The sequence below is a fragment of the Camellia sinensis genome, chromosome 1, assembly GCF_055761805.1.
Source record: "Camellia sinensis isolate YWXY chromosome 1, ASM5576180v1, whole genome shotgun sequence".
NCBI classification, from domain to species: domain Eukaryota; kingdom Viridiplantae; phylum Streptophyta; class Magnoliopsida; order Ericales; family Theaceae; genus Camellia; species Camellia sinensis.
In genome coordinates, this window is record NC_138961.1 from 3355594 (window position 1) to 3499772 (window position 144179).

At 37.0% G+C, this 144179-nt stretch overlaps 8 protein-coding genes and 1 long non-coding RNA gene across 13 annotated transcripts; 5 read left to right on the forward strand and 4 right to left on the reverse strand.

The window, feature by feature from the left end:
* The first annotated feature begins 11851 nt into the window (after positions 1-11851).
* On the forward strand, positions 11852-17354 carry LOC114305849 (ribosomal RNA small subunit methyltransferase J). 2 transcript variants are annotated; one of them, XM_028250978.2, is made up of 6 exons: positions 11852-12539; positions 13722-13820; positions 14413-14590; positions 15778-15875; positions 16791-16852; positions 16954-17354. In XM_028250978.2, exons 1-6 carry the CDS (start codon positions 11970-11972, stop codon positions 17078-17080), a joined length of 1134 nt encoding a protein of 377 aa, XP_028106779.2. In that variant the 5' UTR covers positions 11852-11969; the 3' UTR covers positions 17081-17354. The 2 variants fall into 2 exon arrangements, with proteins under 2 accessions (XP_028106779.2, XP_028106778.2); XM_028250977.2 differs by having other exon boundaries at positions 11858-12539; positions 14413-14608.
* A 139-nt stretch (positions 17355-17493) lies between these two features.
* LOC114305850 (Nucleic acid-binding, OB-fold-like protein) lies at positions 17494-22917 on the forward strand. Its single transcript, XM_028250980.2, has 6 exons — positions 17494-18489; positions 19306-19380; positions 20045-20133; positions 20906-20990; positions 21970-22051; positions 22201-22917. The coding sequence occupies exons 1-6, from the start codon at positions 18316-18318 to the stop codon at positions 22290-22292; spliced, it is 597 nt and encodes a 198-aa protein (XP_028106781.1). The 5' UTR covers positions 17494-18315; the 3' UTR covers positions 22293-22917.
* Positions 22918-23361: 444 nt separating this feature from the next.
* Positions 23362-26870, reverse strand: LOC114305827 (WD repeat-containing protein WDS homolog). Its single transcript, XM_028250955.2, has 4 exons — positions 25947-26870; positions 25038-25139; positions 24049-24687; positions 23362-23955 (listed from the first exon to the last, which is right to left on the reverse strand). Exons 1-4 carry the CDS (start codon positions 26598-26600, stop codon positions 23791-23793), a joined length of 1560 nt encoding a protein of 519 aa, XP_028106756.1. The 5' UTR covers positions 26601-26870; the 3' UTR covers positions 23362-23790.
* An 18350-nt stretch (positions 26871-45220) lies between these two features.
* On the forward strand, positions 45221-49223 carry LOC114306790 (LOW protein: ammonium transporter 1-like protein). Its single transcript, XM_082870541.1, has 9 exons — positions 45221-45651; positions 45789-45848; positions 45957-46004; positions 46575-46707; positions 46830-46906; positions 47822-47920; positions 48013-48083; positions 48277-48367; positions 48828-49223. Exons 1-9 carry the CDS (start codon positions 45397-45399, stop codon positions 48936-48938), a joined length of 945 nt encoding a protein of 314 aa, XP_082726667.1. The 5' UTR covers positions 45221-45396; the 3' UTR covers positions 48939-49223.
* A 135-nt stretch (positions 49224-49358) lies between these two features.
* On the reverse strand, positions 49359-54497 carry LOC114306789 (cytidine/deoxycytidylate deaminase family protein). Of its 2 annotated transcripts, none has more exons than XM_028252085.2 (9): positions 54015-54497; positions 52960-53094; positions 52310-52409; positions 52034-52159; positions 51629-51942; positions 50960-51079; positions 50235-50480; positions 50024-50149; positions 49359-49809 (listed from the first exon to the last, which is right to left on the reverse strand). In XM_028252085.2, the coding sequence occupies exons 1-9, from the start codon at positions 54357-54359 to the stop codon at positions 49516-49518; spliced, it is 1806 nt and encodes a 601-aa protein (XP_028107886.2). In that variant the 5' UTR covers positions 54360-54497; the 3' UTR covers positions 49359-49515. The 2 variants fall into 2 exon arrangements, with proteins under 2 accessions (XP_028107886.2, XP_028107888.2); XM_028252087.2 differs by having other exon boundaries at positions 52082-52159; positions 54015-54461.
* A 5454-nt stretch (positions 54498-59951) lies between these two features.
* Positions 59952-60551, reverse strand: LOC145791014 (uncharacterized). The gene is made up of 2 exons (XR_014330595.1): positions 60230-60551; positions 59952-60139 (listed from the first exon to the last, which is right to left on the reverse strand). It is a non-coding gene; the product is annotated as an uncharacterized LOC145791014 (long non-coding RNA).
* Positions 60552-94630: 34079 nt separating this feature from the next.
* LOC114306788 (bifunctional TH2 protein, mitochondrial) lies at positions 94631-103946 on the forward strand. Of its 3 annotated transcripts, none has more exons than XM_028252083.2 (7): positions 94631-95243; positions 96375-96483; positions 99705-99995; positions 100147-100561; positions 100698-100964; positions 103035-103669; positions 103755-103946. In XM_028252083.2, the coding sequence occupies exons 1-6, from the start codon at positions 94867-94869 to the stop codon at positions 103445-103447; spliced, it is 1872 nt and encodes a 623-aa protein (XP_028107884.2). In that variant the 5' UTR covers positions 94631-94866; the 3' UTR covers positions 103448-103669; positions 103755-103946. The 3 variants fall into 3 exon arrangements, with proteins under 3 accessions (XP_028107884.2, XP_028107883.2, XP_028107885.2); XM_028252082.2 differs by having other exon boundaries at positions 103035-103652; XM_028252084.2 differs by having other exon boundaries at positions 94678-95195; positions 103035-103652.
* Positions 103947-108438: 4492 nt separating this feature from the next.
* Positions 108439-109083, reverse strand: LOC145806340 (protein FAR1-RELATED SEQUENCE 5-like). The gene has a single exon (XM_082902997.1). It carries the CDS (start codon positions 109081-109083, stop codon positions 108439-108441), a length of 645 nt encoding a protein of 214 aa, XP_082759123.1.
* A 32643-nt stretch (positions 109084-141726) lies between these two features.
* LOC145819554 (uncharacterized) lies at positions 141727-142305 on the forward strand. Its single transcript, XM_082915688.1, has one exon. The coding sequence runs from the start codon at positions 141727-141729 to the stop codon at positions 142303-142305; it is 579 nt and encodes a 192-aa protein (XP_082771814.1).
* The last annotated feature ends 1874 nt before the right edge of the window (positions 142306-144179 follow it).

The window sequence follows — 144179 nt, forward strand, 5'->3', positions numbered from 1 at the left end:
GGGTCCGTTCTCTGAGAAAGAGGATTATGGAGTCCATCCAAGAAGGACCTAGCTCAGCGCAGAGTACTTCTGTCTGCCCGGCTTCCTCAATGTTGGGCCTCGGAAGGAATTCAATCAAAAGAGGGTTAGGAGATGTGCTGTCGAACATAGAAGCAAGGTCGGCCAACTCATCTGCTCGGCCGTTTTCTTCTCGGCCAATCTATTGGACCCTGATCACCTGAAATCGCTTGATGTGGTCTCTGAACAGAGCTTGGTACTTCATTATTCTGTCATCCTTTGCCTCATAAACCCCAGAAACTTGGTTAACCACAAGCTGGGAATCACTGTAAACCATTAGTTCGGATGCTTGCATCTGAAGCGCGCTCTTGAGACCGGCCAATAGCGCCTCGTACTTGGCCTCATTGTTGGATACTGGGAAGCCAAGAGTGATAGAATGTTCTATAGTCAGTCCGTTTGGTGAAATCAGAACTACACCCAGCCCGGCACCGTGATGGTTCAAGGCTCCATCAACAAAAAGTTTCCACATTTCGCCGACAAAGAGCTTCCAACACTCTGAGGGGTCCTGAGAAGCTTGAAGGTTGATGGGATCACGGTTGCTCGGCTGTTCGACTTCCGGTCCCGTGCTGAGCGGTTCCACTTCAGCCCCCCTTGGTGATTCGGCGCCGGGCTCAACAAGTTGATCCATAATGCTTAAGTCCGTAGGCGAATCGCCAGGTTGCGGTATTATGCCGGCCGCAGGCTCTGTGCTGAGCGGTTCCATTTCTTCCCTCCTCGGTGATGTGGTGTCGGACAAAGCGGGTTGGTCAGTGATAGCTAACTCCATCGTCGCATCACCGGGCTATAGTATCGTATTAACTGAAGGGGCCTCGGCGAGGCGCGCAAGTTCTACGTCGCCAATGTCGCCAAGCTGTGGTATTTCGGTCGAGCTTGCATTCACCTCTTCATCTGCCACGACAATATCGATGGGGCATACCGGATGAGTTCCAGGTGAGAATTCAGCAACGAAGTCGGCCAGAGTCTAGGCTTTTATGGCTGTACGCGGCTGGAACTTTACATCAAACTGTCCCAATTCGACCGCCCACTTAAGAATCTGACCGGAGAAGTCTGCTCGTTCGAACAAAGCTTTGAGAGGGAACTCGGTCAAAACGATAATGGTATGGGCATAGAAATAGTGTGCCAACTTCCTTGAAGCCATCATCAACGCTAACGCAAGTTTTTCCAGCGGCAAGTACCTCGACTCTGCCGGTAGCAAGGTTTTGCTGACGTAGAAGATGGGTAGATGTTTGATTCCTTCCGACCGGACAAGCACTGCACTGACTGCATGCTGCGATACGGCCAGATAAAGGTAAAGTTCTTCTCTGGGCTTCGGTGTGACCAACAACGGCGTTGAGGACAAATACTCCTTGAGCTCGACCAAAGCCCAGTCACACTCTTCATCCCATGAGAACTTTGATTTCAAGGCTTGAAAAAAAGGACGACAACGATCTGATGACCGGCTTATAAATCGGTTAAGCGCGACGGCCATTCCGGCCAGATGCTGCACATCCTTAGCCGAGCTAGGCTGTTTTAACTCTTGCACGGCTCGGATTTGTGTAGGGTTTGCTTCGATACCTCGGTTCGTGACTAGGAAATCCAAAAATTTTCCAGATCCCACGCCGAAGGCACACTTAGATACATTCAGGCGTAGCTTGTGCTTTTTGAGAATGGCAAACATCTCGGCCAAATCGGACAAATGGTCTGCTTGATGCCGGCTCTTAACCACCATATCATCAATATAAGCCTCCATTGTCCGGTCTAACAGAGGAGCGAACATCTTGGTCACCATCCTTTGAAAAGTTACCCTAGCGTTCTTCAAACCAAAAGGCATGACTCGGTAGCAGAAGAGTCCCCTTGGTGTAGTAAATGATGTGATCTCTCGGTCGGGCCCATGCATGGCAATCTGATGGTAGCCGTGGTAGGCGTCTAAGAAACTGAGCCTGTTATGTCCAGCCGTCAAGTCCACAAGCTGGTCTATTCTAGGCAGAGGGAAGCTATCTTTTGGACAAGCTCGGTTGACGGTCTTGTAGTCAACGCAAACTCGCCACTTCCCATTTTTCTTGGGTACCACGACCGTATTTGAAATCCACCGAGGGTAGTGCACTTCCTGAATTGCTCGCGCCTCAAGCAAGTTCTTCACTTCCTCGGCAACTACCTTGGCGTGATGCAGCGCCGATCTCCTTGTGCGCTGAATGACCGGCTTTGCTCTGGAGAAGACATTGAGATGATGGCATACAAAACTCGGATCGAGATCGGGCATGTCGTAAGGTGACCATGCAAAGACTTCGATATTGGCCATCAAAAATTGAACCATGTTGGTCCTTTCTTGGACTGTAAGGCTTGAGCCGAGCAAGAAGAACTTGTCCGGATGCTCCGTATCAATGCGCACTTCCACCAATTCCTCGACAGCTTTGTCCTCGGCCTTGGTGCCCACATCGTCAAGGACTCCCCGGTCTTCTGGTCCCTCAATCATTTGAATGAAGTCTTTGGCTGCTCGGCTCCCGTTGACCGCTACGAAGCATTGCTTTGACATGACTTGATCGCCCCAAACTTCGTCGATTGCCCCCATAACCGAGGGAAATCTCACCACCTGGTGGTAGGTTGACGCTACGGCTTGCATAGCGTGAAGCCATCCCCTTCCAAGGATCAAATTATAAGTGGATGGCACCTGCAACATCCAGAACTCCACTTGTTTGACCACGAATCCCGCTTTGACCGGTAGGATAATCTTTCCCAAAGGCCACTCCGGTTGTGAGTTGAAACCAACCAGTGGCGAAGTTGCCGGGGCCAAATCTGTATCCCGGAGCTTGAGCTGTTTGAAAGCGTCGTAGTACATGATCTCGACCGAGCTTCCCTGATCGATCAAGATCCGTTTGACATCAAATTCTTTGACGCAGAGTGTAACCACTAGGGCATCGTTGTGCAGCGTCTGAATGCGCTCCAGATCTCTTGAGGAGAATTTGATCACTTCTTTCTCTTCGGTTTTCCCCCTCTTGATCGCAAGCTGAACCGACAAAACTTCCCTCATGTGTTCTGCTTTCTTGATCATACCCCGGAGCTCGCATACGCGCGCTGGTTCCACTATGCCGTGGATGACATTAACAACCCCTTGTGAACGTGCATCTCGATCATCCGGTCCCTGCTGATCAACCGGAGCTTGATTGGCCTTCACGCCCCCATCAATGTAAAGGTCCAGGTGTCCGGCTGCGACTAGCTCTTCCAAGTGTTGCCTCAAAGGCAAACAGTCCTCTGTCCGGTGGCCTCGCTCTCAGTGAAACGTGCAACGGTACCTCGGATTGAAGCCCTTCTGTTCGTCGCCTAACTTAGCAGGAAACCGGACATACTCCTCATCACGGATTTCACTAAGTATGCGACAGATTGGAATCTTAAAGACCGTGGTGATGCCTGTCCTTGCTTTCAACCTTCTGTTTGCATCGGCTACGTCATCCCGGGGGTAGTTATCTCGGTCATTCCGACATCCCTTACCCCAATTTTTGCGATTAGTGCCACGGTCTGATTCCTCAGCACGGTCGCTGGATCGGCCGGACTCCTGCCCGACCGCGTGCACTTTGCCAGCTGACCTCTTGTCCGCTACTACCGGAGTTGTTTTCACGCTAGATGCCAACGCATCATCCTCCACACGGATGTGCTCATTGATACGGTGCATTAACTGGCCCATGGATGTCGGCTGGTGCATGGTAAGCGAGTCCCTCAGTCTATGTCCGACCGGGAGACCTCGCTTGTATTGTGTGATTGCAAGGTTGACCGGGCAATCCAAAATCTCGTTGAAGGTCTCCCAATATCTGGAGTTGTATGCCTTCAATGTGTCGCACGGCACCATTTTGACACTTAGTAGGTGGTTAACTTCCTTTGGTGTTTTTGTGTTGGTTTTGAAGCGCATCACAAAGGCCTTGGCCAACTGATGCCACCTTTCTATGCTCCCCTCCGGTAACCTCTTGAACCATTTCAAACCCAATTCGCCTAAACTTGACGGGAAGATAAGGCACATAAGAGCGTCATTCCGCCTATGTCTGGCCATGACCTGTCGGAAGTGGCTTACATGCATGTAGGGATCGGTTTTCCCGTCGTAGAGTGTGAATTTAGGCTGGTGGAAGCCTGCCGGAAGCGGTGTCGTTTCTATCTCTAAGGAGAAAGGGGTGGCTGTAACGAACCCAAAATCCGTATTAGAGATTACCTTTACGGCCTTATAGGTTAATGCATTTTAATTTATTGATATGTGTTCAAATTGAGGAATTATCTGTTGAGCCACGGCTGTAAAATTGAAATTACCGACCTTTACGGGTTCAAAAATCACAATTGAGGACTTGGATGTGTTAATGGAAATTTTTAGAACTATTTGGGAAACTTAATTGGAAATCTAATTTGTCCGATTCGCTAATGTGTGTTTGGGTGGTTAACTTGGTAATGCAAATTGAAGGCCTTAGAGGCTTCAGAAACCAAAACAGGGGACATATTTATGATCATCATAATTTTTAGAGTCATCTGGAAAATTTAATTGAAATTTAATTTTTCGCGATTCATAAGGGCGTGTTTGGCTCTCCCTTGTGTTAAGTTTAAGTATGTGATATATACATATATGGATAGGCCATGTGAGTTGGAGGTTTTATCATTTTGAAGTCAAATAAAATATCTAAGGGAGAGGGAGAGAGAGAACCGTGAAAGAGAGATAGAGAGGGAAAAAGGATCATCCATGGAAGCTTGGAAAATTGAAGAGATTAAAGGGGAAAAACAAAGAATTAAGTTAAGGTATGTGGCTTCAACTATTATCTTTGTAAATAATGCGTCTACTACATGAAATCAATGATGGATTTGGGGAAAATTAATATGCAAATGAACAAGTGTGTTGGGTTATGAATGAAATGAGTTAAACTCAAGAAATTGAACCTTGATTTCTTTAAATTTGCTTGAATTGGGTTCAATCTTAAGAATGATTCATGGAATACCAAGTTGTGGTGTGAAGATCAACCATGTATAAGATGTATTTGTATGATTTTGGAGTATATATTATAGAAGCTTGATTATATAGAAGATGAGACTTGAATTTCTATTTTTGAGGCAAAGATTGATTTGTTTAAAATGGAATTGCACTTGATGGATGCTAGTTTATCATGTTATGAGATAATTTTACATGTTTTTGAGTGGTTTATGTTAAGAACCAAGTTTAAAAATGGAAAAACCAAGTGTTGGAGAAAAAAGAGCCATTTTCGGACAGCAAACTGCCCAGAGCCGCACGTGCGGCTCTGTTTCCCGCACGTACGGGAGACAGCTTTGTCCAGCCAACTTTGAATAAGCATATCTTTTTCCTCGGGACTCCGTCTTGAGTGATTCTTGAGCCTAAATCAAGCCCCGGAAGTCTAGTTTCCAATGGTAGTGGTCTCACTTCCAAACTCTAAATACATAAATAGTTATGCCGAAATTAGTGACAACTGTTCACTTTTTGTCAACCAGTTTTGTACCATTTCTTCACCTAAACCATTTCCCATCAACTTCTCCTGTTTTCTGAAACATGGATTATAACTTATTAAGGAATAATGAGCTTGGTACCACCATGGCTAATTGATTGAACGATCAAAGAGAATAAGTAAAAGATCGAGTATAATCTCATATTATGTGTTGTGCACTGTATTTGTAGGTCGAGACGAGGACATCGTCCTATTACTACCGGGAGCTGATCACTGTAAGTAGTAGTACGGTAGTCGTACGTTCAATTATCGTTAATGATTTTTATCGTTAATATGTTGTTCCTTGCAAGAAAGTAATTAAGTTAACAATGTGTCGATTGGAAAATCTAGAGGCATTATTGAGCGGTATTACTGTTGACAAAGAAGACTAACATTCTGTTATTTGCAAGATAACTATAGTGATTCATGATGAACAAAGGGAACGTATAAGCACTATGGAACCATGGTATTCACGTATCTCTGAAATCATTCAATCTGTAAATGTGCTTATCTCTCATTAATAATTATCAGGAATGTCCTGTTAAATCTAAGTTAACTATGTTAACTCATGTGAATGATGTAACGGCTACCATTAGTACTCTATTAAGTACAAGTCAACTATGGTAAAATATATGAACGATCAAACAAAGGTGTATGCTTCTATATGCTATTAATAGATCAAGTGAACTACGCCATTTCTTAATGAATAATTAGTTAAGACCATAGATTGTTTTATATGTTAATACCTGCTAAGCACTATGATAAATAACGGATTGATTTACAGATGACTCAACCTGAAGACAGAATTAAATATCAATGACCTTGTCATGTGACTCACGTTATGATGTAAACTGTTCTGTCTTTGTTAAGTGTACTGTAAGGACATGATATAACAAGAAATGCTCTATGTTCTGATATGTTACGTTTTGACTTAATGAACAGTTGTCCATATATGTAAAGTATTCATGACATCCGTAGTACACGGCCCTCACTCGGGGGTAATAATACCGTGGTTCAAGGATGTTACAAGTTTACGTATGTTACAAGTTTACATATGTTACAAGTTCAAGTATGTACAAGTTTAAGTATGTTACAAATTCACGTATGTTATAAGTTCTCAGTATCAGGGGATTCCTTTATGGAACTAACAAGAATGCTTTATATTGATTTGTTAGCGCTAGCGAAGTGCCAAGTATAATCAAGTATGAATTCTGATTTCTGTTTATGATTCAAGTATAATGTATATGTATGAATTTGTTTCCGTTTATGGTATGACATGATATGTATGGTTTGGTCTGTAAGACCCATTAATTACTGGTATGGAACAAATGCTACTTGGAACTAAGTGCTACATTGTGAGCCACCTCTAGAGTCCATGTGAGACACCTCTTGAATCCATACATATATGAACTAGGCTTAAAGTCAATCTGGGCCTATGGCCATTCTATATGATCTATTAGGCCAGAGGCCATTCTGTATTTTTGGTATGGAGCAACGTGCTGTACGGAACTAAGTGCTGCAGTGCGAGTTACCTCTAGAATCCGTACGAGCCACCTCTTAAGTCCATACATATGTGAAAGTTATGAGGCTGAAAGCTGTTCTGTGAAAGTTATGAGGCCTATGGCCATTTTGTATGATCTGTAAGATCTATTAGTATGAAACAAAGTGCTGTACGGAACTAAGTGTTGCACGGAACTAAGTGTTGCAATGCGAGTCACATCTAGAATCTATGCGAGCCACCTCTTGAGTTCATACACACAAGTTCAAGGGCTTAATGCCAACATGTTCAAGGGCTCAATTCCAACACGTTTAAGAGCTTAATGCCAATATGTTCAAGGGCCTATTGCTACTCTGTTCAAGGGCTTAAAGCCATCATGTTTCAAGATATTATGTTTTAAGTCATTATGTTTCAAGACTACGCCTAAGGCCGTTATGAAATTAGTGCAGAATCAATTAACCTTATGCCCTCTTTATTTATGTATGCATTGATATGTACTATACTTCAAGTTGAGCATTGAATCATTTATGTACTATTATTCACTGAGCTTTGCTCACTTTGTGTTATGTCTGTTCTGTAGGTAATTACTTTGGGAGTCCGTCTTAACCCTTGATGCTCACCCTTCAATTGTCAACCTCAGTATACCCAGACTCCCAGACCAAGCCCATGCATTTATGTGAAGTTTTGTTAAGATTTTGGCTTGCACTTTAATTATTTACTTAAGGTTAAAATGTATGTTTATACCCCCTTTCTTTACCAATGTTCGGATATACGCTCATTTATATGTATGGGTATGTATATAGATAAATGGCTCTCACGTATGTGATCTTGGCATGTTAGTTTTAGCTCAATGGATGTTATTCTATGTTGCTTTGTAATATTAAATGCTTCCGTTCAGGCCCCATATATTATGTATATCAGGTTATGTGTCCGTATCTGCCTAGGTCATGCCCGAACTTTTAGGGGCGAGTTTGGGGCATGACAGTGGCGCTCAGCCTCGCCAAGTCTGTATCTAAAAGGAGAGGCTCAGCCAGGCGGGGTGGAGGCATTCCGACCTCTTCACTGGCGTGAACCTCATAGGATAGCCGTTGGAAAGCCGACACCCTCTGAGCCTCCCGCTGGCGAGCCCGTTCCTTCAAGACTGCCCGCAAATCCTCTGAATGGGCAGAATAAGAATACCTCGACGTCGTCGCCGGACGTGAGGGTCGGTAGGTACTATCTTGCGCGCTGGATTTCTCTTCGTGCGCGTCGGAATCTCCAACCTTGTAACTTCTGGTGATTGAGATGGACGGAGTACGCCGCTGGTTCTGACTGCTTGAACGGCGTGGTTGGGTGCGCTCACTGTGGTCGCCCACTCCAGCTACACCTTTTCCTTTGACCTGCCGTTTAAGATCCTCCATCTCCGCCGCCATTCGCCGGATGACGGCATCTTGATCCCTAAGCTTGTGTTCCAGTCGTCTGGCGTGCGATTCTCTCCACCGCCGATGACCGTCTGGACTCCGTGAATGACCATAACTTCTTCCACGCTTATCCCGCGCGTCTCTTGAGTGTCCTCCTGGAGAAGTCTCCAGGTCCGCCATCGGAGGAACAATGGTGGGATGCCCTTCTCTCTGTCTGCCCGACTCCAGGGTAACTCCGTCGACGACGGACAGCGGAATCTCTTCGTTGTTCGCCATGGACGGTGATCAAACGAGCCTGGAAGACAAGGTTTTGTCTGCAAAATTCCCACAAACGGCGCCAATTGTGCGGGGAACAAATATTCAAGCAAGCCCGCACTCCTTGCTTCCAAGCTCCGTTTCTATCCGATCACCTGCGTGCACAACAGCAGTAAGCTACCCGGCGGTGTGTGGCCGAAAAACCCCTCCGACGATCAAGTTAGCACACACCTGTGGATAGAGAGAGTGAGGAGAGAGTTGAGTGTAAGTATTTCTCTTACCCAATGTTCGTCTGTCCAGCATGGGGGCGCAGACTTGCTTATATACCTTCTGCGCCCCAAATCTACTCCCAGTGATCTCTTGACACGTGGTTCTGCTATCCCATTTGTCAGCACAAATCTTGCTAAACATCACCTAACCCGACTGCCAGCCCACTGTATTGGGAGCTTGGCAGTCGGGCTGTAGCATCTCGGCTGTCAACGGCCAAGCTGCGTTTCATGGCCAGGTGCCCCCAACAACCGAGCTCCTTTCCGGCCATGCTCAACTGTATTCCGGCGAAGCCAAGCTTGAGATTGGTCATGCCGGTCAACCAAAGTCCTTCCGGCCGAGCTTCATGCATGAGCCTTCACGCCGAGCTATGGATGCGTGCTTTCCAACCGCACAACGTATAAACCATGGAACCCTTACTTGACCGGTCTCCGTGCCGATAAGGTGAAGTAGCCCGGTTCCACATGCCCTTGCTATTACCGAGCAAAAAATCACTTTTGGGTGGACCCGAGATACCACGGCCCAAATGTGTTCGGCCCACAATTTGCCTGGTATTACCATGACCCAATCCAGACCATATTTTTCCCTCTTAGTTATTTCATGGTTCTAGAAATTACATTATGCCTCCTAAAATTTCTAATTTCATAACAAATAGGTCATTTTATTAATGAATTATCAAGTTAATTAATGGTTTTTAATAATGTTAAAATTTTATTTCAATTAATAATTCAAATAATTTTATTATTGTATAGGTGAATAGTTAGAAATTTCATTTTTTTAAATAATTCTATTAAATAAAAAATTCTGACAGGGAGGTATTTGTAATTTTTCAAACCACATGGGGCAATTCATAGTTTAAGTAAATCTCAAGGGATGCATTTGTAATTTACCCATATTTTTTCTATTAACTTTATTAAATAATAACAAGCACCCCCAAAAAAGATAAATTACAAATTTATCTACTAAAATTTATTTTAAATACGAATTATCTGCTGTAATTTTAAAAATTACGTCCTCCTTCAAGTTTCTAGTTGCATAACAAATTGTTCTTTTTATTAATAAATCATTAGGTTAATTAACAGTTTTTAATGGTATTAGAAAAATATTTTAATTAAAAATTCAAGTAATTATATTATTGTATAGAAGAATAGTTAGGAATTTTATTTTTTAGGTAAATTACAAACACACCCTCTGAGGTTTACTTAAATTACAAATTACCTCCTGTGATTCTAGAAATTACATTATGCCTCTTAAGATTTCTAATTTCATAGCAAATAGGCCATTTTATTAATAAATTATCAAGTTAATTAACAATTTTTAATAATGTTAAAATTTTATTTTAATTAATAATTCAGATAATTTTATTATTGTATAGGTGAATAGTTAGAAATTTTATTTTTTCAATTAATTCTGTTAAATAAAATTTTTTAATAGGGAGGTATTTGTAATTTTTCAAACTACATGGGGTAATTCATATTTTAAGTAAACCTCAAGGGATGTATTTGTAATTTACCCTTATTTTTTCTATTAACTCTATTAAATAAAAAAGATATTTACAAATTTTAAAATTATATAGAATAATTTGCATTTTAAACAAATTGCATGGGGTGTATTAGTAATTTACCTAAAAAATAAAAAGCAGAAAAAATAAAAAAGAGTGTTGCTATTAACATTCCATCAATTATTTTAGATCACCTATTTCTTTGGACCCCTCGCTTGTAAATTCTAAACCCTTTAAAATTTCTTTTCTCCCTTCAAATAATACCAAAATTATCCTTATGAAAATATTTCACCTATTCAATTGAATACACATCCCCACGCTCTGAAAGACCTCTCTCCCAAAAACATGACAAAACTCACGAAGGTGATTACTACTTCATCTTTACATACTTGTTGATGACTTGAGAAAATAAGTGTAGGATTTTTTGTTGTTGATTCAAAATTTTCTTTTTGTGGATTCTATGATCTCTACGAGTTTGGATTTATGATCTCTTAGGTGAGTTTCTTTGAATTCTCTAATAGTTTTAATTATTGTTCCTTATCTTACTTGGGTTTTGTGATTTTAAAGTTGGGAAAAGGTTCATTAATAATGTTTGGTTATCTGTTTCTGAGCAAATAAGAAATATTCGGTTACTTGTTGTCAAACAAATAAATAATGTTCAGTTTTGTATTTCCAAATTTTGGTCATATATTTGGAAGTTCAATCCCACAAAATTGACGAACAGTTTTTATTATTTTTGCCATTCTTTTCAAGAAACTTACTCTTAGAAAACCAATATCCTCTAAGTTAAGAATATCATTAAAGTTATAAACATTATCTGAGTTTTTATTGTTGTGCTCTTCCCATTTTATGGAATTATGGTTGCTAAGAAAATTTTCACTCGTTGTCATTCTTAGAGAAGTATAGGTAATCAAATGGTTGTTACCATTACCGTTGGAATATTGTCACCAAAAGATTTTTAAGATTTTGAAGATGGGTAAGCCTCCGTTTGGGAAGTGGGTTGGCTTTTTGGCTTTTTTGACTATTTTAGCCTGGGCTTAAAAGTTTGGTTTGGGAAGGGCTTTTTGGCTTTTTGACTTTTTTGAGTTTTTTTGTGAGAGAAGAATGTAATGATTATGGGTTGGATGTGATGTTTTGTTTGTTATGGCTAAAATAACCTATTTTGTTTTTTGTGGCTAAAATAGCCAAAAAAGCCTGCAAATTCACTTGTCAAACACAGACTTTTAAAGGTAGGATTTGAAGAAGAGAGATGGACGGTGATGAAAATGAGTACTCTCATAAATTTTAACTTATGATGTAGTGAATGTATAGACTTAATTATAAGGTAAAATATTCTAAAATTATTAGTAATATATTTTTTTAATAATTTTATTTGAAATTATTATTGTAATAAAAAAGAATTTTAGAAAATAAAAGAGGTAAAATAATTGATGAGCTAATAGCCGTAGTCGTAAAAAAAATAAAAAAATTAACAAGCCCAAGTGGCAGTAGTGTGGGAGGGCAGGTAGGCAGGCAGGTAGCCTCACCGCAGCAGCGCAACCCCAACTTCAATGGCGTCGTCGGCACTAATGGCTTCCTCTTCTACCGAAAGCCTTGTTCTTCCCTGCTTATCAACACCAACACCAACACCATCAAGAAGAAGACGAAGAATAATTACCATGACTACTTCTCCTAATGCTACTGCATTCTCCTTCTTCCCCTCCACCATTCTCACAATCAGACCCAGACACACTCCCTTCTCATCGGCCCTCTCTACCTTCTCCTCCTCCTCCTCCTCCTCCCCAATTCGTATGGTTTCAGCATCAGCCGCGCCGAGGAATACAAACCCTAGCACTCATGATGATAAAACAAAGAAGCAATCAGAAGAAGAAGTAGTAGTAGAAGAAGAAGAACAACAACAAGAGGTGGAAGAGGACTTGCCATGGATTCAGGAGAAAGCGCTGGACCTAGTGGAGTTCACTGGCTCAGTCACGCAGGCGATTCCGGGTCCCCGAGTTGGCCGCAGCTCCTTGCCGTGGATTCTCGCACTTCCTTTGGCTTACGTTGGAATCTCCTTCGTCATCGCCTTCGTCAAGACCGTCCGCAAGTTCAATTCCCCCAAGGAGATTCGTCGCAAATTGGTCTCACTTCTTCCCTTTTTTTCTCTATCTCTCTCTATGCTCTTATTCTGATTATCTGCTTTCGAATTTCGATCCATGTTGACAAAAATATGTTCAGACTTTAAGTCGTGCTAGTATTCCTTGTACTTTTACTCAAAGTGTAAAAAGCTTTTTCGATATCATGCACTCCAGTCGATAAAACTCAAATTCGAGTAAAATTACTGAGTGTCAAGTTTTAGGAGTTGGGGGTAATGGAGAACTTGGAGAATTTAGTTAAAAGCACCTATGTGGGATAGAAATTTGAGTAAAGGAAATGGGTCTCCCTGATTTGACTTGAGTCAACATTTGAGTAAAACTCAATTTGGTATAGGTTTGAGTAAAGGCATGGAGGGGATTTGAGTGGTTGTTTTGCTCAAATTTAAGTTTGAGTCAAGATTTGGGTAAGGGTTGGTTGGAGATGCCCAGTTTCCAGTTTTTACTTAAATTTAAGTAAAAGCTTTATTTGATATGGAACACTCCAATGGATAAAACTCTTAAGCAGTAAATTTGAAAAGCACAAAATAGCTTTGTAAAATTTGAGTAAGCAGTTGAGTCTCACTCGATTCGAGTTAAACTCATTTTGATATGATATGAGTTTGAGTAAATAAGTGGAGACAGTGTTGGGGGTTATTTTACTCTAATTTAATTTAATACAGGTAAAGGGTATGGGCTGGAGATATCCTTAGTTTTATTTTTTCATTTCATTTTTCTAATACAGACATTGCACAATCATTATCAGGAGTTTTTGACTATCTAGATTATATTATTTTTTAATCAACCATTATTCTTTTAAGTATGCCCAAGCCCAACTGTATCTTGGACCCAATTTCAGTGAGGTGAGTATGTATGATGATCTGTAATTGAAATATGGAACTTCAAGATCTCAACCACTTGGTGTACAAAAAGTGACGCTAATGGAAAAGAAAAGGAGATCAATTTCAATTATAACAACATTTGATTAGTCAAAATTTTGTTTAGGGTACTTCCATTGCCTATATTTGGTTGGTTGAATACATTGTTGGTAAGAATTGTCCAACCATGATGTAGTTTGGGCAATCTTAAGAACTGAAACACTTCACCCAGATTCAAGAACTAGTCTTCTTTTTTGATTTATTTTGCTCAACAATTTAGTAATTGCTTCCTAACTTGGCATAACGTCTTCAGGTCAATAAGAATGCTATGATTTGCAAATCGATAGACGAGTTACTTGAAAAAGGAAGTGATGGAGTAGAACAATCGGATTTGATGGGACTAATGCAAAAGGTGAGGCACATGGCACGGATATGCCCCCTAACTTGATCTCTTATGTTTTTTTTTCCCCCCCATCTAAGTGAATGTAAGATTGGCAGATCCATTTTTATCTCTTTCATGCAATAGTGGACATGTTGAAACTCTATTTACACACAATTCATTGGATTGCTTCATTCTTGTGTGATTTTGACCTAAGGTATGGTTAAAGATGCAGTTTTCATACTTTATTGTGCTGTCTTTTTTGCTTCGAAATATCATGCCATTTGTTAGATCTTCCTTTGTTTATGATTAGATGTTGAACTAAGTTGATCCCTTTTTCAAACAAAATTAGACATCTTAAAGTTTTTATACATGTCCTTTTAAATATGTTTTTCCTCCAAATATGCCAATAGATGATGTCTTCAAGGTTAACTTCTTTCATATTCTATATGACATTGTCTGCTTTACAGGTTCCCATCACATTCCAAGTTATATGTTGCTTACTTCTTTTCTTTTATAATTTATTCTGATTGTGCTCTTAGATGCTTATGTGATTTGTCCTATCATCACGGTTAATATTTGTCAAGCAACTGTTTTGAGTATCATGATGTTAATTCGTATGCAGACAGATTTTGGCATGGAGGAGATTTTGCGCAAATACATTCGTTATGCATTGAATGAGAAGCCCTTCAACCCAAACTTGGTTGCAAACCTGATCCAGCTGAGGAAAGCTTCTTCGTTGGATGATTCTCAAGTTGCTGAAATTTTAAATGATATCTCAAGACGGATTGTTAAAGACAAAGGCAATTCATTGTATTATTGTATATGTTAATTGCATGTTCTGGTTGACCTTCGTCATATTTAGCTATATGAAAATGTTAATTACTTGCAAATATTCAACTTAGATTCTTAGTTGGATTAATGTTCACCGTTATTTATACATGGCAATAGCTGTTTATAGCCTTCGTGCATGGGTCTGTGTCTACATTTGACGTGCTCAAGGCTAGTTATTATAATTTTTCCACACATGACAGTTTTTATCTGCAAAAATGTATCATATAAAAGTTAATTTTGTTGGCAAATCTGACTTCTTCAGTCATTTACTGCATCAAGTTGAAGTTTGCATCAATGTAAAATTTATATTTTTTCTCACCACAATGTTGATGTTTTTTATCGTATAAGTTGTGTTGTTTTATGCAAGAGTAACCTTTCGTACTTGCTGCAGTTCCTCTTCTAGGAAGCATAACAATTTTGATGGCGACGTTGCACAAATGGGAGTGGCTATTGGTGCTAGTGTGTTTGTGAGAGGGGGTTGGTTATGGAGGCATGTCATTGTGGAGTTGGGAAGAATGTGTTTGCTAAGATTCTGGAACAGTGGATTAGAGAGGGCTGTTAGATTTAGGATAGGGGGAGAATGGGGTCAGTTGGTTTCACAAAAATAGTAAAGGGGTGGTAGATTGTGGGGCTGATGCTGTAAAAGGGGACATGAAGACGGGTCCTGGGTTTAAAGTAGTGAGGGAGGGTGATGAGGCAGAGGAAGGGTTTTTGGATGGAGTTGTGGAGGGGGTTTTAAGAAGGATGTGAGTGGTCCCATTTAGGTTGAGTTCTCATTTGATGTTGATGATAATGGTTCTTTGTTACTCAAGAAATTTGATAGGTTCTCTGGTAATTGTGAGGTTTTTTCGATCACCACTGACAGTGACAATCGATATCTTCTGATATTTTGTAATACATCCATGATCACTTGTGCTTTTTTATGCTTATAAATTTATCTGTAACAAGTCTCAATAGTATATCCCATGGTGTCATGGTCTGGAAGTTATGTCTACATTGCATGTTTCAGAGATGGGTATCACTAAAGGGCATGTGTTGAAAAGAAAAACAAAATTAGAAGTTGGAACTGTATTTTAGTGTGGGTTCATCGTTGTCGATTTTAAAAAGTATTGATGCAACGCTGTTGGTTGCTGATGGTTGGTTTTATGTATTGTAGGTCCGGTTGTGATGGATATATCGGGATATTCTGAGAAGGGTTTCAAGAGAAAACTTGCTGTGCAAGCTCTTTTTGGGAAGGTCTATTATCTATCTGAGGTAAGAGGCTTAATGGCCAAAGTCGTGACCTTATCCGCTGCTATGTTCCTTTCATATTTTGTATATTACATTTTTGAACTTGAGAACATAGTTCACTTGCTATGTTATTTTCACCAAGAATTTCTCTGTTTTTGTCTTAGATTGAAAAAGCAATTAATGGGAAACTTGTAGCTATCTGTTATCTGTTGAAAGCTCGTAATAAATTGAAAATAATATATCATAATGCTCAATGGATGTTGTTGCTAGTAATGGTAGCCCAAAACAACCACTATTTATTAAGTTTGAGTTATTTTATTAATCAAGCAGCGGCTTATCTTGTTTAACCCCATCTGTCTTTGATTCAATTCTTAAGGAATATGTAAACCAGCTATCAGAACTCGCCATATTTTCAAGCTGGTTTCCTAAACATTCGTACCTAATTTTTTATTGTAACTAAGTTTTCGTTATAACTATCTTAGGCTAAAAATTGTCTATCAAATAAATAAATAAAGCCATATTTTTAATATGGTCTTTTGAGGTTTGAAGAGCTAAGAATTGTTTAATCTGCCATTGGGGTCTGGTCAACTGTTCTTGACGTAGAAGAATAAATGCCTTAATTGTCAGAATGAGTCTTATGCTTATGTGTTATCAGTTTGTAAATGTCTAGTTAGTGATTTAAGTGTCTTATTACTTTTAGTTGTAGTCTATAAATGGGTGATATAACATCTATTGTACTTAGTTTTTAATTAAAGAACATAGATTTTGATTGAGCTAAGCGCTCTGTTTTTTCTCTCTAACCCTAGAGGTTACCCCTAGTTCGAGGATATGTCTTCTGTCTGTTGATTTGACATTTGATTTGTATTTTGATTAAACTAGTCCTCCTGTATTTTATTATTGTTGAATTGATCGGAGGTTTTATTGTACTTTGTGGACCAGCTGCCCGAGTTCTGTTCAAGAGATAGCTCCTTAATCGTGAAAGAAATATTCGGAGTTGCAGAGTAAACCTCATCCCTTGAATTTTCAGTCGCTTATCTGTGCCTGGCTTTAGAACTTTCACTGATAATTTCTTAAATTCTTTCTGGTTTTTAAATTTTGCCAGTGAAGATGCAGAGAAGCTTCGACTACACACTGTCTCTGATAGTGGGGATGTGGATTCACTAGACAAGATGATTGACCATGGTTCAGAGTCAGAGGATTCCGGTGATGGCTTGTCCAACGCTTCTTGATGATGGTTCTGAAGATAGTGCACACAACGATTCAGGCACAGGAATGAGTTTCAGGAATGTTATATATACATGTTTTCAGCAATGTATATATACATGTTTTCAGGGATGTTATCGGAGAGAGAGTGACTTTTAAAAAATGTTGTTGGGCTGCAGTTCAATTTTGGTTATACAATATATTATGTGGTGTTATGCAAACTGTATTTTCTTCAATTTTGATAGGAAATTATATTGTAACTTTTTACCTCAAATAACTAAAGAGTGAGCCATTGAGGTAGGTCTAGCTCGGATTAGAGTGAAATTCATTATTAACATCTTTCTCTGCAATGTTATTTATCAAAAAAAAAAAAAAAAATGGAAAAAAAAACTGTGTGCGCAATGTTAGCCAAACCTGCAATCACAAGGACCATTATTTTAACTGACACAAGATTTATGCCTCGCTTATAATCAACTTATTTACTTTATTTATTTATTCAAATCAACTTATTTACTTGAATATATTGATTAATGGTATTTTGTTACAATTTAAAATTATAACCTATTTAATTTGTGTAGCTTATGTAAGAGGTTTTATTAAGCTATAGTAATTTGTAATATTTTTATTTATTTGAAATCCTTAAACACTTGTCCTTAAAATAATTCTAAAAATACTTTCTTTTTTTTTTCCACAAATCATTATAAGTTTTACTAGGCTTCGTTAGAGAATACGTTATTTTAGTAACTTTTTAACTAAAATATGAGGTAAAAAAAATTAATATATTTAGAGTGATTTTTTGTCTTTTTATGAAAAGATGTGCAAAAAGTAGAGAGAAAAATGAATCTTTGACTTTTTAGTACTGATTATAGATTTTTTTGACTTTTTAGCTAAAATGTTAACTTGCCAAACGAGGTCTAAATAAATTTATAGCTTATTTCAAATATTTAAAATTAATAATTTAAAATTTTATTATTATAAAAGCTAACTGCTTTTAAATTGGCTTCTTATGTTTTTTTATTCAGAAGTTTCGTCTAAATTTTATTTTTTAACATTGTAGAAACTTTCAATCAATATTATTTTTTTTTAAACAAGACAAAAAAAATAAAAAATAATCCGGAAATAATTTTTTATTTTTACAAGAATCCCCCATTCCCTTGCTTTCTCTCCGACCAAACACTCCACTGGCGCTTCTGCTCCGCGGCTCGAGAGAGAGGGGGAAAGAAAGAAAGAAGCGGAAGAGTGAGAAAATTGTAGAGAGAGAATGCAAGAAAGAGAAAGCGAGAGAGAGTTGGTAACACCAGGTGACGTGTTGGGGAAGGCGACAGACTTGAAGGCAGGGAAGGGTGCCTACGTCGCATCCCACAATAACACCGTCTACGCCTCCCTCACCGGTCGCCGCTCCGTTCTCCCTCCTCCGCCCGACTCCTCCGACCAGGTCCCCACAACTTTCATTACTTGTTTTTTTTTTGAAAAAAAACTTAGGGTTTTGGGTTTAAGCTGAAAAAGGAAAATAAATGAGAAAAGCTCTGTTTGGCTGCTCGGAAAGTGCCAGGAAAATGAAAGTATCTTAATACATGGTCATAGTTCTGAATATTTTTTCATCCAGAAACAGAAAACACATAGTAGATCGATCTAAAAAAAATTAGTTTAAATCCCATAATTTATTTTTATTTTTATTTTTATTTTTTGGGGGGGGGGGGGGGAGGTTTATGTTCTTTACCTGTTGGAAATTGTTAAGGGTTGATTTGTGTAGTTTTTTTTTTTAAAGAAGAAAATACCTTGAAAGCTAAGATTTAGAGAGAGAGAGAGAGAGAGAGAGTGGGTAAGTACAATTAGTACAGATTGAGATAGGTAATAAACTTTCACGATTGCAAATTTACTGGAATGCCTCGTGATTTCCATTAAAATAGCACAGAAAAATTCCCAAAACATTTTGATATAAGACTATAGATACCAAATAATTATAAGCTAGATAGATGGTATGATAAAAAATATTGTTATCATTGCTACCCAATATTATCATAATGCAACACCAAATAGTATCTATAACAATGGAATCCTAATAGATTACATGTTTATCATAGTAAATTGATGGTCATGTTCATGTAATATTTGCGACTCAGGTTCGTGTAAAACTCTTATTACCATGTTTGTATAACATTGTTCGAGGCTTTGAACTTACAAATCCTTCTTTTTTTTTATCTTCTCACAACAATAATTTGTTGCTGTTTTTTTTTTAATCATTTTTTAGAGACCAATAGTAGAAGTTACAGGTCACAAGGCCCATGGAGCTGTACCTGAGCCTGGTTCTATTATCATTGCACGAGTAAGTTTCCTCTCAGTTATTTATCCTCATTTGTTCATGGTAAAATGCCTAGCCTAAGGCTCTGCTTGTTTCTCTAAAAAATATACTTTTGGAAGAGATTTTTTTTCTTGGAAAACTGTTGAGACATCAAATGAATAAGACCATATGTAATAAAAAGAATAGTCCTTTTTATCTTGTGTATGTTAATATTGTGTGAGAGCATTAGATACATAAAAAAGGAAGGAAAAAAAAAACACAGAGAAGCAAACTTTTACCATTTCATTTATCATCATTGGATATCTATTATGTTACATTGAAAGAAGCGCACACCCTTTATGGAGGCGCATCATGTTGTGTTGGGCATGAAACTATGCAGACACAACTAAAAGCATATCCAACAATTCTCTTGATTTTTGAAAATGACTTTTGGAGAGTGGTGTGTGAAATTCTTTGTCACTTCTCTTTGTGGTGGACCTTTGGACCTCCTTCATCGCACTTGTATATTAATTCTATTTTGTTGCTGATAAAAAGAGGAACGTGCATCTGTGTTTCTCTTATTTGTATTAAATCTTGTTAGCTAAGCTGCTATTTTCTTGTCATCACAAGTGAGCTACTTCTTTATTTTGTGTGATATACATTGGTTAGGTGAACCTCACTTCATAGATTGTTTGTTGGCTAATGGTAGGTTACTAAAGTGATGGCTAGAATGGCGTCAACGGATATAATGTGTGTTGGGCCCAAATCTGTGCGAGAAAAGTTCACTGGCACTATTAGGTATTAAACTTGTTCTTTTTTATGGCGTTGAAAATCTGTTACTAAATTTCCAAGGACTAGAAGAATTTCTAGTCATCTTTACCAAGTGAATTTCAGATTAAATTGTTTTAAATTTGTTTTTGGTTCTATGGATGTGGTTAGTCTTTTATCTTGCAACATAGGTTGCATTGAATTGACTTCTATGATGTGAATAGACAAATTTTGTAATTTTGTACATATATATTTTGGGTTTAAGCAGCTTTTAGTGGCATAACTTTTGGTTATAAGAACACATCAAACATAGATTGGAAGGGCTTTTTTGGGGCTTTTTGGGCTAAAATTTACAAAAAAACAAAATAGGTTAAAATAACCAATAAGACAAAATGTCACATCAAACCTATAATCATTTCACTTTTTCTCCCACAAACATCACATCCAACTACAAAAAAATCCAACTAACTTCCCAAACACAAACATTTGAACAAAAATAGCCTACTAAAATAACAACTTCCCAAACACCCACATAATCACATTTTGCTTTTAAAAAATAAGCTACAGATTAAGTTATAACCATTTTTTTTATTTAATTTTTTTGGTTCTACTACTACTACAGGATGGTGTGATATCCTGACAGTAGTATATCTGTAGGCTGAATAGAGTTCTCATTACTATATCTTCTTTGTCATAATATTTAAATATTTAAACGTGTATTTTATATTTATGATTTATGTAATCTAACTCTTGTCAGTCTTAGAAGCATATGAAGAAAACTGTGTTGGTTGATTTCTAACAGGCAACAAGATGTTAGAGCAACTGAGATCGACAAAGTGGATATGCACTCTTCCTTTCGCCCTGGTGATATTATCAGAGCTTTAGTTGTATCCTTTAATGTTTGGTACCCCTCTACTATCATTCTACAATAAATCTGAAAAAAAATAATAATAATAATAAAATAAAATAAAAATTGACTATGAGTTTTGCATAAACACGCATGGAGGTTTACACTAATTGGCATGACTGATGACGTACTACCTGAAATTTGGTAATATCATATGTATATGTTCAATTTTTTTGTGTGGACGCCATTGATGGCATGACTGATGACGTACTACCTGAAACAGTGAACTCAAGCAAGGAAAGTGCCTTTATATTTCATTAATTTTCCCTTCTTTTAAAGTGTTGTTAAAAAACCCATTTTCTGTAGTTTTATTATTCCCCATGGTTTTTTGGTTTGTGAAACATATAAACAATATGGACTATCTCTACATCTATGCTCTTTTTATTTGAGTCTATGGCATATATTTGTCCCCTTGGGGCATCCAAGCAGCTTAGTTCACATTCCCCCAAAGAGACTCAAGTTCTAGTCTCCTTAACATAATTATGCACAAATAAGAAAATGTATTTATGACATATAATTTAATCTAGGACCTGTGGACCACAACATGCTTGCTGGTGTGTGTGTTTTGTCTTCTAAATATCATTAAATCAATGCAGTGGGTTACCCATGCAACTTGCATCATTAACCTGCATCTTTTTCAACTGAAGCTTTCAGGAACTTTTCCCGACTGTTAGGAATCCGGTTTGTTAATTCATGAAAATCAACTTCATTTATAAGGAATGGACAAAGTATTACTCACAATTGAGTGGATCTATCATGCATGTAATGGGAATTCACTATATGATTCTCAATTTGACAACTATGGGTGACACCCATTGAGATTTTTTTCCTAAGGCAAATTATTAGGATACAGTTTTGCTGAGGGTCAATGGTATCCTGTATTTGTGTCAGTTGTATGTTCAATTACTTTTTAATCATTTGACGATAATTGTTAGCCTTAATACTCTGCACGCTGTAAGCTCTCCCTTGGAGATGCCAGGGCATATTATCTATCGACTGCAAAAAATGAACTGGGTGTTGTATCTGCGGAAAGCCCAGCAGGTAATTCTCCCGCCCGTCCCCTTCTTTGTATTTTGAAAATATTACTGTTTTTTCTAACTAGTTGAATACATAATTTGCCCTAGAAAAATATTTTTTTTCTAGATTGTTGTGTATTAACCAGAGTTGATCTCTTGATAATATTACCATAGGTGGGACAATGGTTCCAATTAGTTGGACAGAGATGCAATGCCCGTTGACAGGCCAAATTCAGCAGAGGAAGGTTGCTAAGGTTGGATCTTGACAAACCGAAATCAAGGCTTCGATGAAAGTGAAGGGTTTCTATATTTGAAGTTAGAGTAGTTTTACCATTTCTTTACTCTTTAATGGTTGCTAAGGTTGGATCTTGACAAACCGAAATCAAGGCTTCAATGAAAGTGAAAGGTTTCTATATTTGAAGTTAGAGTAGTTTTACCATTTCTTTACTCTTTAATGGTTGCTAAGGTTGGATCTTGACAAGCCGAAATCAAGGCTTCAATGAAAGTGAAGGGTTTCTATATTTGAAGTTAGAGTAGTTTTACCATTTCTTTACTCTTTAATTTTATTTTATTTTTATCTAATACTAGGTGCGGCTTGTCCAACATCCATATTTTCTGCAGCAGTGTGTTCTGTTGCCTATGTCATTGATGTTAATTCAACTTCTAAAGTTAATATTTTAGAAAGCTAGAGTGTAGTGAGGTTGGAGGAAGATGTTCTATGCTTGCTCTGTTTGCATTAGAGTGCTTGTACCCTATCTATCTAGGTGTGGAGAAAGTTGAGTAAATGGTCTGTGCAACCACTGATTGTGCACTCAATCTATACATGCATTTTTTGGACGTAAACCATGAAGCTTGTTATGAGCATTGCAAATGATTTCTTTGTTATCTAAATCATGTTTTTATGCTCTCTCTCTCTCTCTCTCTCTCTCTCTCTCTGCGTGCGCTTGTTAGCAAAAAGGAGGAAGTCTCACACTAGTCTTATTCAATGCATAAAAATTTCATAGGTGCAATACTACTTTATTTTATTGGTCCGTGAAAGGGGGCACCCCAGGTCACAAACAATGCTGAACCGGTGTTTTACCACTGAACCATAGCCTTTTTTGATCATTTTTCTAGTTCATTGCAATTTTTTTTTTTTTTTTTATTTATATTTTTGTTTTGGTATGGAGGAGCGGGAATGCATATTAGTTTACTCATTACTCTTTTCTGTCACAATCATCTGCATATATCATGAGCTAGAATCTTTTTTCCCACCAAAATATAATGTTGTGTTTGGATAAAAAATTGCAGAAGAGAATAATTGTGAGGGGAAAAAAAACAATGGAAGAACAAGGGAATGGAATTTTTTTTTTTTTCTTGTTTCTTTTCTTCTACAAATTCTTTCTAGATATAAAAAGTCTTATGAAATTTGTTGTATAGACTCACCAATGATGTGAAATGAAATGGTGCACTAAAATTCTCTTTTATCAAACAATCTCCTAGGACTCTTTGGACATATACGGAAGAGACATTGTCAATCTCTTATATGAACTGATCAGAAAATAGTCCTATTGAGGAAGTGACATTTGTCTCAAATTTGCAATCCAGGAATATTAGCAGAAAATGTCAAAAATGAAAACTATGTAATGAACGTTTTCCAAAGCTGGTTAGTTGCACACGAATAATCATCAGAAGATCCTTCCAACTTGTTAGAATAAACTTGAACGAAACAAGCTCGGAATTCAGCAACAATGACGCTTGATCATGAATTGATGATGATGAATCTTAGTTGATATGAGAAGCAGCCATCCATATGCGGATGGTCTTGTCATCGCTTGCTGATGCCAACATTTCGGGGCGCCTTTGATTCCAGCTTACGCAGTTCACCACCATTAAATGGCCTCTTAAAATCTTGATTGGCTCCGGGGATTCGGTGTGCCAGATATAAACCTGCTCCCAAAAAACACGTATATTCGTGTGAAATTTTAACATCAGGCAGAAAGATTACTGCAAGGAAAATAAAGATTTGTCAGCTAAACATACCTGCGAGTCCTCGCTACCGCTAGCAAAAAACCTGGCATCCAACCCAAAGCAAGAATGAATCACAAACTTGATTTGCGTTCGATGCAAGCGTTTGTACGGTTCACCAAAGCTTCCGGCAACATTCCACAAGTGGATCTCATGGCCGCTGAGATTCACTAGTAGCCACAAACTATCAGCAGAGACACAAACTGAAGTGATTGGCGACATCTCTGAGATAACAAACTTAGTATGCCTTCTTTGGTTCCATATTATGATGTAACTGTTATATTCTTGCGAAAAGACACAAATAAAATTCTCTCCATCGGGCGTGATAGCTAAATCAGTAATTGTGGGTTTGTTGGTTCTAACCCATCGAGTAAGCCTATTCTCATTGATTTTTAACCTGTAGATGCACTTTCTCGGTCCACAAGATCCAAAAACTATTCTTGTTGAATCTGGAAACCAAGCACAAGAGCTCAAGATAGGGACACGAGGTTGAAATGAAAACCTCCGCACTCCAGTTTCTACATCCCATAAATTGAGAGTTTCTTCTCCACACGTGGCTAGCATGGTGTCGTCAGGACTCCAGGAGAGAAAATAAACAGGGTTTTCATGTCCGCGCAGAGTACGTTCCACTGTCAAATTACCTTGCTCGGGCACCTGATTAAATTTTCAAAGAAAAGACGAGTCAAAAACTGAAATTTTTCAGTGATCAACAAGAAGCAGCTAGAAAATTGAAATCCTTTTGTGTCCTTGTCATGTAGTGTCCTTATTTGTTTGAAAATTGTCATGTGCATTTATGTCGAATCATACCTGTCTCCTAGATAATCTATCTTACCAAGCCAAGAATCAGAGCAACACTAACACATGCACAACAATAACCATATATGTGAAACTATCCAACCCAATTTGCATTTGATATTAAAATAGAACTAGTTGGTTCATTATTTCACTCACATCCAAAACATTTGATTCAGAAATTCAAAACTTTATATACATGTATTGAATACCTTCCATATGATGGCTGTGCAGTCTCTTGATGCCGAGGCCAAGAATGCCCCATTATGTGAAAATTGAACAAACAGAACTTCATTCTCATGGGAATTCAATACCTGCAATGTTTTGAAAACAGCACATGTAAAATAGTTCTACAGAAGAATTATGCATCATCTGCATTGCAAAACATTGTTTTGTTTGCCATGAATGAAGATGAAAGGATCACTTGAATCTTAATCATATATACATATCTGATATAGTTTTGATCAACTGGTGTAAAATCAACATAAATTCTCCTATTTTGACCTTTTTTAACTTATCTGATTGTTGGCATGCTTTGTTGTGTAATCACGTTCTTCGTTTTTGTTTTGTTTTTTGTGTTTTCGAAAACACACACACACAAAATGAAGAGTTTGGAAATACCCTTTGTTTTCATATTTGTGAGAAAACAGTTTTTGAAACGTTGAAAACAATTTTTTGGTTGTTTTCTAGGAAGGGGGCATTTTCAACAACAGAAAATCTCAAAAATTGTTTTCAGAAACAGTTTTCTCTGTGCTTTCTGAAAACAGGAAATGAAAACACAACCAAGCACTGCATTAGCATTTCTAGTGCTACACTACAATATAATAATAACAATAACAAGAAATACAAAGTTTAAACATGAACAAAAAGAATTCCACAACATAATTCTGCCAATTCTCTTCAGACTTCAAGAAGCCCTTAGAAGGAAAACAAACAAGAATACAACAAATTTGGAACCAATAGTTCATCATCTAACCAATCTTTCTATTCTAATACTCAAATCTCTTGCTATCTAACAGATTGTTATTGAATCAAATGACAAAGACTTTGATGAAATGAAAATGGGATTCATAATAAAGTAATGTTGAATCAATCAAACAACAAAAAGAACAGAAATCAACCTGAATAGTCTGAGTTGGGATATGATCTTCGTTGGGGCAATAATGGTCCTGATAGAGAGAAATCGCATCCCGGGTATTGTGGTACCTACAAAAAAACGTCTGAGAGTAAACACTCAATTCAACCAACTTCTCTAACCTCCTATCAGACACCGCAAATGGTGGAGGAAGCGTTATCTCCAATGCATACACCAACTCTCTTCTCATGTGACTAAGCTCTCTCATTCTATCATCTCTAAACAACAATTCCATGCCCAATCGATCTATCCTCCTCTTTAACACGCCAAATTCAGAGTAATCTCTTCGGAGGAACCTCAAACCCGAGGCGTAATCGCCTCTCTCTGCATATTCCAAAATGCATTGTCCAAGGATGTTTTGTAGAACAGAAGCTCGATCTTCTATACTCTTGATTTGACCCTTCATTTCCTCGACAAGAAATCGAATACTTTCTTGCCAATTTCCTTCCATGATTAGCGATTCAAGCACTGTGAATTGTGAATTCTTGCGCGAAACATTGGATTCTTGTTCCAATTGAGATGCAGAAATGTTGAAGCCCAATGAGTAGAGACATTGAATGATCACTCTCACCAATTCATGTTTCTTTATGAGGCCGTGCCTACCAATCAACTCCACCTCCTGAGTACTTTCATCTGCCATATTTTCTTGAAGAATTTTCCCGGAAAATGATCAAGAAAATGAAACCCACGTAAGATTAAGATGTTTGTAACCCAATAACCAGTTATTCTGAGAAATTCAGCAAGACCCCGATCGCAAAATAATTGCATAAGAATGCAATCAAGAAAGACCCCCGGTGAAAGAAACGAACCAGAAGACTTTGAAGAGCGAGAGAGAGAGAGAGAGAGAGAGAGACCGAGGAGTAGAGTAGTAGAAAGGAGTGATTTGAAGTTTCGGTTGGCCAGCGGGAAAATGTGTTGTGGCAAATGCAAGTATATGTGTAGGTAAAGAGGATGTCCCTTTATAACTTTAAAGAAAAAAAAAGGGGATAATTTTATAGTTTATAAATCATAATTAAAAATAAAAAATCATAAAGGGATAATTTTATAGTTTATAAATCATAATTAGAAATAAAAAAATCATAACTAAATAGTGTGAAACATAATCAAAGATCTCATCAACCATAATTAAAATATTATCATAATTAAAAAATAAATTAATCATAATTAAAAAAAAAGATTTGGTCAAAATCTCTTTATAATAAAATTTTAATGTATTAAGAACCAGCATAATTTTTTTTTAAAAAAAACACATATTATTATTATCAAAATACTAAAATTTAAAATAATATAACTTTTAATGTAGATGTCGGTTTTTAATAAAATTAACATTTTTAAAATTCTCTCATCAAAATCTATCAAATAAGATCAATGTTGACTGTGAAATTCTTAAAAAAATAATAATAATATTACTATCGAAATTGATGTAAACAGTAATATGTTACTCTGTTTAACAGTTACACTGTTTGATAGCAACGAGTTACTCTTTCTCACAGTAACATATTACTCTGATTCACAGTAACATGTTACTGTGGCAATATTGTCCAAAAAAAAAAAAAAGATATTTTACTTTATCCTTACTCAATTATGTATTTTCACCTTAAGGGTTCATGAAGTGAAATAAATTGGGCTATCCTTTTTACCAAATAACGGTCCAATGGAAAATTTTTGACTAAATTTTCCTTTAAAAAAATAATTAGTGTATTTGGTTTGAGTTTTTTGAATTAAGTTTTTTGATTTTTGTGTTTTTTTTTTTATTTTTAGTGAATATTTTTAAAATTTTAAACATTTTTTTTTTTAGATGCACCTTACTTAGATGTATCTAAAAAGTAAAAAATTTATGAAAAAATATTTTAAAAAATTAATAAATACATAAAAATACAAAATATGCACGGAATTCTCGTATTTTTTTTATTTTTTTTATTTTTGGTATTTAGTGAATTTTTAAAAGGTTTCTTTTACAAATTTTTTACTTTTTAGGTATGTTTATGTTAAGTATGTATAAAAAGTAAAAAAAAAATACTTAAAATATTAAAAAAATTCAGTAAAAACAAAAAATACGAAAAACAAGAAATTAAAATTTTCTGAAAAGAGTTTTTAAAAAACTCTAACCAAGCATAATTATGGTGTATATAGTATACCAAGGGTGTGTATTATAAAATCTCCCTTATATATATATATATATACACAGAGAGTTATATATATATATATATATATAAAGGATATTGTGCAAGTCATATTATTTATAGTTTTAATTATTACAAATATTATAACTCAATTTTATAAAACTCATTATTAATAAACAGAAGTTATAATAAAAAAATAAGGTATAATCACAATTTTTAAAATTATAATTGTGGGAGCCGAATTTCATCAAATCCATAGGGACGAATGAGTGTGTCCGGTCCGGAGTGTAACCTATACTCGGCACATACCCTAGTCAATCGAAGAGCCGAATAAAATAACCAGTACCCCAGCCAGTAGAACAAAAGCCGAATAGAGGTATATGTCACGGATCAAGGATGGGCCCGGTCCAAAGGCCCAAAGAGAATACTATAAATACGGGATCACCTATCAGAGAAAGGTATGTGAGAACTACTAAGCTTAACTTAGAATACAAGTAATCCTGAGTGTAAAGACTGGCTTGCCCATTAGAGTGCTAATTCCGGCACCCCTGACCGGAGTGTTTATTTCTTTTCAGGTGACTAGCAGAGGATCACGGCCATTCCCCAAGATCAGAAGAGTATTTCCAAACCACTTCTCCACAATTAGCGTCGTCTGTGGGAATACTCAAACACATCCATGGCGGGCGTAACGGAGGACCCTCCGATAGTCACTGATGAAACCACGCAGAGAGACAACCTCACTCCAACAAACATGCTTGAACCGGAGACTATCCCCGTAAGACGCACTTTGAACTTCGCCTCACCCTCGACTCCAGAGCATGAAGCAATGCAAGCGATCATGAAACAAGCAAAGCACAACGAATAAAGGTTGGAGAACATGATCGCAGAGAATGAGCGTCTCCGTCAGGATTTGGCCTTGGAGGTGGCGAAGTCCAAACAAGCTGTACGCCAAGGCCCGGAACGAATTGTGAGGGAAGGTGGTCGACGATCTCAAGCCCGACAACAAGACATTGATAGCAGCTCGACTCATTATCCCCGGAGCCCAAGAAGAAAGGGCGATCTGAAACTTCCAGTTCCTCTGAAGAGAGTCCATGTATAAGGCATAAGCGCAGAAGAAACAGCTCAGATGAAGAAAACCAGCATGCTTCCTTTGTACGATGGATCGCCAGGGCGGTTCTGCCCAAAAAAGTTTAAAGCTCCGTCGTTCACTCTCTATGATGGAAAATCGGACCCCACCGATCACATACGTCACTACAAGCAAGCCATGACATTGCATGCAGACGACGAGGCCCTTATGTGCCGAATATTTTCCAGCAGTTTGGGACCTTTGGCTATCAGGTGGTATTATAAACTGGAGTCGGCTTCAGTCAAAAGCTTCCATCAATTACAGAAATCTTTTAGGGCCAGATTCATTACCAACGAGGTCCAGCCGAAACAAGCCGACTCTCTCTGGGCAATGCAGATTCAGCCAGGAGAAACACTAAGAGCGTATTCGGCGCATTGGGAGTGCTTTAATCTTGTTGATGACGCTTGCAAAGACTCCATGGCCATCACCGCCTTCAAAATGGGTTTACACCCTGACAGCGCTCTCTGCAGTTCTTTGACTAGAAGACCCCCCAAGACGGTCTGGTCGTTGATGAAAAAAGTTGAAGAATACTGCAAAGTGGAAGATGACGCTTTGCGGGTTAAAGCCGGGAACACGGCCAACAAGACAGCTCCTGAAGAAATTGCTCGGCCAATAAATTCTATACCACCTCAGAGCCCTGAACCACGGCATCGGGCCAAACGAGACAAGAGACGGGATTCCCACCGATCAAGCGACTAATGCTCCCACCGAGAAAGTAAACAACTGCAAGTTGACAGCAGGCGCACGAGGCGCGCCGACAAGAAATATACGGAGTTGACTGAACCGATCAGTGTGGTTATGTCCAAAACCCAACACCTTCCGTTCTTAAGGTAGCCGTCGAAGATGGTAGAACCTCCCGACACGAGAAGACGGGATAGACGGTGTGAGTATCACAAGGACCATGGCCATGATACTGAGAGTTGTTATGCACTGAACGATCACTTTGAGGAATTGGTACAAGATGGCCGGCTACAACAGTGCATCTGAAAAGATAACCCGACTAAAGCAATAGCCTTAAGACAGGATTCACCACCGTTCGGCGTGATCCACATGATATACAACCTGCCAATGTCATCGACAGTGCATACGATTCAGTCGAACTCCGACCCTCAAAACTAACTCACTCTGGCTAAACGGCACCATCAAGCCGCATGCATTACTTTTGATGATTCAGATTTGGTCGGAGTGACACTACGCCACATTGATCCCTTGGTAATTGAGTTACGTGTAAACCGATTCACAGTTGAGCGCGTACTCATTGATCCGGGGAGCACATCGGAGGTCATGTACTACAAGACATTCACCAAACTCGGCTTCTCCGAAGCAGATCTCTCTCTGGTTCCTTATCCACTATTTAGCTTCAACGCCAATCCAGAGTACTCGTTGGGGAAAATCACACTACCTATTCGAGCGGGCTCCCGAACAGTGGATGTAGAATTCTTGGTCGTCAAGCTGCCATCGCCGTACAATCTCATTATGGGATGAACTTGGTTGCACACCATGCAAGCCGTGCCGAGTACGTATCATCAGCTGCTGCACTTCCCGATGGAATGCGGGATTGAGCAAATCTGTGGCTCCCAGAAATCAGCATAAGCATGTTATCTCATCGCTGGAAAAACGACAAAGGAGTTACAAGTAAATTCCATTGAGATGCCGGATCGGGAGAGCCTTGACGATGTTGGGCGGCTTCCAAGTGAAAAGGCCACAGAAGGCCTAGATCGAGTTGAAATTGACGGAAGCCCAGAGAAGTTCTTCATGGTCGGCACCTCCTTGAGACAAGTCGACAGACAGCAGCTAATCTCTTTCCTGCTTAGCAACCTTGACGTCTTTGCGTGGACTCCATATGAGATGCCAGGTATAGATCCGTCCGTTTCATAGCACTGTTTGAATGTTGACCGTAAATGCAAGCCGATTATTCAGAAAAGTCGGTGGTCAGCCGCAGAGCACACTACCGCCATTGTTGAGGAGGTTGACAGGCTGCTTGACGCCGGGGCAATCAGGGAAGTGACCTACCCTACATGGCTCTCTAATACAGTGGTTGTGAAGAAGAAAAATGGGACTCGGCGAGTGTGCGTCGATTTCATGGACCTAAACAAAGCCTACCCCAAGGATTGTTTTTTCCTACCCAGAATTGACCAACTGTAGACACCCCATTTTTGACCGACCTTAAGGCTCAGACGTCACCGATTGAGCACTCGGTGATGGTGCATATTGTGCTCGTTTAGAAGTTTCAGAGTCTCGGCTGCGAGCCTTGCCTCCGGACTTCCGGGCTCTTTCGTGTCTTGCCTCGGTTTGCGAACCAGGCTCTGTTTTCTCTGTTTTCTCTTCCCGAAGGGAGGGAGAGGTCTCGTAGATCATCTCTCAGTGGCCGTAGGCTACGTTTCGTGGTCGTAGGCCATTTTTCCCGTTTGGAGCCCGGTTTCTGGTTTTTCGGAGCCAACGGCCGTGTGCCTTAGTTCGGGACCGCTTAACCACTCCGTTTGCTCCGGTTTTTGGCATGCATCTTATTTACTCCCTTTTGAAGGACACTGCGGTCCGGGAGACCAACTTCGTGGTCGAACACCACTTCCGGTGCCTAACAGTCAGTTTTCGGGGCCTCGGGCTGAGCGTTTCGGCCCCCGAACCTCCATTTTGCGTCAGTTTGAGTTCATTTTTGGCAGGGACCTCTGTTTCATTGTTAGGAAGGTCGTAGAAGGGTGGGAGGCCAGCAATTGTTCTAACGACCATGTTTTATTCCTCCATCGCCCTCCGTCGCCCGTTTTTCCCACTTGAAAGCCAATGTTGACTACCCTAAGGCCACTTTTTCTTGTCCCAAACCACATATTTGTGTTGTACACACCTGGAAGGCCACCAATATCATATGGCCGGCCAGTAATTGTGTGTGACCCTTTTGAACCCCTCCTAAAAGTGGCATTTTCTCTCTCCTGGTTCATTCTCTCCAGTTTTTAACCACATGGTTGTGTTGTGCACACATGAGAGGCCCTCTTTTTGGCATGACCGGCCATTAACCTTCATTGACCCTTTTGACCCTTGGCCGACCGGCCATGGGGAAGGCCGACCGGCCACCTAAACCCTAGGAAACCGGCCGGCCATGATCCTCTCTCCAGGTACTTTACAAAAATGCCCTCTGTTTCCCCCCAGATTTTGTATCCGGGGGGGCCAACTTTTGGGAGAAAATTTGAATTCCACTCCCCCCATTTTTCCCCCCCTCTTTTGCCTATATATCCAGGCCCTCCAGCTTCCATTGAAGGGTTACAAAATTTGCTTTAAGGCTCTTGCATTGCATCTCTCTCTCTCTACACTCCAACCCTCAAAACCCCTCAAATCCCACACCCCTTTCTATACCACCACATAGCACCACACTACCAACATCCTTTCCAACACTTGGAGCTGGTTTTCCAGAGCTTAGGAGCACCTTTTCTCAAGCCAAGAGCTGCTGAAGCTTGGTCTACAAGGGTGAGTCTTCATTCTCCCTCTTTTGTGCTTTATTTTGTTCTATATCTAAGCCATACTTGCTTACATTTTTGGGCTCCGACTCTAACTGAAAATAGTCATTTTTTGATGTTTTTTTCATGATTTATTGAGGGTCCTTCCATGTTTAAGGTCTCTAGCTACCACTTGCTTCTTTACCTCTCTTGTATGCCTCTTTCTTGCATAGTATTTTAGGCTCATTTGTAAACTGTTTTGAGCTTGGTCATAAACTGAAAAGTGGCTTATTTTGAGTCCTTCTTCCACATTGTTGAAGGGATCTTCACTGTTTGAGGATTCCTTTTGTCACTTGCCTCTTTATCCCTCTTTTGGCCTTATTTTTGCATGTTTTGTTAGCCCCTTTTGCTTGTATTTTTGGGCTCTGGTCCGAACTGTAAATAGCCTTATTTTGACCCCCTCTTCATGTTTTATCAAGGGACTTTTGCTTTTTGAAGCTTCCTTTTTGCTCTTTGTGTTTAAACCTCTTTTTAGGCCTTATTTTGCATAGTATTTTAAGCTTGCGTGTGCACTGTTTTGGGTTTGGTCACTAACTATAAAATACCATGTTTTGAGCTCCTCTTCAACTTTGTTGAAGGGCCCTCCTTTGTTTGAGGCCAGAAACCATCACTTGCTTCTTTGTCTCCCTTTTGGCCCATTTCTTGCACAATAGTTTAGCCATACTTGTGTTTGTTTTCGTGGCTTGTTGTAAACTGTAAAGTGCTTTATTTGGAGCTCCTCTTCAACTCTGTTGAAGGGCTCTTGGCCATTTAGGGCCAGAAGATGCTACTTGCTTCATTATCTTTCTTACGGGGCCATTTTTGCATGCTAACTTAGCCCTATTTGTGTTCACTTTTTGGCCTTGCTTAAAATTGTAAATATGTTTTTTTTGGGATTGTCTTGATTCTGTCTTCACACTTCATGTTCGAATAATGCATGCTTTGCATAGCCATAGGTCATTCCATGTACCTAATTTCATGTTTCGGGTCTCATTCCATGTATCGGGTGCCATGTTTCCATGTTCTGGGGCCGTTTTGCATCATATTTTGCTACTAAAATTTGCATGCTAGTATGCCATATTCCATGCCTTGCCATGTCTTGTTAGAGTGGCATTTGGTGCCTTAGGGTCGGTCCTCGGTTTGCGTGCATGTGTGCACGCATTTCGAGTGTCTCATTTTTCATCTTATGGCTACTGATGTGAGTGTGGCTGAGGTCCACGTTGGTGTAATTCCATCATGCATTGTGTATGCCATTTCATTTCATAGCATTGTGTATACGAGGTTGTATGTTAGCGCATTGTGCATGCCATGTTACCTCGAGCATCGTGTATGCCATTCCATAGCATTGTGCATGCTAGGTTGTATATTAATTGCATTCATGCATGTCATGCATATTGCATTGTGCTTGGGATAGGAGTTAGCCCGAGCACGGGAAACGAGGGACGTTTCGTACTTCGAGTGACGGAACGTGTCTCAATTCCCAATCACCGACACTCTGGATTATTCATGATGGAGTTTAGGTTTTGTTGTGTTTATATGTGCATTCATTTCATATTGAGTCGTGCAATTCGACTCCTCGGCCATCAGGTATCGATATGCATGATTGGTGGCACGAGGATCGAGGACTACACTCCCCGAAGAGTAGTCATGCATACATATGTGAAAATACTTTGCCATGCCCCTTTGTTGCTCTCTGTCGCAGCAAATCAAGAATCAGCAGCCTTCCGGAACTTGGCACGCATTCCAAGAACAATTGCAAACAGAGGCAAACCGGGGCATCGCAAGGGATTCTCCGCACAAGGCAACCCGAGCATGCATCATTCATCTTCTGGAGCAGATTTGAGGCAGTCCTTGGCTTGCATGCCAATTTATTGTTTTCCTAATTTAATTTGTTAATTAATTAGGGTTTTGTACATATTTGGACTGTAATTATTTGGGACCGTATATTATTTATTCGGACCCTCTATGCGAGGGCATAACTGTAATAAGTGTGCGAGTGTGTGATGTATGTCTTCCAACCCCACGTCTTTCTCCCTTTTATTTACCCGCTTATGATGGTTAGATTAGGGCATGTTTCAATTAGCATACAGTATGATAGCATGTTTGCTTTCATTCATCTGTTTTGCATGCACCGGGCTCGGCTCATCATACTAACTGCATCGTATTTTCAATTCCAAGTTGAATACATGCTAGCTGTAGCATTTCATATGCCATGTTTAGAATAGCCGAGCCTGCTATAGTTGCATTTTTGCATGTGTTGCATTAGGCATTTCTGTATAGTTATGATCATGCATGGATTTCTAACCTAGCTTCTGTTTTGGCTTGGAGTACTCGGTAAGTTTTATGCTTTAGCATCCTTGCATGCGTGTGAGTGACTGCCATGACAGCATGCTTACCATGAGGCTAATTGCTTATGTGATATAACTGCCTGAATGCCTGTGGGTGAAGGTTGGATTATTTGAATTGGAACAATTCATCAAATGTGTGTTTTAAGCCCACTAGATAGTGGCAAAATCATGTTTTTCTAAGCCCACCCGAGGGTGGCAAATCCACGTCTTAGCCTACTTGCGGGTAGCACTATCAAACCATTTTCAAAATAAACAAACATGAAATGTTTTGTTCCAATTCAGACGATCCAGTCTATACTTATATGCTGTGCGCATCACATAGTAAATCTAGGCTAATAACCGGAATAAGAACGCATAAAGTTTTCAAAACTAGATATCATGGTTAGTAGAGGCCGATCTTTGATCGGGCGAACGGGGGTGCTCACGAAGTGACCTTCCCCAATCGTACCCAAGTTCCCGAGCCGAGGCAACTTTGGTAATGACGGACACGTGGCCTTAGGCAAACGAGTCAGGTTTCCTAAATTTCCCCTAAATAAAATATTTATGTGGCGACTCTGTATCTGGCAAAGCAGTCCATGTTTGGCACTTCTTTCAAAAATCTGTTTTCTCAAAACGATTTGCCGGATTTGGACTCTTTGGTTCAGCCTTAGAACCGTGACAATTTGAGAGTCCGAACTGTAGTGAGCCCAATATCGAACGAAACGGGGGACCTCGTTCCTCCCGGGGCGTTCGGGGACGTCTATAGTTTCTGGCGACTCTGCTGGGGAGTTAGAGAACTTGACTCGAACTCATGATATCTGGTTTTGACTACACTTGTGTGTTTCTTTGCATTGCATTTGCATTGGTGCGCCTAGGACACCGTGTTTGCCATCTGCTATTCCTGAACGGTTTGCCAGAGGCTTGTCTTGTCAAGACATGACCATAAGGCTGACCGGTTGTGGGCTCTGCCAGTATGGGAACACAAAGCCCGGTTTTACCGGGGCACCCTTTTGACCATTCGACCTAGTGCATATTCGGAATCCATAGTGACCATTCCAAGCTAGGACAGGTTGCTTACCCGATATAGGTTGTTTGAAACCGCTGCGTGCGTAGTGAAACCCTAGCTCCTGACAAAATAAGACAGGGAAACCCTACCCCAACATAGGGTTGTTTTGGCTCTCACTTGCTTGTTATGTGCTTTTAGAGTGCGTTGCTACAGGAATGCATTTATCAGTTTGCAAGTCTAGGTATCAGGTCTGCGGGCATCAGAATCTGAAGAATCAGTTTTACCTGAGGGTATCAGATTTGAAGCAGAATTTTGGAGGCAGAATTCAGTAGAGGGCACAGTCATCCTACTATGCTCGTATCTGTTTTGGTGAAGTTAGGCTGAGATGCTGTATGTTTTCTCTTTTGCTAGGGTAGTCTGGGAACCATAGCTTCAGAAGGCTCCGATATCCCCCGAGGTTCATCGAACTTGTGCTGATAGACTTTGTTAGGTCAAAGATTTAGTTTAAGAGCAATCAGTGTTCCTTTGCTAGGGGCAGGGTAAAAGGGCCAGTCAGGCACAAATCACCAGTTCAGCAGTTACCAGATCAGTGGCCCTTATCCACCCCACCAGTGAACAGTCAGGCTGAGGTCTCAGTTTCTACTGCAGGGATAGATACCAGTCAGTTAGATAGATCAGCAGAACACATCAGGGATGGAGGCAATGATGCGCCAGATGCAAGAAAGTATGAAACTCATGCAGCAAGATGCTGTCCGCCAAGCTGAATTCGCCAAACAGCAGGCTGCGGTCATGGCCCAACAGGCAAAGCTAATCACTAGATTGCAACAGCAAAATGGAGCATCCACTTCGCACCAAGCCCCTCCCCCACCAGGAGTTCCAGCACCCGAGGAGGCACCAAATGTCCAGGGAGATACGAACATTCCGACAGGACCGGCTCCGCCCCCAATCTTACCCCAGCTGTCTAAAGCACCGATCAACCTGTCGGATTCACCCTTTGAGTTCGAGTTAGACCCTACAGCGCTGAAGGTGAGCAAGCTAGAAAAGATGTTCAAGAAATCCCAGGGGGTAAAGTCCATCCCGGACATTGAGGACGGGTACACCGACGTAGCTGTGACACTGCCGGACAGGTTCAAGATGCCTCACATCGACCGTTTTGATGGGTCAGGAGATCCCATGGTCCACCTGAGTTTGTTTTCAGATGTTCTGCGCCCGATGGGCTTGACAAGATTACAGAAGCTTTCCCTTTTTGGCAGGACCCTGTCGGGTATTGCGGCCATTTGGTACGCCAAATTAGAGGATTCAGTGAAACGAAGCTGGGAGGAGATGGCCGAGGCCTTCGTCGCACAATATTCATACAATACCCAAATTGAGATTACGACCCGTGATCTTGAGACGACGAGACAGGAGCCTAAGGAGAGCTTCTCAGAATTCGTGGCCCGCTGGAGGGCCAAAGCCTCAATGATGACTATTAGGCCAACGGATAAGGATCAAATACGGATGGTTGTGCGCAACCTCCAGCCCAAACTAATGCAGAAAATGATCGTGCTCCCCTTCCCTACCTTTTCAGATTTGCATGAGATGGGAGTACAGATCGAGGATGCTATGAAGCAGGGCCTCATTGACCAAGAAAAAGAGCAGCCCAGGAGGGCGTTTACCCGCAGTTCGAATGCGACCACCAGTGGTGATGCAGCTGCAAGATCTTCTGAAGTGGGCATGGTCACCACCACCATATCAAAAAAAGCTACCCCATTCACCGGTGCGTCCAGAAGTAGCTCACAGACGGCCAAATATCCACCCCGAGTCAAGAGGGTTTTCACCCCACTTTATATGCTTTTGTCAAAGGCTCTAGAGGCCTTAATCCGGAAAGGACATCTGAAACCATTAGAACAACGGCCTTTACCTGATCCTCTCCCTCCAAAGCATGACCATACTAGGTACTGTGCGTACCATCAACAAACCGGTCATGACATTGACAGTTGCTTTCGTCTGCGCCATGATGTACAAGATCTATTTGACAACAGGGTCATCCCCGCGCTAGTCCAGCAAAGTCTATCGGCACTCGACCAGTGAACCTGTGGGAGATAATGTGATGTGATCGAGGGATGAACCACCTGCGGGCGGCGCTCAGTTTATTTCAGATATGGTGTATGGCATGCACTGTTTTGAGCATTTGCCAATGCTAGCTTTTGTGCTTTCTGACTTGGGTATTGGGTCAGTCTTGTTGTTTTGTTTTGAGTCTGTCTTTTTGTTTTGAGTCAGTCTCTTTTTGTTTTGGGTCTGTCATTGTTGTATCGAGTCAGTCTTGTTGTATAGGAGTCGGGTGATTCCGGGGGGTGTTATCTCGGGCGTCACCATTTTGTTTTGTGTTTGTCTTTTCGTTTTGTTTTGAGTCTGTTTCTGCCAGGGAACCAGTTATGCCGACAGATTTTGAATGAAACAGCAGTGATTTTCACGCTCTCATATTTGCTTCTGCCTTGTGCCAGTTATGCCGGAAGTTCTGAATGAGATGGCAGTATTTGACTAAGAACTCTGCCTTTTCTGTGCCTTGAAATAATGCTTAATTCATCATGAAATAATGCTTTTATGAAATAATGGGTTATGATTTTATGAAATAATGCTTAATTCATCATGTTTTACAAGTTTACTATGATATCTCAAGTTTTAGGGACCAAGAAATGTGTTTTGGAAGGTTGCATTTGAGTTTTGAGCTTGGTGATCAACTCTGAAAATTCCAGAATTTGCATCTACGCTCGAGCGTGAGAGTTCACGCTCGAGCGGCCACTCTGGGTGCATGCACTCCGCTCGAGCGACCAAAAGTCCGCTCGAGCATGAATTGCAAGCTCCCAGAAGCTTCATGTCTTTTACAGATCGCTCGAGCGAAGGAATGTGCGCTCAAGCGACCATTCACATTTTACATGTCCGCTCGAGCGAGGAAAGCTACGCTCAAGCGTGGACCTTATTTTCAGAAATTTGACTAAGTGTTCCAAGGCATGTTCTAGCATCCTCATTGCATCTTAGGCATTCCTAAGCCTTAATTAAGCCATAGTAATGAGGTTATGGATTAGAAGCACACTAAGATAAGAATGTACTAAGTTCCGAGACTACTAGTGTGTGTGTATTTTAGGTAATGTGATAAGAAAGAATAGAACCAACGTAATATAAGCTAAGTCTTAATGCCCACTTGAATGTGTAATGATAAGACGTGCTTGTGTTATGTATTTTGTGATTGTAGGTCAAGACTCGAGGGTTGATTGACCATTTTCGGGAACCACTGTGAGTAACATTTTTGTAAAGATATGTTGATATGAATTATGTTCCAAATGAAATGTGATAAGCTATGATTTCTGAAATGATATCTGTTTACGTGAACGAATATCCCAAGTTTGAAATCTATTATGGCATCCATAGCTAGTCCCAAGTCATGGGGGACGGCATGAAAATACGGGTCCGTGACATACAAGTAATTACGAGATCTCGTTAGCCACTTCATTGTGCTGATCTGTGTTTAATCGGTAACCGGAACCGATTACTCTAGTCGGAAGACGTTCTGTGATATGTTCTATGGAATGTACCATTATTATATTCTGATATGAGAATGATTATGCTCTGGTCTGTTTTCTACTTATGATATATTCGGATTTCGTTCACTAACCCCTTTACCTTAATGTTATTCATTGGGCTTTAACTCATTGTGTGTATATATATGTATAGGTGAGCATTCTGGAGCCCAAGCCTGAAGGCTTTTGTCTGGATCTGTGTTCTGTTGTCAGCCAACCATTGTGCCTCACATGGAGGTTCCCGAAGTGTCCTGTGTTTAAGTTCTGTTGCTTCTGTATATATAAGACTCGTTTGTTCTGTTGGCTGTACTTAAAATACTGTAATATGTGTGTGTATAATGTATGGTTGACTACCGATTATTGTATATAAAGTTTTTTTTTATATTCCGTTTCATATAAGTCAGCACAGCTCATTGGACAATTATATTCATGTTTTTGTTTCCGCTAGCCCCTTAATCTTGTCAATCTGTTCAGAGGCCTTCAGTAGTCCAATGATTACTGGCCGGTTATGATGCTAAACCTATAGGGGCGGGTTTGGGTCGTGACACATTCAGAATAAAATGTGTACTAATATAAATAACAAGTACGCTACAAATTGAAAACTAAGCGTTTTATTAAAATTAGCCAATAAATACATAATTTCACTTTCAATCTACATAAGTATTACAAAGTTTTCTTCTGTTCGGCGGCTCCTTCGTCATCACTCTTCCCAATTTCAAAAGCTGAGAAAGGGAAATCATTCTGTTGGTACAACGGCAACGCCGAATCCAACCCTGCTGCCTAAAGAGCCTCAGCTTGCTGAAGTGCCTTGATCCAACCGTGCCTAAATCCACGATTTTCACATCGGCAAACTTCTTCGACGAGTTTCTCTGTGGTCTTCTGAATTCTGACCTTTCGGCCATCGTGGAAGCTTTTTTCATAGGCCACAACCCTCGCAGTCTCGATCGCGAACATGCTAGCCATGTTCTGATCGGCAATCGCATCACTAATCAGCCTTTGAGTAACCCTATCTTCCACGATTGGGTTGGGGTGGCTGGCCGATTGAGGCTCGGCAGACTTGATTTTCCTTAGCTCACGCTCGACCTTCTTAGCGCGAGCTTCCAACTTCCGAATGTGTTCATCTCTTTGTTCTATATCGCGACGAGCAGTGCGGAGACGCATGCCGATCTCATAAGCAGTATACAGTCCCTTCACGGCCCGTGAACGCCTTCACGAAACACTTCGAAGTCCTGTCGACCTACCATCGACTGCTGAACTTCGGGTGGAAAAATCTGTCGAGCGAACTCGGCTGCCACATTTGGATCTCGAACGATCGAATCCACCCCTGTCATTGGTCTATTACCCACGAAGACAGCAAAACTCAATGGACGAGGAGTCGCGTCGGATTCCCTTCCAGGACGAGGTTGGGGAGACTTGCGCTGTGGCTGCTTGTCCCTCCTAGGCGACCTACTTCGACGACGGGGAGATTGGTGTCTCTCCCGATCCCTCAAAGTCCTACTGCCCGTGCGCGAAGGTTCACCACTTCGACTCATGTCTCCTCCCAGCTCAGCTAGCGTCTTCGCCTCCTCTCTACTGTTGAAGAAAAGTCTATTTAACATTCGCACTTGTTTAATTTCCCTTTAAGAACTGGACCGAGTTGCTGTCAAAGCATATAAATAGGACCTTCGTTCACGAAGTACACGCTCATTTACTCCCTATAAAGACAGCACCTTTGAGGTGATCTCATTAATATCGAAACCTCAACAACCCGGCACCGTCTAGTCACGCCTTAACCACCCCATCAACCTCTGTTATTCGGCGCTCTACGTTCATGAATCAATTGGGGCAAGGGCAGATTCATTAATCTATTCGGCTCGAATACCCCAATCGGTCCACGAATTATTTCATCAGAACAATATCCATATAAGTTCGTTTTATTCGGCGTTCTACGTTCATGAACCCGCTGGGGCAAGGGCAGATTCATTAATCTATTCGGCTCAAATACCCCAGTCGTTCCACGAATTCTTTCATTAGAACAATATCCATATAAGTTCATTTTATTCGGCGTTCTACGTTCATGAACCAGTTGGGGCAAGGGCAGATTCATCAATCTATTTGGCTCGAATGCCCCAGTCGTTCCACGAACTCTTTCATCAGAACAATATCCATATAAGTTCATTTTATTCGGCGTTCTACGTTCATGAACCAGCTGGGGCAAGGGCAAAGGCTGACCTATCAACATGTCATGAATTCATTTTATTTATGATTAAATCAAATTCATTAATTTAATCGGCTATTAAGTTTGTCGTCTCACGAAGTCGTCACATTTTGTTCTAACTGCTGATTCTTTTAATTATGTACTCATACAGTTAACAATACAAGCAATAACTTGAGAACATAGAAAATTTTCATTCATAAATTGAGTACAGCATAGTTATCATTTTATACATGAAAATTATCACAAGCAAATACTTGTCTACTAAGAAATCAAAACATGATTGCAAAAAGATACATTAAAAATAGCTAAAGTGATCCCCAAATCAATCCTCGGCATCAAACTCAAGCGGCTCAACATCCACTTGCTCGTATGGAATCGACATGTCCAATGTCACTCCAGCGGCAGCAAGGGCTTTGAGCCAGCCATGTTTGAATCCCCGATTCTCAAATTTGGGCACCTCTTCTACATAATTTTCAAGAGCGGCATTTTTTCCAGCCTCAAATGCTTCGGACGCCTCCGAGTCGGCCTTCTCCTTCGCCGTCTTCAACTCTGCCAACTCTGCCTGCAACTTGGCAAATGCCTCCTTGGCCAACTTGAGCGATTCCTCATTCGCGTTGGCCCTCTCCTCGGCTTCCGCTCTGAGTTGGTCTGCAGTCTGTGCCCTTTCCTTCTCTGCTTCGGCCCGCGCACTTTCCATTGTCGCTCTCATCGCCTCAAACTCAGCCTTACTCTGCTGACCCTCCACTTCTGACTACAAACGGCCAATCCTTTCGGCGGCATCATGCTGGTGGCAGCCCAATTCGACGATCCTTCCGACCGTCTGCAAAACAAGTTAGGATCGTCACATACCAAGAAATACTGCTTGCAAACAAAATCAAAACAAGGAATTAGAATGAAGTTACATACCAGGAGGGCCGACTGGGCAGCCAATGCTATCGCTACCAAATCTGACTCCGCCCGAAAGGTTGCCTTGTCGGCCGGCAATGAGACCGAGGCAGCCAAGCTCAAAGCAACTGTGGGATCTTTCACGGTCGACGCTTCGGAGGAGATCGGCGTGTTTTTTATCTTGGGTTGAACAACGAAAGGAAACACATCTAATTCCTCCAAGCACAGCCATTTATTGATAGGGTTCTCCTCCTCAGAGCCGGCCTCACCCTCGGCGGGGCGTTTCTCTCCCCGATCTGGAATCGGCCGTTCTTCTAGATTCGAAAGATCGGCCGCCTTCTCCACCTCGGCCACGTCAACGTGAGCCATTTCTTCTACAACAGTAGGTACGAAAGATTCAGTCGGGACAAGTCTGGAACAGATGGCATCGGCTTTCTATCGGGCGGCCATGCATTCGACGTTTCTCCTTCGTGCCATCTACGTCAGATTTTCCTTAGCCATATCCTCAGAATAATCGCTGGGAAGGTCTTCTAAATTTGTAAAAATATCTCCAAAGGCGTCCCCCTTGGCCTTATGTAGACGGAGGATCAGAAAAGTTAAACTCGGCTTCCTCAAAGGCCGAGTTAGTAGCTTCGTCAACTTGCGTTGCCAACCGGTTAAGGTCCTCAACGATTGGTTCGGCCTCTTGTTCTTCCGCGTGTTCAGAATCAGATGTTTCTAAACCAATCTGTCTCAAGTTCTTGAAACTGGGGAAGATGAGGGCTGCGAGATGGCTGTCGACTCACACGATCGGAATGTTGTTCGACGCCGAGAATGTCATGTAAGTTGGCTCATACTGAAGTAGAATATGGGTTGCCCTCTCCTGTTTTTGAAGGTCTGGACGGCCGACGAACTGTAGCACGATTTTGATTTCTACAAGAACAACGTCGTTGTCTAAAACCAGCACTCTCTTCAAGTCAATGCCTGCACAAACAAAATGGTTAGATGTATACAGTGCCAAATACGAATATAGATATGGAAATAACATAAACAAGTGATCTAATCGGCCACCTGGTTCGCCTTTCCGCTTCGGCACCGGGTCTAGACGATCTTCGCCTTCGCCGAACTCTCAATTGCCGCGGACAACGACCATCACGTCGTCCACATGCTTGCCAGAGCTGGTGAGCATAGTCACTAAGTGATGATCAGTATCCTTGGCTCTAAGAAAGTAGCGCCCTAGCCGGCTAGTAGATTTGGCTAAGACATAACAGTGCCGAATGGCGGCTATACCTAAATTGATCCTAAGACGACGATTTAGTTCTACGATCCCCATTATGATGCGAAAGAAATTCACGTTGGGATGGGAAGGGATCAGACCCTAGTATCTAAGAACGGCCCTCAAAAGTGGGTGAAGAGGAAAGCGGACTCCGCCCTCAGCAATTGATAGGAGAGGAAGGACGATTGTGCTCTCGTCTTCCCTCTCCATATCAGTGGTGTTGTCTGCCAAAAATGACAGATGGATGTCATCGGGGAAGGAGAAATGGTGTCGAAAATCGGAGATTCGATCTGCTGAAAGGAGCTCCTTCAAATGTTTTGCCATTTTTTGGCCAAACCCAAGGATTATGGAAAGTTAAAAGCAAATAAGGAAGCAGGATAAAAAATGAACGAGGAGAAGACTTACAGGAGACGAAGGGAGAAGCGAGAAACAAGGAGTTGTAGACACTGCGAAGAGAAGGAGTTGCACTAAAGGGCGAGCAAGATATTTTTTGAATACTCAGAACATACATTCGAAGAGACAATTTCAAATCATATTAATGGAAGCAGTGTACGTAGAGGCGGGAAAGCGTTACAATGACCAAGAAGCGTGTGTGCGATCTGACACGCATTGGGAAGAGGGTTAACCGCCGAATTTTTGACTTCCCAGGCTAGAAGCCAAACACGCCGATTAACTGATGCTAGTAGCGTGTTTGGGGGGCAATTGTGGGAGCCGAATTTCATTAGATCCATAAGGACGAATAAGTGTGTTCGGTCCAGAGCGTAACCTATACTCGGCACATACCCTAGTCAATCGAAGAGCCGAATAAAATAACCAGTACCCCAGCCAGTAGAACAGAGGCCGAATAGAGGTATATGTAACGGATCAAGGATGGGCCCAGTCCAAAGGCCCAAAGAGAATACTATAAATACGGGATCACCTATCAGAGAAAGGTATGTGAGAACTATTAAGCTTAACTTAGAATACAAGTAATCCTGAGTGTAGAGATTGACTTGTCCGTCGGAGTGCTAATTCTGACACTCCCGACCGGAGTGTTTATTCTTTTTTAGGTAACGAGCAGAGGATCACGAGCGTCCTCCAGAATCAGAAGAGTATTTCTAAATCACTTCTCTACAATAATTAAAATAATATTATAGTGATAAAATTATAACCAATAGCAAAGCCAATGATAAAGGGATGTACCACAAAATGTTCTTAAATATAAAATTTCTTATTAGCATTAACCCATAACATTAATATTTAAAAGAGAAAATAGAAAAAATAGAAGGATAATGGATAATGGTGAAATTAATATATTGGGATTCTACGTATCACATCCATATATCGTCCGTGTGGGCCTCCTCAGTCACACGGCTAGCAGTGACCCCTTAATCCTGAAATCTTTACATGTGGGGTCCATTGATCTTTCAACTTCCAAAACTACCAAAAAAAAAATTTCAGAGACAATCACTGCAGAGAGAGAGAGAGAGAGAGAGAGAGTGAAGACGACCCTGAAAATGGCTTTTCTTCTTCTTCAACCTCCATTCTCCACTCTCTCTTCCACCCCTACCCTCTTCTTTCTACGAAATACCCATTTTGTCCCCTCCCCAACAACCTCTCTCAAACCCTCCTCCTCTTCTTCCAGGAAACCCCCCCTCACCTTCAAGTCTCTCACTGTCCCATTTGCTCTCACTGAATCAGAAGGCCCTCCCAAATCCCTCAATGAACCAGACCCAGATTCCCAAACCCTAACCCTCCTTCAAGAACTTGCTGTACCCATCTAATTTTTTTAAGAAATATTTCAATTTCATATAATAATAATAAAATAAAATAAAAACTTTCATCATAAGGATTTTTCTATTGGGGGTATTTTTTTATTTTATTTTATTTTTTGGGTGTTCTTTGGCAGGATAGTTTTGATCTTCCGGTGGATTACTTTGGGCAGCTACCTCAGGATCTACGATTGGATGTATGTGAGGTTTCTAAATCAATTTATGGTGTAAATTAGTTTTGGAATTTTATTTTCTGTGTTTCTTTCTTATTGGAATTTGGGGAATTTTGTTTGAAAATTGTGAAGCTGAATGATGCGGCTTTCGATCTTTCAAATGGTCCGGTCATTGATGAGGTTTGTCATTGTTTATACCTTGCTCTGTTGATTGATTCTTTTAATTAGGAAAACATCAGCCATGATACATTTATGCAAAGATCATTTACATTTGTACATACATAAGTACAGTTAACAGTTACCGGTTAACGAATGATGAAGATGGATTGAATTTTAAAAACTGTTACCAGCTATTTACTTTAACAGTTAACAATATGGGCATTCTTAAAAATATTGTTATGGGAACCTCTGACGTGCTTTGCTACTCTTCAGTGAACCTCTAACCTTCACTCAACCCTTCCACAAAAATATTGTTACACCTTTTCAAGGGTTAAAAAAAAAAAATGATACAACCAAAGCAGACAGTATGCAGAATAGATCAAGAGAAACAAAAATGCCATCCCGGGTTGGAAGTATCTTCCAAAATGATTTTTCTATGTTTTTTGAATCTTCAGCTGGAAGGTGGAAGGCTTGTTTGTGCTATGAAATTCTTCCTCTATTTTCTGACCAATAGAGGAAGGCTTCTTTGTATCGGTTTGCACGTTCCTCATGATCAACTGGAAACTTATTTCTATGAGTTTGCATTTTCAGTGTGGACAAGAGCTGGGGGAGACATTGTTAAATATCTCTCGAGCATGGGAGCAAGCTGACACGTCAACTTCCACCGCTTTGGTGGGGAAGCTTCCATTGCTCTTGAGCTCCTTGACAGGCAACTCCAAATCAGGCAAGAATAACACCACCACATTGCTCTACATGCTTAGTTTACGTGCTTATGACTATCATTTTTACTTTCTTCTGACTTGGGCATGTTTTTTAAGCCAATTTTTATTCTTGTTGCTCATTTAGCATTTGGCAAGCGGTTGGTATCTGCTGGAAGGAGGTTCCAATCTATGGGACAATATGGTCAAGGTGAACTACAAAGGGTATTTTACATAATCTTTTTATACTTTTAACAATATCATTTAAATTTAAAAGTCACTAGTTTATTTTCAAGAAAATCTCCAAAACTATGTTGAAATTTTAGGGTGCAGAGTACTTGTGTTCTTCTTCCTTGCAGAACTACCATAACATAAACTTCTTTACCCATAATTAATGCCATAAACAAGATTTCACTTGAACTTAATATATAATATTTAATTGATCTCGACAAGATGTCTATTCCTGGAGTAATGCTAGATACACTAATTAGTGTACCAATTAACAAACTAATTAAGACACAAGATATACATGTGGATTCCACCAGTTAATATGGTCCTAACCTAATATTGTATCTAGTTAGTGTGTTAATTGGTACACTAATTAGTATTTATAGCATTACTCCTACTCCTGAGTCACACTGTTGATTTAAATCCTGAAATTCAGTGGTAGCATTGAAAAACTATCAATGTTATAAATTCCCATATGGTGTGATTATTCTTGGACTGCTCTGGAATGTTAAACCATCTTGCAGCAAACAATTGATATTCACCTAACATCTACAATTATACTGGACATATTCATTTCTTTTCATTTTGGAAATGGCTTCTCTCTAGTCCAGGTAGGAACGGGAGAGAACAGTTCAAGCAGCAAATTTGTGCCACCTCGGCATTTTTTGTAAATCAAAAGTACAGATTTTATCTACGCATTAGTATTGGGTTGGATTTTTTGCTTAGATCTAGTATTGGGTTTGTAAATACAATCCATTAATTTACAAATAATCCCGACATGATGAGCATCCAATACTCGGACTCAACATCCAGTTCAAATGCCATGATTATGCTTTAATACTTTACAGACACTTTGTCTTTTGACTCTTAAAAATAAACATAACTTATTTTCTATAAAATAACACATTACAGATTGCGAAAGCAATGATTACATCTGGAAAGCTTTTGGCTGAAAGTCAGGTATCCACAGCAACTGGTGAAGAACCAAAACTGGAAGCTAGGATGCTGAAGGTAGATAATGATTCCTCAACTTTAATTGAACTTTGACTGTATGTATGCCCCAAAATGGGAACTCCAAATGACTATTGTTGGTTCAACTGCAGTTTGGAGATCTTCAGGTTGAACTAACATCAGAAAAGTCTTATATTGGCGCTGCAATCGGTTTCATTTTTGGGTAAAAATTCAATCCAGCTTTGAGTCCTCTATTTCTACTTTCATTTATAAAGGTGTTAACGAACAGTCTCTCCAAAATGGGGGTAAGGCTGCATACATCTGGTCCTCCTCAGACCCTGTTTTAACAGGAGTCTCGTGCATTGGGTAGTCTTTTTCCTTTTTTTTTTTTGGTATCTGAAAATTTTGTAATTCAGGATTATTTCGTGGCAATTAAGTCAAGGCATTCAAAGCATACCAGAGAGCTCGTTGCAGTATGCAAATGACAATGCTTTGCTGCTTGCCAAGGTAAGAAGCACGAACACTTCCTAACACATGTTGGACACACGTCCAAACATGACCTATTTCTAAAGTATTTTTAAATTGGGACATGCTTTAGATACTTGAAAAATACGTATCTATCACTTAAGACATATGAAACACATTACTAGTTTGAATACGCGCAATCCAATGAGAAAACAAAAACAACGTAAATTTATACATGTTCTCTTTTAGACTCTAATTTTTATTATTTTTTAATTAAATATTTATATATATATGACATACAATAATTATATATCCTTATATATGACATATAATAAATATATAAAATTATATATTTTGCACATTATATCTTACTTTTATAAATAAATAAAAAAATTGTGTCTATCGTGTCACGTTACGGTACCTATGTCTGTGCTTCTTCTTAACTGCGCAATTATCATCTTACCTTGTTCCCTAGGATAATACTCAATGTTCCATGATGCAGTCTTTACGGGGAGCGCTACTTGCAATGTGTTACGCATCAACTGTCTTGTCCGCTTTCACTACTGTTGGACTTGTCTTTCTTGGAGGACAACTCAAGCCAAAAGAAGAGTGAAATTCTTGGAGCTTCCTTGCCTCAGTTTTGCCTGTAAATTCTAATACTAAGTTATACCAAAGAAGAGTTACAATAATGACCATGAAAATGAACAATCTCAGTTAACTGCTCCTCAATTCTATGAGTGATATCACTTTTGTGCCTTCACTCTGTAAATTTTATCCTTCATAACTCAACTATTGATTGGCATTGTATATTTTATCTTAGCTGCACTTGATGATGTTCTGATTGACAAACCAATTCCTATGATTTCCTGATATGTGTTTTTTATCAATTTTGGAACTACATGACCTCTCTCTCTCTCTCTCTCTCTCTCTCATTATGAGAAGGCATACTCGCACGAGAACACAAAAGGTGATTCAATGCCAAAGAACTCTCGAGTTTGCATTATATAAAAAGTTGTTGCCAGGAACTCTCGAGTTTGAAAGTAAATATATATATATATATATATCATAATTTGGCAAACAAAATTATCACGAGCTTACACTTATTATTTGCAGAATAATAATGTTACAAAGAGGCTTACAAGAAAATTTGATTAATAATAATGTTACAAAGAAGTATTTAAACAGAACCATCATGCATTTTTCAATTCATTCTCTCTTTCTTGATGAGTTATAGAGATCTTATTTGATGATGAAGAAGATTCACCAAGAAACTCCGATCTCAACTGCATCAGCAACCTGCCTAGATAGTTTAGGCCTTCACCCTCTCGACCTCCTCCCCAAAAGAGATCATGCGGCGACGCTTCAACAAGAACAGACCCTGCTGTCGAGAGCAGCATAGAGTTTAAATGAGGGTAGATGGAAAATTTACATTTCAAGGCCTTGTACATAACATCGATCTTGACAGATTCCCAATCAGATCTTACCTGCATTTCACAAGACATTGCAGAAAATTGAATTTAACTTGACTGTGCACCGTAAAGGCAAAGAAATAAAGTAATTTAGTCAATACTCCACTGGTGTGCACTATATCCAAAGCATTTTGCATACTAGATATGTATTTTGTCTATACCAGTACTCATATGACAATATTTTTGGACCACCCATGCTTCATATAGCATCATAGTTATCCGTACATACCAGATCAGGGTGCTGCCTCTGCATTGTCCTTCCCATTCGTGCTGCTTCCTCAGGACTCTTAGCAGATCTTATGTCTTCCACACAATTCCTGGCTACAGGATCATTCACCCCCACAAACTTGTGAGCCTGCATTTGAAGCAAAAAAAAAATATACATTATAACCACTAAAGTTGCAAACAAACAAATATAATTTCTAGAAATAGTGAGTGACCTGATAATAATGCTCCACACTCGGCCAGGTTAGATAATTGCCACTTTCACAGGGCATTTGAATTGCATGAGGGGAGAAGTTTGAAAAGGCTCCATAAGGATCCCATGTCTTGTAAAAGAATATGATGCTTGACTCATAAGCGGTAACTGAAGGATCAATTGCAGAAGTTTCCTCCACTGATGGAATAACAGGTGTTAGGTCTGGAACGGGATGAAGAAATCCACTTATAAGCATGTCCGGTCCAATCTGCAGTTCACGTGTCATAGGTAAGAAACAACACAACCTGAAAAGGTGGACAAGACATTCAGAAATCTAGCAACTTTTTTCATAAGAAACTTCTGAAAATATAAGTTTTCAAACTTTTACTTGGATATATATATATAGTGTTGCACAAAAGTACTTTTTGAAAACTAGTTCAAACTCTGAATGAGTTAATTGAAAAAATGGGTCGACATTGAGCGTAATAGATTTTGAATCTCCTGATTTCAGGTGAGGTGGTTTCATGTTTCAAAATCAAAAGGAATGACTAAATTAAAATTTTCACATTCATTACAAGAGATGGAGGGAGGAAGTGCCAATACAAAGAGAAACCAAATGACTAATGTTCATAAACTTTACCATTTCAAACCATTCATGACATTGTCAAGATATTGCCACGCCAAAAAACATATCATTACTAATAAACAAAAAGGAAAAAGAAAAAAGAAAAAAAGAAGAAGAAGAACCTGCTCATAGCAAACATCAATTAATTCCAAAGCTTGTGTCATCTCAACCATCCCAAGTTCACCAACTGGAGAGGGTGCATTCTTTCCACCAATAATTTTAGGAGCAACAAATGCATACACCTGCATCAAGTCAAATCTATATGAAAAGCCATTATGCCAGCAAAAATTACATAACAACAGAAAAAGGATGCAACTTTTAGATAGACCTTTCCTTAGTAACTTTTATATAGATCCATTATCCATGTTTAATTTATTTGAATAAAATTATTGCTGTAGCAACTTAGCCAAGAAGAACTATCAAGACAGACCAGAGTCATTAAACCATGTCAAGGAATTGAAAACATGTAGACTAAAAGTAACAAATATTCTGTTAAGACATGCATATTGGAGAGAAATAAACAGTTCAAAGTTTTAAAGAAAATTACAAGAGAAGCAACTAGCCTTACGATGCTACAAGAATCAAATTTTCTTAAACACGCAGAACATGGAAAAGAATAGGGAATCTGGGATTGTTAGCCCACCAAGGAACTCCTCACCAAAAACTACATTATATTATATAGGGTATCAAGTCTAAGTTGAGTTTGCTCAATTTGTCAATTGAAATTTGCAGAAGATTGAACAACTGTATCAAGAAATGTGGTATCCATTTAACAATAACATAACACAAACCTTGTGTATAACACCAGATGAAATAGCAGAAGCAGCTAATGTCCCTCCACACTCCCACAGAATTGAAAGGTAACCACGATCATACAAGTATTCCATTACATCTTTGGGATTTAAGATGTCAAACTCCACTACTTCAACACCTTTAGATGCAAGAAACTTCTGAAAACTCTTTCTAGCACCTCTTTGTGTGGCAACAATGGTAGGTACATCAGCGGTATCCCAAAGATTTGCTTCCTCAGGCAGATTGAGTGTTTGTGACAAAACAATCCGCATGGGCACATGGCCACCTCCATGTCTTGCGGTTAATTGTGGATCTGTATTTTAAAGCAGAATTAGAACAGCATGTAAAAATATTATTTTGGCCACTCCAGCAACTTGAACATAGCAGGTAATGAAGATCCATACTATCCCTGCGTACGGTATTTCCTCCAACAATAATAGCATCACTTTTACCCCGTAATTCAAAAACTCGACTTCTTGACTTTTTGCTGCTTATCCACCATGCATGTCCACTACTGGCTGCAATTTTTCCTGCCAGCAATCATACAAGATCATCAGCAGCAATTCCCAGTTATTAAAAACTTGTTGGCCTCAACAAGTAACTAAAGATCATTCAGATTCATGACTGTTAAAAAAAACATCGAAACCAGTTAAATATTCTTCTAAAAATGTAATGCTCACCATCAAGGGTCATTGCATACTTGAGAACAGCGAATGGAACTCGAGAGGCAGCTCTGTACAGCAAAGGAGCATTGACCAAGAGGCAGGATTTCAGAGCTTCCTAAAATACAGAATCTATACCTTTAGAGAAAAACACAATGAGCAATTTATAACACACAAACTCTATACCAACTGAGAAATAGCACTAAAAAAAGCAAAATTTAGCCAACAAGCTTTGCCCAATGGAAATGCACACATGACACAGTAGGTTGTTGGAGCGTTTTCACAGCAATGGCAATAGGTAGTCACCTCTGATGGTGGAACTTACTGTACTATTTCATAAACTGTACCTTCATAGCAACCATCCGTTAGAACATATTTTGGTCTTTCTTGATTTATACATTCATCATCAACCCACCGCTCCTACCAACTCTTACTTTCTTATAAGCAAAAAGGGTTACAAATGGATTTTTATTTAACAAAATCAGGAAGGCACTTTGCTGACTTGCTATATTATTTAAAATGGGTAATATTGGTGATAAAATTCATACAAAAGATAATCCTGTGGAAACCATAACTTTTTTTCTTCTTTTTTTTTTAAAATTTTATAATCAGCCATACATAAAGTTGAATATATACCTCAATGAGCAAAAAAATTAAAAATAATATACCTCAATTGTTTTACTTTGTAAATCCTCCCCAAGAACATCAACTTGCAGTTCTTCACTTCTCAATGCACGAATAGCATTGCCTCGAAGATGTTGCAAAGGATGCCTGATGCCAACAACAACTCTAGTAATCCCTGCCTAATGTACAGAACATCAGTTACACGTAGACCTTCTCTCCTATTGCAAGTATTCATTAACAAAAGTAGAAAAGCTCAACAATCACTATATTTCCAGTGCACATGTAAACCCAATCAGTTTTGAAGTTTTTCCACACTTTCTTTCTTTTTTTTTTAATTTTTTAATTTTGGTTTTTTCAAAAACACCCATTATTCAACAATGCTACATCCCCTAATTTACCAACCCTAATGATGTGGCATTGAGAGAATGTTTAACGAATCAAAATTTGACAATTGTCAGACACATCATTAGGGATGGTTTTTAGGGTTGATAAATTAAGTGTCTCAAGCATTTTTCTATTGCTAACTGCTCTACAAAATAACTGCTAACAGACCCATCTTCCTCATTCATCAAATCACCAACAAATTTAGATGTAAAATTGCAAACACATCACATCACATAGCTAGTACATATCTGCACTATCTAGTATCTATACTGTTATCTACTCTATTCTATTATATAAAACGTATACCCGATTTGGTGTGAACCCTGTCAAGTTTTTTACTTTTCCACAAATGCCCAAGTAACGGTCACATTTAATAACTGTTAAAAGAATTTTTCTTCCAAAATTGTTAATCAGTTTTCCTCAACCCTCAAATCATATAAAATTACAAATGCATCGCGGCACCCACTGCTAGTGTACACTAACTATACCATTATATAAAACATGGTGTGAACTGTCACACTGATTTCCATACCCAAATCATCCCTGTACAATTTACTCTAAATAACAACCTCAGATTTTGATTTTTCAATTTCATTTATTTGTCCCCTTTCTTCTACATTCAACTGATTGATTTTCATAGTACACAGCAGAGCCTAGTATATATATATACATACATAGCAGAGAAGAAAGAAAAAGAGGTGAATTTTGTTCAAACCTGAACGAGAGCAGAGACAGCAGCGCGGTCGCCGTAGCAGTCACCAGGCTCCATGTTGAGATAGGCGGTGGCGCCCTTGCACTGCTCGGCGGCGGCGACCACCGCCAGAACCTCGGCGGGCTTGGTGCCCTGAGCATAGAGGTATCCCTCACCGGCAACCTTCCCGGCGGCGGAGACGATAACGCAGCCGAAGTTAGGGTGCGGGGACGTGAATCCGGCGGACTTGTCGGCGATCTCGGCGGCGCGTCGGATATAGGACGCATCGAGCGAATGAGAGTTGATGTTGTTGTTGTTGTTGGCCTTGCAGAAAATTGGAGTCACCAAGGCGAGCAGTGAGAACCCCATTGCTGTACAGAGGAGCACTCTCTGTACGTTCGATTGATAGACAGATAGATTGATAGAGACAGAGAGATGGATATATAAAAATAAAAAAACTTTTGGAAAATGTAATTTTCAAAAAGGCAAAAATATCATGGAGCTTTTTTGATAAACTTATTTTTTAAGAGTTTTATTCTATTCAGTTCATATTTTTTTTTATTATTTCATTAGGTCCTATTTGAGATAAGAATAGTAAAATACCTTTTTTATCTACTTATGTTCCATTTAGTTCACATTATTTTCTTATGTTTCAATAAGTTCTATGGGTGACATAATTATCAAAACACTCTGCCTCTGTTTGGCAAGTTAGTTTTCAGGCTTTTTTGGTTATTTTAGCCACAAAAAACAAAATAGGCTATTTTAGCCATAACAAACAAAATATCACATCCAACCTATAATCATTACATTCTTCTCTCACAAAAAAAGTCAAAAAAGCCAAAAAGCCAAAAAGCTCTTCCCAAACCAAGCTTTTTAGCCCAGGCTAAAATAGCCAAAAAAGCCAAAAAACCAAAAAACCAACCTACTTCCCAAACCAAGCCTTAATGTGAATGTTCACACCGTCAATATGAATGTTCATATCGTCAATGTGTAGGGGCCTGGCCATGTCGATCCTCGTGGGTGCCCGAAAAAATTCGAGTAGGGCCGGGGCGGTCCGACCCGTTGACAATGTGAATATTCACATTGACATGTTAACATTCACATTAATAGGAGTGTAAAATTGGTACGCGTCCCGTGGCGGCGCAAAACCCGCCTGCGGCCCGGGACGAGCCCGGTCTGGCCTATTGATAATGTGAATATTCATATATGAATATTCACATTGATAAAAGTACAAAATTGGGCCATGGCCCATGGCGCGGCCAAAAGCCTACCCGCGGCCCGGGGCGGGCCCGGCTCGGCCCGTTGACAATGTGAATATTCACATTGACATATTAACATTCACATTGATAGAAGTGTAAAATTAGCCCGCGCCTCGTGGCTGCCCGAAACCCGCCCACTGCCCGTGGGCGGCCCTGCCTGTTGACAATGTAAATATTCACATTGACATGTTAACATTCACATTAATAAGAGTATAAAATTAGCCAGCGGCCCAGGGCGGGCCCGCCCCGGCCCGTTGACAATATGAATATTCATATTAACATGTTAACATTCACATTGATAAGAGTGTAAAATTGGCCCGCAACCCGTGGACGGCCCGAAACCCGACCGCAGCCCGAGGCGGGCTTGGCCCGACCCGTGACAATGTGAATATTCACATTGACATGTTAACATTAACATTGACAGGAATGTAAAATTTGCTTGCTGCCCGAAGCTTGCCCGCGGCCCGGGGTAGGCCCGGCCCGGCCCGTTGACAATGTGAATATTCACATTGACATGTTGACATGCACATTGATAGGAATGTAGAATTGGCCCCCGGCCCGTGGGCTGCTCGAAGTCCACCCACGGCCCGGGACAGGCTCATTTGGGTCTAGGCCCGAGCATGTCCGAGACCCTAGGCTAGGGCCTAGGCCATCACTTTGAAGCCTGGCTCGGCCCATCAGCCCGCTTAAGGCCCATTCAAGGCTCGGTCCGAGGCCCAGCCCGCCCGAGGCGCAATGTCTTTTTTTGTGAAAAATAATAAAATTTTGGTAGAAAAAATTAAACAGTATTAAAAAAAAATAGCCAGGCTCGCCCAAGCCAGACCTAAGCTCGAGGCTAGGCCTAGACCCACCGGCCCGACTCGAGACTCGATCCATCGGCCCATCCAAAGCCCGAATACCCTTGTGCCAAGGCTAGGGCCTGGACCTAATTTTTTGGCCCGTGGGCCTGGCCGGGCCGGCCCGAATTTTTTCGGACACCCACAAGGCTCGATATAGGCTGGCCTGGGCCTCTACGCATTGATGATATGAACATTCACATTGACGATGTGAACATTCACATTATGGGTATTTTGGTAATTATGTCTCCCATAGGACTTATTGAAACATAAGAAAATAATGTGGACTAAATAAAATATAAGTAGATGAAAATGGTATTTTGGTCTTCTTACCTCAAATAGGACTTAATGGAATAGTCAAAAAGAATGTAGGCTGCCTGAAGCCCGTACACGGCTCGGGAAAGACTCGTTTGGGCCTGGGCTCGAGCCTAGTCTGAGACCTTAGGCTAGGGCCTGCGCCATCACTTTGAAGCCCGGCCCCGTTAAAGCCCATTCAAGGCTCGGTCCGAGGTCCGGCCCGTGCCGAGGCCTAGTGTCTTTTTTTGTGGAAAATAATAAAATTTTGATAGAAAAAATTAAAAAAAATGGCCATGCCCGCCCAAGTTCGACCCAAGCCTAAGGCTAGGCCCAGGCCCAGGCCCATCGCCCGACTCGAGGCTCAACCCACCGGCTCGGGCCCGGACCCAAACGAGCCTGCCCTGGGCCGTGGGCAGGCTTCGGGCAGCCCACAGGCCGCGAGCCAATTCTATATTCCTATCAATGTGCATGTTAATATATCAATGTGAATATTTACATTGTTAACAGACCCGGCCGGGCCTATCCCGGGCCAAGGGCAAGCTTCGGGCAGCGGACAAATTTTACACTCCTATCAATGATAATGTTAACATGTCAATGTGAATATTCACATTGTCACGAGTCGGGCTGCGATCGGGTTTCGGGCCGCCTACGGGTTGCGGGCCAATTTTACACTCTTATCAATGTGAATGTTAACATGTCAATGTGAATATTCACATTGTCAATGGGCCGGGTCGGGCCCACTCTGGGCCGCTGGCCAATTTTATATTCTTATCAATGTGAATGTTAACATGTCAATGTGAATATTCACATTGTTAACAGGCTGGGCCGGGTCCGCCCCGGGCTATGGGCAAGTTTCGGCCAGCCACAGGGCGTGGGCTAATTTTACACTCCTATCAATGTGAATGTTAACATGTCAATGTGAATATTCACATTGTCAACGGGTTGGGCCAGGCCTACCCCGGGCCGCGGAGGGGGCTTTTGGCCCCCCACAGGCCGCGAGCCAATTTTATACTCTTATCAATGTGAATGTTAATATGTCAATGTGAATATTCACATTGTCAACGGGCCAGACTAGGCCTGCGCTCGGGCCGCCCATGGGCCTCCGGCGAGTTTCGCGCCGCCATGGGATGCGGGCCAATTTTATACTCCTATTAATGTGAATGTTAACATGTCAATGTCAATATTTACATTGTCAACGGTTCGGGCCCGCCCCGGCTCGCAGGCGGGTTTCGGGCCGCCCACGGGCCAATTTTACATTCCTACCAATGTGAATTTAAAAATATGAATGTTCACATCATAAAATTGCTAATCGTTCAACAAATATTTATAAGGGTATCAAAATTAAATATAAGGGCATAAGTGTCTAATAAAATAGTGTAAATCAAGAAAAAAGACTTTATGGAATAAAACTATACATATATGGGACTAAATGGGTTAAAAAATTCTTTCATGGATTTCTTGGTTTAAAACACTTATAAATGAGATTTATCAATAAAAATCCCAAAATATTATGTAATAAAGGGAAGTTTAAAGATGTGAGTTCAATTTATCCAAACAATTATGCTACGTAGCACGAATCCTTTCTTCCCTCGAATCCCCCGAACTCAAAACGATGTCGTTTCGTCGTTTTGAATTTTTTTTTTTCAATTAGAAAAGAAGAAAAAGAAAGAAAGAAGAAGAAGAAAGAGGCAGAGGCAGAGGCGGAGGTGGGGCTGCGACGATCGACGACGAGCTGCGACGATCAGCCGACGAGTTGCGACGATGGGCCGGACGATCTGCGATCGATCGGCGGAGGCTGCGATCGATCGATGAAAGCGGAGGGGCCTTCTCTCTCTCTCCATTCCCTCTTCCCCTCATCTTTCTCTTCTTCTCTCTTTTTTCCCTCTTTCTCTTTCTCTCCGTCTGTTTTAGGCTTTCAAACTATATAAAGAGAAAAAAAAAAAAAAAAAATTTGCCCAAAACAACGTCGTTTTGGGCAATCGGGAGATTCGAGGGGGACAAAATTCAGGGGAAAAATCATTTTCCTTATCCAAATATAAATTATGAATACACATTTATTTAAAATATAGATTGTATTATGTGATTTTAAAAATTATATATATTTTAATTGTTAGAATTTATCATTTAATAAAAATTAACAGAAAACTATTTAATTTGTGAGAATTTGCCATTTGATAGTCAGAATTTGTCATTTGTTAATTTGTCATCTAATAAATTAATTAATGAAAATAATTATTTGTCATGTGATTAAAAAATTTAAAGAATGAAATGTAATTTTGAAAATTATAAAAACAATTAGCACTTTAAGTAAATTTAAAAAATATATTTATAATTTATCTTAAATTATAAGATCCATAAAATGAAAATAATTTCAAAATTTTCAAAAAAATTGGCCTTAAAAAAATTTAAAATTTAAATAATAAAAACGGGATTCGGTCCACTAATCCAAATTTCAATTTCTATTAGCGTAAAATTATCATATTCATGACATGTGTTAGTAAAATGAGTAAAGCTTCGTTTGGGAACAGACTAATTTAGTAATTTTTTAATTATTTGATTAAAATATGAGTTAAAAAAATTAGTATGTTTGGAATAATTTTTTAACTTTTTATAAAAAGATGTGCAAAAAGTAGAGGAAAGAAAATTTTTGATTTTTTAATATGAGTTGTTAATTTTTGACTAATTTAATAATTTTTTGACTTTTTTACTAAAAAAATTCGGTTGCCAAACGAGGCCTAAGGCTCTTTTTTTTTTTTTAGTCACAAAAAATAAAATAAGTTATTTTAGCCACAACAAATAAAACATCACATTTAACTCATAATCATTATACTCTTCTCTAAAAAAAATTTTTAAAAAGTTAAAAAATTCTTCTCAAACTAATTTTTTTAACCAAAACTAAAATAATCAAAAAATAAATAAATAAAAAAGCCAAAACCTCAACCCCTTCCACACGGGGGCTAAATTACTCATACATACATTCCTAACCAAAACTAAAATAATCAAAAAGTCTCTGTTTGGCAAGATGGTTTTGAGTCTTTTTTGGCTATTTTAGCCACAAAAAACAAAATAGACTATTTTAGTCATAACAAACAAAACATCACATCCAACCTATAATCATTACATTCTTCTCTCACAAAAAAAATCAAAAAAGCCAAAAAGCCAAAAAATCCTTCCCAAACCAAGCTTTTTAACCCAGGCTAAAATAGCCAAAAAAGCCAAAAAGTCAACCTACTTCCCAAACCAAGCCTAAATAAATAAAAAAGCCAAAACCTCAACCCCTTCCACACGGGGGCTAAATTACTCATACATACATTCCTCTCGTTTGGGATGTGGCTAATTTGGTAGGCTATTTTAATTTTTGACTATTTTAGTAGGTTAAAATTTTTGTGTTTAGGAAGATGATTGAATTTTTTTGTGATTAAATGTGATGTTTATAAGAAAAAAAGTGAAATGATTATAGGCTTGATGTGATATTTTATCTTATTAGCTATTTTAATTTATTTTGTCTTTTTTTTTTTTTTTTTTTTTGTGAATTTTAACATAAATTTGGCTTCTTTTTTTTTCCAAGCGTTTCTTTCTCCTTCAAAACACTGTTTCTCGCTCTGCAACAAACGAAACCATCACCCTCTCTCTCTCTCTCTCTCTCTCACACACACACACTTCCTCTCTCCTTCAACCTCGCTGTCTCCTCCTCGCTGTTGCAACTGCCACGGCCTTTTCTCTTCTTTTCATCACCGCTAACGCCTTCATTTTTGGCCTGAACGACACCATCTATCATCATCTCAACAAAGGTAAAAAAAAAGTGAGATTTGAAAAGAGGAGAGTTAAATGAGAGATCAACACAGACCTGAAGAGAGTCGTGGAGCTTTTCGGTTGCGGTGGAGCAGGAGGAGAAGGCGGCGGCGGCGGTGGTGCTTAATGGATTCGAGGTCATCCCACGGTGGCGAAGAAAAGTCCTTTGTAGATGAAGATTCAGAATCGGTTGAGAGGAGTCGATCACAAGCCGACCTCATCAAAACTCAGACATGATCGTAGTACAACTCGAAGATGCGGGTTTCATTGCTGCCATTACCGGCCGGTCTTTGCAACATGATAACTGGATTGTAGGTCGACCGACCGCCATGGCTCGATCGCGGATGGCGAAACCCTAGATTCGTATTTTGATTGTTGGCCTTTTACCCTTCTCTAACTTTGTTGTTGAGCCTTACACCATCTACCCTTTCACTGTTAGGTGTAAGTGGAGGTAGTGTTAATGGCTTCAAAAAGAAGAGCGACGAAAGGGAATCTATTTAGTCTTCGTTTGGAAAGTGGGTTGTTTGGGAAGTGGTTTGATTTTTTAATTTTTTTAATTATTTTAATTTAGGTTAAAAAATTTAGTTTAAGAGAATTTTTTTAATTTTTTTAACTTTTTTTTACGAAGTGTTCATATGTAATATTACTAATCTGCCTCTAGTATTAAATTTTATTTTTATTTGGACGGCTGTCCTGACGGTGAGATTACCAACCAAGCTAAGTTTTTTTTTTTTTTTTTTTTTTTTTTTTAACAAATAGTTTTTCTTGTGATTTTTATTTTTATTCTATTTTTAATTTCAATTTGTTTTTATTTTCTGTAAAATAATAAAAAGGGAGGTTTTATTTTATTACCTGTGTATTTTAAAAAATTATTTTTAAAACTCATAACCAAACACATAATTCGAAACTCCATACTACTTTCACAACTCTACACTCAAATCATAACCAAATACATAACAAAAAAAATTAAAATATTTAAAAAATATTAGTATAAAATAGAGTTTGAATTTTTTTTATAAAAAATTTTAAAATTAAAAAAATTTAAATCGTAATATTTTAAAATTTAAATCATAATATTTTTTAAAAAAATCGTAATACTTGAAATTTAAATCGTAATATTTAATTTTTACCTTATTTATTTATTTTTTTGCCATATTTATTTTTATTTATTGTTTTATACATTAATTATTTATTTTTTGCCTTATTTATTTTTATATTTATTGCCTTATTTAATTACGTGGTGAATGGTAATTTATGTTTTCATGTTTTCTTTTTAAAAAAAAAATTTCAATGAACCGTATCAAACTCATATCAAAATAAATAAAAAATTTATTTTAACAACAAAATTTAAATAATTTAAATATTCAAAAAATTTAAATAATTTAAAATATTAATATTTTAAATTTAAAAACAACTCTACACTCAAGTCGTAACCAAACACGTAAAATGAAACTCAATTAATAAATTATTGAGTTAACTTATAACCAAATACATAACTCGAAATTCCATACTACTTTCACAACTCTACACTCAAATCATAATATGTTAAATCGTAATATTTTATTTTAAATATTTAAATAATGTAAATAATCTACAAAATTGAATAAGTAAAAAATTAAAATAAATATTCACAAAATTGAAATCGAAAAAATTTAAATAATTTAAAATATTAATATTTTAAATTTAAAAATAACTCTACACTCAAATCAAAACCAAACACATAAATAAAACTTAAGTAATAAATTATTTTTAAAACTCATAACTAAACACATAACTTGAAACTCCACAGTACGTTCACAACTCTACATGCAAATCATAACCAAATACATAACAAAAAAATTGAAATTTTTAAAACTATTTTTATAAAATAGAGTTTGAATTTATTTTTATAAAATATTTTAACAAAAAACAAAAAAAATGTTTTTAATTTTTTTTCTCAACTTTGTTTTTTCTGGGAAAATGTGTTTTTTGGGAAATTTTATTTTTTTATTTTTTGTTTGTGCTGCCGCATGCCCCTCTTCATGAGGGGTAGTTTCGTAAATTCCCCTAACCGTTTATTGTTGCCAACCAACTGTGGCTCTTTTGTCTTTTACTGGCTAAATTAGCCTCTTTTGGCATTTAGTGGCTAATTTAGCCCGGAAGACTTTCCCAAACGACCCCTTAGATTTCTTCAAAATGGCTCAGCTTTGTTCAAAATGATGGAGATATTTCACCGATTTGCCACCGTCATCTGTTTATTTTTTATTTATTTATTTTTTGATGTTGTTGTTGATGATGATAATAGTGAACATAAGAAGTAGATTGCAACAGACAGGGAAAAGAGAGAGATTTGAAGGAAAATAATAAAAATTTTAAACAGATAGAACAAATTTGGTTTAAACAGGTCTGTTATAGTTGATTTTCAACAGATAAGATAATAGATCTGTTCGAGTATGGTGAAAAATTGAACAGATAGACAAAAAATTGGGATAGATAGATTTTTATTTAGACAAATGTTTAAACAGATAAGGGAAATTTGAATAGAAAATGTTAAAAAATTAAACAAATAGGGTAAAAAATTTCAATAGATAGGTTGCGTACAAGAAACTAAGTAAATGGGTGAGAAAGCTAGGGAAATTGAGGATGTCGATTTTAAACTGTATTATAGTAGTAAGGATAGATGTAGGAATGAGTAGGAATCATAATTGCCAAGGGTTTTGTGGAAAATGTTGTGGCGGTCTTTAGAAAATGGGATATGATTATGTTAGTTAAACTAGTTATTGGAATGAATATAGTGAACATTATTAGTGCATACGCCCCTCAAGTAAGATTAGATGATCAGACTAAAAGGGATTTTTAGGAACAAATGGATGAGATCTTACAGGAGACACTCGTAGGAGAAAACCTAGTGATAGGTAGAGATTTTAATGACCATGTAGGCATAGATAAACTAGGCTACAGAAGAGTGCATGGTGGATACGGTTTTGATGACAGAAATGAGACTAGAGAGAGTATTTTAGATTTTGCATTGGTTTCTGGCCTGGTGGTGGCCAATACTTTTTATAAGAATAGGGAGGAGCATTTGATAACCTTGAAGAGTGGGTCAGTTAAGAGTCAAATAGATTACTTCTTATTGAGAAAAGTGGACCGCCTAAAAGGCAATAATTGTAAGGTGATTCTTAGAGAGAGCCTGGCCTTTCAACATAGGATTTTGGTATTAAATTTATGTTTTAGAGGGCAATACCAAGCTAGGAAGGATGGTGAGCATCGTAGGACGAGATGGTGGGACCTAAAAGGGGATAAACTAGAAATATTTAAGAATAAAATAGATAAGGAAGGTACTTGGGAGTTGGAAGATGATGCTAACATTATGTGGAACTCAATGACCAATTGTATAAGGAAAATCTCAAGGAAAGTGCTTGGAGAGTCGAAAAGAACGGGACCCAGCTCTAGGGAAACTTGGTGGTGGAGAGAAGAAGTTCAAGTGGTAGTTAATGCAAAAAAAAAGTGTTTCAAAAAGTGACAGAATGATAGAACTGAGAAAAACCTTAAGAGCTATAGATTGGCTAATAAGAAGGTCAAGAAAGTCGTGAGAGAGGCTAAGTTGAAAGCTTATGATGACCTATACACTAGAATAGATAGTAAGAAGGAAGAGAAGGGGGTATACAAACTTGTTAGGATACGGGAGAGACAAACAAGAAATTTTAATCAAGTTAAATGCATCAAGAGTGGGGATTCTAAGGTATTGGTGAACGATGAAGAGATTAAGGAAAGATGGAAGAATATTTTGAGAAACTATTAAATGAGGAGTATGGAGGTACGGTAATAAGGGAAGAAATAGCCAGTAATACGATAAACCAAGACTATAGGTTCTATCGCAGGATCAGGAACTTTGAAGTGGAGATTGCACTTAAGAAGATGAAATCAAATAAGACTTTAGGACTCGATTAGCGTCAATCTATAAGAATAAAGGAGATGTGCAGAATTGCAACAATTATAGAGAAATCAAGCTATTGTGTCATATAATGAAAGTGTGGGATAGGATGATGGAACACCGATTGCGAGCTATAACAGAGGTATCAGAGAATTAATTGGGTTTATGTCTGGCAAGTCAACAATGGAAGCAATCTATCTTTTGAGTAGAGTAATAGAAAAGTATAGAGAAAAGAAAAGAGACATTCATATGGTGTTTATCGACCTTGAGAAAGCATATGATAAAGCGCCTTAGGATATAATATGGTGGGTATTACAGAAGAAAGATGTGACAAAAGGTTACATTAATGTGATTAGGAACATATATGAAGGCGTGGTGACCACTATTAGATTGTCTGCTTGAGAGACGAATGAATTTCCTATCACTATAGGGTTACACAAAAGATCTACCTTAAGTCTTTATCAGTTTGCTTTAGTTATGAATGATTTGACGAGAAATATTCAGGATGGCGTGCCATGGTATATGCTTTTTGCATACGATATCGTGCTAGTGGATGAGACTAGAAAATGAGTTAACACAAAGTTGAAAATTTGGAGAAAAACTCTTGAATCTAAAGGATTCCGGATAAACAGAACTAAGACAGAGTACATGGAGTGTAAATTTAGTAACAGTAACAATGAGAGCAGAGGAGAAGTGAAGATTGAGAATCAAGAACTGCCTAAGAGTAAACATTTTCGTTATTTAGGGTCGATTATCATAATAACGGAGAAGATTGATGCGGATGTGGCCCATAGAATTTAGGCGGGATGGTGTAAGTGGAGAAGTGCGTCTGGGGTACTATGCGATAAACAAATACCCACTAGACTAAAATGTAAGTTCTATGGAATAGCTATTAAACCAGCGATGTTGCATGGGACAGAGTGTTGGGCAATCAAGAAACAACATGTCGATAAGATGAGTGTGGCTGAGATAAGGATGCTAAGGTGGATGTGTGACAAGACTAGGCAAGACAGAATTAGAAATGAGTGTATTCGGGAATGGGTAGGAGTAGCATCGATAGAAAATAAGTTGAGAGAAAATCGATTAAGATGGTTTGGTCATATTCAACGGAGACCAACAGAGGCAGTAGTGAAGAGATGCGATACTGTAATGGTAAATAGAAGTGTTAGGGGACGGGGTAGGCCTAGATTAACGTTGACTAGCGTTGTAAATAGAGATATGGATCTACTTAATTTAATTAATCAAATGACCTTTTATAAGGCCTCTTGGAGAAGAAAGATTCATGTAACCGATCCCATTTGATGGGATTTAAGGCTTGGTTTGGTTTGGTTTATGTAAAAAATTTAAAAAGATAGTCAATGAAAATTCAAACAGACAAAAAAAAGTAAATGTATAAAATTGGAAACAAAATGTCTTACAGGACTTTTCACCAAACTATTTCACAAAAAAATGAACATCTCACCAACAAAAAAATATCCATAGAATCTAAGACCCCGTTTGTTTGGGGTTATAGGGAGGGGATTGGGTTTGGTAGTGAGGAGGGGATTGAGAATGAGGTTTTTGTTTTGAGAGATAGGGAGGGGATTGGTAATCCCTTGGTATTAGTAAGGAGGAGGAAAGGGGATTGGTAAGAAGGAGGTAGAGATGGTATTAGAAAAATAGTGAGGGAATTAGAAATTTTTTTATTTTTTATATATTGGGATTTTTTTAAAAAATATAATGTTTAATTTTTTATATTTTTTTATTTGTTTTATTATTTTATATAAAAATAATTTAACAATTCCTCACTATCAATCCCCTCACTAACAATCCCCTCACTATGAATCCCCTCAATTTTATCTCTGAAAACAAACAGGGCCTAATAGTTTAGACACTCTCTAAATTAGATTTATCACTAATTTTCTCTTAACAAAATTCAATAATAAAGTAGATATAACTTTTATAATGTTGTTTTTTGTTGAGGGATTTAGGAAGTGACTTGGAAAGAGAAATGAAAAAGGTGTGTGAAACTAGGAGAAATATAAGTATATTTTATTCACATTTCACATACATTTTTCCTTTTCCTTTCCAAATCCTCCAACCAAACACAATGTAAATGTTTTAATTTTAGCCTAAATAAGTATATGTATATATATATATATATTTACTATATTTTATAATTAAAATAATATAAAATTATAATTAATATTTAATAAATGGACGATTGGATTGGATTAGGGTAAAACTCTTCATCAGACTTAGCTCATGTTACACCTATTTTGAATTTTAAAAATCTTAATATCAAGTGAGTACAAAATCTCAACTGAATTGAGCTGATTAAAATAATCTTTTTAGGTTTCGTTTGGGATGTGAGTTGGTTTTTTAATTTTTTAACTATTTTAATCTGGAATTAGAAAGTCTTGTTTGAAATATACTTTTTGATTTTTTTAATTTGAAATTAAAAAATTTATTCTATGTTTTATGACTATTTTAACTTTAATTCACCCTAACTCCACTTTCCAAACAGGTGCTTAAACTTTAAAAATATCAAACTGAACTAGCAGGTGGCCGATGCCCATTCTCGCCCATGTTACACCTATTTTGAAGTAACAAAATATAAAAGCCCAACCCAAAGAAAAAACTTGGAGAATTGACCCAAAGGTCCAAACCCAACATATCATGCCCCATTTAGACCCAAAACAAATTCAATACTCCATTAAGTCCTCAAATTAGCAATCAGACGAAAATACCCTCACATATCATCTAATTTGCAACCTCCACCCACGATCATCTCACACTAGTCTGACCTGTACACTGTCACATCTTCGCTGCTCGACTCTACATTCTCAGCCTTCCATCTCTCCACCGTTCGACTCCACTACCTCTGAAACCCTATCCTAACCACAAAACGAAGTCGTTCATCTTCTTCAATTGGCAACTCTCAATAACACAAAGAACCATCACGACTCTGAAGAAATTTCATAGTTTCTGACTTCCCATTCACAAAAATGGGAAAAAAGAAAAGTAAAATCTCTCTTCACCTTTTATTTTTCATTCAAATTTGTACATTTTTCTTTGATATTCTATATATATCATACCGTTTCAATAACATTTTCACAAAAAAAAAAACTTGTATAAACACATTTTACATACTTCAAAATGTATAAACCCCTATTTTACATATTCTACCTACGATTCTAGATCTTTTTTTCGTTTTATTCTTGCATAGATTATATAATCCCCTGTTTTTACACATTCTAGTTATATAATTCTCTATTTTTACACATTCTAGTTATATTTAATTCCTTGTTTTTACACATAATCCCTGTTTTTACATATACAACTTCTTATTCTTATTCTTGTTGTTGTTGTTGTTGCTTCTTCTTGTTGTTAAATATTGGCTTATTCTTCTTATTGTTGCAACATTTCGTTGAATACTTCATCTTGTTGTTGTTATTATTGTTGTTTACAAAATGCAATGGACTATTCTTATTGTTGCTAGTGTTTATAAAACTGAAACATCATACAGTTTTATCACTTTAGAAGTAAATATCTAAATTTATTCAAACCGTAAAATGAAATTGCAAAATTACACAGCTTAATCATTATTCAAAACAAATAAGCAAACTTATTATAAAGTGCAAATCAAACTGTCAAATTATACAGTTTTGTAACTATTAACAACAAATAGATATAACTTAATATTAAACTGCATATAAAACTGTAAAATTATACAGTTTTGTCACTCTATTACTCATGCCCTACTTTTGCTTTCATTTTTCAAAAATAATTGTTAGAAGATATTAGAAGAAGCAAACCAATATGCCCAAAAAATGCAATCAGGGATTTAAGTGTCTCCCCTTTTGACACTCCTTCACCCATATCCACTGAAATGCCATCATCTCCCCCTCCGCAAAAAACCCAACCACCATAACCAAAAACAACCTACAAAACAACCACACCACCTATAAGAAAAAGCCTAAGAACTACACTACAAACCACACCCACACAACAAACACCAACCACACCTCCAACCACAAAAAAAAATAATAATAATAATAAAATAAACAAACAAACAAACAAAAGAAAGCTAACAAAAAAACAAGAAGCTCCTCTAACAAAAAAATAAAAGAGAAAGCTCCAAGAAAGCCAATCAAGTCCCAAACACACAAACCAAGGCATCAAAAGGAAAAAAAAAGAAGCAGTCCCTGCAAAGAGAGTCCAACAGTTTAATTATCGTTCCAATATCGAAACGGTAATCAAACTGTTCAAGGGGGTCAAATTCACAACAACCCAAAAGTCAGAGCTACAAAAAATTCCTTTTTGGGCCATTATAATTGCTCTCTCTCCCAACAAAACTAAAGGCCTCTTGGTGCAGATGCTATAATTCCATTGTAGCAGAAATGACAACACTCTACAACAAAAAAAAAGAGCATTTATACTTGGTAAAGAGGAAATAAAACTCAAAAACAGTGATGTGAGGCTCATTTTTGGTATCGATTGTGGAGAAGACAACATCGCCACCAAATCTTATGCAAGGCCAAAGGATTTTGAGCTCGCATTTTACAAACGAAGATGCAAATCAGTGAAGAGACTGAATGCCAAGTCATTAACGAAAATGTTTCAAGAAACAAAAAAAGGAAAATCAACCAATGACCGTCAAGATCTTGTAAGGGTCATCACCCTTTACTTGTACATGAAACTTCTCATGCCTACAACAGGACAAACACTCAGTTGGAGTTTCCTCAACTATGTTGAAAATCTCAACAACATCAAGAAATACAATTGAGTTGAGGCAATAAAAGACACACTGATGAATTCAATGGCAAATGCAAACAACAACACAAGGTATGTCACTGGATGCGTCGTGTTACTCTTGGTAAACACACTACTCAACTACTTCACACAAAAATATTAAACATCCAATTATCTTAAACTATCTAACATATTTCAATTTTTTTTTACAATACTAGTACTGCGAGCACAGTAAACTCCTCCGACCATCCAACAAAAAAGGCTTCCCAAGGTTTATGAAATGGAACCTTAGTAAAATGTACTCCAAATGGAAGCACATCAGCCTTGCTGACTTTGAAAAGATATTCAAACTCTTTTATACTCTCAAAGCACAAATCTATTTAACACTCTTTTCATAGTCATTACAGTAACAATCATGTTATGAAACTGTAAAAGTTTACAGTTTCAAAGCACACACCTATTTAACACTCCTCTTACTCATGTTATGAAACTGCAAAAGTTTGTAGTTTCAAAGCACACACCTATTTAACACTCCTCTCACTCATGTAATGAAACTACAAAAGTTTGCAGTTTCAACGCACAAATCAATTCAACACTCATTTCACATTCATTACAGTAACAATTATGTTATGAAACTGTAAACGTTTGCAGTTTCAAAGCACAAATCTATACAACATTCGTTCTACAGTAATTACAGTAACAATAATGTTATAAAATTGTAAAATTTTACAGTTTCAAATAAAAAATCTATTCAACACTCCTTTAATATTGACCACAGTATCATTATGTATGAAACTGTTAAAGTTTGCAGTTTCAAACAACATATTTTCAACACTTCACTCACATTACTCACAGTACAAATCATGTTATGAAACTAACTAATTTTTCAGTATTACTAATATATGCCACATTATTCCAATGCAGGTTGACCAACGTGTTTTAACCCCAACTAAACAAGAAATACAATTATTGCATATCAATCAAAGCACCTCAACAAACTCTTCCGCAAGGAAACATGACTGCAGAAAGGACAGGAAGCGAAAAAAACAAACAAAAGCAACAAAAAAGAAAATTCTAGATAGCGATGATGAAGAATTTCTCAAAGAAGAACACCAATCAGAATCAAAACAAAAACAACAGGAAGAAAGAGAAAATAAAGCAAGAACCACAAAAACAACAAATTGAAGAAGAAGAAAGTGATGAACAAGAAGAAGGGAGTAATGAAGACAAAGAAGAGACTAATGAAGAAGAAAAAGAAGAACAAGAAGAAGGTAATGAATAAGAAGACAGAAGAAGAAGAACAAGAACAAATAGACTAACAAGAAGAAGTCAAGGAACAAGAACTGACAGACCAACAAGAACAACAACTTGAAGAGAAAAAAAAAACAGACCAACAAGAAAAAAAAGCAGACCAACAAGAAAAAGAAAAACTCCAATAGAAATTTGACATTTCATGAACAAGGTATAAACTCTTGTCTAATACTGAACCAAATTGCAAAATTTAATTAAACTAACAAAAAAAAAAATGTCACTTTTTAATAGGTGATGACCAAGCATAAACATTAACCCAAGAGGACGACAAGGACAAACTCATAGCATCCATGAGAGCACAAATGAAAGAAATGGAGCAAAAATTCATGGATGAATTGCGTAGAAAGGAAAGGGAGTTGAAGGCAATGTCCGCCAAAAAAACTAAAAGCATAGTTCCAAAGAAAAAAGAACATCATCAACAACAAGTAGAAAAAAGTCCCAAACAAATATCACTGGTCAAGAGAATCAAACAAAAGTCAAGAAAAGGAGCACATAAGCCAGATTTTGAATACCAACCAATGACAAAAGCCAAAGAAAATCTACAAAAACAAAATGACAAAGAAGATATAAGGAACGAGAAAGAAGCTGCTGCTGATGTACCTAACCCAAAAGAGTGTACTGATGAAGAAAAAGAGAAGCAGAACGAAAAGACAAAAGAAGAAATTGAAAAAGAGAAGAACCTGCTGCTGAACTCGTGCCAAAAGAGGGTACTGATGAAGGAAAAGAGGAAGGGAAAGAAAAGGCGAAAGAAAAAATTGGCCAAGAGAAAGAAGTTGGTGAACCCAAGCCAAAAAAGAATGCCAATCAAGGGAAGCCACAAGTTCAAGTAACTCCTGATTTGGAAAGTGATGATGACTTCAAGGAAGAACCAATCCACAACAAGCCACTCCCCATTTCATTCCGCAAAACAAATAAGGTTTGGCATAGCTTATTCCAAAAAGACCAAGACCAAATTCAACTCATCAACAACACGCAATTAATTGCTTGTGTCTGGTCTGGCAGTGAAGATGAAAATTGCATATACTTTTTAGACATATGCAAATTGTGTAACAGGGAAGCCTTATATGGAAATGTAGGTCTTAAATTGTACAATTTTACAGTTTCTGTTCATGTTCAATAAACTATTCTACAAACCTAACACATTCTCATATATAACATGTTTCAGGTCATTGATGCCTTTGCAAAAATGAAATTGGCACTCCAACCATCAATTGAAGAATTTGAGAAATATGATCTAGCATTTTCAAGAAATCCATAAACAAGAAGATTTTACGTTTTCTCAACACTCATCAATGTAATCAAAACTATTAACATACCTTTCAATATTATTCAAACTGTAAAATTTTTTACTTTCTTAACATGTCTTACTACATACTTTTATAACATATTTCAAACATATATAAATTACAGACTCCACTACAAAACCAAGATTAGGTACTGAGAGAAAAAATGATAGACAACCATTTTCAGAAGCAATGAAAAATAGATATATCCATTTCCCAATCAACCACGACAACCATTGGACCATTGTGGTCTTTGACAATGCTGATGAGATATGGAGGCACTATGACACTTTGAGGCTAGCAAAAGGATGTCACAGCAAGCACTTTGAAATTGCAAAGGAAATTGTAAGTTAAAATAAAATTTCCTACCTAGTTCCATTCATTTCAAAACATCTAAGTACCTCACTATAACTAATAAAAACACCCACTAACTCTTTTATAGTAACAACATCAACTGCAATGGAATAAAGCATTATTCAGCAATCAAGGAACTATGTTGTTATCTCAAGAGTGCGAGACAGTAATTGCATCAATTAAGAAATGCCCACAACAAACCCCATACTCGTAAGATACAAACTCAATAACTAATGTTTCAATATGCTAAATTTTTCAGTTTTACCTAACTAATTCACTTCATCTAAAACTTTGCAAGAATGATTGTGCAATCGCTGTCTGCAATGCTATCAACCATTATATCAACTGGCAACCTGTGTAGAAATCACTTCGATTAACTAAGTGGGTCAAATTTCGAGCAGAAATCATCAGTCAATTCTTCATTGATAAGAATCAATCTTGGAACCTCAAGCACAATCAAATGTTAACAAAACATACCAAACTATAAAAACAATGAACAAACTTTTTTACAATAGAAATACTCATGTGAACAGATTTTTGTACTTTTTTGTTTTTTTTTACGTATGACAAGTACTTTTTATGTTTTTGGTGATTGATCTTCTTGTAGTTATCATAGTGGTGATGATTGTTGTCATTGATGTTGTTGTTGCTCTTTTTGTTGTTATTATTCTTGTTGTTATTCTTCCTGTGGTTATTATTCTTGTCTGTGCTCTTGTGGTTATTATTGTCGTCACATTTGTGGTTACATACAAATTCATACAAGACAGGTTGTTTCTAATAATACTTAAAACTGTAAAATTATGCAGTTTCATCACTCAAACAAAAATTATGACACACAATTATGTAGTTTCATTATCGTAAATTGCCTTCCATGCATTATAATATGTATTTCTTACATAATTTTTGAAACTGCAAAATTTTCCAATTTCATGACTCACACAAATAGATGAACTACATTTCAAAATTGTAAATGAAACTGAAAAATTATACAGTTTTGTCACTACGAAACATTAAATAAATACATCATGTAATAAAACTGCAAGATTATACAATTTCAATAAGCAATTTTCAACAACCTTCTCAGCATTCCAAAAAATAAAACCAACCAACCCCACAAACCAAAAAAAAAAAAATTGTTACAAAACAACTTCAATAACTAAAGAACACATCGAAAAAGAAAAAAGAATGCAACCAACTTTATTCATTACTTCCATAATACCAAGTATCACATTTTATTATCATAATTCCTCAACTTCAAATACAAATCCAAAGAATAGACTATGGCCTCAAATAGCAGCTTTGCATATCTTCTTATCGTGATTCTCATATTTCAAGCACCTCCCACACTTGATTTGTTTCACATTCTTATCCCTAGAAGGTATCCACTTCTTCTTGTTTCGCCCAGGTTGCTTCTTCGTTATAGGAGGTTTGATAATCGAACTGCCGGCACCATCAAAGTCAAATCTCTCACTTGAAGGCACTGGATAAATAGATTCCTTGTACGACTCTCTAAAACAATCCACACGAAAAAAAGATCAATGAAATCATACACATCTCTACCACTACTACGCAAAGCATGCGCAACATGACAACAATGAAACTATTCACTTGCCATTCATGGTAAGAACAAGTCTGTCTACCAATATCAACATAAAAAGAAATAGAAGAATGAACCTCAAGCATAGTATCACTAGCAACAATCACATCCCAAGACTTAGCTAACTTCAAAGAGTCCACCAACTTCTTTTCCATAACTGGACATAATTTGGTAGTCCATCTTTTGGATTCAGCTCTCCTATTAGACAATTGAGTCATGATTTGAACCCTAATCATATCAACCATACAAGTAATATGTAACTCACGGGCCTCACCAATCCAATTATTGTAAGGCTCGACAGCATTAGATGACATCTCACCATATCGTTTCCCTCTAAAAAATGTATTCGCCCACTTATCATTTTGCAAACCATCTAACATATAATTAACTCTACCATTCCCACCAATACGCCTCAATTTCTCTATATAATATTGGAAAGAAGCAATAGTTGGCGCATAAGCACATTTAACTAACATTTTCATCAAAGTCAGCTTATAGTTAGTACGAAGTCCCACTAATTTGTCAATCAAATTTCTCTTCAAATGGTTCAAGCTATATGCATGATGTGCATTGGGAAAAATCACTGAAAGAACGTCTAGCAATCCATGTTGATGGTTAGACACAAAGGTCAATCTCTGGCCTGAACCAATAACTTTTAATAACTGACTTAAAAACCACATCCAATTATCTTGATTTTGCAGTATCAACAATCGCAAAAGCCAAAGGAAACAGGCTTGAAAACAAAATAACATGAAATTGTAAAAATTAGCAGACTCACAATACAATAACAGAAATCAAAATCCACCAACTACAAAAACGCACTAATAAACCAAAACTATACTAACTGTAAAGAAATATATACCTTAATTACCATTCTTTAATGTTGCTGCAAGCAAATCCCCTTTGTAACACCCCTTCAAGAATGTACCATCAACAAACAATAACAAATAACAAAATTAAAATCCATGCAAACATCCATGAATGCCACAAACAACCTATGAAAACACCCACTACTTTCATCCACATCTAATTCCAACACACTTTCGAGATTCGTTCTCATACTGTCTCAAGATGCCATCGAAGTTGGTCAAAAGAAGATGCAAAATCACCAAACAACCCACCTCTTGCCTTATCGACTCCTAACCATGAAACTCGATAAGAAACATTTATACCATATTGCTTCTTTAACTTTTTTTTAACTTCGATAGGATGAGTCAACGGATTATCACTAATATCATTATGCATAATATCAAAGACAAGTCTAGAACCAACCATTTTGCTACAAGATCTACGAGTAACAACCCCACAAGTATGCACATTATCCAACTTCATAATAAAAAAATGCCGGAATTCATCAACACCCTTCCATGCATAAACCATTTACAACTCGTAGAAGACTTCATCATACATTTAATGGTTACTCTTGTTATATCATTCTTCAAATAATTCACTGCAAAACCACACTCAACTGCATATTTAGCTAATGCAATGCGGAACGCCGGTACTTCACCGCCAAATTCTTGACCAATATTATGTACAATCCCCTTCTAACTAGCAAACAATAAAACTCTCTCTGGTTTTGGATAAAAACTAGGCAACAAATGACCAAAATCATCATAATCGTTAACAAATAACTCTCACAAATTACAGAATCAATCCTAGAAGAATTATCATCAACCTCCACAATTCTCCTATTACCCACAACAACATCAACAATATGAGAACCACTAGAAGCTATCATTGATATCATATTTCACAAATCATCATCACATTCAACAATACAATTAGAATATCCAGGAATAGAGAAAAACAAATAAAAGTTACCAACACTCAACTCCTTGAACTTCGCACATATTTTCTCAACAACTTCATGATAACTACATCCCTTACTAATCTTAATAGCATCACAAGACTTATTGTATTTGCATATTAACATGAAACACCTCTCTATATTACAAATCACAAACCAGCAAACAATTGATCACAGAGTCCAAACTGCAAAATTATACAGTTACAATATATCAGTATTAAAACTTTAGAATTCAGAATTCAAAATTCACAATTCCAAACTACAAATTCAAAACGCATTACACTATACAACAAACAAAATAAAAAAAAATCAAAATCATTACACTATATCACATACAAAAATTACAAAATCAGTATCAAACAAACAAAATTTATCACAAAACAAAGAACTATAACAACTTTAACGAACACAAACTAGAGATCACGTGAATTTGTTTATCTATATATATATACATACTGTATACACCCAATTTTTGACCGACCTTAAGAATCAGATGTCATCAATTGAGCACTCGGTGATTGCGCATGTTGTGCTCGTCCTGAGGTTTGGAGTTTCGGCTGAGGTCCTTACCCCCGGACTTCGGGACCCTTTTATACTTCGCCTCGGTTTGCAGACCAGGTCTTGCTTTCTCTTCCTAGAGGAAGGGAGAGGTCTTGTAGACCATCTCTCAGTGGCCGTAGGCTACTTTTCGTGGTCGCAGGCCACTGTTCCCGTTTAGAGGCCAGTTTTTGGTTTTCGGAGCCGTCGGCCGCGCGCCTCGACTTTGGACCGCTTAACATTCTCCGTTTGGCACGGTTTTTGGCACACACCTTGTTTCCTCTATCTGGAGGGACACTGTGGTTCGGGAGACCACTTTTGTGGCCGTACGCCACTTTTGATGCTCAATAGCCTGTTTTCGGGGCACCTGGCCGCGCGTTTTGCCCCCCAAACCCTCGTTTTGCATCGGTGTTGGTTTAATTTTAGCATGAACCTTGTTTTTATTGTTTGGAAGGTGGTACAAGGGTGGGAGACCACCTTTTATCTTGGAAACCACTTCTCTCTCCGCCAGCCGGTTTTCTTGTCGGGAAACTGGTCTCTTTGATTTTTGAGCCACATTTGCTGGTCTCCCACCATACAACTAGCTTGCATTCAATTGGGAGACCATCAAATGGGCTGGCCGACCACTTTTTCTTGAGGGAGACCACTCACCCTGGTCGGCCGACCAGGGGAAGTGGTTAGTCGACCACCTTAACTGGTCGGCCTGCTCCCTCTAGTTTTGTCTCTGTGGGTTGTTGCCAGCTGTGCCAGCTGGAAGGCATAGACTGGCCTTGGTTTTTAGCTTCTTTGAGAAGCTTTGGCCTCCTTTGTCTATAAAAAAAGGCCTCCCCCTCCTTTGTGAGGGTTCAGATTTCTTCTAAGGAAAAAAAATATATCTCTCTCTATATCTCTACCATTTGGCTCCAAAAGTGCACGGTTCTTGACCCTTTTACACTACACCTCATAGCCATACACTTCTACCATTGCTTTGAGGTCCTTGGAGGTCATTTTTAGAGGTTAAAGGTTTGGTTTTTGGTCCTTGGAGCTCCAAGGGTAACTCATTTTCCTTCTTTTAAGCTCTTTCTCAATCATTCTTTTAGCTATACTTGCATGCATATTTAGGCTTTGCCGTCAATTGAAAAAAGGTTCATATTTAAGTGATTTTCATGTTTGTTTAAGGCCCTTTTGGTGTTAAGGGTCTTCTACCCTCTTGCATGCCCTATTTAGCCTCGTTTTGTGCCATGCCATAAGGCATTCGAACTAGTCTTTGCTTGGCCTTCTTACCACTGAAATCAAGTGGATTTTCAGTTGGGAGAATGTGACTTTGAGGGCCTAAATCAGAGAGGGGTGACCCTCTCTCTTGTTGTCTTGTTTACTAGCATTTTTGGCCTACCAAAGGAGCATATGTTTATACCATCTGGAGGCCTAGTTCAGGCACTTTTTGGTGACTTCTAGGACCTACCTAGGCTCTGACCATGGCTGGTTTGGTCCCCTTTTGCTTGCTTTTTGCATGTGTAGAGTAATCCCTTTCATGGCTTATCAAAGGAGCATGTCATTCTTGTATGTATTGGTCTTGTTTCAGTGTTTTTTTGGCCATCATTTGGCATGTCATGACTCTGTTTTTTCTTGGTTTGGTAGCCCTTCACATGGTTCATATGCTTGTAGTGTAACTCATGTTCACTAGCTCATAGTGCATGTTGTTTTGCCCCTCTATTCTATCATATTTTGGCCATAATTCAAATTGATTTTGTTCGTATTTTGGGCTGCCTTAGCTCTGTCTTGAGGCCTCTTGATCGAAAAATGCTAGCCATGCATACTTGTTGTGTAATAGCATTGACTAACTTTGAGTTTAGAGTTCCCTTGCATGCTTAACTTGAGCTATCTACATGTTTTGGCATCATAGAGCATGATATTTCAGAGCTTATAGGGGTGCTACACTTCCATATTTTCCATGCTTTAAGTGCTCTTTAGAGTTGTGCATTTATGCCCTATTTGCGAGCCATTGCATGAGCTTCACTTTTGTGCCTTTCAAGCCATCATCCCAACCCATTTTGCTACTGTTTTGGGCCTGCATAGGGTCAGTTTGGGGTTGGTTTCATCATATGAGCATCGCTTTGCATGCCTATAGTGTAATGCATTTCACTAGTTTCAATGCTTGAGCCATTCAACATGCGTTGTGTGAGTTGTTTGCCCGATTCGGAGTCATTTTGGAGTCACATTATATGTCATTTCAGAGCTAGAATATATGCCATTGTACTCCATGTTTAGTCCTTTCAATGCATGTGCAAAGTTGTGTTTGTGTGCCTTAGACTCGGGGCCATTGTATTGTGTATGCTGGCATGAGTTTTGGAGCTTTGTTTTCATCATCTATGTCCACTGATTTGGGTGTGGCTGAGGCCCATCCATTTCGGTTTAAGTCCATTTTGCATTGAGTATGCCATTATAGTTCATAGCATTGCGCATGCCATGTAGTTCGTCGCATTGAGTATGCCATTTGATATTCGCATTGTGTATGCTAGTTGCATTTTGTCATATTGTTGCATATGTTGCTTTGCATTGAGTATGCGTGCTATTGGCATTGGTGGTTTCATCATGTTGTTGCATGCTTGTCCCTTGCATTGCATGTTTGCATACTGATGTTGCATTCCATTAGGCTTGCATGCATTGCATTGTAGTTAATCATTGTGCATTGCATTGTAATTAATCATAGTTGCATTGTGTTTCCATGCTTTTTGTTGCATCGTGTTTGGAATAGGAGTTAGTCCGAACACGGGAAACAAGGGACGTTTCGTATTTAAAGTGACGAAACGTGCCTCGATTCTCGGTCACCAACACTCTTGACTACCCATGACGGAGTTGTTGGCTTTAGGTGTTGCATGTGCGTTCATTGAACATTGAGTCGTGCAATTCGGCTTCTCAGCCATCATGTATCGAAATGCGCGATTGGTGGCCCGAGGGTCGAGGACTACACTCCCTAGAGCTTATGCAATGATGGGGAGAGTGGTCGTGCACACATACGTTGCAAATACTTTGCCGTGCCCCTCTCTTTCCCTTTGTTGCAGAAAACCAGAATCCTGGAGAGGAAACTGGTCGGCCGACCAAGTTTTCTGGCAGGCCGACCACGTTCTTTGGTTTCCACCACAAAAGGTGGTCGGTAGTTGTTCTTCCATGCCTATAAGCTAGTCGGCAACCTTCCCACAGTTTCCCGGGGTGGAGTTTCATCTCTCTGGAGCTTTGTGCAAATTTCTGAAATCAATTGCAAACAAAGACAAGCCGAGGCATCGCGATGCATTTCCGAGCGAGGCGATTCGAGCATGCATGCATCCCTCGTCATGAGGCCATTTCAGTGTTTTGTTAGCTTAGAATGTATATTTGTTTCAGTTTTGGTTGTGTAATAATTAATTAGCTAGAATAGTTAGTTAATTAGTCGGTTCTGTATTATTTATTCAGGCCCTCCATTGAAAGGGCGAATTTTGTAATAAGTGGGCGTGAGTGTGTGAATGTCTTCCAACGCCACGTTTTTCTCCCTTTTACTTACTTGCTTTCAATGGTTAGTTTTAGGTCATGTTTCAATTAGCATCCTTATGCTCGTATGTTTGCATCATTCATCTGTATTGCATGCACTGGGCTCAACACATCATACTAACTGCATCGTATTTCAATTCCAACTTGAATACGTTTATCGAGTTGTCGCATTTCATATGCCATTTTAGAATAGCCAAGCCTATTTCTAGTTACATTTTGCATGTGTTGCATTAGCCATCTTAACATAGCTAGGATCATGCATTGATTACTAACTAGCTATTGTTTTGACTCGGAGTACTAGGTAAGCTTTTATGCTTTAGCATCTTGCATGAGTGTGAATGTTAACATGATCCCATTCTTGCCATGAGGCTAACTGCTTATATGATATAACTGCATGAATGGCTGTGGGTGAAGGTTAGATTACTTGAATTGAATCAATTCATTGAAATGTGAGTTTTTAGCCCAATTAATTGTGGCAAAATCATGTTTTCTAAGCCCACTCAAGGGTGGCAAAATTCACGTCTTAGCCTACTTGCGAGTAGCACCTTCAAACCATTTTCAAACAAACAAACATGAAATGATTTGTTCCAACTTAGACGATCTAGTCTATACTTGTGTGTTGTGCGCATCACATAGTAATTCTAGGCTAATAACCGGAATAAGAACGCATGTGTTTTCAAAAACAAGATATCATGTTAGTAAAGGTCGATCTTTGATCGGGCGAGCGGGGGTGCTCATAGATGACCTTCCCTAATCATACTTAAGTTCCCGAGCCGAGGCAACTTTGGTGATGACGGACACGTGGCCTTAGGCAACGAGACAGGGTTTCCTAAATTCCCCCCAAAATAAATATTTAGGTGGCGACTCTGTATCTGGCAAAGCAGTCCATGTTTGACACTTCTTTCTTAAAATCATTTTTTCAAAACGATTTGTCGGATTTGGACTCTTTGGTGATTTATCAATCTCGTATTGCACTTTGCAAGATCAGATTAAGAACCGTGTCATTGAGTCCGAACTGTAGTGAGCCCAATGAACAAAACGGGATTTTTCCCGGGACGTTCAGGGACGTCCACAGTTTCTGGCGACTTTGCTGGGGAGTTAGAGAACTTGACTCGAACTCATAATATCTTGTTTTCATTACACTTATGTGTTTCTTTGCATTGCATTTGCATTGGTGCGCCTAGGACACCGTGTTTGCCATCTGCTATTCCTGAACAGTTTACCGGAGGCTCGCTTTGAGAAGTGTGCCATAAGGCTGACCGGTTACGGGCTCTGCCACGATGGGAACACAAACCCCAGTTTTTTCCGGGGCACCCTTTTTGACCATTCGACCTAGTGCATATTCGGAATCCATAGTGACCATCCCAAACTAGGACAGGTTAATTACCCGATTATAGGTTGTTTGAAACCACTGTGTGCGTAGTGAAACCCTAGCTCCTGACAAAATAGGACAGGGAAACCCTACCCCAACATAGGGGTGTTTTGGCTCTCATTTGCTTGCTATGTGCTTTTAGAGTACGTCTCTACAGGAATGCATGTATCAGTTTGCAAGTCTGGACATCAGGCCTGCGGGCATCAGTATCAGTATTTTGAAAATCAGTTATATCCGCGGGTATCAGATTCAGTTTTGGAGCAGTAATTGGGGAATAGTGATCAGTGGTCGAATACAGTTCTTCAGCTATGTCCATATCTGTATTGATTGGGTTGAGATGCTGTCTGTTTTCTCTTTCAAGGTTCAGAGATTCGGTTTCGAGCAACCAATGTTCTCCTTTGCTGAGGCAAGGCAGAAAAGGGCCAGTCAAGGCTTACCGGTTCATCTGATCCGTCAGTCACCAGTCGCATCACCTTTGTCCAAACTTAGCAGATCGTGATGGGACATAGTTCAGAAGAAGTTGTGGCCATGGTAGCAGTGTTACACTAGGGAATCGCCATGCAGGGTGAGACCGATGTCGAAATGCAACACCCATCTGGGGCACCTACCACACATCCAGTCTCAGAATCCCAATCATCTCAAACCCGTGAACCCACCACTTCTGAGCTGATGAGGATGATTGAAGATCTTCAGAGAACAGTGGCAGATTTAGCTTGTGGAGTTTTGGCTCCATCATCAACCACATCGCCTACTAGGGATTTCACACCAAAGGGCTCCCCAATCTTGGGACTAGCTACATTGGAAGAAGGCCAGTCTCCTGGCAAAGTGAAGGCCAGTGGTAAGAACAAGGTTGGGGCAGACATTGGTCCCCATGAACACCTTGGTGGGCTATTGAGGCTTTGAAAGCCGAGGGCTGAACAAACAGCAAGCGATCGCAGTTATTGCACAGATTATGGATGACACTTTTGTCACTCGGAATGAGAGCAGTCTGAGTCAAGGGGAAAACCGGGAGAAGGGTCGTCATACCAGAAACGATCCTTTGAGCTCTAATCCTGCACTCGAAAGAGATCGGCAAACCAAGCCAGCACTTGCTGACCCTTTCGCTAGTGCGCCCAACAAAAATCCACAAACCTCGAAGTACCAACCCCGAGGTCGCAGGGTCTTTCATGCCCTCTATATGCCCTTGTCTAAGGCTCTTCAAATCCTTGTTGAAAAAGGCCATCTCAAACCCCTTGAACCTCGACCTCTCCCTGGTTTTCTTCTACCCGGTCATGATACTACCCAATACTGTGCGTACTATCAACAAACCGGTCACAGCACCAACAATTGCTTTCGTCTTCACCATGAAGTACATGATTTGTTTGACAACGAGGTCATCATCCCACCAAGCTCAGCAAAGTCTATCATCTTTGGATCAGTGAACTTGGGGGATAGTACGAGTATGCGATCAGGAGATGAACCACCTGCGGGCGACGTTCAGTTTACTTCAGATGTGGCGTATGACACGCACTGTTTTGAGCATTTACGAATACTGTTTTTTTTGTACTTTCTGACTTAGGTATTGGGTCAGCCTTGTTGTTTTTTATAATTATTATTTAGTCAGTTTTTTTGAATTGAGTCAGTTGGGTCTGTCTTGTTGTATCGAGTCAATCCTGTTTTGTTAGAGTCAGGTGATTTCAGGGGTGTTACCTCAGACATCACCTACTTGTTTTGGTGTTTGTCTTTTCGTTTTCTTTTGAGTTTGTTTCTGCCGTGGAGCCAGTTATACCAGAAGATCTGAATGAAACAGCTATGGTTTTCATACTTTGTGCTTGTTTCTACTTTGAGCCTGTTGAGCCAGTAAACTCGAATGAAACGGCAGTACATTTCACCTGCTTTTCTGTGCCTTCAAATCATTGCATTGACCTAAGTTTTTCAAAGCTTTTTGAACACTGCGGTGAAAACAAAGAGGAAGGAATTCCTCGGGATTTGCAAAATTTGACCAAATGAGAGAAAGAGAGGTGTGCTAAGCCCTTAATGAATGAAATCATGCTTGTTATGTGAGTACTGAGAAGGATCCTGGCTTGATCTAGATTGGTTCTACATTGTCTTCAGCGCGAGCGATTTGTCGTTTTCTTAAAAGATTTCAAAGAATATTTTGCGCGGTCTTGCGAAGACTTGCGTGGAATCTCTCTTGAGATTGTGCAGCCTATGATCGCTCTCAGCCTCGAGACTCAACCCCTTTTTGCTTTCAAACCTTGAACTTAGATTAAGAATGTTCAACAGTCAACCACAATATAAGGCCTGTGTGGCCGAATCAGAAGCAGCCCTCGAACTAGGGCAAAGAAAATCAGATAAAAAAGATCAGATGTTGTCAAAAGAAGCTTGCGAAGCTAGATCAGAAGCAACCCTCGAACTAGGGGCAAAAGAATTTCAAATGTGCTCGAAGAGCTAAAAATTGGGACATTTCTCAAGCCAATGAAGATCGGTAAGAATGCCAAATCCTAGAAGGGAAGAAAGAAGAAAGTATTGCTGAAGGACAACCGAGTTCCTATCCATAACACTAGGGGCAAAACCAGCCCCCATTGGATGGACTCCTACATCATTAGCAAACAATAGCCACTCTCCTGGATTCAGATGGCTTCGAGATTTCAAAACCATTTGACATGGATAAAGCTACACTTTTACCCTTGAGAGGCTCGTTGGGCCGAAAACCCGGAAGGGCAACCCAGGCAAAAGTTAGAGCAAGAAAAAGGAGAAAAAGTACAAAAAAAAAAGAAGGAAAAAATGCAAAGAATGAAAAAAAATGAAGAAAAAAGAAGTGAAAAATTCTGAAAAGAAATGAACAAAAAAGAAGAAAAAAAAAAGAATTGAAAAGAAAAGAAGAACAAAGCTCGCAAGGTTGAAAACCCAGAAAGGACGGCCTTGGCAAAAGTTAGAGCGCAAAAGGAGAGGTTAATACCCGGGTGTACCTTAACTCCTCGAACTACGTAAGGCTTGATTCCCATGTTTGGGGTAGGCAACTTGATTCTGAAGTCCAGTCGTAAAACACTTCAAATTTAACTGTGTCCATGCGATGGTTCTGGTCATTTTTGTCTTTTCTATATCCGAGAATTTGGTTGTAATTGTCACTGTGAAGACTGGTTGCCACGTGCTGCGGCGCTATTCAGACTAGGGGCAACTTTCCGTTGCCGTGTAGTGCTGCGGTGCTATTCAGACTAGGGGCAGCTTTCAGTTGCCATGCAGTGCCGTTTAGACAAGGGGCAATTTTCCATTATTTTGGATCTGAGGTTGTGCATCTCAAGAGTAAATCCTGTGTTGGTCGAGCAGTGGCCATTTGCAAAAATAGTTTTTGAGAATTTTTAATGAGGTTGACTAATTCTCTAAAAAATTATTACATTTTTCTAAAACTGGACCATTTCTTGGACCCAAAAAAGGAAATTTTCAATGCTCATAACTTGACTTGCATGATTTCAAATCAGAAAATCGAACAAGCATGTTAATCTAACTCTCATTTTGGTCAAAATTGTTTTAGTAGAAAGCCAAAAATAAAAAATGGTCAAAATGATGAACTAGGGGCACAGTTGAGTCAGGTTTTCTGTCTTTTCCCCTTTATCAATGCACTTGCCAGAAAAGGGCATCATACCTACCGGAAAAGGGCACAACTGAAGCTAACCGCAAAAGGGCTGAAAGCTCTCTCATCCTTCAAGCAACGAGGTATCAAGCCAAGTGCGAAGCACGAACTGGAATGGGGCAAGATATTCCACTCCCTCATCTGGGCCAGATCTGATCACGTCCAAACTCCCCAGCACAACATCGTCAATCGATGTCAATTGCAGATCTGCTGCGCGTCTGGTCGCATTGCAACCCCTCTGTGGGAGAAACTCACTGTTGTGAACAAGAATAAGAATATGGTAGAATACCAGGGGCAAGAGCCCACAACTTCCTGCTTATCCATCAACCACCCAAGGGAGGGATAAAAAAATAAGAGATTGAAGAATAGAGAGATGTGTGTTGTGAGGAAAAGTGAGGAAATGGCTTTTTCAGAAAAGCAGAGCCTGAGGGCCGAGTGATGTGAGAATCACAAATGACAAAGGGTGGGAAACAATACCCGAAGAAACTGGCTCCTCACGAACTGAGAGGTCTCTCGCCATTGGAACACGTCTGAGTGTCGTATCTCTTGTTTTTGTTTGTCTCGATTCTTGTTTTGAGTCGTTTCAAGTGTCTGTGTTTGTGTTTAGGTTGTTTACCTTTTGTTTTTCTTTGTTGAGTTGTAGTGCGCTGTGTTCAATCGTAGGCTCAATACCCGGTTAAGAACTCATTTCTCAATTTCAAAATGAATTGTTTTGTGCTCAGGAGTGCTGTGTCGTTCTCAACATTTGTGCAAAACAGGATTGGTTCTTTCATAAAACTGCAGGGTTCAACCCAGGTCATGTCAGAATAGTAAAACCAGGACCTATCTGAAGCTATGAAAGTTCTGGGCTGCAAAGCAAAAGAAAAGAGGGAAAATGTCGGGCATCTGAGTTTGTTTCAACTTCTGCAAGTTCCGTCATTACATCTCATATGTTTAGAATGAGCAGTGTCTTGTATGAGCTGTGTGCCGAATAAACCGAATACTGTGTTATGAGCTGCATGTTTAGAATGAGCAGTGTGCTGATACGAGCTGTGTGTTCAAAGTGAACAGAATACTGTGTTGACTGTTTCGCTGTTTCAGACCAGAATGGCGATCAGAAGTGCTCTCCCTGAGTACCATTCCCCGTCAAAGTTATCTTGGCTGTGTTTGTAATGAGGGAAAGTTTTGAATATGATTAGGAAGGAAAACGACATTTGTGGTTTCTGCATGCAGAAGCTACTCGTTGTCAGCATTTCAGGACCTTTGTACTGCGAGTTGAAGGTAAGTGTTTGAAGAACACAATACAAGAAGAGATCCCCGTTAGAGCAAAGCGGTTTACCACCACTCACTCCATGAGGTGCTTTCTAAAGTGCCGCTTTGTCTGTTTATTGCATTCCCTAAACATCATGCTCTACATTGCTTGTAACATGTACTGTATTATCGCAATTATTGCGTTTATTTGCATCTTGTGTTATCTTGTATCATTTATCCTTTTACGTCGAGCTGCGTTTAGGATCGTTGTCCTCCGGGACTTTCTCAGGTTGCGCCGAGCACGCACCTGATAGTTTGTGTTGGACCTCCTCTCACGATTTCAGCGTGGTTTGAGTGTCCCGTTCCTCACACGATTTCAGCGTGTTTGGAATTTATCTCAGGACGCCTGATGTGCGGGCTTGGGTGGGTTTTATCTCAGGTTGCGTTGTAGATGCGCTGGACAGGTTGTTGGACCTCCTCTTACGATTTCAGTGTGGTTTGAGTGTCCCGGTCCTTACGCGATTTCAGCGTGTTTGGAATTTATCTCAAGATGCCCGATGTGCGGGCCTGGGCGGGTTTTATCTCAAGTTGCGTCATGTACGCACCTAGATGGTTTGTTTTCGGACCTCCTCTTACGATTTCAGCGTGCTTTGAGTATCCATTTTCTCACACGATTTCAGTGTGTTTGGAATTCATCTCAGGTTGCATCGTGTACGCACTTGGGAGGTTTGTTTTCGGACCTCCTCTCACGATTTCAGCGTGGTTTGAGTGTCCATTTCCTCACACGATTTCAGCGTGTTTGGAATTTATCTCAGGACGCATGATGCGTGGGCCTGGGCGGCTTTAATCTTAGGTTGCGTCGTGTACGCACCTGGGCGGTTTGTTTTCGGACCTCCTCTCATGATTTTAACGTGGTTTGAGTGTCCCTTTCCTCACACGATTTTAGCGTGTTTGGAATTTATCTCAGGTTGCGTCGTATACGCACCTGGGCGGTTTGTTTTCGGACCTCCTCCCACGATTTCAGCGTGGTTTGAGTGTCCCTTTCCTCACACGATTTTAGCGTGTTTGGAATTCATCTCAGGTTGCGTTGTGTATGCACCTAGGCGGTTGTTTTCAGGCCTCTTCTCACGATTTCAGCGTGGTTAGAGTGTCTCCTTCTTCACACAATTTCAGCGTGTTTGGAATTTATCTCCGGTTGCATAGAATGCGCTCCTGATTGGTTTTCTTTGTTCTTCCTCCTCTCACGATTCCAACGTAGTTGGAGTGCGTTACCCCATTTGCATCTATTGCTCTAACTGTGACATCCATTGCATCATATCTGTTTTATTCCAGTCTAGGAGACCTTAAATCCTCTAAAGGTGCAATTCTTTTGGTATTTGTCATGTCTGAACGAATTTTGGTGGTCTGGTATAGCCACCTGCCTGTGTTTGCGGTGAGTTTCTAGGAGACCAACTGAGACGGTGGAAACTAGAGTTTGAATGGCTCACGCCTAGAACGGAAAGGGTCAGGATTTTTTGAGACTAAAGTCTGGTTTAAATATCCAGGGGTATATCCTCGGCTTGAAATCTGTATGGCAGCCCCATAGATTGAGATAACATGTGTATGCGCCTCAATTCTAAATACTGAACCAACCTAGTCTGTCACCCTGTTGGAGAATAGGAAAAACTGCGACCATAGTCAGGGAGAAAAGTAGTACCTGCGGTTCAACCGAGAAGAAGGGGAAGGTCCCCAGCAGCATGAGGCACGATATTGTGTGTACGGTTCATTCAAGAGAAGTTCCAGTTCAGTTTGAACTTACCTTTTCTCCTCTCGCATGCGGTGCGTTAGGACATCTTCGGTTTCGAACACTCGGATGAGTTCCGGTGTTCTTTGATACATTTTCTCCTCTCGCATGCGGTGTGTTAGGACATCTTCGGTTTCGAACACTCGGATGAGTTCCGGTGATCTTTCATACATTTTCTCTTCTCGCATGCGGTGCGTTAGGACATCTTCGGTTTCGAACACTCAGATGAGTTCCGGTGTTCTTTCATACCTTTTCTCCTCTCACATGCGGTGCGTTAGGAAATCTTCGGTTTCGAACACTCGGATGAGTTCCGGTGTCCTTTCATACCTTTTCTTCTCTCGCATGCGGTGCGTTAGGACATCTTCGGTTTCGAACACTCGGATGAGTTCCGGTGTTCTTTCATACCTTTTCTCCTCTCGCATGCGGTGTGTTAGGACATCTTTGGTTTCGAACACTCAGATGAGTTCTGGCATTCTTTCATACCTTTTCTCCTCTCGCATATGGTGCGTTAGGACGTCTTCGGTTTCGAGCACTTGGATGAGTTCCGGCGTTCTTTCATACATTTTCTCCTCTTGCGTTTGATACGTTGAGAGTTGTTTTGTTTGAGACTCTAGGTGTTCTCGGTAGTCGCTTTTAGCCTTCTCCGCATGAGACACGATGAGAATTATATAATTTTTTTACATCCTTTCTGCATGAGATGTGGTTTGGCTCGTGTTTACTTACTTTGCATAAACTGTTGCATTTATTGTGCATATTTGCTTCATTACAGCATGCTTTGCATGATCATAAGTTATGTTCGACTTTGTGCATACCCCTTTGCATTTTGCCCCTGCCGGGCACATCTCTTTGTTTATCGCGTTTGTTTGTCTAAGTTTTCGGCCTTGTCAAAAATGGGTCGTCTCTGGGCTTTGACATTCACTTCCGTCACTTATGACTTTCGAGTTCTGTCAAAGAGGGGCAACTGTAGACACCCCATTTTTGACCGACCTTAAGACTCAGACATCATCGATTGAGTGCTTGGTGATTGCGCATGTTGTGCTCGTCCTGAGGTTTTGGAGTTTCGGCTGAGGTCCTTACCCTTGGACCTCGGGACCCTTTTATGCTTCGCCTCGATTTGCGGACCAGGTCTTGCTTTCTCTTCCCGGAGGGAGGGAGAGGTCTTGTAGACCATCTCTCAGTGGCCGTAGGCTACTTTTCGTGGTCGCAGGCCACTGTTCCCGTTTGAAGACCAGTTTTCGATTTTCGGAGCCGTCGGCCACGCGCCTCGGTTCGGGACTGCTTAACATTCTCTGTTTGGCACGATTTTTGGCACACACCTTGTTTCCTCTGTCTAGAGGGACACTGTGGTCCGGGAGACCACTTTTGTGGCCGTACGCCACTTTTGGTGCTCAACAGCCTGTTTTCGAGGCACTCGGCCGCGCGTTTTGCCTCCCGAACCCTCGTTTTGCATCGATGTTGGTTCATTTTTGGCATGAACCTTGTTTTCATTGTTTGGAAGGTGGTACAAGGGTGGGAGACCACCTTTTCTCTTGTAGACCACTTCTCTCTCCGCCAGCCAGTTTCTTGTCGGGAAATTGGTCTCTTTGATTTTTGAGCCACATTTGCTGGTCTCCCACCATACCACTAGCTTGCATTCAGTTGGGAGACCATCAAATGGGCTGGCCAACCACTTTTCCTTGAGGGAGACCACTCACCCTGGTCGGCCGACCAGGGGAAGTGGTCGGCCGACCACCTTAACTAGTCGGTCTGCTTCCTCTAGTTTTTGTCTCTGTGAGTTGTTGCCAGCTGTGCCAGCTGGAAGGCACAGACTACATCCTCCATACACGTGTATGGAGGATCTTTGGCCTTGGTTTTTAGCTTCTTTGAGAAGCTTTGGCCTCCTTTGTCTATAAAGGAAGGCCTCCCTCTCCTTTGTGAGGGTTCAGATTTCCTCTAAGGCAAAAAAATATACCTCTCTCTATATCTCTACATTTTGGCTCCAAAAGTGCATGGTTCTTGACCCTTTTACACTACACCTCAAAGCCATACACTTCCACCATTGCTTTGAGGTCCTTAGAGGTCATTTTCAGAGGTTAAAGGTTTGGTTTTTGGTCCCAAAACCTGCTGGTTTTTGCTGAGCTCCAAGGGTAACTCATTTTCCCTCTTTTAAGCTCTTTCTTGATCATTCTCTTAGCTATACTTGCATGCATATTTAGGCTTTGTTGTCAACTGAAAAAAGGTTCATATTTAAGTGATTTTCATGTTTGTTTAAGGCCCTTTTGGTGTTAAGGGTCTTCTACCCTCTTACATGCTCTATTTAGCCTCGTTTTGTGCCATGCCATAAGGCATTCGAACTAGTCTTTGCTTGGCCTTCCTACTACTAAAATTCAGTGGATTTTTAGTGGTGAGAATGTGGCTTTGAGGGCCTAAATCAGAGAGGGGTAACCCTCTCTCTTGTTGTCTTGTTTACTAGTATTTTTGGCCTACCAAAGGAGTATATGTTTATTCCATCTGGAGGCCTAGTTCAGGCACTTTTTGGTGACTTCTAGGACCTTCCTAGGCTCTGACCATGGCTGGTTTGGTCCCCTTTTGCTTGCTTCTTGCATGTGTAGAGTAATCCCTTTCATAGCTTATCAAAGGAGCATGTCATTCTTGCATGTATTGGTCTTGTTTCAGTGTTTTTTTGGCCATCATTTGGCATGCCATGACTCTGTTTTTTCTTGGTTTGGTAGCCCTTCACATGGTTCATATGCTTGTAGTGTAACTCATGTTCACTAGCTCATAGTGCATGTTGTTTTGCCCCTCTATTCTAGCATATTTTGGCCATAATTCAAACTGATTTTGTTCGTATTTTGGGCTGCCTTAGCTCTGTCTTGAGGTCTCTTGGTCAAAAAATGCTAACCATGCATACTTATTGTGTAATAGCATTGACTAACTTTGAGTTTGGAGGTCCTTTGCATGCTTAACTTGAGCTATCTACATGTTTTGGCATCATTAGGCATGATACTTCAGAGCTTATAGGGGTGCTACACTTCCATATTTTCCATGCTTTAAGTGCTCTTTAGAGTTGTGCATTTATGCCCTATTTGCGAGCCATTGCATGAGCTTCACTTTTGTGCCTTTCAAGCCATCATCCCAACCCATTTTACTACTGTTTTGGGCCTGCATAGGGTCAGTTTGGGGTTGGTTTCATCATATGAGCATCACTTTGCATGCCTATAGTGTAATGCATTTCACTAGTTTCAATGCTTGAGCCATTCAACATGCGTTGTGTGAGTTGTTTGCATGATTCAGAGTCATTTTGGAGTCATGTTATATGTCATTTCAGAGCTAGAATATATGCCATTGTACTCCATGTTTAGTCCTTTCAATGCATGTGCAAAGTTGTGTTTGTGTGCCTTAGGCTCGGGGCCATTGTATTGTGCATGCTGGCATGAGTTTTGGAGCTTTGTTTTCATCATCTATGGCCACTGATTTGGGTGTGGTTGAGGCCCATCCATTTCGGTTTAAGTCCATTTTGCATTGAGTATGCCATTGTAGTTCATAGCATTACGCATGCCATGTAGTTCGTCGCATTGAGTATGCTATTTGATATTCGCATTGTGTATGCTAGTCGCATTTTGTCATATTGTTGCATATATTGCTTTGCATTGAGTATGCACGCTATTGGCATTGGTGGTTTGATCATGTTGTTGCATGCTTGTCCCTTGCATTGCATGTTTGCATACTTATGTTGCATTCCATTAGGCTTGCATGCATTGCATTGTAGTTAATCATTGTGCATTGCATTGTAGTTAATCATAGTTGCATTGCGTTTTCATGCCTTTTGTTGCATCGTGTTCGGAATAGGAGTTAGTCCAAACACAGGAAACGAGGGACGTTTCGTATTCAAAGTGACGAAACGTGCCTCAATTCCTGGTCACCAACACTCTTGACTACCCATGACGGAGTTGTTGGCTTTAGGTGTTGTATGTGCATTCATTTCACATTGAGTCGTCCAATCTGGCTCCTCGGCCATCATGTATCGAAATGCATGATTGATGGCCCGAGGGTCGAGGATTACACTTCCTAGAGCTTATGCAATGATGGAGAAAGTGGTCGTGCACACATATGTTGCAAATACTTTGCCGTGCCCCTCTCTTTCCCTTTGTTGCAGAAAACCAGAATCCAGGAGAGGAAACTGGTCGGCCGACCAGGTTTTCTGGCAGGCCGACCACCTTCTTTGGTTTCCACCACAAAAGGTGGTCGGTAGTTGGTCTCCCATGCCTATAAGCTGGTCAGCAGCCTTCCCACAGTTTCCCGGGGTGGAGTTTCATCTCTCTGGAGCTTTGTGTAAATTTCTGAAATCAATTGCAAACAAAGGCAAGCCGGGGCATCGTGATGGATTTTCGAGCGAGACGATTCGAACATGCATGCATCCCTCGTCATGAGGCCATTTCAGTGTTTTGTTAGCTTAGAATGTATATTTGTTTCAATTTTGGTTGTGTAATAATTAATTAGCTAGAATAGTTAGTTAATTAGTCGGTTCTGTATTATTTATTCGGACCCTCCATCGAGAGGGCGGATTTTGTAATAAGTGTGCGTGAGTGTGTGAATGCCTTCCAACCCCACGTCTTTCTCTATTTTACTTACCTACTTTCAATGGTTAGTTTTAGGTCATGTTTCAATTAGCATCCTTGTGCTCGCATGTTTGCATCATTCATCTGTATTGCATGCACCGGCCTCGGCACATCATACTAACTGCATCGTATTTCAATTTCAACTTGAATACGTTTATCAAGTTGTCGCATTTCATATGCCATTTTAGAATAGCCGAGTCTATTTCTAGTTGCATTTTGCATGTGTTGCATTAGTCATCTTAACATAGCTAGGATCATGCATTGATTATTAATTAGCTATTATTTTGGTTCGGAGTACTAGGTAAGCTTTTATGCTTTAGCATCTTGCATGAGTGTGAGTGTTAACATGACCGCATGCTTGCCATGAGGCTAACTGCTTATATAATATAACTGCCTGAATACCTGTGGGTGAAGGTTAGATTACTTGAATTGAAACAATTCATTGAAATGCGAGTTTTTAGCCTAATTGATTATGGCAAAATCATATTTTCTAAGCCCACTCGAGGGTGGCAAAATTCACGTCTTAGCCTACTTGCGAGTAGCACATTCAAATCATTTTCAAACAAACAAACATGAGATGATTTGTTCTAACTTAGGCGATCTAGTCTATACTTGTGTGTTGAGCGCATCACATAGTAATTCTAGGCTAATAACCGGAATAAGAACGCACGTGTTTTCAAAAATAAGATATCATGTTAGTAAATGCCGATCTTTGATTGGGCGAGCAGGGGTGCTCATAGATGACCTTCCCCAATCGTACTTAAGTTTCCGAATCGAGGCAACTTTGGTGATGACAGACATGTGGCCTTAGGCAACGAGTCAGGGTTTTCTAAATTCCCCCCAAAATAAATATTTAGGTGGTGACTCTGTATCTGGCAAAACAGTCTATGTTTGACACTTCTTTCTTAAAAATCAGTTTTTCAAAACGATTTGCCGGATTTGGACTCTTTGGTGATTTATCAATCTCGCATTGCACTTTGTAAGATCAGATTAAGAACCGTGACATTGAGTCTGAATTGTAGTGAGCCCAATGAACAAAACGGGATTTTTTCTGAGACGTTCGGGGACGTCTACACATACATATATGTATCGAGAGAGAGAGAGACACACACACAGCGTATGTAGAGATCGGCTACACACATAGATTCATATCACACAAAGAGATCGACCTCACAGTAAAAAGAGATCGACCTTACAGAGAGAGATGGAGATCGCAAACAACCTCGCATATGCGAGATCCACAAACTAAAATTTGATTTTTCACGTATATATATATATCAAATCAAAGGGTAATACAGTCATTTAAAAAATAAGAAAATAAAAAACGGAACCTCCGGGTATAAAACTTAAAAAATTATGGACCTGTTGGTCTATAAAAAATATGATGCGATTAGAAGGGAAATAGATCCCCTACATAGAACTACATAGTAATTTTTCCAAAAAACTTTTAGCTTCTATGATGACATCTGCAAACTCAGTCTTTTGAGAAAGAAAATTGGGTGGTAGCTCGAAAATTTAAGGGTCGAATGGCCCGAAACTTGAAAAGGGAGAGCAGAGAAGAGAGGGAGAGAGGAGGACGTCGTCGCCTCTGCCGACGCCGTCACCTCGCCACTCGTCGCTTCTGCCGACGCCGTCGCCTCACTGCCTGTGCCTCCGCCGTGAGGAGCTCGTCCAGTCCTTCAGCCTCGCCGCAGCCCCGCCTCCTCCTCCAGCCGATTTTTATGGCCCCCTCCCCTCCCTCCTTCCTCCTCCTCCCGATCTTCTTCTCCACCCTTCTTCTTCTTCTTCTTCTTTTCCTTTCTTCCCCTCCTTCTCTGATTTTCTACTTCTGATAGGAAGACGAAGACCCAAAAAAAAAAAAAAAAAAAAAGCAAAACGACGTCGTTTTGCTTTTTCGACCCATTCGACTCACGGATTTTCGAGCTACCAACCGGGGTTGTTTGAGAAATTATGTTTGCTCCGGGACAAATTTAAACGATGCTCTAAATATATATTTTATTGATTAAAATAATAGGTCCCATTATTTTTTTTTTATCTCCTATGAAAAAGAAAAATTATACACTATTTTTGTAATATCACGTGTTTGTATTTTTTAACCAATTATTATTTATTATTTTTTTATATTTCTCAATTATTCAATATAATATCTCACATACTTACTTTCTCTATCAATCATAATATTATGAAATATCAACATAATATTCCACTTATTAATTTTTTCTATCAATTACAATATTATAAAATACCATGTATTACTCTAAAATTATTGTATAATTACTTTATAAAAAGACAACGGTGTCATAATTTGTTTTGTGTGGTGTAAAGAAATATTGCTAGACCATTAAGTCTTTGTTTGACATAAATTAAAATGAGATTATTTAACTAAAATAGTTATAAAAAAATAAAATAAACTTTTTAGTTTGAGAAGGTAAAATATTATATTCAAATTATAATCATTTTTTTTTCTCATAAAAATCAACAAAACTAAAAAACTTATCTAAATGAAACTTTTTAATCCTAAACTAAAATAGCAAAAAAATAAAAAACTAAAAAACCAAAAAACCAATCACATCCCAAACCAACCCTATCCGTTTGACAAGAGTTTTTTTTGTGGCTATTTTAGTTACAACAAACAAAATATCACATTCAACGCATAATCATTATACTCTTCTTTTACAAAAAAAAAAGTCAAGAAAGATAAAAAATTAAAAACCCTTCTCAAACCAAACTTTTTAACCCAAACTAAAATAATTCAAAAAAAAAAAAAAAAAAAAAACCAAAAAAAAACCCAAAAGGCCAAAAACCAACTCCCTTCCCAAACATACTTTCCAAACATAGGCTAACTTTATCTAGTCTTCTACCCCAACTAATGTGGGCACTACCCTCACCCCACCGAGTATCTGTTGTTTGAACTGGATCATCCCCCAAGCTCCTCCCCTCCATACCCCCCTCTCTCTCTCTACATACACCTACACAATATGCATATACATACACTCTGTTAATACAAATTGAATCTCAATCCCAAAACCTCTCTCTCTCTCTCTCTTAATTTGATGAGTTTGTTCATCAATCCCAATCCCAATCCAATCAAGATCATTGTTCCTTCATCCTTCCGATTTTGCCCCTCAATCCGATCTCTGTTTGCCTCCCCTTATAAATCCCTACCATCTCGCATACCATTAGCATCGACAACATCAATGGCGACTACTTCTAAGCCGTCGGCAATCGGAGGCGGCGGCGGAGGAGGAGGAGCAGTGGCGGATAACGCGGAAGGCATGGCCAGGAGGTTCTGGATCAAGTTCAGCAAAGACTCGACTCTTGCTCTCTACACTCCCTTCGTTGTCTGTTTGGCTTCCGGGAATCTCAAGCTCGATACTTTCCGGTATTACATCGCCCAAGATGTCCATTTTCTCAAAGCCTTCGCCCAAGCGTCAGTCTCTACCTCTATGTCTTTACTTTGCATATCAAATATATTGTTTGTTTGTTCGGTTGCTTAGAAAGAAATGGCATGTAAAGAAAAAATGATGTTAGCTTACTCATTGTTTAACAAATAAAGAAATTGTTCTCAATTGATTTTAGAATTAATAACTCACCTAGCACACAATCAGAACAACTTTTAATCAGTTTTCAAAACCGATTCATATTTTTCGTTCAGCAAAACACCCAAAAAGTTAGATATAAAATTGCACATCTACTACCTGTATTATTTTATGGGCAAATTACATATACACCCCTCCAGGTTTGGTTAAATTACAGATACCCCTGAGGTTTCAGAAATTACATCCCGCCCCCTGAGGTTTGTATTTTCATAACAATTTACCCCCTGAGGTTTATATTTCATAACAAATTACCCCCTAATTTCTTATGCAAATATAGCATTCAGGGGGGAATTCGTAATTTCTCAAACCTCAGGGGGGTATTTGTAATTTTGTCAAACCTGGAGGGGTGTATATGTAATTTGCCCTTATTTTATTTAAGAGGTAAATTGCACAAATGGTCCTTAAATATTCCACTTATTTCATTTTTCTGTATACGAACTTTAACGTGTATTAATTGCATCTTGAACTTCACAAATGTAATCCCCTATCCTAACTATGCTTACACCAACCTCACATCAGGCATTTGAAGGGCATTGGGTGGAATTTATCTAATTTCCTGACTAAATGAACCGCAAGACATGTGGAATGCACATAATTTCCTTTGATTGATAGTATTTGGCATAAATAGATGCGTTAAAATGTCTGTAACGGATATCAATGCTTGATGCAAAGCTGGCATAAGCATTAGTGTAACATTTCTTACAGTGCGCCCATTTTTAGGGATGCACACCATAGATTTTTCCTTTAATATTATGTCTTACTTTATTTTTTATTCATGAATTGAAATATGATAGTTTATATCAATTACTAAAAAAAATTTATTATCATTCTCACCCCTTTGGATAGGAAATTATAGTTCCATATCCTTGTCTATGTATAGATTATTGGCTAAGGTTATTGAATTGTGGGTCTTTTGATTTTGATTTATTTATTTATTTTTGGCTTTATTTTTTAATTTGTAGGTATGAGTCGGCAGAGGATTGCGCAGATGACGATGATGCTAAGATTGGGATTAGTCAGTTGAGGAAAAGTGTCCTAGAAAAGCTGAAAATGCATGGTTCATTTGTCAAAGTAAGACATTGAACATTGTTTTGCTTTATTTTGTTTCCTTGCTAGTTATTGGAAATGATCAGATCCTGTTTGTATCATGATATTAGATCAATGAGACAATTCTTTTGTTCCATATGGCGAGTCTTGAGGCTACTACAACTAATTGCTGGACCAAACAACAACAGTAATGTGTTTATGTGCATGAGTGAGTGTGGTTATGTAGAATAACAATCTAGAAAACTGGAACTCAAGATCTAGCAGTTGAATTCCTAAACCTCACTTAAAAAACTGCTAGTAGGCTAAGTGTGCTTCTTATATATTTTTTGATAAGTTAACTTTATTCCTTATTTTATCAGCAATGTTGGTCTTGATCAATTTTTCTATTAAAAATTATTTCTTTTGAAGATTGGGGCCCGGATCCCCCCCCCCCAAAAAAAAACAAGGAGAAAAAGAAAAACAGTTGGGTCCTGTTAGACTACTGGTTGTGCACGAAGATAGTTGCTGCAAGAGCATTGAGTGCATGAGCCATTTTCTTCCTGGATGATTTTTGATTGCAAGTTGTTGTTGTAGCATTGGACATAGTGGGTTTGAGTACCTAAAGCTAAAAAATGTTTACAAGGTAGTTGTAACTGTAGAGCTAGACTAGCTAGTTGTATGTGTGGGAGAAATGTAAGAGAAATTTGAGTGTATAAAGATAAAGAATATTTGTCTAAAAGAAATTTCAAATGCTTCTTTCAATTGCTTCTTTCAATTGCAACACTATTTGTGCTCTACATCCATGCAGCTTGATCACTGAAGCTTTTCTTGGGGAATGGATAGATATGCAATCAGTACCATTTATGATGGGCTATTAACTAAACAATTCACTTGTTAATATGCAGTCTGTTTGGAGCTTTTAATTCAACTATTGCCTTCATGTATCTTTGCTAATCAGTTTTGCGAAATTAATTTACACTAATCAGATACCCATGCATGTAATTATTCTTCTCATGCATATAATGGTACTCTGCTTGAGGCTGAAACACTGTGCCCTTGATCACCCATGTAAAAATCGCATCGAGCAACATACTTCTCTTGTATAACCACAACTTCCTTTCCCCTAAGATTCGACTCCCAATGCCAATGCCTGGGCAACCAGGATGGATGCATGGTTCGTCTTTGATTCTTGTGCCTTTTACTTAGTAGGGCCTACTTCTAATATAATACTCCATTCTTCTTGTTGTTAGAGGTACACATCCCTCTTCTCGGTGTGGAATGATATACAAGAAATAGATGCTCAGCGCAGCCTTCAATGTCTGATAACGACGTTGAAGGTTTAACAGGGTTTTTGTGTGGAGTTCCTGTTCCTCTGGCAGCTAGTTTATGGGTCCCCAAAAGGGCCCCAATACAATTAAGGTTCCTAAACACTGAAGTCCATCCTTAATTATAATCTATATTTTTTATAGGATAATCAATAAATACTTGATGAAGTTTGAAATATATTTCGTGATTGAAATATACCATAGCAAGGTTAACTTGGGTGGCTCTTGGAGAAGTTGATTGATTAAATTCTTGTAGGATTGCTTTTAGTGGCTGTGGTAACGGAAACAAAAACAATTTTTTTGGTGTTGGAACGTTCTTAGCTTTGATTTGGGTTGTCTGAATTGAAAAGAAGGGTAGTCTGAATTGAAAAGAATGGTAGTTTATGTGACTGAACAGGACACTTAAAATTTCTTCCAACTTACTTTAGTTCTTTATCCTATTTCACTTTTAAAAGTTTTATGAGCCTCAACTAAACTTTGTGTATGCCTAAGTTATTGTGTAATTTCCCTTGTTTCGAATAACTCAAGTCTTTAATCGAGTATAACTTTTCAATTTCTTACTTCTTTAAACCAAGGTCAAGTTAAATGTTTATTAAATTAATTCTTTCAATTAATTAAGGCTCAATCTACAAATGAGGAAGATATACTAGTCTTAAAAATGAAGGGAAGAAGAAATACTAGTCTTAACACTAACAGTGACAAGCAAAATGAGGAAGATATGTTGTAGGGTAAGTGCACCAGACACTAAGGACAGGAAGGAGACAGGAGTAGGGTGTGTGTCAGGGAGAGGGAGGCACTGGTGCAGGGAGTAGAAAAGAGGGGAAGAAGAAATATATATATATATATATATAAATTTGAAGATGTATAAAGGGTGTTTTTATGTTAAAAATGACTTACCCGTTAACTTGGATAGAAAAGCTTATTGTGCATTTTAGTCTGCAAACCATAGGCAATTGTGTGATTATTTCCAAATGAGAGGTAATATGCACATGACCTAAACTACAGGGGTAAAATGAAATTTGCCCCAATTTGTTTTATTCTTCTTGTCATGTTGTGCTGTTTTCCTTGGAATATTCTTGTTCTCACTGTCTTTCAAGGGCTGGTTTCCTTATCTATAGCCTATAGAATATTATTGTGTTTCCTGTGAATTAAATAAACCAGTGATAAATTGAAAAAAAAGAAAAAGAAAAAGGCATTAGGTGGCCCTACCAAACATGTTGGATATGGTTACTGAATCATGCAAATGTGGATTATATGTTCTGAAGTACAGAATGCCAAGATCTTCCTTTGGATGTGTGTGTTGTTGTTTTGCATTCAGAAACAGGGCTTGTGGAGCATAATTCTAGAGACTAAAATACTTCACTTACAGATGGGAACTATTAATGCTAGGTAGAAGTTGTAGAACATTTACTTCAACTAAAAAAATTGAAAATTTCAGAGATCATATGAGTTCTTTAAGAATGCAGAGCAACTAAAAATTTTAGACTAAATTAGAGATCCCTTCGCAATCTGGTGTTCCATTCATATTTTTGTGGTTTACCTTCTTTTTTATATTATGCATTATTGGCCAATATTGGGTTGGTGATAAAGCAGGGCTACAAATAACATTTCATTAGAAGCTTCTGATACTTTGGGACAGTTGAAGCTTGGTTCGAAGCTCAAAATGAGAAGACAGATTTGGTTGATGCAGATTATTTATTTCTTACTAGAACACCTCCTAAGTCATTGAGGATTTACATTTCCATACACTCCGAGCCGTTGATGCATATAAATCATTACATTTTGCTTTAAATGAAGTTTGTATTTGCCTTCCAATGTTATGTTGAGTGCATTGTGTCCTATCACAATTATGTAATAAGATATTCTCAATAATAGGCGTCTTTTGTCTTCTCCTTTTTGTAAAGAAAATTACTCATGTAGTCTGAAATATGAGTTATGTAGGAATGGGGTTCTGACATGGTCAAAGAGAACACTCTCAACTCAGCTACAGTTAAATACACGGATTTCTTGTTAGCAACTGCCTCAGGGAAGGTTGAAGGAGTAAAAGGTCCTGGAAAACTTGCCACTCCTTTTGAAAAAACAAAACTTGCGGCTTACACATTAGGTGCCATGACACCTTGGACGAGACTTTATGCTTTTCTAGGGAAGGAACTCCAGGCACTTCTGGATTCCGACAGTAGTAGTCACCTCTACAAGAAGTGGATCGACAATTGTTCCTCTGGAAGTTTTCAGGTATGTTATGTTCTGCTATTCAGCACTGAGCATTTTTTGGCTTTTTAGTTGTCAAAACTGATAGACTTTACTGATTACAGTTTTATAGGAAAATGCATTACATAATGGCCTTCTTTATTCCAATAGCTCATATCTTATATTTTGAATTTAGGCATCAGCTCTGCAAACTGAGGACTTGTTGGACAAATTAAGTGTATCTTTGACAGGAGAAGAGCTGGACATCATTGAGAAGCTTTATCATCAAGCCCTGAAACTGGGAATACAGTTCTTCTGTGCTCAGCCGCTTGTTCAACGACCTGTTGTTCCTCTGACAAACGAGCACAACCTTAGAGAACATCGGTTTATGTTATTTTCTGATTTTGATTTGACGTGCACTGTTGTTGATTCATCTGCCATTTTGGCAGAGATTGCAATAGTAACAGCACCAAAATCTGATCAAAGTCAACCTGAAAATCAAATTGTTCGGATGTCTTCAGCTGACTTGAGAAACACATGGGGTGTTCTTTCTAGGCAGTATACAGAAGAGTATGAACAATGCATTGAGAGCATTGTGCGTTCTGGAAAAGGTACGGTACTTGATTGTGTTTCTTGTATGATATTTTAACTTCAAACCTATAAATTTTATAGACTTTGAAAGCAAATGGTTAGGCTACTGAGAAGGATAGCTGTCAGGAATTTATGAGATTTATCCCGTCTTTTCAGCGGAGAGATTCAATTATGAAGGACTGTGTAAAGCACTTGAGCAACTTTCGAATTTTGAAAAAAAGGCAAATTCTAGTGTGATTGAATCTGGAGTACTCAAGGGTCTGAATCTTGAAGAAATAAAACGGGCTGGGGAACGTGTAAAACTTCAAGATGGTTGTACAGGATTCTTCGAGAGGGTTGTAAAGAATGGAAATTTGAATGCAAATGTTCATGTACTTTCCTATTGTTGGTGTGGTGATCTCATTAGATCAGCTTTTTCATCAGGTATGTTCCTCGTTGATTGCAACTGTAGGTTATGAACTTCGAATTTGCAAATTTGGCTACTACAATATGAGGCAATTTACTTCCTTTACACCTGCTCAATTCACTTGTAGATGTTGAAACTCATCCTTTCTGCTGATACTTTCAACTTTCCTCGTAATACTAAACATTAATAGATTTTTTTGGATATGGCTTATATGTTGGCTTTTTTGCTTATTACGAAAAGACTATGCAAAAAAGTAGAGAGGTGATGTGACCAAAATAAGCCAATGAGCCAATAAGTTGGCTTTTTTAGATGTTATAACCCTGTTCTCTTTACATAGTCATTCTAGTTACACTCATTTTGGTGAATTCACCAAGAAATGGAAAGAAATAGGAATTCAGGAAGCGTTACATATCGCACTTCATTTTCCAATCCCTATTAATGAAAGACAATGAAATCACCTTAAAGGAGATGAGACTAGGGCTGTGTAAAATACTGCCCAATACGCTAAAACCGCACCGATCCGCACCACTCTATCCGGTAACTATGGATTGAACTTTAAATTTTATAATTTGCCTTCGAAACTGTTCTGCTTCGCTATAGTTAATACATGAATATTTTTTAATCTCTAATAAAATATCAAAGTAAAAATGAGTGTTAAAGAGATTTAAGATGTGAATTTGTTAAAAATTAGTAATTATATGTATAAAAAATATTATGTAAAACGAGTTTATGTTATATATAGTGTTATATATATACAAATGCTTGATAATTGGTTAAGAATATTGTTCAATCCACCAATTCACCCCAACCGCTCAAACTGCAACGTGCAAAACCCTTAGATGAGACTGAAACCCATCTCTAAAGAACTAATCACTTTGCTTGGTTTGAGTTTTCTAAAAACACTTTTAAGAAAATTCTACTTTTTTGTTTTTCATATATATTTTTTTTTTACTGAATTTTTTTAATATTTTAAGCAATTTTTTTAATTTTTAGACACACATAACATAAATACACTTAAAAAGTATGATTTTTGTGAAATTTTTTTTTAAGAATTCACTAAATACCAAAAATACAAAAAAAAAAAAAAAAAAATCAAAATTCAGTACATTTTTTGTATTTTTGTGTATTTATTAATATTTAAAATATTTTTTCACAAATATTTTACTTTTTAGACACATTTAAGTAAGATGCATCTAAAAAAGTAAAAAAAATGCTTAAAATTTTAAAAATATTCACTAAAAATAAAAAAACACAAAAAATAAAAAACTCAATTTTTAAAAAACTTAATTCAAAAAACTCAAACCAAACACACTGAATGCTTTCTTATTGGAGCCAAATTCCCTATAATCATTCAACAACATTTGGACATGAGAAAGGAGTAACCGAGTCCACTTCCACCATAAAAGAAGGGTTTATGCTACGCCACATTGCTGAGGCCACGATGCACTGCAAAAATAGATGATTAATGCTCTCTTCATCCCTTCCCTTCTGCACAAAATGCACCACTGTGGAAGCAAAAATAATTAGGTCCTCTCTGAAAGATCAAAATTCCATTACTACTAAATTCATCATAATATGCTATGCACACTTCAATTACATTTTTTCACTACATACTCATGTAATGTGTTTTTTTCGTTTGTTTGAGCATGGCATGCATTTTATTTGCCTTGTTTGATCCTTTCTATTCTAGGAATTGCATGGTCCATGTTCTGTGAAGGTACATCAATTCTTTTTGGTTATATGATTCTTTTTGTTATTGGATAGTTAAAGCCAAAAAAAAAAAAAAAAAAAAAAAAAAAAAAAAAAAAAACTACCCACTGACGAAAAGAAGTGTTAAAGCAGGGTTACGATGTCCTTCTCCGCTTAATTATTTGATCTATTTTATCCTGATGTTTAATGGTCTTTCTTGTTTTGTGCTTTAATATATAAGTTCATAAAAGATGGGGTTTCTTTACTGTCAGATTGCCTTGGTGTCATATCTCAATTTTGGATTTTGATGGATAATTTTCCTCTCTCGGGTTATTTTTGTGAGATTGCTTGGTAGGGTTATCATTCTCCATTTTTTTTTGTTTTTCATTTGTTGGCAGGGGGTTTGAATGTTCTGAAGGTACATGCAAATGAATTTGTCTATGAAAACTCCATCTCTACCGGTGAAATTGTTAAAAAGGTTGAATCACCCATTGACAAGGTTAAGGCTTTTAGTGATATTCTAAAGAACAGCAGCAAGGAGAAAAAGAACTTGACTGTTTATATTGGAGACTCGGTGGGTGACTTACTTTGCCTGCTTGAAGCAGATGTTGGAATTGTTCATGGATCGAGTACAAGCCTAAGGCGTGTGGGAAGTCATTTTGGTGTTTCGTTTGTTCCATTGTTCCCTGGTGTAGTTAAGAAGCAGAAAGGATGTGCTGAAGGAAGCACTTCTAGTTGGAAGGGTCTATCTGGCATTCTTTACACGGTCTCCAGTTGGGCTGAAATACATGCTTTCATTTTGGGGCCATAAAATCATTTTGTTATGGTCATGCGTTCAATGATATTAGTTAGGACGATGAATCTTTATACAAGAATAGAACATAGATATACAAGTTGGTGGCTAATTTTATTATGGGCCACGGATCAGCTGTTTTTCTTCCCTTTCTGTCTGTCTACAGGGTCTTCTGTTCAGAGATGTAAATGCCATTTCTTTTGACTGGTTGTGCTAAGCAGGGGTACTTATAATTTCATGGTGTTTTCTCTTTTTTTCTCACTGGCTATTTTATTTTATTTCCTCGTACATTATACTGACTTTTTATTGAAAATATTTTTGTCAGGTGTTGAGAGGTTTCATGCAGCAATCATCCCGAATATGGAGCGTTTCCTATTGTATTTCAGATTAAGACTTGTGCTTTTGCAGGTTGTTACTGTTCCTTATTCTGTTGAATGACAATTTAATGAGACAATATATGGATTTTCTGTTAAGAGATGAGTTCCTGCAACCCATTTCTTAATCTTCTAGTTCTCTCCATTGGAGTATATTTGCATTGTGATGATAATTTTATAATCCATATCTGTTCTTTTTGATGGCATATATGCAATGTTAACTTACATATAATGAGTGTGACCCTTGACCTAAGATTCATTTCTATCTTTGATTTCATGTTTGGTAGCTAACCTGGTAATGTCTAGTCTTGTCTTCTAGATATAGATATTTTATATGCATATGTTGACGAAAAGTTGTTTCACAAATATATATATATATATATATATGGTTATGTGTTTAATTTTCTTCTATAGGATGAAAGATTCGTATGGTTTGATTTTCTTTTTGTTTTGCACTCATGTAATCACTATTATTTGATTCATTTTTCGCGGAAATTGAAGTGTAGTATTATATCTTTTGGTCAGAGAGAGAGAGAGAGAGATGGAAACTCTGCTTGCAATATTTTTAGAAAAAAATACTTTCAAGCACAGAATTATCTATATATATTGTATAAGGAAAATGAAGTTTTTAACCCATAAAAGTTTTAATTTTTCAATCTTAATTTTTTGATTAAAAACAAAAAAAAATCTCAACATCTATTGACTTGAAGACTTATTTCAACTCACAAGTTTTTTTGACTTTTGTCATATTTACTGTTGCATTTTTTTCAATTTTTTTTCATACACTATGGTTAGTGATAAGATTGTTAAATTATTTTTATAAAAAATATAAAAAAAATAATTTGTATATTAAAAAAATATCTAAAATAAATATAAATTCTTATTAAAAAAAATAAACAGTTGCGGAAAAAAAAGAGAAAAAAATTACATTGTGTATTTTATTAATAATGCTCACAAAATGTACGAAGTGTCAGCAATTGAAATATCTCAAATCACATCTCTTTGTCTTCTCAAATGTTTTCTCTGTTTGGTTCATGTGGATTAGAAGTACAAAAAATATATACAAAAAGTATATAAATAGTTAAGATTTTACAAAATTTATTTGTGAGTCTCACTTCTTGAAAATCTTATAATTCATTTATTTTTTGTATTATATATTATGCACTTTTGTTTAATATAGTTTTCTTTGTTTTCTTTAAAAGTTTATTTTTAAAAATTAATAAATAAATAAATAAATCATTTTCTATTTCAAATAATTTTATTTTTGTTTTTATTGTTTTCTTAAATTAGTTTTAGTTTTGGACAATTACTTACTTTTTTCCCATATATTTTAATTTTATGTATTTTAAGTCTATGATGTTTTTACTAATACACTTGGAGATGTACTATGAAAGAAGAATCATGTGAAAATTAAACAAGACTTTTGAAAATTTTTATAATTTATTTATTTTTTGTATTATATTTTATGTTTAGTTTATGTACTTTTTTAATATTGTTTTTTTTGTTTTCTTTAAAATTTTATTTTTTAAAATAAATAAATAAATAAATAAACATTTTCTATTTTAAACAATTTCATTTTTTTATTTTTTCTTAAAGTAGTTTTAGTTTTGGCAATTATTTACTTTTTTTTTTTATATATTGTAATTTTGTGCATTTTAAGTGTATGATATTTTCACTAATATACTCGGAGATGTATTATGAAAGAAGTATCATGTAAAAATTAAGTAAGAAGAAGAAAAAAAAAAAAAAATGAATGTGGAGCAAAGATTAAAGATTAAAACTTCCAAAGCAAGTAAGCAAACAAGTAAGTAGAATAAAATGTTAATAGACATTTGAAAATTTGTAACAAAATTTTACAACTTTTCTTTTTCGTAAGAAAATTTTATTTGGTACAAGCTAAATAAAATGATTTTAAAAAAAATATATATATTTTTACTTGAAAGTAAAACTATAATAAATTTATGTAAGTATAATTATTAATCACATTTTTTTACTTAATGTATAATATTATATTGACTATATTTTTCAAATTTATTTTTTAAGTATTTATATAGAAGTAAAAAAATGATGTTAGGAATAAATTTTTTGTTAATTTAGTTATACATTTTGCCTGTACAGTGTAAAAAAAAATATTTAAAAATTACAATTCATATATATATAAATAATTATAAATATAACACGTGTGTGGTACGTGTGGAGCATTAGTTTACTTTAAAAAAAAAATGCAATGTCGGTCTGCTTTGCCAATGTTAATGGTTTAAAGAATTTCAAGAAAAAATACTCGGAGATTTTTTAAAATTTTACTAATATATATGTTTAACTATTTTAATCTTGCAAGATGATTTTGGTTTAAAATAATCAATAAAGATAAAATAGACTAAAATAATTAATAAAATAAAATATCATTATCATATTTAAATCATTATTATTTTATTATTTTTTTCACATAATTATCAAATCAATTATAAAAAAGGGTCAACCAATTTTTTAAACATAATTTTTTTAATTAAGTTAAAATAGTTAAAAAATAAATTAATTAATTAAAATAGTCAATTTTTCAAATGAACTCATAAATAATTATATAATTTCTTATTGAAATTTAAATTTTATTCACCTTCTTTTATTATAGTTATTATTATAGAACCTTTTAGAATAATCCAGAAGGTACAATAAAAAGTGAGAACTATAATATAATCCCGAAGTGGGTGTGGCGGCGGCTTTGAGTTAGGCCTTCATCCGGCTCCCAAATTTTAGTGGAATAACGTTTTACAAACCAAAAATACTAGAGGTATTAAAAATTTTATCAAAAATTTTATTAAATGTCTTATATGGGTGTGGGACTCACACAATGTGAGTCTATGTGATCCCACTGTGAGACATTTGATAAAATTTTTGGTAAAATATTTGGGGTCTCTAACATTACTCTTTACAAACGCATTCTTTGAAAAGTGGGTGTGGCCGAGTTTGGGGTTAAAATAATCACAAAAAATAAAATAAATTTTTTAGTTTTAATAAGATAAAATATCACATTTAATTTATAATTATTATATTATTTTTTTCATAAAAAAATTAAATTTTTTTTTTTCTAAACCAGGCTTTTTAACCCCATGCTTTTTAACTCCATGCTAAAATAGTTAAAAAAATTAAAAAGTCAAAAAGTCAATTCACTTTCCAAACCAAGCCAAATTAATAATTTTATTTTTTATTTTGACTTAATGATGTGTAAATTTTACAGTTTTATTATTATATATGACATTAACCAGGAAGGAAAATTTATAAAATTTAATAGCTTGTATAATCTATTTTTTTTACTGTTTAATATACAAAAGTATTCTCTCTCCTGAAATTATTTCTCAAAACCATATACAAAAGTATTCTCTCTCCTAAAATTGCATCTCAAAACCATACACAGTTAGGTAATCAAACACTTTGTGTCGAGACTTGAAGTCAGTTTTCTTCTCTTTCTCTACCTTATTTCTCAAAGTATTTTCATATTGTTCAACAAATTATTTTAATGTAGTCTTCGGGTTGACATGTCCATCAAAAAAGACATTCATGTTCTCACTTCGTTGTATAGTTGACATGCCAACCCAAAAAATGTCTTTCACATAAACAGGAACCCATCGATATCGTTCATCATAAAGTACCCCCAACCATTGATTTTTATAAAGATTAAATTCTGTAATCATCTTTTTCCATCTCATCTCAAATTCATCTTTTGTGAAAGTTTCATACACTGTATTTTGCAAAGCCAACTTCATGGATTCATATTGAAAATAGCCTTTCAATTTCTCCGAAATTTTGAAAAATGATTTGTCCCCCGAATCCCCCTAATGGCCAAAACAACGTTGTTTTGGCCATTTTTTTTTTTTTTTTCTTTTTTTTCCTTCTTCCATTTTTGACCTGCAACGCAGAAGAGGGAGATGGAGAGAAAGAGAAAGAGAGAAGAAGAGGGGAAGAGAGAAAGAGAGAAAGAGAGAAGAAGAGGGAAAGAGATCGTCACCTAGCCCGTCGCCGTCATCGCCCAGCCCGTCGCCCAGGTCCGATCGTCGCAACAGCAGCTCCGTCGTCGCCTCCGGCCCGCCTCCGCCTCCTCCCACTGTTATGGTCCCCTCCAGTCCACTCCTCCTCCTCCTCCTCATCCTTCCTCTTTCCTCCTCCTCCTCCTTCCTTCTCTTCTCATTCTCTTCTCCTTCTCTGCTTCTGAAAAAAAAAATAAAAATTAGGGGGATTCGGGGGAGCTCGTTTTCGAGCTCCCTAGCACGGTCCATTTTCTTCATTATATGATATAAACATCATCGATGTCAAGTATTTGGGAAGACAATTTCTATAGCATTTTGCATAACTTTGCATTGATCAGTTATTATAGCTTTTGAAAGATGATTTGACATGCAATTTAACCATGATTTGAATAACCAAACAAATGTATCAGTGTCTTTACTAGAAAACAACCCACAGCCAAGCAAAATCGACTGTTCATGGTGGTTAACTCCTACAAACGGAGCAAATGGCATATCATATTTGTTAGTGAGATAAGTTGTGTCAAATGAAACAACATCTCCAAATTCTTCATAAGCCGCCCGATTCATTGCATCTACCTAAAACAAGTTTTTAATGCGAAAGTCAGTATCAACATCAATCATGTACTAGAAACTCGAATTTTGTGCGTGCATCCTTAAGAAATATTTTTGAAGTGTCAGCATCTTCTTCTCCAAGCCTCAATCTTCTAGTTCTGTCAATGTCATTCCTTGCATTTTGCTCATCAAATGTTAATGACTCATAACCCCCAACTTCAACAACCATTGAGTTACAATTCCTAGACACTCCAATCCCTGCTTGATCATTAATTTCTAATCTTCTCTTCACAAGAGTAAGAATTTTCTTATTCATTGTAAAATGGCGTGAGTCGGTGGGAATCAAGTCATGATTATGGTCAAAGTTAATTGTGGTTAACATAAATCTCCCATCCTTTTGTAAGGTTGCCCGTACCCTTGCTTTGCAATCAATTTTTGTGGATAGAGATGGTTTTAGAGGGTTTACTTCTGATTTTTTGATTCTTTTTCCCGATCGAGAACATTCAATCCCAAAATATCTTAATTCCCCATCATCGCCACAAACTTGAGTTTTATAAGCTATGGAAAATCTAACATGTTTAGCATATTTGGCATAAAATGTGTACACTTCTTGCTTTGAGCTAAAACACATACCCTTCTTAGGTTCCTCAACTTCTTCACTCTCATTTAATAAAGGATTCTCACCACTATTCGAATCAATCTCCATTTTTGCTCATTCAAAAATATCATATGAAATCAAATGATTTAATAGATTAATAGAATAATAGAATAACCTGTTATTAATTTGTTCCAAAATTAATCATTATTGAGGTTGTTATTAATCTGCTAATAACAAATTATTTTAATGATGGAAGCTCTTGAATGATGCAAGTTATTCATAACATATTATTCAAAAATTAATAACAGATTATACTAGTTACCCTTTCAATTTATTTATTTATTTATTCCTAACAAATAAATAATCTGTTTCTAACAATGCAAGCTCTTGTATGTTTCATTACAATAGATTATTCAAAAATTAACAACAGATTATAACATATTACCCTTTCAATAAGAAATTTATTTTTTCCTAATAAATAAATAATCTGTTATTAGAATTTCTAACAATGCAAGCTCTTACAATGCAAGCTCTTACAATTTCTAAACAAAATAGCTCTTCAATGTATGTTTATATATATATATATATATATATATTTCATTACAGAATATAATTACAATTTTCAAACAATTTCGTTACAAAAATCATTCTCAAAATCCTATTATATATATGTATGTATATGTGTAAGTATAGAGAGAGAGATGGGCAAAAGCCAGAGAGAAACAGACCTGGACGAGGGACAACAATCGGAGAGGGACACGCCGGACGAAGACGCCAGACAGTGCACTAACTTGAAGACGTCAGACGGTGGAGGATAGATCTGCAAGTGCTTAAATGAGAGAGGGAAGACGGAAAGGGAGACGAAGATGGTGACGGAGACAGCGAATGAATGCCGGACAGTGGAAGAGAGGGACAATGGTGGAAACCCCTACACCTGGAATAGAGCTTCAGTGGGAATAGAGCCGAAATTGGAACACGATTTCTTCTCCTTCTGTTATCAGATTTTTGAGCGGGATTTTTTTTTTCCCACAGTGCGCGAAACACACGCACTGTAATATGAAGGTGTGATTTTTCCTCTCATGTTGGCTGCCACGTAATTAGAGCTTCTTCTAGTGCTTGCGTTTTAGCGGTCTGTATTGGAATTGATATTTTTGGTCAGAGAGAGAGAGATGGAAACTTTGCTTGCAATATTTCTAGAAAAAAATACATTTAAGTACAGAATTATCTATATATATTATATAAGGAAAATGAAATTTTTAACCCACAAGTTTTGTGGGAGTTCCAATTTTTCAATCTTAATTTTTTAATTTTTTGGTTTTTTAAAAAAAAAAACTCAATATTTATTGACTTCTTCCAACCCACAAACCTTTTTGACTTTTCCCGTATTGACTGTAGCACCTTTTTCAATTCTTCCCATACACTATGATTAGTGATGAAATTGTTAAATTATTTTTCTAAAAAATATAAAAAAATAACAGTTGCGGAAAAAAAAAAGAGAAAAAAAATTACATTGTGTATTTTATTAATAATGCTCACAAAATGTACTAAGTGTCAGCAATTGAAAGATCTCAAAGCACATCTCTTTGTCTTCTCAAATGTTTTCTTTTTTTGGTTCATGCGGATTAGAAGTACAAAAAATATACACAAAAAGTATATGAATAGATAAGATTTTACAAAATTTGTCTGTGAGTCTCACTTTTTGAAAATCTTATAATTCATTTATTTTTTGTTTTATATTTTGGGGCAATTTGGAAATATGCTAAAAAAGTCAGTTTTTTGACTTTTTAGTTTATTTACACAAAAAAGTCACCAAAAATCTAGCTTTTTTAGCCAAAAAAGCTAAAAAGTCTGCTTTTTACTAAAACTTTCCAAAACATTAATTTATGTACTTTTTTTTATTTTATAATTTTCTTTGTTTTCTTTAAAAGTTTATTTTTAAAATTTAATAAATAAATAAATAAATCATTTTCTATTTCAAACAATTTTATTTTTGTTTTTATTTTTTTTCTGAAATTAGTTTTAGTTTTGGGCAATTACTTACTTTTTCCCTATATATTGTAATTTTATGTATTTTAAGTGTATGATATTTTTACTAATACACTTGGAAATGTACTATGAAAGAAGTATCATGTGAGAATTAAGCAAGACTTCTAGAAAATCCTATAATTTATTTATTTTTTTAATTATATTTTATGTTTAGTTTATGTACTTTTTTAATATAGTTTTTTTTTGTTTTCTTTAAAAGTTTATTTTTAAAATAAATAAATAAATAAATAAATAAACATTTTCTATTTTAAACAATTTCATTTTTTATTTTTTCTTAAAGTAGTTTTAGTTTTTGCAATTACTTACTTTTTTTTTCTATATATTGTAATTTTGTACATTTTAAGTGTATGATGTTTTCACTAATATACTCGGAGATGCACTATGAAAGAAGTATCATGTGAAAATCAAGTAAGAAGAAAAAAAAAAAAAGCTGAATGTGGAGCAAAGATCAAATATCAAAACTCCCAAAACAAGTAAGCAAAGAAACAAGTAGAATAAAATGTTTATCAATAGCTATTTGAAAATTTGTTACAAAGTTTTATAACTTTCCTTTTTGTTAAGAAAATTCTATTTGGTACAAGTTAAATAAAATGCTTTTAATATATATATATGTATATATATTTAACTTGAAATTAAAATTATAGTAAATTCACGTAAGTATAATTGTTAATCACATTTTTTTTACTTAATGTATAAGGCAAATTACATATACCTCCCTCGAGGTTTAGCTAAATTACATATACCCCATGAGGTTTCGGAAATTATAAATACTCTCCTGAGGTTTATATTTTCATAACAAATTGACCCATGAGATTTATATTTTCATGACAATTTGCCCCCTAATTTGTTATGTAAATATAACCTTTAGGGGGTATCTGTAATTTCTCAAACCTTAGGAGTATCTGTAATTTTGCTAAATCTCGAGGGGTATATGTAATTTGCCCTAATGTATAATATTATATTGACTATTTTTTTCAAATTTATTTTTTAAGTATTTATATAGAAGTAAAAAAATGTCGTTAGCAATGAATTTTTCCTTAATTTAGTTATAAATTTTGCTTGTACATTATTTTTAAATTTTGAATAAAAGCAAACATAAAATAATTTATTAAAGATATGTTGTATTTGTTATATTTCTTTTTCTGTGGGTAAAAAAAAAAAAAAAGAAGACATTTAAAAATTATAATTTATATATATACAAATAATTATAAATACAACACATGCATAGTACATGTGGAACATTAGTTTACTTTAAAAAAAAATGCAATGTCGGTCTACGACTACAAAAAAAATTGTTTTTTGCGACGGCAAAACGCCGTCGCAAATACCCCAAATGTCGTCTCAAAAGGTTTTTGCGACGGTAAAATGACTTTTTGCGACGGCAAGTGGGGGTCGCAACAAAAGGGGTTGCAAAAGGGTTTTAGCGACGGCAAGTGCCGTCGCCTTTGCTTTTGCGACGGGAAAATTCTTTTTTTGCGACGGTAAATTTCTGTCGCCAATAATGGATGAAAATCTAAGTTTTTTGCGACGACACAATATTGCCGTCGCTAAAAGGGTTTTTTGCGACGACAAAAATACCGTCGCTAAAAGTGCATTTGAGACAACAACCTAAACCGTCGCTAATGACTATTATCGACGGGTATGATACCGTCGCTAAAGACCTTATTTTTCAATTATATTCCCTACCTTTTGCGATTGTATAAGTGCCGTCGCAAAAAGCCTGTTTCAATTTTCTTTTTGAGACGGGGTGTTCTGCCGTCTCAAAAAAAAAAAAAAAAAAAAAAACTGTAATAAAATTATTAAAAATATGAAAATGATCTATATTAAATAAAAAATAACTATAAAAAAAAACCAATAATTATATAATAATATAAAAAGTCCAATATATAAATAAAAATTCATCCATAATTAAAAAGCAAATTATATTCTAACATTAACAATTCCATCTTCTAATCAAATGTAATGTACCACTAAAACACTAACATAAAAACAAAGCCAAGGGCAAAAAAAAAAAAAAAAAAAAAAAAAAGATGTACATAAGATGGTCACTAGCTACATTACTACTAGAATTGCTTTAATTACATATCAAATAAGATTAACCCAATCTATGCCATGATTGTAATTGGAAGGGTTTCCTCGGAAAGATTAGAGAAAGCTGTTCCTTGCTTGAAACACCATCGCATCTCTCCAGTAGCCTCTGTATCAAAAGCCAAGAACATTACCTTCTGAATATCTTCCCTCAAAACAGGTTCCAAGTTTTCCAACGGCGTCTACACAAAAAATTTTTTTTTTAAAAAAGAAAAGAAAGAAGAAAGGTTAAATGCACTATTAAGATTCAGTTCAATTCAACAAAGCCAAATAAATAAAAGAATATCAATGTAGAAATGCAACATGAAATAAGAAGAGGGAAACATACCCTTGTTTTGTCTCGTATTACAAACATTAATGTTGTTTTACGTGGACTAAATAATCGCATCATGACCTGCACAAGGACCATCATAAATTTTAACTGATTGCAGTGCATGTAACTTAAAATAAGAACAAACTTACATATTGATTAGCATTATATCTGAAACAGCAAGAGCAAAAAGGGCACTTTGCTTTTCAAACGCAGTATCATCCTGAAAGGACAATTTGAAAAACCAAAATGAGGGACAGAAAGCCAAAATAAAAAATAATAATTCAACTAAATAAAAATAAAAACCAACATGTGCATGCCTAGTTGCTACATCCTATGTTTCAAATCAAAATCCTGCACCAACTGGATTCTCAGATCATTGCATTAGAATCATGCATACTGATACAATTTGCAAGCCTAAACCACGAATCTCAATCGAATCATGCAATCGCACGTGCGGGGAAGAGAAAGAGATGATGCTACAAAAAAATTCAGAAGCACTTATAATTGTGTTTTTCATCTTTCTTCGATTGCTTCAACAGCAACAAAATTATAAAATCCCGCATGATTTAAATTCTTTGTCCAGTTAAATTTCAGCCCTGGATGGTTATAGTGAAACCCAATACAATTGAATTTATTTTGGGAAATAAAATTACAACTTTAACTTGAATTTTACACTTTGTATATAGATTTTATTTAATTTTATAACTATGTTACAACTTTAACTTGAATTTTTGGATCTCTGTCAAATTTTATTTTATTTTTTGCTGGTCAACTGCTTCTTCTAATTGTATATGACTTGCACAGAATCATCTATTAGCATTTGAAAGTAGCATTTTTTTTTTTCCCTTTCTTTTTTAGTTACTAAGAAATAATACAATATGTAAAATGCCCTTCCTAGAAGCTACATTCATGTTCAAAAGTATATATTAATTTTAATTAGGTTAGTCTTTTGTGATCAATTTCTTTGTGTATCCTTGCTAATTGTCAAAACCCAACAATGTATATTATTAGAGACTTGAATGTAAACTTTATTTATTAAGAAGGTGACAACAGTTTCGCTTGATTAAAACAATAGGTGATCATTGAGAAGAGGTTTTATTTGTTTAGATCTTATATATACTAATTCAAAGGGAGTACAAACTATATTTACTCACCCCAAAAGAAGGGAAAAAAAAAAATTTGTCAAGCACACAAACTCTATACTAACAACCCAAGTGGACTTTGACTTTATGTAATTGTTTATGATGAAACTCTCTAGTGGAAATTGATGAGGTACTTAAGAGCAATGCTATATAAATAAACAAAATTTACAAGTTTATTTTACAAACTGATGTGGAAAGTTATCAAGTTATAATTTAATCACTAGAATTACAATGGGTTTGTTTGGTGCAGCTCATCAAAATTGCTTATATATATATATATTATTCTGGGAGTCTGAGCCACACTGTTTGGTGCATTTTTACTTACATCTTATTAGACATAAGTAGTTTAAATAATTGGAAAAAAATTGATTAGTTGGAAGATTGGTGCTTTTGATTTCTATTTCCTAATTATTAACTTTTAATTTATAATAAGCTACACCAAATACTAGACAATCATATTACTCCAACAATACATATAAACCTAAAAACTAACACAAATAATCAACAAGTCCCATTTTACACACAACAGTTTTATTTTGCATGCTATATAAGTTTGTAAAAAAAATTAATATCTACCAAAGTTTTAGTTAATTATTGTTCTCTCTCCATGACCAAGTAGTTGCTTTGAGTTTAATTGCAAAAATAAACATACAAATGTCAACTGCTATTAAAGATTTGTGTACGATGAACCATCTTCTTCAAAGACCCAATTACGCCAGAAACGGACTACATTTCTCTATGGGTTTTGCAGAATAAACAAGAAAGCACATAATTCTCAGACAAATTCATAGAGGAAAGAAACAGGGTTGAAATGTACCTGTACAGAACCCCTCCATTAACCGAATCACAGTACCGCTTCATCCATTGCATAAACTCCAGATTATCCAAGGGCCTTCCTTTCACTAATTTGTTCACCTCAATGTGCTGTACCCACGTTACACAAGCAATCAAAATAATAATAATAATAATTAAATTAAAGATATGAAACCCTAGTATAAAAACAAAGAGAAATTGGGGGTGAACAAAATGAAACCTTGGTAATCTTCATTTTGTTAAAGACATCTTGAAGAACTTTGTAGTTCTGAATCATCTCGTACTCGTTCTTGGCATCGAAGTTGACTTTGTGCATTGGCACGATTCCGGGATGAGCCGCATCCATCAACCGGCAGTGAACCGCACCGGAACATGCCTGAAATCAACATATCCAAACCAAACAGTAGTTCATTTTACAAAAATAAACCATAAAAAATGAAAAGACACTACAAGAAAAGTGGGTATATGAGACGGGACTATTTGCGACGGCACACTTGCCGTCTCAAAAAGTCACTTTTTGCGACGGCAGAAAATGCCATCTTTAAAAAGCAGAGTATTTGCGATGGCACCATTTGCCGTCTCAAAAAAGCAGAGCATTTGCGACGGCACAATTTGCTGTCTCAAAAAAGTAGAGCATTTCAAAACTTGCTTAATCTCTGTATAATATATATATATTTTTTATTTTAACATATATAAAATTGTTACGTGAAGAAAAAAAGATTTTGAGTGATAAATATGATTTTGGGGTTAAAACTTGCTTAATCTGTGTATAATATATATTTTTTATTTTAACATATACAAAATTATCACATGATACGAAGAGAAAAAGACTTTACTAAATCAATTTAAGGATTCACTTAATAATTGTATAAAAAGATATAATTTTTTCTTTCAATCTTTATTTCTCTGTCTATAGATTACAATCTTGAACAGTTAAAACCCATATCACCATCTTCTCTTTCTCTAAACTCCATTTTCATACTCTCTTTTGAGTGAGTTTTATTCCATTCACTTTCTATGAAAGTAAAAATTTACTCATCTTCATCTTCTCTCTAAAATCAGCTCTCAATACAAACCACTTTTCTCTCTCTACAAAAAATCCATTGAAGTCTTGATTTTTTTGCAGTCAAAATAGAATCTTAAGTTACACATTACATCTTTTCCAAATAAATAAATAAATATATTAAGGCTGGGCATATGTTTATCCGATTCGTAAAATTCATCTAATTCGAACCGCCCATGCCTATTTGGACGGTTTTGTAAAATTGTTAGGGTTAGATACGGTTTAAGATTTTCCTATTTTGCAAGTTGCGGGTTTTACCAACACTTACTCGCCTGAATCTGTATATAATTTTTTTTTAAAATCTGGACCATTAGATTTTCTTGTAAGTTTTGTAAGTGTGTAACTTTAATCTTCTCTTCTCTTACTTACTTTAATATGATTATTAAACTTGTAGACTCTAACATTATAACATTATAATAATATCACACACTGTCTTATTTAAAATACTTATTACTCAATTGGAATTTTTTTAATTTTTTTTCAAATCTAATTATGTGATTTTTTTCTACGTTAGTTTTTATTTAATTTTTATTCTATTTTTTTGGTAATCCAATTTTAATGGAGGATAGTGTTAAATCTTTCGTAATAAAAAATATTTTAAAAATGAAAAAAAAAGTTCAATCTGTAAATCACTTACAATCGCCTGCATATTCGCGAATTCTATCAGCACAAACTGCAACCCACATTGCGGATGATTACGGGTTCGATTTGTTCCAAATTATAAATATGCGGACAAATTCAAACCGCAAATCAAACTGTCAAAAATCGATCTGCGAGCATTCTTAAAATATATTAATACGCACCTATACAGCCAAACATATATAAATAAATATATTTTAGCTAAATATTGAGTAAAAAGATGAAAACAATTTCTAGCGAGAGAAAGGTTGAGAGGAGGGGGAGGGGGAGGGGGAGGAGGGGGAGGGGGAGGATATGAGATAAAAAACGGATTTGCACAGTGTGTGAACCGTTAAGTTTGATGAGATTTTTTATAAGGCAGTGGCTTTGGTCCAGTTTAAGATCGGACTGGATCGTATTGTTGGGCTCATGGAGGCTCATCACGGGTCCCGTTTTGATAATCTGAACCGTTCAATGTGTAGAATTCGTCGAGTACTATATGCCTGTAAAAAATCACGTTGATCGGATATCGATAGCTATGTGAACAAAATAGTTTTTTATCAACCGTTAATTGTTTCACTGTCTATTTTTTTTTTATACAAAACTGATTTGATCACACAGCTATTGATATCCGATCAACGTGATTTTTTATAAGCATGTAGTACTCGACGAGTTCTACACATTGCACGGTTTGAATTATCAAAACGGGCCCAAAAAATAAACTCCATAAGCCGAACTGGACGGGTCCAGTCTTGATCTCAACTTGTGACAAGCTGGACCTTTTATAAAACATCACAATTTGCTATCCGTAAATCACAATTTAATGAGGCATCCGTGTGTAAAACTCAATCCCTAGATAAAACTCACCAAATAATGTTACTGCAATGCATGAGTTATACATTCATATAATATAGAATTTGCCTATTTGATCATTGCTTGAAATTAATTTTTTTTTGCCATGAATCTTTACCAAACATGCATAAAGCTCGGTTAAAATTAAAATTACAAACTCAATATTTGGGATGAAATTGTCAAATACAAAAATACTAAAGAATTGACTTCATTTTTCTTCACATTGTGCATTGAATCTTTTCCTTGAATTTTCATTGAATTTGTCAATGACACTATTGATAACAACAACAACAAAAAAATAAATAAATAAAGGAAAGAAAGAAAGCAAAGGACAATTGATGTCATTAGGCATCACTTGTCTTTAAAAAATATATATCCTTAAAAGGAAATCCTTTGAAAATTCTCCATTTGGTTGTGTATGAAAGCATATTGACCATATCTCAAATTAAATAAATAAGAAAGAGAAAAACATATTGGCTTACAAATATTTTTCTAATGGCTTTATATTTGTATTAGGTGTAAAGAAAATCTTATTTGGTGGAAACCATGATATGGTGGGGGAACCCTGCTTGAATAAGAGTCATGCATCTTCTCTAATAATTTATTTAATAATATATATTATTATGCATAATATGATTAATATTCATTTTAGGCGACCATAATTAGCGACAGTTGGAATGCTCGACTCCCTAACCTCTCAATTATGAGTGTATAAGGGTAGTCAATTGGACTAATTCCAATTACTTTCAATAATACTATTTGGTGGTGCTACATAACTGCCCTCAATTCATGTAGTCACAGATTTGTATAGTAATTTACATTCACTTCAGAACTAATTGTGTTGGCACTGAGACTCTTAATGTCGGACAATCTTCACTGTATTTAAAAAGATTTAATTCTATTGTGTACACAACAACAAATAGAATTTAAAGAAATAAAGAAAAGGAGAGAAATTGTTTGATTACAAAAATCAAACTCGAAATAAAAAATAAATAAATAAAAACAGATTTTATTTTGTTACAAAAACAAAATTAAAATCTGATTTAAATAAATAAAAACAACACTGAAAATAAATTAAATAACTTACTTGATTTAATTTCTTCGAATTATTTTCTGATCAAGTCCAGTGTTTGACACTGTGTCCTTAAGACAGATTCGTCCTCTCCACGGTGCTTTCAGAATTTGGACGTCTATCTCCCAGGATAAAATGATCTACTACAAACAATAGCAGCACTACAAATTGTTTGCCTTACGAACACACTAAGTGTTTATACTCTCTCTGACAAGAAAATAATGCAGCAAAATGAAGAGGAAGTTTGCAGAATTATGAAGAACGAAAATTAGAGTTTCAAAATCCAAATGAGGGTGGTCCTATTTATAGATGTGAAGGTGACTCTTTGTTTTGAATTGAACAGGTATCATACCTGTTGGGTTTTGAATTCAAACAGATTTGAATTAATTCAAACAGATAGTAAAACGGGAAGGGCCCTGTTTGGGTGTGCATTAATTCCAAAACAGTTTATTTCTGTTTGAAAACGGGAAGGGCCCTGTTTGGATGTACAAAAAATCCAAACCAATTTAATTTGAATTCTGGATTTTATTTTAATAAAAAATAAAATTAAATTCAAAAGTTTTTGGCCCAAAAAGATTAGAAGCCCAACCCAACCACACACCACGCACCCGCGCCCAAGCCCAGGCCCAGCCCGCCCGACCGGACGGACGGCGGCGGCGGCGCGCGCGTGTGTGGTGATTTTTGGGTCCAATGGGTCTAGCCCATTTTGCCCATAACCTCTCCCTCTAAAACACTTGGGTACCCCTTGGGGCACACCCCAAGTATCTCACCCTAAGCCTTATAAACCCTTTCAAAACCTCCCACCAAATCAATGTGGGATAAGCCAATTTACACCCTTAAGGAATTTCCACCAAAACTCCATTTCCATGGAGCACACTTTGGCTTCAATTTCCCATTCACTCGGTAATGGTTTTGAGCAACCAAATATACCACGTGAATCACAACGCGGCATAGAACGCGTTACCACTTTGACCCGAGTAAATCGACACTCGGGGCCCACCTAAAAAATAGACCGAACTTAGGAAAAAATTCTGGTTTTATCCAGAATTTTATAACCATTTCCAACAATCCCCCACATGAATGGAATTTGATGACAACGGAAATGCAACAATATGCAGATTTATCGAAAGAGTATAAGTCGAAAATATCTTGCATCAGGATAGGTAGTTTTCGGCCTTGAACCTTCCCTAGTGATAACCTATCGGACTTACTGGCTAACCAATGGACGCGATGCCTTGAATTGTTCAGCCGTTTGTGTAAGCCAAGACAATAGATTTCACACAAAATATCTTCTAACACATCGTGGTTCTCACTGTTGTGTTCATTTTGGCCTTGAACGCACCTGGTTTTCATGAGTATTTCTAGAGAATGTAGCCTTCTTCATTCTCATAGAACCGGCCCCAGTTCAACACTCATATAGGTGATTCTTATTGTGAGTATCTCCTTATACTCGTCTTGATTTTATGTCTTAATCAAGATATAAGTAATCATTAAAAGCTAAGCTTATCCTTATACCCCTGCAGACAACATATGTTGCAGATATCACTCTCACCATAGGAATGGGTAGGAACTTTAATCCCTTGGTGATTTCTGGCGAGTCATACATAACTTAGTTGTCCCTTTGAACTTAGTTCTTGGGATCTCCAGTCATATAAGTAGGGTTACCATTATGACGACTCTTATGTAATAGGCTTTAATCCCATCCCCTTCGATGAACTATACACTAGCTCTTTTGTCAAACCTATTGTTAACGGATCCGCAATATTCTCTTTAGATTTTATATAATCTATTGAGATTATTCCGTTTGACAACAATTGCCTTACGGTATTATGTCGACGACGTATATGTCGTGACTTACCATTATACATATGATTCTGTGCCCTGCCTATTGCAGATTGACTATCACAATGAATGCAAATAGCTGGCACAGGTTTTGGCCACATTGGAATGTCTTCTAAGAAGTGACGAAGCCATTCTGCTTCTTCACCTGCTTTGTCTAAAGCAATGAACTCGGATTCCATTGTGGATCGTGCGATGCACGTTTGTTTCGTGGACTTCCAAGAAACAGCAGCGCCTCCAAGAGTAAAGACATATCCACTAGTGGATTTTGAATCTTTAATATCCGATATCCAATTGGCATCACAATAACCTTCGAGTACTGCTGGATATCGAGTAAAGTTCAAACCATGATCACGAGTAAATCTTAGATATCTAAGAACTCGAATGATCGCTTTCCAATGGTCTTCTCCAAGGTTACTAATGTACCTACTCAATTTACTTATAGCATAAGCTATATCAGGACGAGTACAATTCATTAGGTACATTAGGCTTCCAATGATTTGGGAGTATTTTAACTGAGACACTGCATCACCTTTATTTTTTTTTGATAATTAAAGACTGATGTCTACAGGTGTTCTAACTAAATTCAAATCATCCTTGATAAATTTATCAAGAATTTTCTCAATATAATGAGATTGAGATAATGCATATCCATCAGATGTTTTAGTAATTTTCATTCCTAATATAACATCTGCGACCCCCATATCTTTCATATCAAATCTTTTGTTAAGCATCTGCTTAGTTGATTTGATCATGTTTTGACTGCTTCCAATGATAAGCATGTCATCCACATAAAGACAAACTATGACATATCCTTGGTCAGTGTTTTTAACATAGACGCATTTGTCACATTCGTTTATCTTAAACCCATTAGTAAGCATTGTATGATCAAATTTTTCATGCCATTGCTTAGGTGCTTGTTTTAATCCTTGTCAATTGTACCATCTGCTTTCATTTTTTTTTTTTTCTCTTGAATATCCATTCATATCCAAGAGGTTTAGAACCTGGTGGAAGATCCACCAATTCCCAAGTATGATTTTGCATAATGGATTCAATTTCATTATTAACAGCCTCTTTCCACAAAGGTGCTTCAGGACCTGTCATTGCTGCCTTAAAGCTTTGAGGTTCATTTTCTAACAAGTATGTCAGAAAATCTGGACCAAAGGATTTTGATGTTCTTGCTCTCTTACCTCGTCTTGGTTCATCATTAGTTAAATCCTTTTGGTCGAGACTATTACTAGTCTCTTGTGTTTGATTGTCATTAGTCTCTTGACTTTGTGTACAATCATAAGTTCTTTTCTGTGAACTTAATTCCTGTCCTTTCTTGTAAGGAAAGACATGTTCAAAAAACACAGCATTCCTTGACTCTATAATAGTGTTCATATTTATATCAGGTATATCTGATTTATAAGTCAGAAACCGATATGCACTACTATTCTGAGCATAACCAATAAACACACAATCTACTGTTTTTGGTCCAATCTTAGTCTTTTTAGGAACAGGTACTTCAACTTTTGCCAAACACCCCCACACTTTTAAGTATTTGTAGGAAGGTGGTCGATCTTTCCACAATTCATAAGGAATGCTTTTGGTTTTCTTGTGGGGTATTCTATTAAGAACATAATTAGCAGACAATATTGCTTCCCCCCACAAGTTCTGTGGTAAGCCTGAACTTAGTAACATGGCATTCATCATTTCTTTTAGGGTTCTATTCTTCCTTTCAGCAATTCCATTTTGCTGTGGAGAATAAGGGGCTGTAGTTTGGTGAATAATGCCATGTTGTGCACAAAATTCATTTAATGGTGCATCATATTCACCACCCCTATCACTTCTAATATAAATCAATGAATTTTAAAACAAATTCAAGAAAAAACCAAAATAATTATGACTACTCAAGTCAGAATTAATGTTTTGACAAAATCATATCCTCATAAAAATTTTTGCCTAAGAATCAAACAATTCAAAAACCCATTTGATTGTATACATTCTTGCAACTCAAAAACAAATAAATGTCACTGTCATAAAAATATTTGTGACAGAAGAAAATTAAATTATCTCAACTAATGCAAGAGATACACCCCCATATTAATAAAATGGTTCATGGTTTAACAAATTCTACTACGCAAGTAAAATAATTATTAATGACATCTCATGTCACATAATTCAATAATCAACATAAAAATTTCTTAAATTATTTCCCAATTAAACAGACCGATATAATTACATACATCTTCATGTTTAAATTTCTCTGGTGTTTAAACACCCATTCAAAATTGATTAGAAATATTCAAATTAACCTGCTTATGTCCAAAGTCGACATAACAATTTATCATTCCAAATCACTTGAAATTATTGTTAAGAAATAACTTGAGTTGATATCATACATGCATATCAAACGCATCAACTAAAAATAATAAATTAACAAAATAAATTAATCATGCACGATCCAATCACTTGCATCATGAAATAAAAGGATTCTCAAATCATAAATAAAATCCAACGCATTTAAACTTTAAACTTCAAAATGACAAAACATACCTTCATTTAATCAGTTTGATTTGTACATAAATAAACAAATTAAATATGCATTAAAATGTTCTTCTGAATATATATATATATATATATATTTACCGACTCAAGTGCAGAAACAATTCAAGACTATGAATCCACATTGTAATAAACTAAAATTAGTTTGTAAAACTAATATTTTATTCTAGAAACAAATTCTTCCATGTATACTCACGATGAACTATGATAAAGTTAAAATAATTAACACCTTTTCACAAAGGGTTCAAAAATAAGTGGTCTACCAAACGAAACCATAAGTTACTACAAAATTAACAGATTGTGACCGAATCACAAAGGTTACATGATTGATTAACAAAATTAATTTTCTAGTTACTAAAACTAGAAAATAAATTACAATACAAAATAATTTTATTTTCCTTGTTACTAAAACTAGTAAAATAAAATACCGAAATAATATCTGATTACAAAAATCAGAAAACCAAACCACAACTTAATTTTCTAGTTACTTAAACCAGAAAATAAATTATAACACAAAATCATTTTATTTTTCTTGTTACTAAAACTAGAAAATACTGCAATTTTATTTTCCTTGTTACTGAAACTAGAAAATAAAATACCACAAAACTATCTGATTACAAAAATCAGAACAAATTAAAACACAAATTAATTTTCTAGTTACTAAAATCAGAAAATAAATTATAACAACAAAATAATTTTATTTTCCTTGTTACTAAAACTAGAAAAATAAAATATCACAAGAATTTTCTGTAATACCAAATAATATTCTGAATTGTTAATGACACCAGTATCGTACTACTAGTTGTTGTCAAAGAAAAGAGACAGTATATTACTACTATCTGTCAAATAGCATAAATGACTATTTGTTTTTCCAACCAGAATATTAATTTGAAAACACAGAAAATTAAATACAATGAAGATACCCAAAAAGGAGTCTGTCTTAAGATTGTCGGACAATCTTCACTGTATTTAAAAAGATTTAATTCTATTGTGTACACAACAACAAATAGAATTTAAAGAAATAAAGAAAAGGAGAGAAATTGTTTGATTACAAAAATCAAACTCGAAATAAAAAATAAATAAATAAAAACAGATTTTATTTTGTTACAAAAACAAAATTAAAATCTGATTTAAATAAATAAAAACAACACTGAAAATAAATTAAATAACTTACTTGATTTAATTTCTTCGAATTATTTTCTGATCAAGTCCAGTGTTTGACACTGTGTCCTTAAGACAGATTCGTCCTCTCCACGGTGCTTTCAGAATTTGGACGTCTATCTCCCAGGATAAAATGATCTACTACAAACAATAGCAGCACTACAAATTGTTTGCCTTACGAACACACTAAGTGTTTATACTCTCTCTGACAAGAAAATAATGCAGCAAAATGAAGAGGAAGTTTGCAGAATTATGAAGAACGAAAATTAGAGTTTCAAAATCCAAATGAGGGTGGTCCTATTTATAGATGTGAAGGTGACTCTTTGTTTTGAATTGAACAGGTATCATACCTGTTGGGTTTTGAATTCAAACAGATTTGAATTAATTCAAACAGATAGTAAAACGGGAAGGGCCCTGTTTGGGTGTGCATTAATTCCAAAACAGTTTATTTCTGTTTGAAAACGGGAAGGGCCCTGTTTGGATGTACAAAAAATCCAAACCAATTTAATTTGAATTCTGGATTTTATTTTAATAAAAAATAAAATTAAATTCAAAAGTTTTTGGCCCAAAAAGATTAGAAGCCCAACCCAACCACACACCACGCACCCGCGCCCAAGCCCAGGCCCAGCCCGCCCGACCGGACGGACGGCGGCGGCGGCGCGCGCGTGTGTGGTGATTTTTGGGTCCAATGGGTCTAGCCCATTTTGCCCATAACCTCTCCCTCTAAAACACTTGGGTACCCCTTGGGGCACACCCCAAGTATCTCACCCTAAGCCTTATAAACCCTTTCAAAACCTCCCACCAAATCAATGTGGGATAAGCCAATTTACACCCTTAAGGAATTTCCACCAAAACTCCATTTCCATGGAGCACACTTTGGCTTCAATTTCCCATTCACTCGGTAATGGTTTTGAGCAACCAAATATACCACGTGAATCACAACGCGGCATAGAACGCGTTACCACTTTGACCCGAGTAAATCGACACTCGGGGCCCACCTAAAAAATAGACCGAACTTAGGAAAAAATTCTGGTTTTATCCAGAATTTTATAACCATTTCCAACAATCCCCCACATGAATGGAATTTGATGACAACGGAAATGCAACAATATGCAGATTTATCGAAAGAGTATAAGTCGAAAATATCTTGCATCAGGATAGGTAGTTTTCGGCCTTGAACCTTCCCTAGTGATAACCTATCGGACTTACTGGCTAACCAATGGACGCGATGCCTTGAATTGTTCAGCCGTTTGTGTAAGCCAAGACAATAGATTTCACACAAAATATCTTCTAACACATCGTGGTTCTCACTGTTGTGTTCATTTTGGCCTTGAACGCACCTGGTTTTCATGAGTATTTCTAGAGAATGTAGCCTTCTTCATTCTCATAGAACCGGCCCCAGTTCAACACTCATATAGGTGATTCTTATTGTGAGTATCTCCTTATACTCGTCTTGATTTTATGTCTTAATCAAGATATAAGTAATCATTAAAAGCTAAGCTTATCCTTATACCCCTGCAGACAACATATGTTGCAGATATCACTCTCACCATAGGAATGGGTAGGAACTTTAATCCCTTGGTGATTTCTGGCGAGTCATACATAACTTAGTTGTCCCTTTGAACTTAGTTCTTGGGATCTCCAGTCATATAAGTAGGGTTACCATTATGACGACTCTTATGTAATAGGCTTTAATCCCATCCCCTTCGATGAACTATACACTAGCTCTTTTGTCAAACCTATTGTTAACGGATCCGCAATATTCTCTTTAGATTTTATATAATCTATTGAGATTATTCCGTTTGACAACAATTGCCTTACGGTATTATGTCGACGACGTATATGTCGTGACTTACCATTATACATATGATTCTGTGCCCTGCCTATTGCAGATTGACTATCACAATGAATGCAAATAGCTGGCACAGGTTTTGGCCACATTGGAATGTCTTCTAAGAAGTGACGAAGCCATTCTGCTTCTTCACCTGCTTTGTCTAAAGCAATGAACTCGGATTCCATTGTGGATCGTGCGATGCACGTTTGTTTCGTGGACTTCCAAGAAACAGCAGCGCCTCCAAGAGTAAAGACATATCCACTAGTGGATTTTGAATCTTTAATATCCGATATCCAATTGGCATCACAATAACCTTCGAGTACTGCTGGATATCGAGTAAAGTTCAAACCATGATCACGAGTAAATCTTAGATATCTAAGAACTCGAATGATCGCTTTCCAATGGTCTTCTCCAAGGTTACTAATGTACCTACTCAATTTACTTATAGCATAAGCTATATCAGGACGAGTACAATTCATTAGGTACATTAGGCTTCCAATGATTTGGGAGTATTTTAACTGAGACACTGCATCACCTTTATTTTTTTTTGATAATTAAAGACTGATGTCTACAGGTGTTCTAACTAAATTCAAATCATCCTTGATAAATTTATCAAGAATTTTCTCAATATAATGAGATTGAGATAATGCATATCCATCAGATGTTTTAGTAATTTTCATTCCTAATATAACATCTGCGACCCCCATATCTTTCATATCAAATCTTTTGTTAAGCATCTGCTTAGTTGATTTGATCATGTTTTGACTGCTTCCAATGATAAGCATGTCATCCACATAAAGACAAACTATGACATATCCTTGGTCAGTGTTTTTAACATAGACGCATTTGTCACATTCGTTTATCTTAAACCCATTAGTAAGCATTGTATGATCAAATTTTTCATGCCATTGCTTAGGTGCTTGTTTTAATCCTTGTCAATTGTACCATCTGCTTTCATTTTTTTTTTTTTCTCTTGAATATCCATTCATATCCAAGAGGTTTAGAACCTGGTGGAAGATCCACCAATTCCCAAGTATGATTTTGCATAATGGATTCAATTTCATTATTAACAGCCTCTTTCCACAAAGGTGCTTCAGGACCTGTCATTGCTGCCTTAAAGCTTTGAGGTTCATTTTCTAACAAGTATGTCAGAAAATCTGGACCAAAGGATTTTGATGTTCTTGCTCTCTTACCTCGTCTTGGTTCATCATTAGTTAAATCCTTTTGGTCGAGACTATTACTAGTCTCTTGTGTTTGATTGTCATTAGTCTCTTGACTTTGTGTACAATCATAAGTTCTTTTCTGTGAACTTAATTCCTGTCCTTTCTTGTAAGGAAAGACATGTTCAAAAAACACAGCATTCCTTGACTCTATAATAGTGTTCATATTTATATCAGGTATATCTGATTTATAAGTCAGAAACCGATATGCACTACTATTCTGAGCATAACCAATAAACACACAATCTACTGTTTTTGGTCCAATCTTAGTCTTTTTAGGAACAGGTACTTCAACTTTTGCCAAACACCCCCACACTTTTAAGTATTTGTAGGAAGGTGGTCGATCTTTCCACAATTCATAAGGAATGCTTTTGGTTTTCTTGTGGGGTATTCTATTAAGAACATAATTAGCAGACAATATTGCTTCCCCCCACAAGTTCTGTGGTAAGCCTGAACTTAGTAACATGGCATTCATCATTTCTTTTAGGGTTCTATTCTTCCTTTCAGCAATTCCATTTTGCTGTGGAGAATAAGGGGCTGTAGTTTGGTGAATAATGCCATGTTGTGCACAAAATTCATTTAATGGTGCATCATATTCACCACCCCTATCACTTCTAATATAAATCAATGAATTTTAAAACAAATTCAAGAAAAAACCAAAATAATTATGACTACTCAAGTCAGAATTAATGTTTTGACAAAATCATATCCTCATAAAAATTTTTGCCTAAGAATCAAACAATTCAAAAACCCATTTGATTGTATACATTCTTGCAACTCAAAAACAAATAAATGTCACTGTCATAAAAATATTTGTGACAGAAGAAAATTAAATTATCTCAACTAATGCAAGAGATACACCCCCATATTAATAAAATGGTTCATGGTTTAACAAATTCTACTACGCAAGTAAAATAATTATTAATGACATCTCATGTCACATAATTCAATAATCAACATAAAAATTTCTTAAATTATTTCCCAATTAAACAGACCGATATAATTACATACATCTTCATGTTTAAATTTCTCTGGTGTTTAAACACCCATTCAAAATTGATTAGAAATATTCAAATTAACCTGCTTATGTCCAAAGTCGACATAACAATTTATCATTCCAAATCACTTGAAATTATTGTTAAGAAATAACTTGAGTTGATATCATACATGCATATCAAACGCATCAACTAAAAATAATAAATTAACAAAATAAATTAATCATGCACGATCCAATCACTTGCATCATGAAATAAAAGGATTCTCAAATCATAAATAAAATCCAACGCATTTAAACTTTAAACTTCAAAATGACAAAACATACCTTCATTTAATCAGTTTGATTTGTACATAAATAAACAAATTAAATATGCATTAAAATGTTCTTCTGAATATATATATATATATATATATTTACCGACTCAAGTGCAGAAACAATTCAAGACTATGAATCCACATTGTAATAAACTAAAATTAGTTTGTAAAACTAATATTTTATTCTAGAAACAAATTCTTCCATGTATACTCACGATGAACTATGATAAAGTTAAAATAATTAACACCTTTTCACAAAGGGTTCAAAAATAAGTGGTCTACCAAACGAAACCATAAGTTACTACAAAATTAACAGATTGTGACCGAATCACAAAGGTTACATGATTGATTAACAAAATTAATTTTCTAGTTACTAAAACTAGAAAATAAATTACAATACAAAATAATTTTATTTTCCTTGTTACTAAAACTAGTAAAATAAAATACCGAAATAATATCTGATTACAAAAATCAGAAAACCAAACCACAACTTAATTTTCTAGTTACTTAAACCAGAAAATAAATTATAACACAAAATCATTTTATTTTTCTTGTTACTAAAACTAGAAAATACTGCAATTTTATTTTCCTTGTTACTGAAACTAGAAAATAAAATACCACAAAACTATCTGATTACAAAAATCAGAACAAATTAAAACACAAATTAATTTTCTAGTTACTAAAATCAGAAAATAAATTATAACAACAAAATAATTTTATTTTCCTTGTTACTAAAACTAGAAAAATAAAATATCACAAGAATTTTCTGTAATACCAAATAATATTCTGAATTGTTAATGACACCAGTATCGTACTACTAGTTGTTGTCAAAGAAAAGAGACAGTATATTACTACTATCTGTCAAATAGCATAAATGACTATTTGTTTTTCCAACCAGAATATTAATTTGAAAACACAGAAAATTAAATACAATGAAGATACCCAAAAAGGAGTCTGTCTTAAGATTGTCGGACAATCTTCACTGTATTTAAAAAGATTTAATTCTATTGTGTACACAACAACAAATAGAATTTAAAGAAATAAAGAAAAGGAGAGAAATTGTTTGATTACAAAAATCAAACTCGAAATAAAAAATAAATAAATAAAAACAGATTTTATTTTGTTACAAAAACAAAATTAAAATCTGATTTAAATAAATAAAAACAACACTGAAAATAAATTAAATAACTTACTTGATTTAATTTCTTCGAATTATTTTCTGATCAAGTCCAGTGTTTGACACTGTGTCCTTAAGACAGATTCGTCCTCTCCACGGTGCTTTCAGAATTTGGACGTCTATCTCCCAGGATAAAATGATCTACTACAAACAATAGCAGCACTACAAATTGTTTGCCTTACGAACACACTAAGTGTTTATACTCTCTCTGACAAGAAAATAATGCAGCAAAATGAAGAGGAAGTTTGCAGAATTATGAAGAACGAAAATTAGAGTTTCAAAATCCAAATGAGGGTGGTCCTATTTATAGATGTGAAGGTGACTCTTTGTTTTGAATTGAACAGGTATCATACCTGTTGGGTTTTGAATTCAAACAGATTTGAATTAATTCAAACAGATAGTAAAACGGGAAGGGCCCTGTTTGGGTGTGCATTAATTCCAAAACAGTTTATTTCTGTTTGAAAACGGGAAGGGCCCTGTTTGGATGTACAAAAAATCCAAACCAATTTAATTTGAATTCTGGATTTTATTTTAATAAAAAATAAAATTAAATTCAAAAGTTTTTGGCCCAAAAAGATTAGAAGCCCAACCCAACCACACACCACGCACCCGCGCCCAAGCCCAGGCCCAGCCCGCCCGACCGGACGGACGGCGGCGGCGGCGCGCGCGTGTGTGGTGATTTTTGGGTCCAATGGGTCTAGCCCATTTTGCCCATAACCTCTCCCTCTAAAACACTTGGGTACCCCTTGGGGCACACCCCAAGTATCTCACCCTAAGCCTTATAAACCCTTTCAAAACCTCCCACCAAATCAATGTGGGATAAGCCAATTTACACCCTTAAGGAATTTCCACCAAAACTCCATTTCCATGGAGCACACTTTGGCTTCAATTTCCCATTCACTCGGTAATGGTTTTGAGCAACCAAATATACCACGTGAATCACAACGCGGCATAGAACGCGTTACCACTTTGACCCGAGTAAATCGACACTCGGGGCCCACCTAAAAAATAGACCGAACTTAGGAAAAAATTCTGGTTTTATCCAGAATTTTATAACCATTTCCAACAATCCCCCACATGAATGGAATTTGATGACAACGGAAATGCAACAATATGCAGATTTATCGAAAGAGTATAAGTCGAAAATATCTTGCATCAGGATAGGTAGTTTTCGGCCTTGAACCTTCCCTAGTGATAACCTATCGGACTTACTGGCTAACCAATGGACGCGATGCCTTGAATTGTTCAGCCGTTTGTGTAAGCCAAGACAATAGATTTCACACAAAATATCTTCTAACACATCGTGGTTCTCACTGTTGTGTTCATTTTGGCCTTGAACGCACCTGGTTTTCATGAGTATTTCTAGAGAATGTAGCCTTCTTCATTCTCATAGAACCGGCCCCAGTTCAACACTCATATAGGTGATTCTTATTGTGAGTATCTCCTTATACTCGTCTTGATTTTATGTCTTAATCAAGATATAAGTAATCATTAAAAGCTAAGCTTATCCTTATACCCCTGCAGACAACATATGTTGCAGATATCACTCTCACCATAGGAATGGGTAGGAACTTTAATCCCTTGGTGATTTCTGGCGAGTCATACATAACTTAGTTGTCCCTTTGAACTTAGTTCTTGGGATCTCCAGTCATATAAGTAGGGTTACCATTATGACGACTCTTATGTAATAGGCTTTAATCCCATCCCCTTCGATGAACTATACACTAGCTCTTTTGTCAAACCTATTGTTAACGGATCCGCAATATTCTCTTTAGATTTTATATAATCTATTGAGATTATTCCGTTTGACAACAATTGCCTTACGGTATTATGTCGACGACGTATATGTCGTGACTTACCATTATACATATGATTCTGTGCCCTGCCTATTGCAGATTGACTATCACAATGAATGCAAATAGCTGGCACAGGTTTTGGCCACATTGGAATGTCTTCTAAGAAGTGACGAAGCCATTCTGCTTCTTCACCTGCTTTGTCTAAAGCAATGAACTCGGATTCCATTGTGGATCGTGCGATGCACGTTTGTTTCGTGGACTTCCAAGAAACAGCAGCGCCTCCAAGAGTAAAGACATATCCACTAGTGGATTTTGAATCTTTAATATCCGATATCCAATTGGCATCACAATAACCTTCGAGTACTGCTGGATATCGAGTAAAGTTCAAACCATGATCACGAGTAAATCTTAGATATCTAAGAACTCGAATGATCGCTTTCCAATGGTCTTCTCCAAGGTTACTAATGTACCTACTCAATTTACTTATAGCATAAGCTATATCAGGACGAGTACAATTCATTAGGTACATTAGGCTTCCAATGATTTGGGAGTATTTTAACTGAGACACTGCATCACCTTTATTTTTTTTTGATAATTAAAGACTGATGTCTACAGGTGTTCTAACTAAATTCAAATCATCCTTGATAAATTTATCAAGAATTTTCTCAATATAATGAGATTGAGATAATGCATATCCATCAGATGTTTTAGTAATTTTCATTCCTAATATAACATCTGCGACCCCCATATCTTTCATATCAAATCTTTTGTTAAGCATCTGCTTAGTTGATTTGATCATGTTTTGACTGCTTCCAATGATAAGCATGTCATCCACATAAAGACAAACTATGACATATCCTTGGTCAGTGTTTTTAACATAGACGCATTTGTCACATTCGTTTATCTTAAACCCATTAGTAAGCATTGTATGATCAAATTTTTCATGCCATTGCTTAGGTGCTTGTTTTAATCCTTGTCAATTGTACCATCTGCTTTCATTTTTTTTTTTTTCTCTTGAATATCCATTCATATCCAAGAGGTTTAGAACCTGGTGGAAGATCCACCAATTCCCAAGTATGATTTTGCATAATGGATTCAATTTCATTATTAACAGCCTCTTTCCACAAAGGTGCTTCAGGACCTGTCATTGCTGCCTTAAAGCTTTGAGGTTCATTTTCTAACAAGTATGTCAGAAAATCTGGACCAAAGGATTTTGATGTTCTTGCTCTCTTACCTCGTCTTGGTTCATCATTAGTTAAATCCTTTTGGTCGAGACTATTACTAGTCTCTTGTGTTTGATTGTCATTAGTCTCTTGACTTTGTGTACAATCATAAGTTCTTTTCTGTGAACTTAATTCCTGTCCTTTCTTGTAAGGAAAGACATGTTCAAAAAACACAGCATTCCTTGACTCTATAATAGTGTTCATATTTATATCAGGTATATCTGATTTATAAGTCAGAAACCGATATGCACTACTATTCTGAGCATAACCAATAAACACACAATCTACTGTTTTTGGTCCAATCTTAGTCTTTTTAGGAACAGGTACTTCAACTTTTGCCAAACACCCCCACACTTTTAAGTATTTGTAGGAAGGTGGTCGATCTTTCCACAATTCATAAGGAATGCTTTTGGTTTTCTTGTGGGGTATTCTATTAAGAACATAATTAGCAGACAATATTGCTTCCCCCCACAAGTTCTGTGGTAAGCCTGAACTTAGTAACATGGCATTCATCATTTCTTTTAGGGTTCTATTCTTCCTTTCAGCAATTCCATTTTGCTGTGGAGAATAAGGGGCTGTAGTTTGGTGAATAATGCCATGTTGTGCACAAAATTCATTTAATGGTGCATCATATTCACCACCCCTATCACTTCTAATATAAATCAATGAATTTTAAAACAAATTCAAGAAAAAACCAAAATAATTATGACTACTCAAGTCAGAATTAATGTTTTGACAAAATCATATCCTCATAAAAATTTTTGCCTAAGAATCAAACAATTCAAAAACCCATTTGATTGTATACATTCTTGCAACTCAAAAACAAATAAATGTCACTGTCATAAAAATATTTGTGACAGAAGAAAATTAAATTATCTCAACTAATGCAAGAGATACACCCCCATATTAATAAAATGGTTCATGGTTTAACAAATTCTACTACGCAAGTAAAATAATTATTAATGACATCTCATGTCACATAATTCAATAATCAACATAAAAATTTCTTAAATTATTTCCCAATTAAACAGACCGATATAATTACATACATCTTCATGTTTAAATTTCTCTGGTGTTTAAACACCCATTCAAAATTGATTAGAAATATTCAAATTAACCTGCTTATGTCCAAAGTCGACATAACAATTTATCATTCCAAATCACTTGAAATTATTGTTAAGAAATAACTTGAGTTGATATCATACATGCATATCAAACGCATCAACTAAAAATAATAAATTAACAAAATAAATTAATCATGCACGATCCAATCACTTGCATCATGAAATAAAAGGATTCTCAAATCATAAATAAAATCCAACGCATTTAAACTTTAAACTTCAAAATGACAAAACATACCTTCATTTAATCAGTTTGATTTGTACATAAATAAACAAATTAAATATGCATTAAAATGTTCTTCTGAATATATATATATATATATATATTTACCGACTCAAGTGCAGAAACAATTCAAGACTATGAATCCACATTGTAATAAACTAAAATTAGTTTGTAAAACTAATATTTTATTCTAGAAACAAATTCTTCCATGTATACTCACGATGAACTATGATAAAGTTAAAATAATTAACACCTTTTCACAAAGGGTTCAAAAATAAGTGGTCTACCAAACGAAACCATAAGTTACTACAAAATTAACAGATTGTGACCGAATCACAAAGGTTACATGATTGATTAACAAAATTAATTTTCTAGTTACTAAAACTAGAAAATAAATTACAATACAAAATAATTTTATTTTCCTTGTTACTAAAACTAGTAAAATAAAATACCGAAATAATATCTGATTACAAAAATCAGAAAACCAAACCACAACTTAATTTTCTAGTTACTTAAACCAGAAAATAAATTATAACACAAAATCATTTTATTTTTCTTGTTACTAAAACTAGAAAATACTGCAATTTTATTTTCCTTGTTACTGAAACTAGAAAATAAAATACCACAAAACTATCTGATTACAAAAATCAGAACAAATTAAAACACAAATTAATTTTCTAGTTACTAAAATCAGAAAATAAATTATAACAACAAAATAATTTTATTTTCCTTGTTACTAAAACTAGAAAAATAAAATATCACAAGAATTTTCTGTAATACCAAATAATATTCTGAATTGTTAATGACACCAGTATCGTACTACTAGTTGTTGTCAAAGAAAAGAGACAGTATATTACTACTATCTGTCAAATAGCATAAATGACTATTTGTTTTTCCAACCAGAATATTAATTTGAAAACACAGAAAATTAAATACAATGAAGATACCCAAAAAGGAGTCTGTCTTAAGATTGTCGGACAATCTTCACTGTATTTAAAAAGATTTAATTCTATTGTGTACACAACAACAAATAGAATTTAAAGAAATAAAGAAAAGGAGAGAAATTGTTTGATTACAAAAATCAAACTCGAAATAAAAAATAAATAAATAAAAACAGATTTTATTTTGTTACAAAAACAAAATTAAAATCTGATTTAAATAAATAAAAACAACACTGAAAATAAATTAAATAACTTACTTGATTTAATTTCTTCGAATTATTTTCTGATCAAGTCCAGTGTTTGACACTGTGTCCTTAAGACAGATTCGTCCTCTCCACGGTGCTTTCAGAATTTGGACGTCTATCTCCCAGGATAAAATGATCTACTACAAACAATAGCAGCACTACAAATTGTTTGCCTTACGAACACACTAAGTGTTTATACTCTCTCTGACAAGAAAATAATGCAGCAAAATGAAGAGGAAGTTTGCAGAATTATGAAGAACGAAAATTAGAGTTTCAAAATCCAAATGAGGGTGGTCCTATTTATAGATGTGAAGGTGACTCTTTGTTTTGAATTGAACAGGTATCATACCTGTTGGGTTTTGAATTCAAACAGATTTGAATTAATTCAAACAGATAGTAAAACGGGAAGGGCCCTGTTTGGGTGTGCATTAATTCCAAAACAGTTTATTTCTGTTTGAAAACGGGAAGGGCCCTGTTTGGATGTACAAAAAATCCAAACCAATTTAATTTGAATTCTGGATTTTATTTTAATAAAAAATAAAATTAAATTCAAAAGTTTTTGGCCCAAAAAGATTAGAAGCCCAACCCAACCACACACCACGCACCCGCGCCCAAGCCCAGGCCCAGCCCGCCCGACCGGACGGACGGCGGCGGCGGCGCGCGCGTGTGTGGTGATTTTTGGGTCCAATGGGTCTAGCCCATTTTGCCCATAACCTCTCCCTCTAAAACACTTGGGTACCCCTTGGGGCACACCCCAAGTATCTCACCCTAAGCCTTATAAACCCTTTCAAAACCTCCCACCAAATCAATGTGGGATAAGCCAATTTACACCCTTAAGGAATTTCCACCAAAACTCCATTTCCATGGAGCACACTTTGGCTTCAATTTCCCATTCACTCGGTAATGGTTTTGAGCAACCAAATATACCACGTGAATCACAACGCGGCATAGAACGCGTTACCACTTTGACCCGAGTAAATCGACACTCGGGGCCCACCTAAAAAATAGACCGAACTTAGGAAAAAATTCTGGTTTTATCCAGAATTTTATAACCATTTCCAACACTTAACAGGAAATCTTAAGATCAATACCGAAGTCTTTTAATGCTGAGCTAAACCCCATAGTTTTGTCATGCCATCTCATGCGTGCATGCTTTTCTCATAAATGGAATTGATAAATATTTGTACCCAAAAAGGAAGAAAAAAAAGAAAGAAGAAGATAAATCTCATTTTGGTGGACCAGTGTTCATCCAACGCACCAAGTAGGGAGGTAAGAAAAATTAAAAAAATTAATTAAATTGATTGAATCGGACTAAATCGACTAGATTTGGTCTGTTTTTTAATAAGAAGCGGTTTATGCGGTTTTTAAATTTGATTTTTTTTTCTTCAGTATTGGTTCAAGCACCTTATTCACCAAATTAAATTGAAATTGACCGCTTTAACATATATTAATATAATGATATTAATAAGTATAATAAATTATTAACCTTAATTGATTATAACATAAGTTTTTAAATTCTTAGTATATATAATCTTAACTCATTATTGTTGAAACCTTAGTATTTTTTAACTTTTTTAATATATATATATATATATATATTTGTTAATCTAGAAATTGAAAAGTATTTATTAAATGAATGGATTGAATATGCTCGAAATGGTGGATAAATAACTAATTTAATATTTTTATATAGATTAGTGATTACACTTAAAAGTGGCTCAAGTTTGAAAAATTTTAGACCGATTAAGCCGCATTGAACCAAACTGTTTCAATCGGTTCGGTTCGGTGCGATTTTATGAAAAAAATAGTATGTATCTGTGTTCAAAATAATAAAATCAACATTATTGATTTAGTGTAATTTTTTATCTAAATACTGACCACACCAAACAATTACATTCCTACGACCAACCCTCTTGCAGCCATCACTTGAAAACAATTTTTTTTTTTTTCCCCTCAAAAATATATGGGAATATGGTGTAAGAGTATCTTCAATAAATTCTTTAAAGGTTGTATGTTAGTACATAGATAAAATAAAAAAATTACGTAAAAATGGAACATACTTTTTTTTAATATTTTAACTAATGAAAAATGAAAAGTCTGATTAAAATTGCTCTAATAATATAATATTTTAAACTAGTTAACCATTAATGTATCCTAATTTATATGTGGTGAACAAACAACAGATATGAGAAAGTATTTTTAGAAAAAATGCTTCATCCATCATGAACCCTCAAAAATATTTTTTAAGAAATACTTTAAGAAGTTTTTTTTTTTTTGGCAGAAAATAAAATGATTTGAAACAATAGGTAGGGGTGATTGAACTTATTAGTGTTTTTATTTTCGAAAACAAAAAGAAAACATTGAAAATAAAGATGATAGGAGGAGTTCATTCATAATCACCATTCTTCTCTCTCTTGATTAATTTGATGGGTGGAATGAAGTATCTTCAGATGACCTTTTTAAGTTAATTATAAATTGGATGGTGTGTGTCAAAACTTAGTTGGATTAGCACCAAAAATCCAATCTAATTTATATATTTTTAAAAAAAGAAGTATGCACTTAAGTGTTCCATATCCAAATCGATGTGGACCATCCAATCAAATGTGGCTTTTGGCATAGAGTTGTTTGGAATGATTTAAATAAGTGTGCTTTTGACTTTTAATAAAATATGGGTTAGGTATGAGTTGGATTTGAAGTGATGTGATAGAGACGTGATGTGACTTAAATAAGATGATGTGATTTAAATAGGATAGTGACTTTTTAAAATTTTAAAATTATGACAAACAAGGCCTTATCAATTTACTTTGTTCCGTTTATTTGGACGAAAAATATTTTTTAAAAAATATTTTCAAATTTTTTGACATTCAGTGTAATGAAAAATAAAAATTAATAAAAAATATTTTTTATGGGTAATGCAAAATGTTTTTTACTTTTTAAATATGAAAAATATTTTTCACATTAAATTCTTATTAATATTACCACCATCTCCATCATTACACCACCCCCACTTTCGGCCATCATTAATATAATTATTAGTATATTAATTCTAAAGGATGCATTTAAATATAAATATTGAACAAAAAAAATCATAAAAACTATTTTGCGCTAAAATAAATTGTGTTTGAATATTAAATATATTATTTTAGAGATTCTTGACATCCGTACAGAATATTGGCCAACAATATATGGGGATCCCATTAGATCATCATTCCCCACTCACTCACTTAGTGAGGCCTTTTGTGGTTCCACATTTGGATAATAAAGAAAAAAAACCTAATTTTCCATTGTCAAAGGCCAACCTGATTGAACCCAACTTTGATTCATCTGACTAGTCCCTCCAATCCTCTTCTTGTTTTATTGCCGCAAGATTCACTTTTTATTTCCTCCATTTTTCATTTCGTTTTATTTTATTATTTTTTTTCTACATAATATGAATGTATATGAGCCCATAATTTTTTCTTTAGTGCTTGATGATTGACTCATTGTGCTTAGTTGGTTGAGTAGTAGATCAATTCATCCACTTTGCTTTGTCTCTTTATATTACAATTTTATTTTAATGCTTTTCTCATTTGATAAATTGCAGTGATTATCCCTGACTATTATATTTACACCCCTATGTTACTTGAAATTGCAGAATTTGTGAGTTTTTATTTATTTATTATTTAAAGAGAAGAAGAAGAGATGAATAGAGAAAAATACAAGTAGTTTCAAGTGAAGTTATTTTCATTTTACTTGAAACTATCCGTGATTTTCTCTCTCTGTTTTCTTCCGTAAATCGTAAATTTAGGTAATTAAGAAGGATGTGATATAACATGCATGCTAGTTTTTTGCTGTATGTCTGCCTAAACTCTTGGTGTTGCTTTGTGGTTTTCTTTGTTTTGGTTGGTTCCTTTTGGTTGGTTTCTCACCAATTCGTTGTCATGTTAGCAGATGATTGGATCCCTGTGAAATAGGGTTGCAAAAAGCTTCTAAGTTTATGGCAAATCCTGGTGGTTGGATCCCTGTGGTGAAGCAAAGAGGAAGACACTCAAATCCTAATTCATGGTCTGATGGTCGTAGATTGAGCTTGATTACACTCTTCGTGGACAACTTGCCTGAATCTTTGGCACCAAAGAACCTCTTTGATCTGTTCAGCAAATTTGGAGTGGTTAAAGACGTCTTCATTCCACATAAGAGAAGGAAAACAACAAATTCCAGATTTGGGTTTGTACGTTATGACTGCTCCACTGCAGCTAACGTAGCAGAACAAAAAGCTAATGGTTTGTGGGTTGATGATAAATCTCTATCAGTTCGAATTGCAGCGTTTGATAAACACACAGAGGCAAGGCAGCGATGGAAAAATGTAGCAACCAGACAACCAATGGTTAGAAACTCATCTGGTATGGCCAAAAGCTCCATATGGAATCATCACACTGATGGGAGATCGTTCGCAGAAGTTATCAAAGGGGATCAAACTAAACCTGCCTCTACGACAACAATCAGAGTAGAGGAGTCAGGAAATGGTTGGCTTTATGAGAGCTTGATCATGAGACTCAAACCAGATCACACCTCTGTGCAGGTGAAAAATGAGTTCATTAACAAAGAAGAACTAAACGTGCTGGTAAGAGAAGGAGGTGGTCGAGATATTTTTCTTTCCTTCCTGTCCAAAGAAGATTTCATGGGTAAAAAGTCTATGGTTGCGGGATGGTTTCATGACTGGTGCGAGTACATCACAGTGTGGAGCCCTGGTATGTATCTACAGCAACAGAGGCAAGTTTGGATCAGCTGTTTTGGGGTTCCCCCAAACCTCTGGAGCTCTAACACTTTCAGAAGGATAGGAAGCACATGGGGCGAGGTGGTGTTCCTGGATAGTAATATTGGTGCACCGACTTCTTTTCGTAGTGGCAGACTCAAAATAGTTACTGTTGTCATGGATCCGATTAATACAAGTCTCAACCTGGAGTGTAAAGGAAGAGTATATCCTGTTCGAGTTCTTGAAGAACAGAGTATTAAGGAGGTTAGTTTCAGTTGTAAAGAAACTCTCTCGAAGGAGCCAATCGAAGCTGTATGTTCCAAAATCAATGGTGCAATCCATCCCAGCCAAAAACACAACCCAAAGGAGAAAGATGGTGTCAAAGCAGATGACATGGCAGGAGCGTCTACTAGAGCCAATAAAGGCACGACATCTGGGATGAAAGCTATGGATGAGCTAGCTGTAGGAGGCAGTCGGAGTAACACATCCATTGTTGCTGAGACTATAGACTGTGTTGGGAATTCAAACGAAGCAGGCATGTGTGTGGCTGAATCAGTACTGCCACTGATAAGTCTACACCAGAGGTGTAATCATTTTGCCCAAAAAGGTGTAGAAGAGCAGCTACTACCGCAAAATATGCAGGGGTGGGTCGAGTGTAATCATGATTCTCAGAAAAAGCTCTCAGTAGACCAGGCAGTAGAGGGCCAGATCATTACCTCGGACTTTATTAAAAGCCTTAGTCAGTCTCCAAATGAGAGGCCTGGCATCTGTATAGAGATAGCTCTGGGCCAAGATCAAAATGGGCTGCAACCCAATGAGCCTAGGAACCTGAATTTTCTAACCTCTGGGCCTCTTATTAGTGGATCAAATATTTTTGGTATGGAGCAGCCGTGTGAAACTACAGGTGTGAGTCCACAAACTAAGGCCATCGGTACTTATAGGCAACCCATTTCAGGCTCCTCCATCAGTCATATTAACAAAGGCAAAAGGAAAGTTACTAGAAGGAAAGGGTTAAAGTACTCACTACTTGCAGGAAGGTTCTCTGGTTTTGCAAGCAGGGTAGGTCACAAAGGAGCTGGTTCAAGCTACGGGTCCAAATCTGGAATTAAAGCCAAATCATCATCGGTTCACTCCTCACCCAGCCATATTTCAGATTCAATCTGCACCTCCTCTTCCAAGGAAACTCTACACGAGGCCATCGCAACACTTCAGGTTGGCAAAACTCTGGGGATCGATTATAAGGATCAGGAATCTGAGGTTGTCAAGGAATTCATGCACATGGAGAAGCACGATAAAGTGAGAATGGCTGGAGGACCCGGTATTGTAGAATAACTAGTTTCCTCATGGGGGCTATCTGGAGTATGTCTGTTGCACATGAAGATTCTAAGCTGGAATGTCAGAGGCCTACGAAGGCCTGAAAAGAGGAGGAAAATCAGGAAGCTATTATATGATAGGGCAGTAGATTTGGTTTTGCTCCAAGAAACAAAGCAATCAAGTATCACAACCTTGTTAGTAAAAAGTTTTTGGCCTAGAGGTAACTTGGAATTCATGACTGTCGATGCTGCAGGCCTATGTGGTGGATTAATCTGCATTTGGGATCCTGAGGTCTTCCATCTTTCAGATTGCTGCTGCAGCAGGAACTTCATTCTTCTGTCAGGTAAGGTCCATAATTCTTTCGACTGTGTTGTGGTTAATATCTATGCCCCAAATGATGTAATAAAGAGGAAGGCTTTATGGGAGAATCTATTAACTTTGAAAACAAATTTTTCCAATCCATGGTGCCTTGGTGGAGACTTCAATGAGATTAGAAATGTGGGGGAAAGAGTAGGAGTTTCTCGCAGGGACAGAGGCATGCAGGAGTTCAATGACTTCATTGAAAATTGTGAGGTGGTCGATGTTCAAATGCTAGGCAGAAAATACACCTGGTGTAATACTCTTGACGGGAAAAAGTAGAGTAGAATAGATAGATTTCTCCTTAGTCCTGAATGGTTAGTGAGCTATAAACTTAAACTCTGGGGCCTCCCAAGAACTATTTCTGACCACTGCCCACTTCTACTCATGGAGGATGGTAGGGATTGGGGGCCCAAACCCTTCAAATTTCTAAATGCATGGACCCTACATCTATCTCTGGCTTCCTTGGTAGAGAATAATTGGAGAGAACTACATCTGAATGGATTAGCATGTTTCATTCTGAAGAGGAAATTGCAGACCCTAAAGTTGGCTTTAAGAAAATGGAATCAAGAGTCTTATGGTAATGTTGCTAAGAAATTAGAAGCCTCTGAAGCTGTATTGCATGATCTTGATCTAAAAGCTGAAACTAGCCCCTTGGATGAAAGTGAATTGGTGCTACAAAGAGAGAAAAGGAATGAAATGTGGTCTTTGAGTAGGAAGATGGAATGGGAATGGCTCCAAAAATCTAGGCTGGACTGGAATCTAAAAGGGGATAGGAACACGAGGTTTTTTCATGTTATGGCCACTAGTAGACAAACCAGAAACACTATTAATTCCATCACTATTGGGGACGTGGTCATTGAGGATCCAGTTTCTGTCAAGAATGAGGTTTGGCTTCACTTTTCTAGCCTTTTCAAAGACGACTGGAAAGTGAGACCAACCTTGTCAGGTGACTTCAAAAATGTCAGGCTCAGCTCTCACTTCCATGGGCTTGAAGCAGATTTTTCTGAGGATGAAGTTTGGGCAGTAGTAAGTGATTGCAATGGGAACAAAGCACCAGGACCTGATGGATTTAATCTGTTGTTTTTCCAAAAATTTTGGAAAGTGCTTAAAGGGGAAGTCCTCAATTTTATGCAAGAGTTTCATGCCAATGGCAGATTGTTCCCAGGTTTGAATAGCTCATTCATTTCTCTTGTCCCAAAGAAGGAGAAAGCTACAACACTAAATGAATTCAGACCTATTAGCCTGATTGGTTCCATCTACAAAATTCTATCTAAAGTCCTAACAAATAGATTGAAGCTAGTTATGCCCTGGATTATAGGGGATTCGCAATCTGCCTTTCTGCGAGGTAGAAACATCTTGGATGGTATCTTGATTGCAAATGAAGTTGTGGATAGTTGGGTCAAATCCAAGAAAGCTGGGCTGCTATTTAAAATAGATTTTGAGAAGGCTTTTGACTCCATCAACTGGAATTTCCTTTTTTCAATGTTGGCAAAATTTGGGTTTGGCGAAAAATGGATCTCTTGGATTCAGGAGTGTGTCACCACTGCTAGAATTTCAATTCTTGTTAATGGATCTCCCACCAAGGAGTTTAACCCCCAAAAAGGGCTCCGGCAAGGTGATCCTCTATCACCATTCCTTTTCAATTTGGTTGTTGAGGCATTAAATATCCTTCTTCAGAGAGCTAAGGATTTGAGATTGCTTCGAGGGATATCAGTTGGGGCCAATGTTGAGGTGAATTTATCACACCTCCAATTTGCAGATGATTCACTCTTGTTCTGTGAAGCTGAGCTATCAGAGGTGCTAAGCTTGAAAAGAATCCTTCGATGCTTTGAAGTGGCTTCAGGACTTAAAATTAATTACCATAAAAGTGTGGTTTGTGGGATTGGCATCTCCGGATCCACCCTTACTGAGTTTGCTTCCCTCTTGAACTGTAAGTCCCAAAATCTACCCCTAAAGTATCTAGGTCTACCCTTGGGTGCAAACCCTAGAAGGAAGCAAACTTGGAAACCAGTAGTTGAAAAGGTAAAACTAAGGCTAGCTGGTTGGAAAAGGAGGCTACTATCTTATGCAGGTAGATTAACCTTGGTGAAAGCTGTGTTATCAAGTATACCTGTGTACTACTTATCACTATTCAAGCTACCTGAGGGAATTGC

What these genes read in the sequence shown, in the direction of transcription:
- LOC114306788 (XM_028252083.2), top strand. Translation starts at nt 94,867, where the DNA reads ATGAGTTTGTTCATCAATCCCAATCCCAATCCAATCAAGATCATTGTT. An exon ending in CTCAAAGCCTTCGCCCAAGC is followed by an intron (nt 95,244 to 96,374) that starts GTCAGTCTCTAC and finishes TTTAATTTGTAG; the next exon opens with GTATGAGTCGGCAGAGGATT. An exon ending in TGCATGGTTCATTTGTCAAA is followed by an intron (nt 96,484 to 99,704) that starts GTAAGACATTGA and finishes TGAGTTATGTAG; the next exon opens with GAATGGGGTTCTGACATGGT.
- LOC145806340 (XM_082902997.1), bottom strand. Translation starts at nt 109,083, where the DNA reads ATGGAGATTGATTCGAATAGTGGTGAGAATCCTTTATTAAATGAGAGT.
- LOC114306790 (XM_082870541.1), top strand. Translation starts at nt 45,397, where the DNA reads ATGGCTTTTCTTCTTCTTCAACCTCCATTCTCCACTCTCTCTTCCACC. An exon ending in CTCAGGATCTACGATTGGAT is followed by an intron (nt 45,849 to 45,956) that starts GTATGTGAGGTT and finishes AAAATTGTGAAG; the next exon opens with CTGAATGATGCGGCTTTCGA. An exon ending in ATGCTTTGCTGCTTGCCAAG is followed by an intron (nt 48,368 to 48,827) that starts GTAAGAAGCACG and finishes TCCATGATGCAG; the next exon opens with TCTTTACGGGGAGCGCTACT.
- LOC114306789 (XM_028252085.2), bottom strand. Translation starts at nt 54,359, where the DNA reads ATGGGGTTCTCACTGCTCGCCTTGGTGACTCCAATTTTCTGCAAGGCC. An exon ending in GTATGCAATGACCCTTGATG is followed by an intron (nt 52,160 to 52,309) that starts GTGAGCATTACA and finishes GATTGCTGGCAG; the next exon opens with GAAAAATTGCAGCCAGTAGT. An exon ending in TTGATGTTTGCTATGAGCAG is followed by an intron (nt 50,481 to 50,959) that starts GTTCTTCTTCTT and finishes CGTGAACTGCAG; the next exon opens with ATTGGACCGGACATGCTTAT.
- LOC114305827 (XM_028250955.2), bottom strand. Translation starts at nt 26,600, where the DNA reads ATGGCAGATGAAAGTACTCAGGAGGTGGAGTTGATTGGTAGGCACGGC. An exon ending in GCACAGCCATCATATGGAAG is followed by an intron (nt 24,688 to 25,037) that starts GTATTCAATACA and finishes AAATTTAATCAG; the next exon opens with GTGCCCGAGCAAGGTAATTT. An exon ending in GCGGTAGCGAGGACTCGCAG is followed by an intron (nt 23,956 to 24,048) that starts GTATGTTTAGCT and finishes TTTTGGGAGCAG; the next exon opens with GTTTATATCTGGCACACCGA.
- LOC145819554 (XM_082915688.1), top strand. Translation starts at nt 141,727, where the DNA reads ATGAAGATTCTAAGCTGGAATGTCAGAGGCCTACGAAGGCCTGAAAAG.
- LOC114305850 (XM_028250980.2), top strand. Translation starts at nt 18,316, where the DNA reads ATGCAAGAAAGAGAAAGCGAGAGAGAGTTGGTAACACCAGGTGACGTG. An exon ending in CGCCCGACTCCTCCGACCAG is followed by an intron (nt 18,490 to 19,305) that starts GTCCCCACAACT and finishes ATCATTTTTTAG; the next exon opens with AGACCAATAGTAGAAGTTAC. An exon ending in AAGTTCACTGGCACTATTAG is followed by an intron (nt 20,134 to 20,905) that starts GTATTAAACTTG and finishes GATTTCTAACAG; the next exon opens with GCAACAAGATGTTAGAGCAA.
- LOC114305849 (XM_028250977.2), top strand. Translation starts at nt 11,970, where the DNA reads ATGGCGTCGTCGGCACTAATGGCTTCCTCTTCTACCGAAAGCCTTGTT. An exon ending in AGGAGATTCGTCGCAAATTG is followed by an intron (nt 12,540 to 13,721) that starts GTCTCACTTCTT and finishes TAACGTCTTCAG; the next exon opens with GTCAATAAGAATGCTATGAT. An exon ending in GAAATATTCGGAGTTGCAGA is followed by an intron (nt 16,853 to 16,953) that starts GTAAACCTCATC and finishes AAATTTTGCCAG; the next exon opens with TGAAGATGCAGAGAAGCTTC.